The sequence below is a fragment of the Hyperolius riggenbachi genome, chromosome 6 (genome assembly GCF_040937935.1).
Source record: "Hyperolius riggenbachi isolate aHypRig1 chromosome 6, aHypRig1.pri, whole genome shotgun sequence".
Classification (NCBI taxonomy): Eukaryota; Metazoa; Chordata; class Amphibia; order Anura; family Hyperoliidae; genus Hyperolius; species Hyperolius riggenbachi.
In genome coordinates this window covers 351,228,379-351,372,557 of record NC_090651.1, presented here as the reverse complement: position 1 = coordinate 351,372,557, position 144,179 = coordinate 351,228,379, and the positions used below count along the sequence as shown (strand labels likewise).

Here is a 144,179-nt window from a genome sequence, read left to right as displayed (position 1 = left end):
ACCTCTAATACTGTGCATATCCTGGGCAGGTTTGGTGCGCCACATCAATGGTTATGTAGAGTGCTTGTGAGGGCCCAATGTAAAATGTGCACTGGGGCCCATAGCTCCTTAGCTATGCCCAGGGCTAGATTTACCATAAGGCACTGTAGGCATGTGCCTTCAGGCGCCTGGAGAGGGTGAGGTGGCTTACTCCTCTCCCCAAACACCTCCTTTCCTATGCAGAGTCCTGATGAGAGAGAGGTTACTCATCTTGCTCTCAGCATTCCTCTGACGATATCTCCCTTCAGTCAGGGTTCCACTAGATGCCAAATACTTGGGGGCAACACTAGCTACTTAATATTGAGGGTACTTCTGGCTATCTAATACTAAGGGGCACCTGTAGCTACCTATGATGGGTAAGGGAGGAGTGACAGCTGGGACAGCCAGCACACTTGCACTGCGGTTCGGCGGGGGTTTGTAGGTTCATGGAAGGCGGAGTCTAGGGTGCCAGGACACCTGTGCCTATAGGCTCCTGTGAGGTAAATCCAGGCCTGGCTACGCTACTGAGTATAACTTACATACGCCAGCCTCTCCTGTAAAATTCATGTGTCCTTTAATTCAAAATAACGAAGGCAAGTAATTGACCCAAATGATCTCAAAAAAGTCACTCCCAGACCTAAACTTAAAGGAATACTGTAGGGGGTCGGGGGAAAATTAGTTGAACTCACCCGGGCCTTCTAATGGTCCCCGCAGACATCCTGTGCCCGCGCAGCCACTCACCGATGCTCCGTCCCCGCCTTCGGTTCACTTCTGGAATTTCAGACTTTAAAGTCTGAAAACCACTGCGCCTGCGTTGCCGTGTCTTTGGTACCGCTGACGTCACCAGGAGCGCACTGTGCAGGCCCAGTATGGTCTGTGTCTGCGCAGTACACTCCTGGTGACATCAGCGGGAGCCAGGACACGGCAACGCAGGCGCAGTGGTTTTCAGACTTTAAAGTCTGAAATTCCAGAAGTGAACCGGAGGCGGGGCTGGAGCATCGGTGAGTGGCTGCGCGGGCACAGGATGTCTGCGGGGACCATTAGAAGGCCCGGGTGAGTTCAACTAATTTTCCCCCGACCCCCTACAGTATTCCTTTAACACCTGGTAAGAGAGGTATGTTGAGGCTGCAATATTTATTACCTTTTAAGCAATACCAATTGCCTGGCTGGCTGTGCTGCTGATCTTTGGCTGCAGTAATATCTGAATCACACACCTGAAGGAAGCAAGCAGCTAATCCAGTCAGGCTTCAGTCAGAAACCTCTGATCTGCATGGTTGTTCAGGGGCTATGGCTAAAAGTATAAAGCCTGGCACACACATTCAATTTTGATTGGCCAATCACTAGAAATTGATTAAAGGACAACTGCAGTGAGAGGAATAAAGTGGCTGCCATATTTATTTGATTTAAAAAAAAAATACTAGTTGCCTGGCTGTCCTGCTGGTCCTCTGCCTCGAATACATTCAGCCCTAGACCCTGAACAAGCATGCAGCAGATCAGACGTTTCTGACATTCTCTAACAAGATTAGCTGTATGCTTGTTACAGGTGTCATTCAGACACTACTGCAGCCAAATAGATCAGCAGGGCTGCCAGGCAACTGGCATTGTTTAAAAGGAAATAAATATGGCAGCGTCCATATTCTGCTTACTTCATTTGTACTTGAAGATGAAATGGAGCCCTAGGCAGGATAGCACTTTTTGCTGATGGTCACCTGGCTTTTTTTTCTATTAAGATTTGGTGGCGGCTAGCCTCCACCAGGCCCTTAGACTCTCTCCAGGCCCTAGGCATATAACTGCCTTGTGAATGATCCTCCTCTGCCAATCACTGACTGGTCACCTCCATGAAGTATGAGGGTTTTATCTACACAACCTTTTCATAGTATTCGATATCCGTCGACCCTTCAACTACGTGGAGGGGGTAAAATGGGTCAGTGATCAGAGCCAATCATAATAATAATGCAGTGACAGCGATCTGAAGCATACCTCCCCACTTTTTGAGATGTGAAAGAGGGACACTTAAGCCACACCCCTGCCACACCCCTGATCACGCCCCAGCACGCCCCTAGTCACACATACCATAAAGATTTCATAAGAAAATATGTTGTTTTATAATTCAAACCACACTGGTCCTTTCTATCCTGGTTTATTTTCCTTGATAGTAACATTTTACAATTAGAAACATATCAATTTATAGGATGGGAATAATGTTTAGAGTCAATCAAACACATTTTTTAGTAGAGAAATATATATATTTACATAGAAAGAGGGACAAAGTCCTGAAAGAGGGACAAATGAGGGGGAAAGAGGGACAGAGGGGCAGGGCTCCCAGAGAAGGACAGTTGGGAGGTATGATCTAGATTTTGCAACCGGTTGCACTTATTTATAGGTATAGCTATCAGAAAGTGTAACCTAACCATTGACTTTAACCTATCTGTATCAGAAAATGCAACCCAACCAAACCCTATTCTCACACAGAACCCTCCCCTCTTGCTCAACTAATAACCCCCCCTGGAGGGAACAATCCCCCCTCTTGCCCAACTAATAACCCCCCCTGGAGGGAACAATCCCCCCTCTTGCTCAACTAATAACCCCCCCTGGAGGGAACAATCCCCCTTGTAGCTCAATGGGATCTGTGGTTGCAAAAAATTACAGGCGTGTTAACAGAGAGGAGCCACGCCTACACAGTCATACACTGTCCTCTATGGCAAGTTGCAAAATATGATGGGTAGCTAAATTTTTCACTACAGCGGCTGTCTGTGACCACTGACCAGGTCACATATAGGCCATTCATGCCTGTATTCAGCATCAAATGCAGAGCAAATTCACAGTTCCCTCTATTCAGGGGTTTCCTGCTGCAGTGTATGTGTGAGAGGTGAGGAACAGTTCAATCACTGCTAAATGAGTGGAAAAAATATATATATATATATATATATTTTCAATGTGTAGTGGCATTGTTTTCTCCCATCCTGCCACTTCTGCCAGCATCTTTCTAAGGCGTTTGTTCACTGCTCTTTCTATACAGTATAGCAGACCTCCGCTGTGGCAGCGCTGATGAATTCAGGGACATGAGCGTATTATCTATCGTGACAGGAAACTATGAACTGCATCAGCAAGGATCACTTATTATTTAGCATTTATATAGTGCTGATATCTTCTGCAGCGCTTTACAGAGTACATAGTCATGTCACCGATTGTCCTCAGAGGAGCTCACAATCTAATCCCTACCATAATCATAGTCTAATGTCCGACCATAATATTATTATTATTATGTATTTACATATGTATTTATATAGCACTGACATCTTCTGCTGCACTTTACAGAGTGCATAGTCATGTCACCGACTGTCCTCAGAGGTGCTCACAATCTAATCCCTACCATAGCCTAATGTCTTATAATAATATTATTATTATTATTATGTATTTATATAGCAGTAACATATTCTGCAGTACTTTGCAGAGTACATAAGTCATGTCACTGACTGTCCTACCATAGTCATAGTCTAATATCTTACCATATTATTATTATTATTATTATTATTATTATTATTATTATGTAGCATATAGCACTTACATCATGTTCCTTTTATGGATAAACAATTCTTCTCAGTTCAGTAGGGCTGTTTCACATGACCTTTATGCAGTAATCACTTGCTTTAGCTATGTTTCTTCTTCCCGAAATAAACAATAAGTTCTCTAAAAAGCCCGCTACTGACTCCACCCTTGACTCCGCCCCCTGTCCATCCAAAATTTGGGGTGTCCAGATTTTTTTACCATTTTGTCCAGTAAAAATTAGAAATTGGGTTGGCATCCCCGCTTCCACAGCCTGTTCGTCATGCTCCAAACCTGGCCATCTTCCAACGCACTCTTAAAACACACTTTTTCAGACAAGCTTATAACATTTTATAGCCCCCTATTTACTTACTGTTCACAATGTAATCAGAAGCAAAGGCTCACTGCCTCATCTAGCCATCCCCCCGCCCCCACCTAGTGTGTCCCCTGCCCCCACAACCCTTTAGATTGTAAGCTTGTAAGGGCAGGGTCATCCTCCTAATGTTTACTGTTTTTGTTGCAATATTTGTGCTGATTGAGACTCTGCTGTACATTTTTTTGGGTTGTACCTATGTTCCCCTTGTCGTCTTATTGTGCTTTATAAAGCGCTACAAAATATACTGGCGCTGTATAAATAATAATAACACAGCAAGTGAGCACTTCACTCCCTTGGACGAAATGGCTGTTAGGTTGCTCCGCCCCTGGCACGGACTAAGTAGATGCCATCCTTACACACCGCCAATCCACATCTAAGAGATGCAAGTATTATGGAGGCTTGCACCGCACAGCTCCACTCCATGTCAGCATGCTTTGCGATATACCTGAATGTGATCACAGTATATGGAATAGGGTCTTTTGAAGAATCACAAGTAAAGAGGTGTCTTTTTATCCATCTTGTGCCTGCCTTGTCTTTGGTACTTCAGCAAACAGAATGTGCGCTCACTGCTCCAACGTGTGAGACATGGATCCAAAACCAGTTCTCCAGGACGTGCTCACAGCTACAAGGAGATCCAGGCTGGACAGTGAAGCATACATGAACAACATTCGCCAAGTACAGTCCAAATGCAGGTCATTTATTGAAAAGTCCTATGCAATTCCCTGTCATGCATATGCATTAATACTGGATTGGTGTGTGGTGCAGAGATGTGGGTGCTCAGGCACAAAGGATTGGCAGAGTAGACCCGGATGTCTCCCCAGACCCTTCACAGCAGAGTAACGCAGCAGGCAGCATTACTCTCCATCTCCAGCGTCCACTCTCCAAGTCCGGAAACATCTTCTCTTCCAGGCGTCTCCCCCTAGCATCTGAGAATTATAGGATTTCTAGCGTCTGATTCATTCTCAGACACTAGGGGGAGAGGCCTGCAAGAAAAGATGTCTACAGACTCCGGGGACTAAGCGGCCGGAACAGCTGAGTATTGCAGCCTGCTGTACAACTCTGCGGGAAAGGGGGAGGGGAGAACATCCAGGGCACCCCAAAATAGATCAATGGCACATGCTATCACTGGCGTAGTTAAGGAGCTGTGGGCCCCGATGCAAGTTTTACATTGTAGCCCCCCAAGCACTCTATACATAACAGTTGGTACGGCGCACCAAAAGCTGCCAATGGCATTTACAGTGTCCGAGGTTCAAAAAAGGAATGGGGAACAGTTTGCTAATGATTACCACTATAAAAAGTATCTATAGAAGTGATTGTTATGAGCACAGGACCATTAGAAAGCAAACACTGCAGTTGAGGGAGGGCCCCTCCGGCCCAAGGGTCCCGATGCTGTAGCAACCTCTGCACCCCCTATTGCTACGCCCCTGCATGCTATACAGACAGATCTATTGCACTTGCTTGGTGCTTTTAGTAAACTTCCAAGCCTTCTTACCGATTGCGATTTTGCATTGCAGTATTCTGCAATTTTTTGGTAAATACATTTTGTGACTCTCATTTTAGAGAATGAGAATCACAACACAATCACTAGGAAAATGTTACATGCAGCACGTTTGCGATCGTCAAAAATCACAAGCATGCCGTAATCACAGCAGTGTGAGTAATCCCATAGGATAATTCATATAGCAGCACTTTGCTGATCACCTGCAGTCACCAAAGCACAAATCGCAGGCCAAAAGTGCCCGAGGGTGAAGTCAGCCTTCAGATGTTTTGTCTGTCTACAACTACACAACTATACACTTTCAAAATAAAAGTTGGTTGTTGGTTTTAAGACTGAATCTCTTCTATAACACTGGTCAGGGCCGCCATCAGAAATTTTGGGCCCACCCACTGGTTGCTGTGCCCGCCCACTAGCCACCCCACCCCGGTGTCTGTGCATGAAGTGCGCTGCGGCAAAAAATGTGCATGGCTCCGATACTGAAGAAAGCAGTATGCACAGCGTGATGCGGCAAAAAGTGGGCGTGACCATGGCATGTTGTGGGTGGAGCCAAATACTAGCAAAATACAGGTAGTCCCCGGTTAACAAATGAGATAGGGATTTGTAGGTCCGTTCTTATCCTTTATCCATTCTCTTTTGTCCCCCTCTTTTCTTCCTGTGCCTCTTTTGTCCACCTCTGTCTCACCTCAGTTTGTGCCTCTTTTGTGTCCTTCTGTGTGACCTCATGTTCCCATCTCATCTCTTTTCTCCCTGTGCCTCTTTTGTCTGCCTCTGTTCCCCCTGTGCCTCTTTTATCCCCCTGTGTTACCCCAGATGCCCTGGGCCCATCACTGCAGTGTCAGTTGTCCCCCCTGATGGCTGCCCTGACACTGGTACTTCATTCCTCTTTGGGCAAAGACATGTAGGACCACAAGCGTGTCTGCTACTCCTTATTGGTGGGAGCTGCCCTTCCATTTGTTGTTGCTAAATTGTATCTTGTATACATTAAATTACAATCTCAGAATTTAATACAAAAAGACAAGTTACATTTTTTATTTCATTATTTTATTATAACTATGTAAATAGTATAATGCTGTTGCCCAAGTGAGTAGATGGTGGAAGCTGGTATGTGTCCCAAAACAACTCACCAACCCTCACTGGCAAATTATATACGACTTAAAGCGTTCAGCTTCTATCTGGCGGGACTTCTGTGCCTCAGATTTGTGATATCCAGCACAGTTATGGTCTCGCTTGGTTTTTCCTGTGGTAGTTCTGGAATGGGGGCTGCGCCTCTCCGGACTCCACAGCTTTCCAGTTTATGCGGCTGAGGAACGGCTCTTCCCTCAGGTTTTTCACCAGTTCTTTACGGTCTTTCTGTTTTTTGCACAGGAGCTTCTCTAGGAAGTCTTCCAGCGTGAGGTCCATCACCTCTGAGAAATCTGGTAAATCGTTACAAATGGAGCGTCTAACGGCAGATTCTTCATCATAACAATCCTCCATGAATGGGTGTTTGTTGCATGCCATCTCACAAAGCACGACTCCCATAGAGAAGTAATCTATGGTGTGGCCGTAGTCCATCTCTAGGCACACCTCCGGGGCCATATAGTACACGGCCCATTCACGTGATCCTTTAATCGTGTCGTGCTGAAACACATTTTGTGCTGCTAGGCCGAAGTCAGCTATCTTTATATTCCCGACTCCGTCCAGAAGGATGTTATTTGGCTTGATGTCTCGGTGGATTATACCCTTGGAGTGGATGTACTCCAGGCCGATGATCATCTGTGCAGCAAATAGTCTGATGGAAGAGAAATAAAATAATTATTAGCATAACATGTTCAATACACAAATAAAGCAGAAAGATGTATCCATGTGGCTAGGTGCACACATAGCAAAAACGCTAGCGTTGCGCAAACCGCTGCGTCTTATGCACCATGGGCCGCATAAAAAAAATGCATGGGTGTGCGTTTGTACTTTAGCATTTTTAAAATCGCTAGTTTTGTTGGATATTATGCATGAACGCATCAAAAACGCACATAATGAAAGTAAATTGAAACGCAATGTATTAAGTTATGTATGCGTTTTTGATGCTTTTTGTTTTAAAAAAATAAAGATATCTGATGTATTTCCGCTTCCTGTTGTCTTCTTAGTAATTTGCATAAATGGAAATATTAAACAGCATAAAATATGCATACAAATCTCACATGCGTTTTGTACCTGCAAACCGCAAATGCATTAAAACGCACGCAAAACGCTTGAAAAACGCATTTGCGTTAAAAATCGGAAACGCACCGAAAAATGCACACAACTTAAAATGAAAACATGACAAAATGCAGCCTTTTTTAACGTTATGTTGTGTGTGCACCCAGCCTTACTCATTCTAAAAAGATCTAATACAAATTTCAGTGTGTGTAAAATGACTTCTCCACAGTGATGTGATGTAAATAAAGCATTTTACCACAACCTTTTCTAATAAGGGTAATTTACAATATGGAATAGTTGTAACAGGAAGACTAGCAGATAACCCCCCCCCCCCCCCCCCCACACACACACACACACACACACACACACACACACACACACACACACACACACACACACACACACACACACACACACACACACACACACACACACACACACACACACACACACACACACACACACACACACACACACACACACACACACACACACACACACACACACACACACACACACACACACACACACACACACACACACACACACACACACACACACACACACACTAGTATGCAGAGCAGTGCAGGAAGAAATGTATGCTACCTGCTTGCAGCACCATGTTGCTCTGATATCCTCTCCACAGTGGGTGGCCTCTTTGCTGCACACCTCCACATGGCTACTGGCTCCTCTTCCATGTCATGTGACAGGTATGCAGCATAATGCACAGCTGCTGTGAGGAGGGGAGTGGCACAAGAACAGGTAACATACGCTGCTCCCTGCACTGCTCTGCATATTGGGGATGGGGAGGTGGGACCCCATGGGCTACAGGGGCTTTTATTAACTCCCCAGAGGGGCAGTTGTTAGCTTTATAAAATAGCAGAGCAACTTACCTCAGGGTTGTTTGGTCAAAGCGCTCGTCAGCAACTTTTAGCCGTTCCATCAGTTCCAACAGTTCTCCCCCGCTCATGTACTCCATGGCAATGTAGAGGTAATCCTGTAAAAAAATGGCAGAACAGAAGACAGGTTAAGCATATTATACGGCTATTTTCTCTTTCTGAGGGGTTATATCAAAGACAGCACCAGCACATAAAGGAATGGAGCAGAGGTGATTTCCTTACATTTTTTTGAAAAACAGCTTAAAGGGAACCAGAGAGGAATGGAGCCTGGAAAATAGAAACAGCTTTTATACATACCTGGGGCTTCTTCCAGCCCCATAAGCCTGGATCGCTCCCACGCCGCCATCCTCCGCTTCCTGGAACCGCCGGTACCGGGCCCGTCACTTCCTGCGGACGCGGCCAATTGTCCACATCACAGGGGCTCCCTCCATACCCGTAAGCATGAGGCTGCGCAGTAGGCAGCCTCATGCGTACTTGTATAGAGGGAGCTCCGTGTGATGCGGAGAATCGGCCGACTGGCCGACTCGTGGCAATGACGGGACCCGGTGGCTGCGGATCCAGGCAGCAGAGGACGGTGGCGTGGGAGCGATCCATGCGTATGGGGCTGGAGGAAGCCCCAGGTATGTATAAAAGCTGTTTTTTTAACCCTGTCTGGTTCCCTTGAATAGTTGTAATTTTACATTGTGTTCATACAAACATTGAAAACGTTGTCTGTCAGCTAATCTTGATGGAGACTTCTCCCTCTAGTGGTGAGATGCAGCACTGCACCGAATAATATGTCTGAGCAGGTGTCCCATGTGCAATTATTATAACCAAGTCCAGATTTCTGTAAAGCAAATTTATACAAGAAGACGCAAACCATGCGGGATTGTGAGGTGTAAGACCGTAGCCAAAGTCCAAGAAATTTCAAAAGGTCCGCACACTCAGTCAGCTCAAATAAAGCTGTTTATTAACCATCAGGTAACAAATGAACTGACAGGAGGTTTTCGGGGCCACAGCGGGTCCCCTTTATCAAGGCATGTACAGAATAGTAACTGTTTGGTTGCAGTGCTGTACATGCCTTCATAAAGGGGACCTGCTGTGGCCCCGAAACATCACGTTGGTTTATTGAATGGACATTTGGCACCTGATTGGTTTAATGAACAGCTTTGTTTGAGCTGACGGAGTGTGCAGACCTTTTGGAATTTCTCAGATTTCTGTAAAGGCCACAGAGGCCCGGGCCTTGGGTGGCTCCCGCCTGAGGTGGCATGGCTGGACATGGAAGAAAGTTTTCTGCATATTGTAGAGGAGGCTGCAAATAGAATATGAAGGCTGCATGTGGGCAGCAACAAGTGGAAGAGGGAAGATGCCGCCTTAGGTGGCTGTACAAGAAAGAGAAGGGCTGCTGATCATAGAGGGGCTATAAGAAAGCTGGTCTAGTGCTGGAAAAAGTATAAATCTGGACTTGGTTATACCATTGCAGCACCAGGATAAAGGGGTCTCCTACTACACAAGGAGGGCATGTGCAGAGCTGGCACACCTCATGACAGGTATGTAAGTGCCAGCTGGGCATTTATGCTGGATAATCATCTGTTTTACAGAGTGCTGTCTTTATACATTTATCTCTATAAGCTCTTGGGGAATGGAAGGGATGCATGGGTACGGGATCTGGTTAGAGAGCTGATAGTAGAACGGAATAATACTTACCTCTGACTGGAATGTACCAAATAGCTGGGTGATGAAGGGACCCTTCCTAAGGGTCTCCAAGACCTGACATTCCCTGAAGATGAGCTTGGGGTCTTTCTTTTTGACCATTTTTATGGCCAGTTGTTGGTCACTGGCTAGATGGGAAGCAAGGTGAACCTGGAAGAGACAGAGAAGAAAACTTATTGTTCTATAGATAAGATGGACCGTCACAATACAACAATGCTGCAGGCCGGGGGCTGCCTGTCTATATCTAGTTCCACTGAGACCAATAAAGATGACTATCTAAAGCCATATCTGGTCTGACATCCCCTCCCCCTCCCTCCAGGGAAATCTGTCCAATTACTCACCTTGCCAAATGCTCCCTCTCCAAGACGGTGATGGATCTTGAAGCTGTCCACAGTGAGTGGCGTCCTGATGGTCTGGATTCCACTCGGGCCTTGGAAAAGAAAGAGAAATCACATTAATATCATCATCTACTGAGATTTCCTATAAGCCAAAGCGTATACATAATCAAAGCTTATACATGATTGTAAAGGTAGCCCTACACTGGCAGATGTCTCACTGAGATTAATAGGTAGTGAGAGATCTGCTTGTGCTCATCCACATCTTTCCTGCCGGGACCTTCTCACACTTATCTCCACTCCTCTATATGTCAGCCAGCATTCTCCCGCATGTGGCCTCTGTGAAATAGTGATGAACCTTCTACCCTAGAATTTCCCCTAAAGGAGAGGTCATGGAGAAATGTGATGGGCTGGTCATGTGATCACAGTGCATGGGCTGTGTTACCCGGGGATAACTTACCTAGGCCGCCACCTCCATTCTAAAGCTCACCATGCCGCTCTTCATCTTCCGGCACTTCCACCTCCTACACTGGAAGTCCTTCTGTAAAGGAAGTGTCAGAGGATGGAGAGCGACGTGGAGCACATCAGAAGGCAGGTGGCAGGCTAGGTGAGTTAGCCCTTGCTTACACTGCCCCACTCACTCCGGGACAATTATTTTTTTTTGTGTGAAATCAATTGGACCAATCATACTGCCTGATTGGGCCCATCACATTGCACAATTTGACCAGTCACATAGCACAATTAGACCAATCAGATAGGACCAATCAAATAGCAAAATTGGATCAATCAGTTTGGACCAATCAAATTGCATGATTGGGCTAATCAGATTGGACTAATAACATTGCACAATTGTATCAATCAGATTGGACCAGGCACATTGCATTATTGGACCAATCAGATTGGACCAATCACATTACATAATCAGACCAATCAGATAGGACCACTCACTTTGCACAATTGGACCAATCAGAGTGGCGCAATCAAATTCCACAACTGGATATATCAGATTGGACCGATCAAATTGCATGATTGGACCAATTACATTGCATGATTGGGCCAATCAGATTGGACCAATTACATTGCATGATTGGACTAACCACATTGCACAGTGAACCAATTAGCTTTAGGGCTGTACGGTTGGCGGCAATTGGATATATCAGATTGGACCGATCAAATTGCATGATTGGACCAATCAGATTGGACCAATTACATTGCATGATTGGACCAATCAGATTGGACCAATTACATTGCATGATTGGACTAACCACATTGCACAGTGGACCAATTAGCTTTAGGGCTGTACGGTTGGCGGTAGTTTGAAATTCTCCAATTAAAATCTATGAGACAAAGTTGGGTCTTTGGTGGGCTGGCCCAGGGGCATGGAGGGTGGAACCATTAAAAAAAAGTGCAAGTAAACCTAAACCGCTAAAGGCCAAAGATGTGCAAAGTTTCACAACTATCCTCCTAAAACTGTAGGAGAAAAAAAGTGTAGAAAATAGCTATATTTTTACTGGCTGGGTTTTTAGCCCCGCCCACTTTTGGGTATCCCAAATAAATGTCAAAATTTCCGCATCAAAGTCAATGAGGCGAGTGCAAAGCACACACAGACACACAGATGCTGGCTGGAAGTTATTACGAAATGATGAACCCCTTTTTGAAAGATGTGGTTTACAGTGTAGATTTTTATTAGAAAAATATTATTTACAATTATAATACAAATAAATAAATAAAATAATTTGAACAATTAATCAGACCAATTGTAACAAAAAACAAGATCAAAGAAACAAGAAAAAACAATCAATTCTGCATATATATGTGCAAATAAACGCAGGACTTCTATGTCCAAAAACAACAAAATCAAGATAACATTATCATACAATATTAATCTGTTATGAAGACCTGAGCAGAAGAATGCTCAAACATACCACCGATTCAACCAACGAGACATGACTAAACAACACAGACCCAACACCTGAACATATGCAACAAATGACAATAACCAACACCACACAATACCTGACATCACCTAACAGCCTAGAATCATGACTTTGTACATGTAGAACACATTAAAACCACTTCCCTACCACAGGTTATTTCCCCTTAACAACAAGGTTAACCTGTTAGCGGGGGTTAAAGGACAACTGTAGGGATCGGGATATGGAGGCTGCCAAAGTTATTTCCTTTTAACAAATACCAGTTGCCTGGTAGCCCTGCTGGTCTATTTGGCTGCAGTAGTGTCTAAATCGCACACCAGAAGCAAGCATGCATCTAATCTTGTCAGATCTGACAATAATGTCAGAAACAACTGATCTGCTGCATGCTTGTTCATGGTCTATGACTAAAAGTATTAGAGCCGAGGAAGAGGATCAGCAGGATAGCCAGGAAACTGGTATGGCTTAAAAGGAAATAAATATGGCAGCCTCCACATACCTCTCCCTGCAGTTGTCCTTTAACTCACCTAGGCCGCCGCCTCACTCTCGGTGCGCTCCATGCCACTCTTCATCTTCTGACACTTTCATCTTCTAAACTGGAAGTCCTGCTGTACAGGCGGAAGTGTCAGAAGATGGAGAGCGACGCGGAGCGCATCAGAAGTGAGGCGCCGGGCTAGGTGGGTTAGCTGTTGCTTACATCCACACACACTCCGGGACGATTACTTTTTAGTGAAATCGATTGGATTAATCACATTGCACGATTGGACCGATCACATTGCACGATTGGACCAATCACTTTGCACAATCGGACCAATCATATTGCATGATTAAACCAATCAGATAGGACCAATTACATTGGACAATTAAACCAATCAGAGTGGACCAATCAAATTGCAAGTGTCTCAAGGAAATAACACACTATACTGAGCACAGGGCCAGTGCTTCCAGAGGGGAAAACAAGGCAATTTCTCAGGGCCCTAGAGCAGGCTAATGCCCCCCCAGGTCTATCCCCAAGATAATAGTGTCCACTCCCTCAGGGTCCTGTATTGATGGTCGGTGCACTATTAGGACCAGCAGACCTGTCTCCAACAGCTAACTTGTGCACTGGCCCTCGAAGAGGAATACACTAGCAGGAAATACAATGTAGCAGCCCTAATAAGGGCTTAGCTATTCAAGACAATGTGGTGGCAGCAAGAATGTGCACTGAGAGGACACAGAACACAGGCCTACCTAACTCTCTCCCTGTCAGCAACACACTGCCCCTGCTCTCACTAACACTGCAGCCACAGAAAGAGTCTATCAAGGCTGACTTCCTGGCATTTTTATAGGGGATTGTGGTCCAAAAGGGGGTGCAATCTGATTGGCCAGCGCACATGCACGGCACATGGGCAGACGTTAGGAAGAACATGAGGACAGGGAAGGGGGGGGGGGGGTGATCGAGTGTGTGCTGTGCACGGTGTGCGGGCGTGTACGCTCTGACCTGCGGTTGATGCTGCGGCGATGGTGACGAAAAGAGCGGGAGGTGAGGGGGGTTGTGAGGAGTGTAGCGACAGAGGCCTAGTGCCAATTATCGTAACGGGCCCAATGCCTATTAACAGATAATGATGTAATGCTTACCAGCTTCCTCTGCTGTATCAACATAAAGGGAGATATCCGACAACTGATATCCCGGCGCTGGATTCTCAGCTACTTCCTCCACCACATGACCGGAATCACCTGTGAACACATAGATAAAAACAATGATTAGCCTAGAATCATGACTTTATACATGTAGAACACATTAAAACCACTTCCCTACCACAGGTTATTTCCCCTTAACAACAAAGTTTACCTGTTAGCGGGGGTTAAAGGAGAACTGTAGGGAGCGGGATATGGAGGCTGCCAAAGTTATTTCCTTTTAAACAATAGCAGCTGCCTGGTAGCCCTGCTGGTATATTTGGCTGCAGTAGTGTCTAAATCACACACCAGAAGCAAGCATGCAGGTAATCGTGTCAGATCTGACAATAATGTCAGAAACAACTGATCTGCTGCATGCTTGTTCATCGTCTATGGCTAAAAGTATTAGAGGCAGAGGATCAGCAGGATAAGCCAGGAAACTGGTATGGCTTAAAAGGAAATAAATATGGCAGCCTCCACATACCTCTCCATGCAGTTGTCCTTTAACTCACCTAGGCCGCCGCCTCACTCTCGGTGCGCTCCATGCCACTCTTCATCTTCTGACACTTTCATCTAAACTGGAAGTCCTGCTGTACAGGCGGAAGTGTCAGAAGATGGAGAGCGACGCGGAGCGCATCAGAAGTGAGGCGCCGGGCTAGGTGGGTTAGCTGTTGCTTACATCCACACACACTCCGGGACGATTACTTTTTAGTGAAATCGAATAGACTAATTACATTGCACGATTGGACTAATCACATTGCACGATTGGACCAATCACTTTGCACAATCGGACCAATCATATTGCATGATTAAACCAATCAGATAGGACCAATTACATTGGACAATTAAACCAATCAGAGTGGACCAATCAAATTGCAAGTGTCTCAAGGAAATAACACACTATACTGAGCACAGGGCCAGTGCTTCCAGAGGGGAAAACAAGGCAATTTCTCAGGGCCCTAGAGCAGGCTGATGCCCCCCCAGGTCTATCCCCAAGATAATAGTGTCCACTCCCTCAGGGTCCTGTATTGATGCAGTACTTACAGTGAAGCACACTCACCTCTCCAGCCGACACGCCCCCTTCCTATGTTCTGCCGTTTCCATCCCCGAACACTGGCGCCTGCCCTATGTGACCCGCCAGCATGTACATACTCACATAGCATGCTGCCGGGTCAGAGAGAACAGCCTCCAGTGTTAGGGGATGGTGACAGAAGGACACAGGAGAGGTCTGGCTACTGGAAAGGTGAGTGCACTGCTGCCATTCTGCATCAATACAGGGCCCTGGATGACCACTATTAGCTTGGAGGGGATACCTTGGGATGGGGCAATAAGCTGGCTCAGGGCCCTGGGGGACAACACTATCTGGGGTGTGGGGAGCAAAGGGAACAACTATTGCTGCATTGGAAAGTGTAGAAACATTATGTAATGTGCCTTGATAATAGCAATGAGTCAGCACTCATTATTGGTGTTCCTGCTGTACACTCATTGCTATAGATTCCTCAGTATTAACCTACATAGTTGAGATGTGTAATAACCAATAATGATGTAGTACTTACCAGCTTCTTCCTTCTCCTCCACATCCACAAGAGGAGAAGCATCAGACAGCTGATTTCCTGGCGCTGGAGCCCTAGCTACTTCCTCCACCACATGACCAGAAACATCAGCTTCTTTCTGCTCCTCCACATCCACACAAGGTGGAGCATCCGACAACTGGTATCCTGGCGCTGGATCCCCAGCTACTACCTCCACCACATGACCAGAATCACCTGTGAACACAAAGATAAAAAAATGATTAGCCTAGAATCATGACTTTGTACATGCAGCAAAATGCAACCTTTATTATCATCATTATTATTATTTATTGTATTTATAAAGCGCCAACATATTACACAGTGCTGGACAATTTATCTATATCTATATATATCTATATATATATATAAAATCGGATGTGTGTGTATGTATGTCCGATTTGAACAAAACTTGGTATACCGATCCCTTACTACCTGGGATGATAATTTCTGGGGGTCTTGCGTCCCCCCTGCACACCTGGGCGGAGCTATAAACAGCAAATCAGATTTCAACCATTCATGTAAATGGAAGAAATGTACAAGGCTGCTATTCTCACAGAAATCAAGCCAGAATCCCCACACTTAGTCATTTGGTGACCGAGGTTAAAAATTCAGAAAAGGTGGGTGGAGCATAAAAAAGCCAATCACATTTCAGCCATCCATTTTAAATTGGAAAATGTAAACAGCAGCCATTGTTACACTGTTAATCACAGGTTTTTCAAACTTGGTACATTAAGCCAATTAGATTTTCTTGGTGGATAAACTTCTTACTTTCACACATTTTTGATGCAAGGAAAGAAAAGTTCACAGACTTGGTCATTGAGTGACTGTGTGTCAAGGTTACAAAAAGTGGGCGGAGGCAAAACTAATTTCACTGGGAAAATATAAACTGCAACCCTTCTTACACTCTGAATGGCAGAGTTCTTAAACTTTGCACAGTTGGTCACTGGGTGACTGGAATTCATATTCAGGAAAAGGGATGCAGCCTACAACAGCCAATCAAAATTCACCTGTTGATTTTCAACACGAATATTTAAATTGCTGCCTTTCATACACTGTTAATAGCAGATGCCTCAAATCTGGTACAGTCGGTCACTAGGTGACTGGGGTTCAAATTCAGAAAGGGGTGGAGCCACAAACAGCCAACCATATTTATTTAATTTCAATGGGAATATACAAATTGTTGATACCAAGGACCCCAAAGGTCATAAACTTGGTAATTGAGTGACTATAGGTCAAGGTTAGAAAAAGTGGGCGGTGCCAACAACAAAATTTTTGACATTGGAAAATATAAACTGCAACCATTCTTAGGCTCCCTGCACACTGCATGCAATTCCGATTCCAATTTTTAATCGTTTTTTTACATCCAATTCCGATTTTTAATCGTTACTGCATGCTGAGTTTTTTCCTCCCCCTTTTTTTGTTGATTTTATTCAGGGAAAATCGGAATTGCAAATCGGAAATGTAATCAGAATCGGAAAACTGATTTTCAGTGTGCAGGGACCCTTACTCTGTTAATGGCAGGGTTCTCAAACTTGACACAGTTTGCCACTACTATCTATTGATTTTCAAGGGGAATATTTACATTTCTACCATTCTTACACTGTTAATAGCAGAGGCCTCAAATCTGGTACAGTCAGTCACTGGGAGAATGGGGTTTAAATTCTGAAAAGAGGGCGGGCCACAAACAGCCAATCAGATTTGTTTAATTTCAATGGGAAAATGCAACTTATTAATACCAAGGACCCCACAGCTCATAAAATTGGTCATTGAGTGACTGTATGTCAAGGTTAGAAAGAGTGGGCGGAGCAAAAAACAACTAACTTTTTACATGGGAAAATATAAACTGCAGCCATTCTTACACTGTTAATGGCAGGGTTCTCAAACTTGACACAGCTGGTCACTGGGTGACTGGGATTCATATTCAGAAAAGGGGGTGGAGTCTTAATCAGCCAATCAAAGTTCACCTATTGATTTTCAAGAGTAATATTGAAACTGCTGCCATTCTTACACTGTTAATGGCAGAGGCCTCTAACCTGCTACAGTCAAAGGGACTGGGGTTAAGATTCACTGAAGGAACAGAGCCACAAACAGCCAATCAGATTTCTTTGCTGAATAAACTGCTTCCATTCTCACAATTTTGATGCCAGGAACCCGAAAGCTCACAAACTTGGTCATTGAATAACTGTGTGTCAAGATTACAAAAACTGGGTAGAGTCAAAACAGATTTCCCTAGGAAAATGTAAACTGCAGCCCTTCTTCACTGTTAATGGCAGGGTTCTCAAACTTTGTACAGTTGGTTACTTGGTGACTGGGATTAATATTCAGAAATATGGGTGGAGCCTAAAAAAGCCAATGAAAATTCACATGTTGAGGGGAATATTAAAATTGCTGCCATTCTTACACTGTTAATGGCACAAGCCTCAAACCTGGTACAGTTAGCCATTGGGTCACTGGGGTTCATATTCAGAAAAGGGTGCGAAGCCAGAAACAGCCAATCAGATTTGTTTCATTTTACGGGGAAAATACAAATTATTGATGCAAAGGACCTCAAAGATCACAAACTTGGTCATTCAGTGCTTAATCATGCAGAGGTATAGCGTTTTATTGCATTTTTATTGCGTCTTTAATGTGTTTTTTTTTCTAAACCAAGTCTGATGATGTATTTCTGCTTCCTGTTGACTTCCTAGTGATGAGCCAGAGAGGACACCGAAAAGGTGTTTTTATACCGGTCACATTCCCAAAAAATTGCATAAAATGCATATCGAAAACGCAAACAAAACGCAAAAAAATGCACTTGTGACTCATATGTGGGAAACACAAACACAGTAAAACGCAAGCAAAATACAAGTGTGAAACGCATCTGCGAACCGCAAATGCACTCAAAATGCACTTCATTATGACAAAAAATGCAGAAACACATATGCAGCAAAACGCAACCTTTCACGCAACGCCTAGTGCGTTCCCAGCCTGCATCTTCTGACACTTTCGCCTTTACAGCTGTAGTGTGCCCCTGCTAACTCTGGGATGATTTCATTTTTTGTGAAATAGATTGAACCAATCAGATTGGACAAATCACATTGCACAATTGGACCAATCAGACTGGACTAGTCACCTTAATGGTGGCCACTAATGATCCAATCTTTTTTGTCCACTCTTACCAAATCTATGTAGTAGCAGGTAAACTGAGTGTGAATATATTGAATGGATACTTTTACATATAAGTGGTAAGATTGGATGAAAAAGATTGGATCATTCATCGCCACCATTAGATCAATTGGGCAACCTTTTTACGCAATGCTAGCATTTCTTCCTAGTGTGTTCCTACCCAGAGAGCAGCATAATGGGAGGCGGCGGCCTCATCAGAAGGGAGGCGGTAACCTAAGGGATTTAACCCTTGTTTACACTCCATGATAAGGTTCTTTTTGACCTCTACATTGCTTTCAATTCATGGTTCCACATTCCAGGCCAATTTTTTTTTATCTATTTGTTCACATATAACATATACCAAACTCACAGAAATACTTAGGATCTTTTATCTCTTTATAATTATACAAAAATGATCATAGCAGCAGTTGCTTGCGAATTTTCGCCAACATTTTTTCGCATCAAAAAAATAATTTTCGAGAATAGATTTTTCACAAAAATTAGCTTCTATTTTCACGTTTTCCATGAAAACGTGAAAACGATATTCTTACCACGAAAATTTGAAAAATGTATATTTTACCATGAAAAATGCCACAACGCAGCAAAACTATATTTTTACCGCAACAATTTTAACAGTGAAAACCTGAAAAAATCAATACTGATTGGTGAAACAGCACGAAAACCACAAAAAATAACTGAACACTTTGTCAATGGAATTTCACTCGATAATCAAATTATTTTTGCAAATTGTATACGAAGAAAATATTGGCATTTTCGCTCATCACTGCACAGCATCACTGGGGCGGGGGAAGGTGGGATCCCTGGTTGGCCTTCTATAAATTTGGCATCATAAAAGTTTACATTAGATTTTTGATAAGTAGGGACTGGGAAATGAGAATCTGATCACAGCTTATCACTTCTTTGTAAATAGACCCCTAATGTATATAGTCCTTACCTGCAGCAGCAGCAGTAGCTCTAGACCGACGGGCTTTGCAGCAGCAAAGTCTGCCAAAAAAAGCTCTGACACGGCCCACAAATCTGCTAAATCTACAGAGCTTCAGATGATGCTAGCTCCGCATGCTGCTGCTGCCCTGCTGCTGCCCTGCTGGTCTCTGTCTCCTGTAGTGACGGCGTCACTGTAGGAGACAGAGACCAGCAGGGCAGCAGCAGGGCCGGCCTTAGGTTTCACAGCGCCCTGAGCGTAACCAGATTTTGGTGCCCCCCCCCCCCCCCATTCATCCTGCACGCACGCGCGCACAGTTCGAATCCCGGCCAGGGCACTATCTGCAAGGCGTTTGTATGTTCTCCCAGTGTCTATGTGGGTTTCCTCCGGGCACTCCGGTTTCCTCCCACATCCCAAAAACATACAGATACGTTAATTGGCTTCCCCCTAAAAAATTGTCCCTAGACTATGATACATGCTCTACACAATACATACATACACATATGACTATGCTAGGGACTAGATTGTGAGCCCCTCTGAGGGACAGTTAGTGACAAGACAATATATACTCTGTACAGCGCTGTGTAATATGTCGGCGCTATAAATACTTAAATAGTGTATATATAATATATACACTAAGGGGGATCTGCCTAATATATCTATATATATAAAATCGGATGTATGTGTGTGTGTGTGTGTGTGTGTGTGTGTGTGTGTGTGTGTGTGTGTGTGTGTATGTGTGTGTGTGTGTATGTGCCGCGATCACTCGAAAACCCCTTGACCGATTTGAACGAAACTTGGTATACAGGTTCCTTACTACCTGGGATGATAGGTTCTGGGGGTCTCGCGGCCCCCCTGCCCACCTGGGCGGAGCTACAAACAGCAAATCAGATTCCACCCATTCAAGTCAATGGAAAAAATGTAAAAGGCTGCCATTCTCACAGTAATCAAGCCAGAGTCCCCACACTTGGCACAGTTGGTCACTTGGTGACCGAGGTTACAAATCCAGGAAAAGCGGGTGGAGCATAAAACAGCCAATCAAAATTCAGCCATTCCTTTTAAATGGGAAAAAATGCAGCCATTCTTACACTGTTAATCGCAGGGTTCTCAAACTTGCCACACTTCGCCACTGGGTGAATAAGATTAAGATTTTGGAAAGTGGGTGGAGCCTACAACAGCCAATCAAAATTCACCTATTGCGTTTAAAGGGGAATATTTAAACTGCTGCCATTCTTACACTGTTTATGGCAGAGGCTTCAGACTTGCTGCAGTCAGTCATTAGGTGACTGGGGTCCAAATTCACTAAAGGGGCGGGGCCACAAACAGCCAATCAGATTTCTTTGCTGGATAAACTGCTTCCATTCACACAATTTTGATGCCAGGAACCTGAAAGCTCACAAAATTGGTCATTGAGTGACTGTGTGACAAGGTTACACAAAGTGGGTGGAGCCAAAAACACATTTTACTGGGAAAATATAAACTGCAGCCATTCTTACACTGTTAATGGCAGGGTTGTCAAACTTTGCACAGTTGGTCATTGAGTGAATGTGATTAAGATTTTGGGAAGTGGGTAGAGCCTACAACAGCCAATCAAAATTCAACTTTTGATTGTCAAAGGGAATATTTAAACTGCAACCATTCTTATACTGTTAATAGCAGATGCCTCAAACCTGGTACAGCTGGGCACTGGGTGACTGGGGTTCAAATTCAGAAAGGGGCGGAGCCACAAACAGCCAATCAGATATACAAAGTATTGATACCAAGGATCCCAAAGCTGATAAACTTGGTAATTGAGTGACTATATGTCAAGGTTACAAAAAGTGGGCGGTGCCAGAAACTTAATTTTTTACATGGCTGGGTTCCCAAACTTGATACAATTGGCCACTGGGTGCCTGGGATTATTATTCAGAAATGTGGGTGGAGCCTACAACAGCCAATCAAAATTCAGCTATTGATTTTCATGGGGAATATTTACATTGCTACCATTCTTACACTGTTAATGGCAGAGGCCTCAAACCTGATACAGTCAGTAATTGGGTGACTGGGGACCAAATTCACTAAAGGCGGTGGAGCCACAAACAGCCAATCAGATTTGTTAGATTGATTTCAGCCATTCTGTTATTGGCAGGGTTCTCAAACTTGACACAGTTGGCCACTGGGTGACTAGGATTAATATTTAGGAAAGTGGGTGGAGTGTACAGCAGCCAATCAAAATTCATCTTTTGATTTTCAAGGGGAATATTTACATTGCTGCCATTCTTGCACTGTTAATGGCACAGATTATTATACAGAAAAGTGGGTGGAGCCTAAAAAAACCAATCAAAATTCACCTGTTGATTTTCAAAGGGAATATTAAAATTGCTGCCATTCTTGCACTGTTAATGGCACAAGCCTCAAACCTGGTACAGTTGATCATTGGGTCACTGGGGTTCAAATTCAGAAAAGGGGATAGAGGAGGCATGGGCAAACTTGGCCCTCCAGCTGTTGAGGAACTACAAGTCCCACAATGCATTGCAGGAGTCTGACAGCCACAGTCATGACTCATAAAGGCAAATGCATTGTGGGATTTGTAGTTCCTTAACAGCTGGAGGGCCAAGTTTGCCCATGCCTGTGATAGAGCCACAAACAGCCAATCAGATGTTTCATTTCACTGGGAAAATACAAATTATTGATGCCAAGGACCCAAAGCTCACAAACATGGTCATTGAGTGACTGTGTGTCCAGTTTACAAAAAGTGGGCGGAGCCAAAAACAAATTTCAATGGGAAAATGTAAACTGCAGCCCTTCTTCACTGTTAATGGCAGGGATCTCAAACTTTGCCAAGATGGTCACTGGGTGACTGAGATTAATATTCAGGGAAGTGGGTGGAGCCTATAATAGCCAAAATAGCCAAAATAGTCAAAATTCACCTGTTGATTTTCAAAAGGAATATTTAAATTGCTGCCATTTTTACACTGGTATTAGCAGATCAGAGCAGTTTCTAGGCTAAATTTCACCCAGGGCGAGGGTGTAAAAATCGCCCCCCACCCCACCCCCATGGAGCCAGGCATAGGTGCCCGCAGTACAGGTTGAACAGGTTAGCTACGTAGGTGCCTCCAGTATAGGGTAGCCTGCATAGTTGCCCCCAGTGTAGGTTAGATAGGTAGGTGCCTGCTTTATAGGTTATCTACGTTGGTGCCTCCAGTATAGGGTAGCCCGTATAGTTGCCACCAGTGTGGGTTAGATAGGTAGGTGCCCCCAGTATAGTTTAGATAGGTAGGTGCCCGCAGTATAGGTTAGATAGGTAGGTTCCCGCAGTATAGGTTCGATAGGTAGGTTCCCCCAGTATGGGTTAGATCGGTAGGTTCCCCCAGTATAGGTTCAATAGGTAGGTTCCCCCAGTATAGGTTAGATAGGTAGGTCCCCCCAGTATGGGTTAGATAGGTAGGTTCCTGCAGTTTAGGATAGTTAGGTAGGTTCCCGCAGTATAGCTTGGCTAGGTAGGTTCCCGCAGTATAGGTTAGTTAGGTAGGTTCCCGCAGTATAGGTTAGTTAGGTAAGTTCCCGCAGTATAGGATAGTTAGGTAGGTTCCCACAGTATAGCTTGGCTAGGTAGGTTCTCGCAGTATAGGTTAGTTAGGTAGGTTCCCGCAGTATAGGTTAGTTAGGTAGGTTCCCGCAGTATAGGTTAGTTAGGTAGGTTCCCGCAGTATAGGATAGTTAGGTAGGTTCCTACAGTATAGCTTGGCTAGGTAGGTTCCCGCAGTATAGGTTAGTTAGGTAGGTTCCCGCAGTATAGGTTAGTTAGGTAGGTTCCCGCAGTATAGGTTAGTTAGGTAGGTTCCCGCAGTATAGGTTAGTTAGGTAGGTTCCCGTAGTATAGGTTAGTTAGGTAGGTAGGTTCCTGCAGTGTAGGATAAATAGGTAGGTTCCTGCAGTTTAGGTTAGTTAGGTAGGTTCCCACAGTTTAGGTTAGTTGGTATGGGCGGTATGAGTTGGGCGCAGGAGCGGGGGGAGCGAACATAATAGTAATAACTCACCTGCTTCCGCCGAACCCGCGCTGCTTCAATGTCCTTCCTTTCCCGGCATCTATCTCATTAGTCACAGTGCTTCCTGTGATGACATGCGGTATGTCATCACAGGGGGCGCTGTTACCAGGCGACGGACGCCGGGAGAGGAAAGATATTGAAACTGCGGGGAACGGATGAAGAAGGTGAGTTATAACTATTATGTCCGTTCCCCCGCTCCGGCGCCCCCCCTCCTGCCGCACAATAAAGCACCCCGGGCGATTGCACGTATCACACACCCATAGAAACGGGGCTGTAGCAGATGCCTCAAACCTGCTATAGTTGGTCATTGGGTGACTGGGGTTCAAATGTTGGAGAGGAGTGCAGCCACAGACAGCCAATCTGATTTGTTTAATTTCTATGGGAATATACAAATTATTGATGCCAAAGACCCCGAAGTTCACAAACTTGGTCATTGAGTGTTCGTGCATTAGGGTTAGAAAAAGTGGGCGGAGCCAAAACCGGTCAAATACATACACAGGCAGTTCCACGTCATTAGTGGGTGGAGACAAATGCAAATTTCACTGGGAAAATGTAAACTGCAGCCATACTTACACTGTTAATGGTAGGGTTCTCAAACTTTGCACAGTTGGTCACTGGGTGACTGGGTTAAATATTCAGAAAAGTGGGTGGAGCCTACAAAAGTGAATCAAACTTCACCTATTGCTTCTCAAGGGGAATATTTAATTGCTGCCATTCTTGCACTGTTAATGGCACAGGCCTCAAACCTGCTACAGTTGGTCATTGGGTGACTGGGGTTCAAATTCAGAAAAGGGGTGGAGCCACAAACAGCCAATCAGATTTTTTTCATTTCAATGCAAATTATTGTTTCCAAAGACCGCAAAGCTCACAAACTTGGTCATTGAGTAATTGTGTGTTAGGGTTAGAAAAAGTGGGCGGAGCCAACACTAGCCAAATACATACCCGGGCAACGCCGGGCAATCAGCTAGTATACACTAAAGGGGGGATCTGCCTACATATACAAGACTAGTAGCCTATATACACTAAGGGGGGGGGGGGGGGTCTGCCTATTATAGTCAGATCCCCCCCTTAGTGTATATAGGCTACTAGTCTTGTAGGCAAGTCCCCTCCTTTAGTGTATATATATTAGGCAGATCCTTAGTGTGTGTATATATATAATATATACACTAAGGGGGATCTGCCTATATATACACTAAAGGGGGGATCTGCCTACATATACAAGACTAGTAGAGCCTATATACACTAAGGGGATGGATCTGCCTATTATAGGTGTATATAGGCTACTAGTGTAGGCAGATCCCCCCTTTAGTGTGTATGTATATAGGCAGACCCCCACTTAGTGTGTATATATATGACCCCCACTTATTGTGTATATATATGATCAGTATGCAGTATGATCAAAGTAAATTTAACACAACAGACAGCACAAATATATATATATATATATATATATATATATATATATATATATATATATATATATATATATCCTGGGGAGCGGAGCCTTACTTTTACTGGTGTGGGGTCCAGTCAGTTCGGGAGATGGCCAGCCCGGGTTTCGAGGGACAGTCACACCCAGTCACCCACTGTCACACAGCCAGGTCAGGGCAGGGTGGCTGACACTGTGCCACTGGCTGGCACACCGCGCGCTTCCATCCTCCTCCTATCACGGGTCCAGCAGCGCGGGGGGAGACTCTCACTACCTCCAAGAGTTTGCCGCAGTTGTTGCTGGTCTTCGCCCCCATCACCCCCAGCGGCACCAGGGGGCGGAGCCAGAGGGAGACAGTCGGGTGGCACAACCAAGCCGGAGCCCGCAGCCGCAAGTGAGCAAATAAATAAACAATATGCAGCCGGGCGGCATGAGAGCGGAGCGGCGCCCCCCCTGGAAGCCAGCGGCCGGCGCCCTGAGCGATCGCACAGGCCAAAGGCCGGCCCTGGGCAGCAGTGGCATGCGGAGCGGAGCTAGCATCATCTGAAGCTCTGCAGCTATTCTACGCTCGCTGCTGGCTGCACTTATGGAGGAGGGGGGTGTGCGCGGAAGGGGGGCCCCTAGGTGAGGGAGGGGGGGGAGGCTTCCCTCCCCGCCGCTCTGTGCCCAATTTCCCCCCTTCCAAGCTGTGCCCCCCTCCCTCTTAGCTCTGGGGCCCCCAGGAGGCGGGGCAGTCGGGGCCCACCGATGGGACCATCGGTGGTTTGGTGGCTCAGTCCGAGCCTGGCTACTGTTATAAAGGTAAATATGAAACCTTACATGCCGCATGTCAGTGGTGGTGACAATGGCTAATAAGCATAATTACATACCCAGCTTTTCAGTCTGACTGGGTATCATCAGTCCCAAGAGTTTTTTCAGATGGGGCCACTACAGATACCAAACGGAGTGAGTCCTTTTTTGGACTCGGCGCGCTACTGCGACATCAGCACTGTTCTGTGTGCCGGGTTTTTCAAACCCGGCACACAGTAGTCAAATATCAGACCACAGTAGTCAAATATCAGACCAATTTTCCTGCGAGTCATCCAATGTTGTATACATGATACGCTGCATGAAATGCCCCTCAAGAGGAATCTATATAGGAGAAACAGGACAAAAACTGCGCACAAGAATGAACCATCACCGTTTTAAAATCAATGAAGGTAAAATGGACACACCAGTGGGCCAACACTTCTGTGAACCAGGACACAGCATGCAAGATCTCAAAGTACCTATTCTTAAGGGTAACTTCAAAAATGAACAAGCAAGAAAGATTTCTGAGTACAAATTTATGAAAATGTTCAAGACATTAACAGAAGGTTTAAATTGTGGAATGGGATTCATGACTCCTTATGTAACATGATTGACTTGGCTTCACTATCTTCAGAAACCTGCTAGATTTCATGTTTGCTTGCATAGGCTCACTGGCTCCAGCCTGCTGATCACCTGATATCTAACTGCTAAACAGCAACCAACTGTCATCTTCATGTTTGCCATTTCCCTGCATCAGTGTTTTACTACAGCTAACATCTGGAAATACGCCTGAAGACGGGGACTAGATCCCAGAAAGCTTGCATTATTTAACTTTATCAGTTAGCCATTAAAAGGTATTACTTTTACAAGACTTTGTTTTTTTCAACCTTCCTATATAACATAAAATCTGATGGAAAGTGCCCGGAAGGTCCCATCTGCTTCCATCAGGCCCATCTGGTGATGTCATAATAGCAGCCCACGCCCCTCTGGTGATGTCCTAATAGCAGCCCACGCCCCTCTGGTGATGTCATAATAGCAGCCCACGCCCCTCTGGTGATGTCATAATAGCAGCCTGTGCATGTAAGCAGGCGCTGAGCTTCCCTGATATCACCAGAGGTATACAGGCTGCTATTATGACATCACTTTCCTGACATCACAAGAGGGGCCTGGTGGAAGCAGATGGGACCTTCCGGCACTTTCAATACTGGCCACATTCCAAAAAATTGCATAAAATGCATATCAAAACGCAAACAAAATGCACAAAAATGCACTTGTGACTCATATGTGGGAAACACAAATGCAGTAAAACGCAAGCAAAATACAAGTGTGAAACGCATCTGCGAAACGCAAATGAACTCAAAATGCACTTCATTATGACAAAAAATGCAGAAACACATATGTAGCAAAACGCAACCTTTCACGCAACGCCTAGTGCGTTCCCAGCCTGCATCTTCTGACACTTTCGCCTTTACAGCCGTAGTGTGCCCCTGCTAACTCTGGGATGATTTCATTTTTTGTGAAATAGATTGAACCAATCAGATTGGACAAATCACATTGCACAATTGGACCAATCAGACTGGACTAGTCACCTTAATGGTGGCCACTAATGATCCAATCTTTTTTGTCCACTCTTACCAAATCTATGTAGTAGCAGGTAAACTGAGTGTGAATATATTGAATGGATACTTTAGGCACTCCCTTACATTACATATAAGTGGTAAGATTGGATGAAAAAGATTGGATCATTCATCGCCACCATTAGATCAATTGGGCAACCTTTTTACGCAATGCTAGCGTTTCTTCCTAGTGTGTTCCTACCCAGAGAGCAGCATAATGGGAGGCGGCGGCCTCATCAGAAGGGAGGCGGTAACCTAAGTGATTTAACCCTTGTTTACACTCCATGATAAGGTTCTTTTTGACCTCTACATTGCTTTCAATTCATGGTTCCACATTCCAGGCCAATTTTTTTTTATCTATTTGTTCACATATAACATATACCAAACTCACAGAAATACTTAGGATCTTTTATCTCTTTATAATTATACAAAAATGATCATAGCAGCAGTTGCTTGCGAATTTTCGCCAACATTTTTTCGCATCAAAAAAATAATTTTCGAGAATAGATTTTTCACAAAAATTAGCTTCTATTTTCACGTTTTCCATGAAAACGTGAAAACGATATTCTTACCACGAAAATTTGAAAAATGTATATTTTACCATGAAAAATGCAACAACGCAGCAAAACTATATTTTTACCGCAACAATTTTAACAGTGAAAACACGAAAAAATCAATACTGATTGGTGAAACAGCAAGAAAACCACAAAAAATAACTGAACACATTGTCAATGGAATTTTCACTCGATAATCAAATTATTTTTGCAAATTGTATGCAAAGAAAATATTGGCATTTTCGCTCATCACTGCACAGCATCACTGGGGCGGGGGAAGGTGGGATCCCTGGTTGGCCTTCTATAAATTTGGCATCTAAAAAGTTTACATTAGATTTTTGATAAGTAGGGACTGGGAAATGAGAATCTGATCACAGCTTATCACTTTTTTGTAAATAGACCCCTAATGTACATAGTCCTTACCTGCAGCAGTAGCTCTAGACCGACGGGCTTTGCAGCAGCAAAGTCTGCCAAAAAAAGCTCTGACACGGCCCACAAATCTGCTAAATCTGCCTCCCTTCCTAGCTCTTGGCTGGGGGTCAGCAGAGACATCATCAGTGGGCTGGAGCTCTGGTTCGGCATCCTGTCCTTCCACTGGATCCACAGGAAGGGCAGGCTCATCTTGAATGTTAGCAAGATTTGCACTTTCCTCTTCCTGGATCTCCTCCAAAGGTTCAGCTTCCTCAAGGATGGTAGAGAGAGGTTTCAGCTGAACCTTTTCATACCTGGCCCACAGCTGTAGAGCCAAGGGTGTGCGCCTCATTAAGAGGGCCATTGGTACCTGATTGGTGGTAATCTCAAGTACCAGATCCTCCTCCATACTTGGATGAGGGTTGTTCTGAAAAGAACAGTTGGGGTGTGTTCTGAAAAGAACAGTTGGGGTGTGTTCTGAAAAGAACAGTTGGGGGGTTGTGTTGTGAACACTTCACTAGCAAGTAGTAAAGCAAGCTCAAGCAACGCAAGGAAAATCGCCTTCACTGTACAGTGAAAACAAAGCAAGTGACAGCTGGTCTGAGTGACCAGGTATATATACAGCAGGTCAGCATTGTGACATCATCACTCAGCCTTCCTGGGCAGCTTCTGATTGGCCAGCAGCAGTGCCCTGTAAGCATTGTGACATCATCAGCTTCCGGTATGTTCTGGTGGTATCACCTGCTGGCTGTTTTCAGGCTTTCGTATTCTATATAATGATATTAAAGATAAACCAACCCACATAATGTTATTTCTTACAGGAAACCACATTAACAATGAGAACACTGTATTTATTTTTAAATTGATATTGTAAAGATGATTGTTAGTAATAAATACATGTCTGTATTTAGTGACAGCTCTGACTCCATGTAAAATGTGTAATGATTAGAGGTGTAACAGCTGCTGTGTCCTCCCTCAGTGGCACACGGGCGGCAGTTGATGCTGGTGCCACATCTCTAACCGCTCTGAATATTTCACAACTGTAAGAGGGGAGGGGTAACGTAACCTCAGCAGCAGTTGACCTGTGTGTCTCGCCTACTGCAAATACTGCTCAGCCAATGGGAAATGTTCAAAGAAGGATTTAGGGCCCTACTCCACTGTGTGCTGCCATGCGTCTTGCAAGACGAATCCCTCTAGTTGTGCCATGCATGGCTATAGGGAATTTTATGCGGGATGCAGAAAAATGACACATGCCGACCAATTTTTTTCCCTGCATGCAAATCAGACAGCAGCCTATTGATTTCAATAGCCTGCGTTTCCCCATCCTAATTCACATACAGGGAAACACAGTGAATTCAACTAAATAGAAAAAGGCCCAGAGGCCTCGCTCACATTGGGTGCGTTCAGTATTTAAGCGCATGACAAAGAGGCATATATTGTTGCGCGTTTCATAAGGCATTTTTAGTAGGCTGCACTTCTAAGCGGAACCCACGCGTTTTACAGGCACCTAAACACTCTTGAGCGCATTTTTGTTCAGCACGTTTTGCTTATTTGATGTAGCAGTTGTCAATAAAGATTTGTTTTCATTTGAAAATGTTTTTGTTTTTAATCAGGGGTAAAAAAAACGCATCTCCAAAGCGCATTGCTATTCTTGTCTATGGGCAAAAAAAGCACACCCATTCCCAATAACCAAGCGCATAGATGTGAACGTGGTACATTAGAATGAATGGAAAAAGCTTGTCCCTAGCAAAGCACACAGTGCAATGCGCTGGGAAAAGAGTACAGCAACGTCCCTAGTGTGAGCCAGGCCTAAGGCTTGGTGCACCTTATACACATAACAACTGATACACAAACTGTCTAGAAGTAACACAGCCGTGGCAGGTTTTATTTCCCTGTTGCAGCCACTTTCACAGCCTGGTCACTACAGTGAATGATGCTGTGCAGATAATTGACATAAAGCCACACCTGCACGCAAGTTTCACAACCAGAAACTCTAATCTCATGTAGATAGAGCTGTCCCATTGGAATACACTGAAGGACGTTTATTCATGGAGTTTCCACCAGACGAGAAATTGTGTACAAAAACAGACACAAAGAAGAATTATATGCACATAGCTATGAACCCATCTAAATATACAGCATTCTGCTACTTCTCACTACGTCAGCACTATAGGCTATTATAGCATGATAGGTTATTAACAGAATTTTAGGTTAGCTACTGTCAGGGTCAGACTGGGACACCAAGGGCCCACCAAGGAAGTTTCAGCCTGGGGCCCGCCCCCCTCTCCTCCCCCCCCTTCCCATTTTGGGCTCACATACACATGTACTCTAGAAATTTTGCACGACTGTATGGTAGGGAATAGATTTTGAGCAATTCTGAGGATAGTCTCCAATAGGGATATGTCTAAATGCGGCGTGTCACCACGCACTGGAACATCGGCATGGTCATGATGAGTCATGGGCAGACTTAAAAAAAAAATACAAAGCACAAAATAAGTAGCGGTGTTATTCACAGAGATTAGGTCTGACCAGATACATTTTAGATAAAATATTCAAGTAGTTACATGCCTCATGATAGTTCATAAAGTAGTCAAATGGCAGCAAATACCCCCACAAAATGCAAACAGGTTGGCTGCAGATACCCCCACAAAATGCAAACAGGTTGGCTGCAGATACCCCCACAAAATGCAAACAGGTTGGCTGCAGATACCCCCACAAAATGCAAACAGGTTGGCTGCAGATACCCCCACAAAATGCAAACAGGTTGGCTGCAGATACCCCCACAAAATTCAATCAGGTTGGCTGCAGATACCCCCATACAATGCAATTCCGGTTGGTGGCAGATACCCCCACAAAATGCAAGTCCCCCTCAGCTTGGAAGGGGTGTCAGCGGGCACAGATCAGCGGGGAAGCCTCCCCCCTCCCTCACCTAGGGGCCCCCCCTTCCGCGCACCCCCCTCCTCCAGAAGTGCAGCCAGCAGCGAGCGGAGAATAGCTACAGAGCTTCAGATGATGCTAGCTCCGCATGCTGCTGCTGCCCTGCTGGTCTCCGTCTCCTGTAGTGACGGCGTCACTGTAGGAGACAGAGACCAGCAGGGCAGCAGTGGCATGCGGAGCGGAGCTAGCATCATCTGAAGCTCTGCAGCTATTCTCCGCTCGCTGCTGGCTGCACTTCTGGAGGAGGGGGGTGTGCGCGGAAGGGGGGGGGGCCCTAGGTGAGGGAGGGGGGGAGGCTTCCCTCCCTCCCCGCCGCTCTGTGCCCAATTTCCCCCCTTCCAAGCTGTGCCCTCCTCCCTCTTAGCTCTGTGGCCCCCAGGAGGCGGGGCAGTCGGGGCCCACCGATGGGACCATCGGTGGTTTGGTGGCTCAGTCCGAGCCTGGCTACTGTTATAAAGGTAAATATGAAACCTTACATGCCACATGTCAGTGGTGGTGACAATGGCTAATAAGCATAATTACATACCCAGCTTTTCAGTCTGACTGGGTATCATCAGTCCCAAGAGTTTTTTCAGATGGGGCCACTACAGATACCAAACGGAGTGAGTCCTTTTTTGGACTCGGCGCGCTACTGCGACATCAGCACTGTTCTGTGTGCCGGGTTTTTCAAACCCGGCACACAGTAGTCAAATATCAGACCACACAGTAGTCAAATATCAGACCAATTTTCCTGCGAGTCATCCAATGTTGTATACATGATACGCTGCATGAAATGCCCCTCAAGAGGAATCTATATAGGAGAAACAGGACAAAAACTGCGCACAAGAATGAACCATCACCGTTTTAAAATCAATGAAGGAAAATGGACACACCAGTGGGCCAACACTTCTGTGAACCAGGACACAGCATGCAAGATCTCAAAGTACTTATTCTTAAGGGTAACTTCAAAAATGAACAAGCAAGAAAGATTTCTGAGTACAAATTTATGAAACTGTTCAAGACATTAACAGAAGGTTTAAATTGTGGAATGGGATTCATGACTCCTTATGTAACATGATTGACTTGGCTTCACTATCTTCAGAAACCTGCTAGATTTCATGTTTTCTTGCATAAGCTCACTGGCTCCAGCCTGCTGATCACCTGATATCTAACTGCTAAACAGCAACCAACACAACTGTCATCTTCATGTTTGCCATTTCCCTGCATCAGTGTTTTACTACAGCTAACATCTGGAAATATGCCTGAAGACGGGGACTAGATCCCAGAAAGCTTGCATTATTTAACTTTATCAGTTAGCCATTAAAAGGTATTACTTTTACAAGACTTTGTTTTTTTCAACCTTCCCATATAACATAAAATCTGATGGAAAGTGCCGGAAGGTCCCATCTGCTTCCATCAGGCCCCTCTGGTGATGTCATAATAGCAGCCCACGCCCCTCTGGTGATGTCATAATAGCAGCCCACGCCCCTCTGGTGATGTCATAATAGCAGCCCACGCCCCTCTGGTGATGTCATAATAGCAGCCTGTGCATGTAAGCAGGCGCTGAGCTTCCCTGATATCACCAGAGGTATACAGGCTGCTATTATGACATCACTTTCCTGACATCACAAGAGGGGCCTGGTGGAAGCAGATGGGACCTTCCGGCACTTTCCATACTGGCCACATTCCAAAAAATTGCATAAAATGCATATCAAAACGCAAACAAAATGCACAAAAATGCACTTGTGACTCATATGTGGGAAACACAAATGCAGTAAAACGCAAGCAAAATACAAGTGTGAAACGCATCTGCGAAACGCAAATGAACTCAAAATGCACTTCATTATGACAAAAAATGCAGAAACACATATGCAGCAAAACGCAACCTTTCACGCAACGCCTAGTGCGTTCCCAGCCTGCATCTTCTGACACTTTCGCCTTTACAGCCGGAGTTTGCCACTGCTAACTCTGGGGTGATTTCATTTTTTGTGAACTAGATTGAACCAATCAGATTGGACCAATCACGTAGCATGATTAAATCAATCTGATTGAACCAACCATATTGGTCTAAAGGTGCCCATTAACAGAACTTTTTTTCATCAGATGCGATCTTTTAATGCATTTTATGACCACAAGTAATTGGAAGTTAATTATCGATTGTTCAGTAAGTGTTTTTTCTCTCTTCAGATGTGATGATAAAATCCAACTTTCAGATTGATTACATTTTCTTGTCCAATCAACCAAAGAATGGTTTCACATCAATTTTCGCCACACACTGTGCAGTTTTCTGTACATTGTGATCATAAAAAGTGTGTTGAAAAAGTGCATTTGTTGATAAAATAGAGACCTTAAGATTATACTAATCACACTGCATGATTGTGCTAATCGGATTGGACCAATCGGACTGCATGATATGGCCAGTCAGATTGGACCAATCACATTGCAAGGTTAGACTAATCAATTTAAACCAACCACATTGCATGATTGCACCAATCAGATTGAACCAATCAAATTGCACTGTTGGACCAATCAGATTGCACAATTAGTCCAATCAGATTAGGCCAATCACATTGCACAATTGGACCAATCAGACTGGACTAGTCACCCTGATGGTGGCCACTAATGATCCAATCTTTTTTGTCCAATCTTACCAAATTTATGTAGTAGAAGGGTAAACTGAGTGTGAATATATTGAATGGATACATCAGGCAGTCCCTTATATCACATAGAAATGGTCAGATTGGATGAAAAAGATTGGATCATTAGTGGCCACCATTAGACCAATTGGGCAATTTGATTGGTCCAATCTGATTTTGTCCAATTGTGAGCTCAGTCACCCTATGGCTGACTGTGTTGTATGAGGACCCTACCATTAGCAGTCTAACAATGGCTTCAGATTAAAATGTCCTATTTAAAATGAATGGCTAAAATTTGGTAAACTGTTTTAGGCTCCACCCACTTTCCTGAATTTTAACCCCAATGACCGGCCGTGTCAAGTTTGGGGAGTCTGGCTTCAATACTGTGAGAAAGACAGCTTATTTGAAACAAATAGATGTTGCGCTCCTCCACAATCAATTAACTAAAATATCTAAGACTTAATCCTCTACCGGTTCGCATACACAATCAATCGTCACATATATAATCCAGTATAGTGTGTGCGCTCAATACGGTTCCACAAGGTGGTTCCCAGTTAGACAGTTCCAATCCAATCAATGTTGCCAAATAGTGACAGTTCCAATCCACTCTGTAATATGTATCTCCGTTGTGGCTTTGTGAATACCTCAGGGAGACATAAGCAGATAAAGGCCACAATAGTGTAATATGCCTTAATTCAATTGCACCTCCACCTTTATCTCATAGAGATTAATATTAAACACCCAGTAATAGTAATGCCAGCCGCTCACCAGATGGAGATGCTGCCTGGTTACAAACAGCTCACTGCACTTATATCATAATCCACATATCTTCCTCTGCTCCATTTGCCCTCATCAGTTTGTTGGTGGATGTTACCTCAGGAAATAAAACACACAATAATGGTGCAGATCTTCCAATTATTTTTCAGCCTCCACCATGGACACCCCTCAATAGCAGTGTCTTTCCCTTTATAAGTCGCTTCACCACACCGTGAATAGTTCCACTAGTTTGGGCCACCCAGGTGCCAATGCAATTCGCACTCACCAAACTTTCTGGCTGCTCAATTACAAACAGCACTCTCGCATGTGGTTATATCAAATGTCAGTCAACTCCTGAATCCTCTCCCCCGTATGGGCGTCCTCCTTAAAAAGTTTCCGTAGTTTTAAAACAGCATTGTACAATGAATTCCAGCGTCCTGGAAACAATCCTCTCTACCTCCGTGTGCCGTCCCAAGCTCCGCCCAACGCGTTTCGTCACATAGACTCATCAGGGGCTATCCCTGATGAGCCTGCGCAGTACAGCCCGGAGGACGTCCGATGACGTCAGCGCGCCGGCGTGGAAGCACAATGGAGCGCAGAAGAGGCCAGACCTGGCCGCCAGCCTGGCCAGGTCGGGTCGGCCACCGGAGACCACCGGGAGCCTGCGGAGCGGCGCCGAGGGCACCTCCTGCCTGCCACGGGCTGGAGGAAGCCCCAGGTAAGTGGATTCGGATTTTTATTTTTTTCCAACTGTCCCTGAACCTTCCCTTTAATGGCAGTTGCTAAGTCAAACTGCCAAAATAGCGTACAGGTGAGTATGGAGACTGGTTTAGAGTTTTTTTGGTAAAATTAGTCAGCGATTGGCCAATCATAATTAAAAGTGTGTACTGGGCTTTAGTGAATTGAAACCAATGTAGCGGTCAAAAAGAACCTCATCATGGAGTGTAAACAAGGGTTAAATCACTTAGGTTGCCGCCTCTATTCTGATGAGGCCGCCGCCTCCCGTTATGCTTCTCTCTGGGTAGGAACACACTAGGAAGAAACGCTAGCATTGCGTAAAACGCTAGCGTTAACGTGTATAATGTAAGTCAATGGGCCGCATGAAAAACACATTTTTTTGTGTTTTACAATGTGCCTTTTTGAAACGCAGAACTTTCTACATATTTTTCCAAAATGCATCTAAAACACACATAACCTCAATTGTGACGCAGAGGTATAGCGTTTTATTGCATTTTTATTGCCTTTTTAATGTATGTTTTTTTCTAAACCAAGTTTGCTGATGTATTTCTGCTTCCTGTTGACTTCCTAGTGATGAGCCAGAGAGGACATTGAAAAGGTGTTTTTATACTGGCCACATTCCCAAAAAATTGCATAAAATGCTTATCGAAAACGCAAACAAAATGCACAAATATGCACTTGTGACTCATATGTGGGAAACACAAACGCAGTAAAACGCAAGCAAAATACAAGTGTGAAACGCAGCTGAGAACCACAAATGCACTCAAAATGCACTTCATTATGACAAAAAAATGCAGAAAAACACATGCAGCAAAACGCAACCTTTCACGCAACGCCTAGTGCGTGCCCATTAACAGAACCATTTTTTTATCAGATGCAATCTTTTGACGCATTTTTATGACCACAAGTAATCGGAAGTTAATTGTTGATTGTTAAATAAAGGTATTTTCTCTCTTCAGATGCGATCATAAAATCCAACTTTCAGATCGATTACATTTTCTGGTCCAATCAACCAGTTTTCTGTACATTTTGATAATTAAAAGTGTGTTGAAAAAGTGCATCTGTTGAAAAATTGTACCAATAATAGTCAATTGGGCCTAAAGGCTCATACACACATCAGACTATAGTCTTTGGAAAATGAAAGATCACAGACCAATCTTGCCACCCTTCATGTAGTATGAGAGCCATACCTACACGGTCTTTTCTATAAAGCTGAACTCCCCATCACATAGAAATCTTTGCAAGATGCTGCACACAAAGATGCTGTACAGACACAAAAGATCAGTATCTACAAAAGATCTGTTCCTGCCAAAGATCCGTTCCTGCAAATTGCATTCATAGTCTATGAGATCTGCAGATCTTCATACACACCTTCTTTAACTGACATTCATATGCAGATCAGACAATCATCTACAGATCTAAAATCCATCCTGGTGGATCTGATCTGCAGATGAATGTCTGTTAAACAAGGTGTGTATGATGATCTGCAGATATCATAGACTATGAATGCATTTTGCAGGAACGGATCTTTTGCAGGAACAGATCTTTTGCAGATACTGATCTTTTGAATGTCTACAGCATCTTTGTGTGCAGCATCTTGCAAAGATTTCTGTCTGATGGGGAGTTAAGCTCCATAGAATAGACTGTGTAGGTATGGCAATCATACTACATGGAAGGGGGTAAAATTGGTCTGTGATCTTTCATTTTCCAAAGACTATGGTCTGATGTGTGTATGAGCCTTAAGAAATAGCAGGTGCCAATAAGTTTGCACATGTGCAGTAGCACAAAGAAAAAAACTGTGCATGAGCAGCTCTGTGCTACTGTGCAGGCTGTATTTTGCACATGCACAATGCGACCATGCTTGTACACGGATGGGAGCGCGTGAGCAATTTTAAATGTTGAGGATTGTTTAGAGGGTCACAGCGCAGAGCAGAAGGGGTGTAGGGAGACTGGGGTAGCCACTGGACCACCCAGAGGCTTCCTCCTACTGAGGTATTTTTTTAAAGTTACAGGTACCCTTTAAAGGAACCCCAAACAGCGAAAAAAATGCCATACTGAACTTGCCTAGGTCTTCCTCCAGTCCCCCTTAGTCCGAGAGATCGCTTAGAGTCCTCTGGGCTCGCTCCGTTATCCTGCTGAAGGCTCCGTTAGCTGCACGACTTTGCCGGGAGTTGTGCGCAACTGCGTATGCGCGGCCCATCCACACGCCCGTTGCCATGAACATGCTCGGTTCTTGAAAAAATGAACCACACATTTGCAGAACTCTCAGGTCGACTGATGCCCGGATGGGCCGCAGCTAATAGAGCCACCGGAGGGAGAATGGCGGGAGCCCAGAGGGCCCCGAGGGACCTCACAGGCTACAGGGGGCTAGAGAAAGACCCAGGTAAGTTCAATATGGCATTTCTTTGTTGTGTTCAGGTTCCCTTATAGAGAAACCATAACCAAGAATTGAGCTTCATCCCAATCAGTAGCTGATACCCCCTTTCCCATAAGAAATCTATTCCTTTTCACAAACGGATCATTCATCGGGGGGCTCTGTATGGCTGATATTGGCTGATATTGTGGTGAAACCCCTCCCACAGTGTGATGTCAGGGAAATGCATTGTGGGCAAAAAAAAATAGCTGTTTACAGCTGTTTCCAACTGGTAAAAAAAAAAAGCAAGCAGCATCTCCTTCCACTGACATCACCTGCCAGCAGTAAAGATGTCACCATGTGGTAAATGTCAGAATGTAAATCGGGGAGAAGAAAGATTTTACAATGGGCAAACACTGGCTAGATCATTTATACATAATTATTGTAAAAATGAAGCACTTTTTTATTACATTATTTTCACTGGAGTTCCTCTTTAGGGTGTTTCCGAGCTTAGCTCATGTACTCATTATACACATCTTCCTGATGTGTAGTTCACATCTTGCAGGACCAGCAGGAGGAGGAAGGAGCTGACTAGTAACATTTCTGCCTGGAAAGAGCCTTTAATGCACTGGGGAATTTATTTTATGTGAACACATTAATTGTCTGCTTAAATAAAAACCCGGCACACAGAACAGTGCTGATGTCGCAGTAGCGCGCCCCGCCGAGGGACCGCTAATGTGGCCGTGCGCTTGATCGATTTTCTGGCACTCCAATTGACCCTGCCAGTGATCTGTTAACCCTTGTGAGCTCGATCGATAAACTTCCGATCAACTTCACGCAAATTATCAATCAGAAGTGTAATCAGACATGGCATTACATTTTGATTAAGCGAACAGGGAGAGAGGGGCATGGAGACAATGGTCGCAGGGCCGAGCCTGGGCGGGTGCTGCGGGTGCAAGGCACCCAGGCGCCTGCCTCTGAGAGGCGCCGCCCGGCCCCGCTCGCCCGGCCCCGCTCTCCCCCTGTGCCTCTAGCCGCCGCGTCAAACCTCGATCAGGCGGGCGGGCGCTAGGACCTAGCACGCCGCACTTATATGCGGAAGTGACATCACTTCCGCATATAGAGCGGGTGCGTCCGGCGCCCTTTTCCTGGTCGGGTCGCCCGCTGATTGAGGTCTGACTAAGGGCTGCTGAAAGGTGAGGGGGGAGCGGAGGAGGGAGCGGCGGCGGCGGGGTGCGCTCCTGTCACTCACTAGCTATCCTGGGCACAGATACCCCCTGGCTACCTATCCTGGGCGCACATACCCCCTGGCTACCTATCCTGGGCACAGATACCACCTGGCTACCTATCCTGGGCACAGATACCACCTGGCTACCTATCCTGGGCGCACATACCCCCTGGCTACCTATCCTGGGCGCATATACCCCTGGCTACCTATCCTGGGCGCATATACCCCCTGGCTACCTATCCTGGGCGCATATACCCCCTGGCTACCTATCCTGGGCGCACATACCCCCTGGCTACCTATCCTGGGCGCACATACCCCCTGGCTACCTATCGTGGGTGCACATACCCCCTGGCTACCTATCCTGGGCGCACATACCCCCTGGCTACCTATCCTGGGCGCACATACCCCCTGGCTACCTATCCTGGGCGCACATACCCCCTGGCTACCTATCCTGGGCGCACATACCCCCTGGCTACCTATCCTGGGCGCACGTACCCCCTGGCTACCTATCCTGGGCGCACGTACCCCCTGGCTACCTATCCTGGGCGCACGTACCCCCTGGCTACCTATCCTGGGCGCACGTACCCCCTGGCTACCTATCCTGGGCGCACATACCCCCTGGCTACCTATCCTGGGCGCACATACCCCCTGGCTACCTATCCTGGGCGCATATAACGCCTGGCTACCTATCCTGGGCACATATACCCCCTGGCTACCTATCCTGGGGACATATATCCCTGGCTATTTATTCTGGGGACACTGTCTGTTTGTCATTATGTGCATTTGCTGGTGAAAAGCTGTCTTATGTGCATTTGCTGGTGAAAAGCTGTCTTCTTATGTGCATTTGCTGGTGAAAAGCTGTCTTCTTATGTGCATTTGCTGGTGAAAAGCTGTCTTATGTGCATTTGCTGGTGAAAAGCTGTCTTCTTATGTGCATTTGCTGGTGAAAAGCTGTCTTATGTGCATTTGCTGGTGAAAAGCTGTCTTATGTGCATTTGCTGGTGAAAAGCTGTCTTCTTATGTGCATTTGCTGGTGAAAAGCTGTCTTCTTATGTGCATTTGCTGGTGAAAAGCTGTCTTATGTGCTTTTGCTGGTGAAAAGCGGTCTCTTGTTATGTGCATTTGCTGGTGAAAAGCGGTCTCTTGTTATGTGCATTTGCTGGTGAAAAGCGGTCTCTTGTTATGTGCATTTGCTGGTGAAAAGCGGTCTCTTATGTGCATTTACATGGGGAAAAGCTGTCTCTTGTTATGTGCATTTACATGGGGAAAAGCTGTCTCTTATGTGCATTTAGTGGGGAAATTTTGTCAGTAAAAATAATCTTTTGTCAGTAATATTTTAGGTATTTGTCAGTAAAAAAATAACGTGAAAGGTTGGCAACACTGGCAGGCTGCGCGGCGCAACGGGAAAGATACAGGCAGCCCACCTCACGCTTGGGCTTGGCGGGGGGAGGAGCCTACGACAGCGAGAGTAGGGTGGCCGCAGGCAGCCATAAATACGCAGTGTGTGACTGCGTCGCACTCGCAGAGCCTCTCAGCCTGAGTCAGTCCAGAGACTAGCAGACTCGCAGGAAGCCAAAGCCAGCCAGGAGCAAGCCCATGGAAGAGGGGTAGGAATGGGGTATCACATGCATGCGGAAAGAGGTGGAAGGTGTGGGTGTGATTAGGCAGGACACTGGTGTGGTTATGTGGTTGGGCGCGGTAAATTTAACCACTCCCATAGGCGCCAGAGAAAATCTTGCACCCAGGTGCCAGGCACCCCAGGCTCGCCCCTGAATGGTCGCATAGCTTTGTACAGCTTTGAGTGGCGCATTAGCTGTGTTTCCATCAATTCCAAATCCGTTTTCTGCTCAGATATGAGATCAAGTGGTGCAAGGTGCCAAATAGATCACTAATATATGGCTGATTTCTGATCAAGGTGTGGTCAATAATTTTTCAGAGTTCAGACAGTTGACAGCCGAGGGGAAGAAGCTGTTCCTATGCCTAAAAGTCCTGGTGGACATGGAATGGAACGAAACATTCAGCCTGAAGAAAACCGACTAAAGAAGCAAAAGCCTGGGTGTAGGTTTGTGAAGGAAATTCGCTATAGGCTATCAACGGTTTGCCACTTCTGCCCAGTGCCCACCACCAATTGATGTAGATTTTCCGACCTGTTCAATCAATACTTTCGAATGATTTTTGGTCAAAATCTAATCGATTAGACATTTAAAGGAATTGATTTCCATCCGATTTGATCACTGATCGAATCAGCAGGGAAATTGGATGAGTATGGGCACATTTAGACAAGATTTCTGCTGAAGTATCGATAGGTGCCCATACATTACTTGATTTTCTTGTACAAGTGACCATTTGAATCAATCATTTTATAATCAATTCAGTGGAGAATCGATTATGTTCCTTTGTACTCGCTCGATGGAAATTGGACGATATCTGGTCCAATTGACCAATTTATTTGTTTGAGCATGATGGAAAATATCAGTCAATTGCAGGGCTTTGGAGTCGAAGTCCAGGAGTCGGAGTAATTTTTGGTTAGTTGGAGTTGGAGGTTTCATAAACTGAGAAGTCGGAGACTCGGAGTTGGATGATTTTTGTACCCACTCCATAGCCTTGTAAGGGCTGTGGAGGACATTTCTGGCCGAAATTGGTTGCCTGTATCAATGGGTCCTGCTGCAAGATGTAGGGCCGACATGCTCGATTGGGTGCATGGCGGTAACGCCGTATGATATCGGGACGAGGAACACGATGGAACCCCTGGCACTGTCCCGCCTAGTGTAAAATGTACCCCCAGGTGCCCTGTGCTGTATAGTATACTTTAAGAGTCGGGTCGATGTCTAAGCAGGCAACAGATCTCTCCCCAATCAGACAGAGATCTGTCTCCTGGTCAATCTGCCCATACATATTATTGATTCAGCGCAAAGTTTTGCGGTGAGCGTCATACGCTGCACCGGGTGCGATGAAAACGTTGCACTAGGCGAACCCGGGCAACGTAATGCGGGCACCGCGCAGCGCTAACAGCCAGAGGCGTAGCTAGGGTTTTCAGCGCCCGGGGACAAAGACTATTAATGCGCCCCCTAAGGTGAAGGTTCGTGACCAAATGTGGGCGTGGTTATGGGTACTCCACATTTGGTCACGCCCCTTCAAATGTACATGGAGGTTAGCAGGCTCACGCTCACCCACCCTCCCTCAGTATGTACCTTCCAGCATGTTCCAAGACAAATTCAGCAATCATGAGCCCCCCACCCCCATCAAGACAAATTCCGCAATCATGAGCAAACATGAGGCCCCCAACAAGTCAAATTTAGCAATCCTGAGGCCCCCAACAAGACAAATTCAGCAATCATGAGGCCCCTAACAAGACAAATTCAGCGATCTTGAGGCCCCCAACAAATCATGAGGCCCCCAACAAGACAAATTCAGTAACCATGAGGCCCCCAACAAGACAAATTCAGCAGTCATGAGGCACATAAATAGACAGCATTTCCCATAAATAGGCAGAATGTCCCCTTAATATGGTAGACACCTCTCACCTGGCAGCAGTTCCCCAAAATACACTCCATCTGACAGCAATGCTTGCCCAAAAATAGGTAGCCCCAGGTCTATAGGTGTCCCCAGAATAGGTGGCCAGCAGTATAGATGTCCCCAGAACAGGTAGCCAGGGGTAGAGATGTCCACAGAACAGGTAGCCAGGGGTATATGTGCCCAGTATATGTAGGCAGGGGTATGTGTCCCCAGTATATGTAGCCAGAGGTATATGTGCCCAGTATATGTAGCCAGGGGTATAAATGCCCAGTATATGTAGCCAGGGGTATATGTACCCAGTATATGTAGGCAGGGGTATATGTGCCCAGAGTAGGTAGCCAGGGGTATATGTGCCCAGAGTAGGTAGCCAGGGGTATATGTGCCCAGAGTAGGTAGCCAGGGGTATATGCCCAGTATATGTAGGCAGGGGTATATGTGCCCAGAGTAGGTAGCCAGGGGTATATGTGCCCAGAGTAGGTAGCCAGGGGTATATGTGCCCAGAGTAGGTAGCCAGGGGTATATGTGCCCAGAGTAGGTAGCCAGGGGTATATGCCCAGTATATGTAGGCAGGGGTATATGTGCCAAGAGTAGGTAGCCAGGGGTATATGTGCCCAGAGTAGGTAGCCAGGGGTATATGTGCCCAGAGTAGGTAGCCAGGGGTATATGCCCAGTATATGTAGGCAGGAGTATATGTGCCAAGAGTAGGTAGCCAGGGGTATATGTGCCCAGAGTAGGTAGCCAGGGGTATATGTGCCCAGAGTAGGTAGCCAGGGGTATATGTGCCCAGAGTAGGTAGCCAGGGGTATATGCCCAGTATATGTAGGCAGGGGTATATGTGCCCAGAGTAGGTAGCCAGGGGTATATGTGCCCAGAGTAGGTAGCCAGGGGTATATGTGCCCAGAGTAGGTAGCCAGGGGTATATGTGCCCAGAGTAGGTAGCCAGGGGTATATGCCCAGTATATGTAAGCAGGGGTATATGTGCCAAGAGTAGGTAGCCAGGGGTATATGCCCAGTATATGTAGGCAGGGGTATATGTGCCCAGAGTAGGTAGCCAGGGGTATATGCCCAGTATATGTAGGCAGGGGTATATGTGCCCAGAGTAGGTAGCCAGGGGTATATGTGCCCAGAGTAGGTAGCCAGGGGTATATGCCCAGTATATGTAGGCAGGGGTATATGTGCCCAGAGTAGGTAGCCAGGGGTATATGTGCCCAGAGTAGGTAGCCAGGGGTATATGTGCCCAGAGTAGGTAGCCAGGGGTATATGTGCCCAGAGTAGGTAGCCAGGGGTATATGCCCATAGTAGGTAGTCAGGGGTATATGTGCCCAGAGTAGGTAGCCAGGGGTATATGTGCCCAGAGTAGGTAGCCAGGGGTATATGCCCAGTATATGTAGGCAGGGGTATATATGCCCAGAGTAGGTAGCCAGGGGTATATGTGCCCAGAGTAGGTAGCCAGGGGTATATGTGCCCAGAGTAGGTAGCCAGGGGTATATGTGCCCAGAGTAGGTAGCCAGGGGTATATGTGCCCAGAGTAGGTAGCCAGGGGTATATGCCCAGTATATGTAGGCAGGAGTATATGTGCCAAGAGTAGGTAGCCAGGGGTATATGTGCCCAGAGTAGGTAGCCAGGGGTATATGTGCCCAGAGTAGGTAGCCAGGGGTATATGTGCCCAGAGTAGGTAGCCAGGGGTATATGCCCAGTATATGTAGGCAGGGGTATATGTGCCCAGAGTAGGTAGCCAGGGGTATATGTGCCCAGAGTAGGTAGCCAGGGGTATATGCCCAGTATATGTAGGCAGGGGTATATGTGCCCAGAGTAGGTAGCCAGGGGTATATGTGCCCAGAGTAGGTAGCCAGGGGTATATGTGCCCAGAGTAGGTAGCCAGGGGTATATGCCCAGTATATGTAGGCAGGGGTATATATGCCCAGAGTAGGTAGCCAGGGGTATATGTGCCCAGAGTAGGTAGCCAGGGGTATATGTGCCCAGAGTAGGTAGCCAGGGGTATATGCCCAGTATATGTAGGCAGGGGTATATGTGCCCAGAGTAGGTAGCCAGGGGTATATGTGCCCAGAGTAGGTGGCCAGGGATATATGTCCAGTATATGTAGCCAGGGGTATATGTGCCCAGAGTAGGTAGCCAGGTCAGGTGTCCCCCTCCCCAGCAGGAGGGGAGCAGCGCAGAGAAGAGCTGCTCTCCCTTCCTCGCTGTCCCCTCCAATGTCCGGGTGGCTCAGGCTGGCAGCGGCGGGCGGAACTTACCTCCGTCTCGTCGCAGCGCCGGATGGATCTGCCACTACTCTGGTCTGGTCCAGACCAGAGCAGCGGCTGCGCACTCGAACTTCCGGCCGGCGCTGGAGCGAGACGGAGGTGAGTTCCGCCCGCCGCTGCCAGGCCAGCCACCCGGACATTGGAGGGGACAGCGAGGGAGAGAGAGAGCACCTAAGGTGAGGGAAGGAGGGGGGATATGGCCCCCCTTCCCCACCGTCCGCACAGCTCTCCCTCTTCTCTGCGCTGCTCCCCTCCCCTCCGCCGCAAAAAAAAAAAAACACGCAGCTCAGCCAGGCTGAGGGCGCCCTCGGGGACCAGGCGCCCCGGGGCACTTGTCCTACCCCGACCCCCCCTAGCTCCGCGCCTGCTAACAGCGTGCAAAACTTTGTGCGTCCTAAAGGGCTTTAGGCGTGCTAAGTTAGCACCCTTTTGTGAATCAAGCCCATAGTCTGATGTATGGCCAAGTAGCAGAACAGGGAAACAATGTACACGAAGAATGGATCAATAGTCTCCTGATCTACCACTGCTTCAAATCCCCTCCTGCTGTAAACCTCTCATTACTGCCTGGCGCCTGCTATGCCTTGCCTTTCCAGTTACAAGACATTCCTATGCTATAGTATAACAGGGCGCTTTCCTATTGGCTGCCCTGGGGCTAGCACTCCTTCTATGCCCAGCACACAGAGGTTAACCCTGCAGCCCACAGCACTTTAGTGTAAGTGGGTGTGTCCGTCTTGCTAGTGTAGCCACGTCAGCCCTCGGCTGACTGTAATCTAATAAAGTTATGTACACTTTGAAGGAGCTAGTAGTGCTGGGAGTTGTAGTTTGGAGTGGCGTTGATCTGCTGCTGCTGCTGCTGCTGGGCTGATCGCTGGCACGGAGCTGAGTGCAGGAGGTGAGAGATGAGTCGGGCGGGGGGACACTGCAGCGGATCCAGGGCTGGAGGATGTTGCTGATCAGGGAGAGGGATCGCTGGGATCTGTCACTGCTGCTTGTAGGGGGGATTGGGCAGGACAGCAGGCTGCTGCCACTCACACAACTCAGGGAAAGTTATCCGAGTCGCCTCCCCCCACCCCTCTGCTCCCTCCATTCATTCTGCTTCTAGCACAGCTCTGCTGGGGACAGGTAAAGCTATGGGGGAAACTTTCTGCCAACTCCCTACTGTCCCTCCTGATCACACACTTTATTTATGGGTTACCCCCAGCAATGATAATTGCAGCAGAGCTGAAGTCTTGTACAGGGAGCTGCCCAGCATATAGAGCAAAGTCCTAGTTCCATTTTCGCTATAAAGGGGAATTCCAGAAAGAGAACATTGGATTGGGCCTGCCATAGGTATAGCATTTGTCATTTTATAATTGTTAAAAACATTGTGTCTTTTGGAAGTAATCTTAAAGGGAACCTGTAACATAAAAAAGGCATACCAAGATAAAGCAAAGCCGCTGCGACGCCAGTGTTATTTGGTATTTATATAGCGTGGACATATGACACACCGCTGTACAGAGAATATAGTCTTGTCACTGACTGCCCCTCGGAGGAGCTCACAATCTCATCCTTACCATAGTCGTAAGTCTATGGATGCATCATGTAGTGTATGTATCGTAGTCTAGGGACAGTTTTAGGGGGAAGCCAATTAACTTATCTGTATGTTTTTGGGATGTGGGAGGAAACTGGAGTGTCCAGAGGAAACCCACATGGACATGGGGAGAACATACAAACTCTGTGCAGTTAATGCCCTGGCTGGATTTCAAACCATTGTTGCCCAGTGACACAGTGTATGGTTGAGGTGAGCCAGCAAGAAAGTCCACAGGGAAGCCAGTGAGAAAGTCAATAGGGAAATTCTGCTAATGTGATTGGGTGGTCAGCGCCCCCCTCGAACGGCGAAGTTTCTGATAGGTTGTGGTAATAATATACGCCCACACTATTCAGCCAATTAAAATGCTTCAAGTTGTAGACGTTGCTGTGATTAGAGGACTGTTCCTTATGGACTTTCTCCCTGGCTTGCCTCATCCATACTAGCTTTGTCTCTGGACTGTACTGAGGCTACCTGATCCTTCTTGGAGCCCACCACTGCTGTGCAGGAGCCCTCCAATCATATCTGATATGATCTGGTGGTTACGCTGTCCTCTGTGCAAGACTGTGGGCGTAAAGCACCTGCGCATCAAACCAAAGCCACTCGTTCACAAGTATATCCGCGTTCAAACACAGCAGGAGGGTGCAGTCGCGAACTAGAATAGGGTCCTTGTCAGCGGTGGTGGGGTTGAGGAGTGTATGGGACCATCCAGAGGTTTTCCTCTATGTGGGTAATTATGTAACTTTTTGTGGTTTTAAAGTTACATATACGCTCTAAACCAGGGCTGTGGAGTTGAGGAGTCTGAGCCAGAGCAATTTTGGGTACCTGGAGTCGGAGGTTTCATAAACTAAGGAGTCTGAGTTGGATGATGGGATTGTGGCTTTGCTGTTTTTACGTGTACGCAGCGGGAGGTCTGCGCGTGTGCGGGAGGTCTGCGCGTGTGCGGGAGGTCTGCGCGTGTGCGGGAGGTCTGCTCGTGTGCGGGAGGTCTGCTCCTGTGCGGGAGGTCTGCGCGTGTGCGGGAGGTCTGCACGTGTGCGGGAGGTCTGCTGATGTGCGGGAGGTCTGCGCGTGTGCGGGAGGTCTGCGCGTGTGCGGGAGGTCTGCTCGTGTGCGGGAGGTCTGCTGATGTGTGGGAGGTCTGCTCCTGTGCGGAAGGTCTGCGCGTGTGCGGGAGGTCTGCGCGTGTGCGGGAGTTCTGCTCCTGTGCGGGAGGTCTGCGCGTGTGCGGGAGGTCTGCTGATGTGCGGGAGGTCTGCTCCTGTGCGGGAGGTCCGCGCGTGTGCGGGAGGTCTGCTGATGTGCGGGAGGTCTGCTCCTGTGCGGGAGGTCTGCGCGTGTGCGGGAGGTCTGCTGATGTGCGGGAGGTCTGCTCCTGTGCGGGAGGTCTGCGCGTGTGCGGGAGGTCTGCTGATGTGCGGGAGGTCTGCGCGTGTGCGGGAGGTCTGCTCGTGTGCGGGAGGTCTGCTCGTGTGCGGGAGGTCTGCTCGTGTGCGGGAGGTCTGCGCGTGTGTGAGAGGTCTGCGCGTGTGTGAGGTCTGCTCCTGTCCTGTGCGGGAGGTCTGCGCGTGTGCGGGAGGTCTGCTAATGTGCGGGAGGTCTGCGCGTGTGCGGGAGGTCTGCTGATGTGCGGGAGGTCTGCTCCTGTGCGGGAGGTCTGCGCGTGTGCGGTAGGTCTGCTGATGTGCGGGAGGTCTGCTCCTGTGCGGGAGGTCTGCTCCTGTGCGGGAGGTCTGCGCGTGTGTGAGAGGTCTGCTCCTGTGCGGGAGGTCTGCGCGTGTGCGGGAGGTCTGCTGATGTGCGGGAGGTCTGCTTCTGTGCGGGAGGTCTGCGCGTGTGCGGGAGGTCTGCTGATGTGCGGGAGGTCTGCTCCTGTGCGGGAGGTCTGCGCGTGTGCGGGAGGTCTGCGCGTGTGCGGGAGGTCTGCTCGTGTGCGGGAGGTCTGCGCGTGTGCGGGAGGTCTTCTCCTGTGCGGGAGGTCTGCTCCTGTGCGGGAGGTCTGCGCCTGTGCGGGAGGTCTGCTCCTGTGCGGGAGGTCTGCTCCTGTGCGGGAGGTCTGCGGGTGTGCGGGAGGTCTGCGCGTGTGCGGGAGGTCTGCGCATGTGCGGGAGGTCTGCTGATGTGCGGGAACTCTGCGCGTGTGCGGGAGGTCTGCTCCTGTGCGGGAGGTCTGCGCGTGTGCGGGAGGTCTGCGCGTGTGCGGGAGGTCTGCTCGTGTGCGGGAGGTCTGCTGATGTGCGGGAGGTCTGCTCCTGTGCGGGAGGTCTGCGCGTGTGCGGGAGGTCTGCGCGTGTGTGGGAGGTCTGCTCCTGTGCGGGAGGTCTGCGCGTGTGCGGGAGGTCTGCGCGGGTGCGGGAGGTCTGCTCGTGTGCAGGAGGTCTGCTGATGTGCGGGAGGTCTGCTCCTGTGCGGGAGGTCTGCGCGTGTATGGGAGGTCTGCGCGTGTGCGGGAGGTCTGCGCGTGTGCGGGAGGTCTGCTCCTGTGCGGGAGGTCTGCGCGTGTGCGGGAGGTCTGCGCGTGTGCGGGAGGTCTGCTGATGTGCGGGAGCTCTGCGCCTATGCGGGAGCTCTGCGCGTGTGCGGGAGGTCTGCACCTGTGTGGGAGGTCTGCGCGTGTGCGGGAGGTCTGCGCGTGTGCGGGAGGTCTGCTCGTGTGTGAGAGGTCTGCTCCTGTGCGGGAGGTCTGCGCGTGTGCGGGAGGTCTGCTCCTGTGCAGGAGGTCTGCTCCTGTGCGGGAGGTCTGCGCCTGTGCGGGAGGTCTGCTCCTGTGCGGGAGGTCTGCTCCTGTGCGGGAGGTCTGCTCCTGTGCGGGAGGTCTGCGCGTGTGCGGGAGGTCTGCGCGTGTGCGGGAGGTCTGCGCGTGTGCGGGAGGTCTGCTGATGTGCGGGAGCTCTGCGCCTGTGCGGGAGGTCTGCGCGTGTGCGGGAGGTCTGCTCCTGTGCGGGAGGTCTGCACGTGTGCGGGAGGTCTGCGCGTGTGCGGGAGGTCTGCTCGTGTGCGGGAGGTCTGCTCGTGTGCGGGAGGTCTGCTCGTGTGCGGGAGGTCTGCTCCTGTGCGGGAGGTCTGCTCGTGTGCGGGAGGTCTGCTCCTGTGAGGGAGGTCTGCTGATGTGCGGGAGGTCTGCTCCTGTGCGGGAGGTCTGCTCGTGTGCGGGAGGTCTGCGCGTGTGCGGGAGGTCTGCGCGTGTGCGGGAGGTCTGCTGTGCGGGAGGTCTGCGCGTGTGCGGGAGGTCTGCGCGTGTGCGGGAGGTCTGCTGATGTGCGGGAGCTCTGCGCCTGTGCGGGAGCTCTGCGCGTGTGCGGGAGCTCTGCTCCTGTGCGGGTGGTCTGCGCGTGTGCGGGAGGTCTGCGCGTGTGCGGGAGGTCTGCTCGTGTGCGGGAGGTCTGCTGATGTGCGGGAGATCTGCTCCTGTGCGGGAGGTCTGCGCGTGTGCGGGAGGTCTGCTCCTGTGCGGGAGGTTTGCGCGTGTGCGGGAGGTCTGCTCGTGTGCGGGAGGTCTGCTCGTGTGCGGGAGGTCTGCTCCTGTGCGGGAGGTCTGCTCCTGTGCGGGAGGTCTGCGCGTGTGCGGGAGGTCTGCTGATGTGCGGGAGGTCTGCTCCTGTGCGGGAGGTCTGCGCGTGTGCGGGAGGTCTGCTCCTGTGCGGGAGGTCTGCTCCTGTGCGGAAGGTCTGCGCGTGTGCGGGAGGTCTGCTCCTGTGCGGGAGGACTGCGCGTGTGCGGGAGGTCTGCTGATGTGCGGGAGGTCTGCTCCTGTGCGGGAGGTCTGCGCCTGTGCGGGAGGTCTGCTCGTGTGTGGGAGGTCTGCTCCTGTGCGGGAGGTCTGCTCCTGTGCGGGAGGTCTGCTGATGTGCGGGAGGTCTGCTCCTGTGCGGGAGGTCTGCTCCTGGGCAGGAGGTCTGCTCCTGTGCGGGAGGTCTGCTCCTGTGCGGGAGGTCTGCTCCTGTGCGGGAGGTCTGCGCGTGTGCGGGAGGTCTGCGCGTGTGCGGGAGGTCTGCTCGTGTGCGGGAGGTCTGCTCGTGTGCGGGAGGTCTGCTCGTGTGCGGGAGGTCTGCTCGTGTGCGGGAGGTCTGCTCCTGTGTGGGAGGTCTGCGCGTGTGCGAGAGGTCTGCTCGTGTGCGGGAGGTCTGCTGATGTGCGGGAGGTCTGCTCGTGTGCGGGAGGTCTGCGCGTGTGCGGGAGGTCTGCTGTGCGGAAGGTCTGCGCGTGTGCAGGAGGTCTGCGCGTGTGCGGGAGGTCTGCTGATGTGCGGGAGCTCTGCGCCTGTGCGGGAGCTCTGCGCGTGTGCAGGAGGTCTGCTCCTGTGCGGGAGGTCTGCGCGTGTGCGGGAGGTCTGCTCGAGTGCGGGAGGTCTGCTCGAGTGCGGGAGATCTGCTCCTGTGCGGGAGGTCTGCGCCTGTGCGGGAGGTCTGCGCGTGTGCGGGAGGTCTGCGCGTGTGCGGGAGGTCTGCTCGAGTGCGGGAGGTCTGCTGATGTGCGGGAGATCTGCTCCTGTGCGTGAGGTCTGCGCGTGTGCGGGAGGTCTGCGCGTGTGCAGGAGGTTTGCGCGTGTGCGGGAGGTCTGCTCCTGTGCGGGAGGTCTGCGCGTGTGCGGGAGGTCTGCTCGTGTGCGGGAGGTCTGCTCCTGTGCGGGAGGTCTGCGCGTGTGCGGGAGGTCTGCTGATGTGCGGGAGGTCTGCTCCTGTGCGGGAGGTCTGCGCCTGTGCGGGAGGTCTGCGCGTGTGCGGGAGGTCTGCTCCTGTGCGGGAGGTCTGCGCGTTTGCGGGAGGTCTGCTCCTGTGTGGGAGGTCTGCTCCTATGCGGAAGGTCTGCGCATGTGCGGGAGGTCTGCTCCTGTGCGGGAGGTCTGCGCGTGTGCGGGAGGTCTGCGCGTTTGCGGGAGGTCTGCTCCTGTGCGGGAGGTCTGCTCCTGTGCGGAAGGTCTGCGCGTGTGCGGGAGGTCTGCTCCTGTGCGGGAGGTCTGCGCGTGTGCAGGAGGTCTGCTGATGTGCGGGAGGTCTGCTCCTGTGCGGGAGGTCTGCGCGTTTGCGGGAGGTCTGCTCCTGTGCGGGAGGTCTGCTCCTGTGCGGAAGGTCTGCGCGTGTGCGGGAGGTCTGCTCCTGTGCGGGAGGTCTGCGCGTGTGCGGGAGGTCTGCTGATGTGCGGGAGGTCTGCTCCTGTGCGGGAGGTCTGCGCTTTTGCGGGAGGTCTGCTCCTGTGTGGGAGGTCTGCTCCTATGCGGAAGGTCTGCGCATGTGCGGGAAGTCTGCTCCTGTGCGGGAGGTCTGCGCGTGTGCGGGAGGTCTGCGCGTTTGCGGGAGGTCTGCTCCTGTGCGGGAGGTCTGCTCCTGTGCGGAAGGTCTGCGCGTGTGCGGGAGGTCTGCTCCTGTGCGGGAGGTCTGCGCGTGTGCAGGAGGTCTGCTGATGTGCGGGAGGTCTGCTCCTGTGCGGGAGGTCTGCGCGTTTGCGGGAGGTCTGCTCCTGTGCGGGAGGTCTGCTCCTGTGCGGAAGGTCTGCGCGTGTGCGGGAGGTCTGCTCCTGTGCGGGAGGTCTGCGCGTGTGCGGGAGGTCTGCTGATGTGCGGGAGGTCTGCTCCTGTGCGGGAGGTCTGCGCCTGTGCGGGAGGTCTGCGCGTGTGCGGGAGGTCTGCTGATGTGGGGGAGGTCTGCTCCTGTGCGGGAGGTCTGCGCGTGTGCGGGGAGGTCTGCTGATATGCGGGTGGTCTTCCCCTGTGCGGGAGGTCTGCTCGTGTGCGGGAGGTCTGCTCGTGTGCGGGAGGTCTGCGCGTGTGCGGGAGGTCTGCGCGTGTGCGGGAGGTCTGCATGTGTGCGGGAGGTCTGCGCGTGTGCGGGAGGTCTGCTGATGTGCGGGAGGTCTGCTGATGTGCGGGAGGTCTGCGCGTGTGCGGGAGGTCGCTCCTGTGCGGGAGGTCTGCGCGTGTGTGGGAGGTCTGCGCGTGTGCGGGAGGTCTGCTCGTGTGCAGGAGGTCTGCTGATGTGCGGGAGGTCTGCTCCTGTGCGGGAGGTCTGCTCCTGTGCGGGAGGTCTGCTGATGTGCGGGAGGTCTGCTCCTGTGCGGGAGGTCTGCGCTTTTGCGGGAGGTCTGCTCCTGTGTGGGAGGTCTGCTCCTATGCGGAAGGTCTGCGCATGTGCGGGAGGTCTGCTCCTGTGCGGGAGGTCTGCGCGTGTGCGGGAGGTCTGCGCGTTTGCGGGAGGTCTGCTCCTGTGCGGGAGGTCTGCTCCTGTGCGGAAGGTCTGCGCGTGTGCGGGAGGTCTGCTCCTGTGCGGGAGGTCTGCGCGTGTGCAGGAGGTCTGCTGATGTGCGGGAGGTCTGCTCCTGTGCGGGAGGTCTGCGCGTTTGCGGGAGGTCTGCTCCTGTGCGGGAGGTCTGCTCCTGTGCGGAAGGTCTGCGCGTGTGCGGGAGGTCTGCTCCTGTGCGGGAGGTCTGCGCGTGTGCGGGAGGTCTGCTGATGTGCGGGAGGTCTGCTCCTGTGCGGGAGGTCTGCGCCTGTGCGGGAGGTCTGCGCGTGTGCGGGAGGTCTGCTGATGTGGGGGAGGTCTACTCCTGTGCGGGAGGTCTGCGCGTGTGCGGGGAGGTCTGCTGATATGCGGGTGGTCTTCCCCTGTGCGGGAGGTCTGCTCGTGTGCGGGAGGTCTGCTCGTGTGCGGGAGGTCTGCGCGTGTGCGGGAGGTCTGCGCGTGTGCGGGAGGTCTGCATGTGTGCGTGAGGTCTGCGCGTGTGCGGGAGGTCTGCTGATGTGCGGGAGGTCTGCTGATGTGCGGGAGGTCTGCGCGTGTGCGGGAGGTCGCTCCTGTGCGGGAGGTCTGCGCGTGTGTGGGAGGTCTGCGCGTGTGCGGGAGGTCTGCTCGTGTGCAGGAGGTCTGCTGATGTGCGGGAGGTCTGCTCCTGTGCGGGAGGTCTGCTCCTGTGCGGGAGGTGTGCTGATGTGCGGGAGGTCTGCTCCTGTGCGGGAGGTCTGCGCCTGTGCGGGAGGTCTGCTCGAGTGCGGGAGGTCTGCTCGAGTGCGGGAGATCTGCTCCTGTGCGGGAGGTCTGCGCCTGTGCGGGAGGTCTGCGCGTGTGCGGGAGGTCTGCGCGTGTGCGGGAGGTCTGCTCGAGTGCGGGAGGTCTGCTGATGTGCGGGAGATCTGCTCCTGTGCGTGAGGTCTGCGCGTGTGCGGGAGGTCTGCGCGTGTGCAGGAGGTTTGCGCGTGTGCGGGAGGTCTGCTCCTGTGCGGGAGGTCTGCGCGTGTGCGGGAGGTCTGCTCGTGTGCGGGAGGTCTGCTCCTGTGCGGAAGGTCTGCGCGTGTGCGGGAGATCTGCTCCTGTGCGGGAGGTCTGCGCGTGTGCGGGAGGTCTGCTGATGTGCGGGAGGTCTGCTCCTGTGCGGGAGGTCTGCGCCTGTGCGGGAGGTCTGCGCGTGTGCGGGAGGTCTGCTGATGTGCGGGAGGTCTGCTCCTGTGCGGGAGGTCTGCGCGTTTGCGGGAGGTCTGCTCCTGTGTGGGAGGTCTGCTCCTATGCGGAAGGTCTGCGCATGTGCGGGAGGTCTGCTCCTGTGCGGGAGGTCTGCGCGTGTGCGGGAGGTCTGCGCGTTTGCGGGAGGTCTGCTCCTGTGCGGGAGGTCTGCTCCTGTGCGGAAGGTCTGCGCGTGTGCGGGAGGTCTGCTCCTGTGCGGGAGGTCTGCGCGTGTGCAGGAGGTCTGCTGATGTGCGGGAGGTCTGCTCCTGTGCGGGAGGTCTGCGCGTTTGCGGGAGGTCTGCTCCTGTGCGGGAGGTCTGCTCCTGTGCGGAAGGTCTGCGCGTGTGCGGGAGGTCTGCTCCTGTGCGGGAGGTCTGCGCGTGTGCGGGAGGTCTGCTGATGTGCGGGAGGTCTGCTCCTGTGCGGGAGGTCTGCGCCTGTGCGGGAGGTCTGCGCGTGTGCGGGAGGTCTGCTGATGTGGGGGAGGTCTGCTCCTGTGCGGGAGGTCTGCGCGTGTGCGGGGAGGTCTGCTGATATGCGGGAGGTCTTCCCCTGTGCGGGAGGTCTGCTCGTGTGCGGGAGGTCTGCTCGTGTGCGGGAGGTCTGCACGTGTGCGGGAGGTCTGCGCGTGTGCGGGAGGTCTGCATGTGTGCGGGAGGTCTGCGCGTGTGCGGGAGGTCTGCTGATGTGCGGGAGGTCTGCTGATGTGCGGGAGGTCTGCGCGTGTGCGGGAGGTCGCTCCTGTGCGGGAGGTCTGCGCGTGTGTGGGAGGTCTGCGCGTGTGCGGGAGGTCTGCTCGTGTGCAGGAGGTCTGCTGATGTGCGGGAGGTCTGCTCCTGTGCGGGAGGTCTGCTCCTGTGCGGGAGGTGTGCTGATGTGCGGGAGGTCTGCTCCTGTGCGGGAGGTCTGCGCCTGTGCGAGAGGTCTGCGCGTGTGCGGGAGGTCTGCTCGTGTGCGGGAGGTCTGCTCGTGTGCGGGAGGTCTGCTCCTGTGCGGGAGGTCTTCTCCTGTGCGGTTGGTCTGCTCATGTGCGGGAGGTCTGCTCGTGTGCGGGAGGTCTACTGATGTGCGGGAGGTCTTCTCCTGTGCGGGAGGTCTGCTCGTGTGCGGGAGGTCTGCGCGTGTGCGGGAGGTCTGCGCGTGTGCGGGAGGTCTGCGCGTCTGCTCCTGTGCGGGAGGTCTGCGCGTGTGCGGGAGGTCTGCGCGTCTGCTCCTGTGCGGGAGGTCTGCTCCTGTGCGGGAGGTCTGCGCGTGTGCGGGAGGTCTGCTGATGTGCGGGAGGTCTGCTCCTGTGCGGGAGCTCTGCTCCTGTGCGGGAGGTCTGCTCCTGTGCGGGAGGTCTGCTCCTGTGCGGGAGGTCTGCTCCTGGGCAGGAGGTCTGCTCCTGTGCGGGAGGTCTGCTCCTGTGCGGGAGGTCTGCTCCTGTGCGGGAGGTGTGCTGATGTGCGGGAGGTCTGCTCCTGTGCGGGAGGTCTGCGCCTGTGCGGGAGGTCTGCGCATGTGCGGGAGGTCTGCTCGTGTGCGGGAGGTCTGCTCGTGTGCGGGAGGTCTGCTCGTGTGCGGGAGGTCTGCTCCTGTGTGGGAGGTCTGCGCGTGTGCGAGAGGTCTGCTCGTGTGCGGGAGGTCTGCTGATGTGCGGGAGGTCTGCTCCTGTGCGGGAGGTCTGCTCGTGTGCGGGAGGTCTGCGCGTGTGCGGGAGGTCTGCGCGTGTGCGGGAGGTCTGCTGTGCGGGAGGTCTGCTGTGCGGAAGGTCTGCGCGTGTGCGGGAGGTCTGCGCGTGTGCGGGAGGTCTGCTGATGTGCGGGAGCTCTGCGCCTGTGCGGGAGCTCTGCGCGTGTGCAGGAGGTCTGCTCCTGTGCGGGAGGTCTGCGCGTGTGCGGGAGGTCTGCGCGTGTGCGGGAGGTCTGCTCGAGTGCGGGAGGTCTGCTGATGTGCGGGAGATCTGCTCCTGTGCGGGAGGTCTGCGCCTGTGCGGGAGGTCTGCGCGTGTGCGGGAGGTCTGCGCGTGTGCGGGAGGTCTGCTCGAGTGCGGGAGGTCTGCTGATGTGCGGGAGATCTGCTCCTGTGCAGGAGGTCTGCGCGTGTGCGGGAGGTCTGCGCGTGTGCAGGAGGTTTGCGCGTGTGCGGGAGGTCTGCTCCTGTGCGGGAGGTCTGCGCATGTGCGGGAGGTCTGCTCGTGTGCGGGAGGTCTGCTCCTGTGCGGAAGGTCTGCGCGTGTGCGGGAGATCTGCTCCTGTGCGGGAGGTCTGCGCGTGTGCGGGAGGTCTGCTGATGTGCGGGAGGTCTGCTCCTGTGCGGGAGGTCTGCGCCTGTGCGGGAGGTCTGCGCGTGTGCGGGAGGTCTGCTGATGTGCGGGAGGTCTGCTCCTGTGCGGGAGGTCTGCGCGTTTGCGGGAGGTCTGCTCCAGTGTGGGAGGTCTGCTGCTGTGCGGAAGGTCTGCGCATGTGCGGGAGGTCTGCTCGTGTGCGGGAGGTCTGCGCGTGTGCGGGAGGTCTGCGCGTGTGCGGGAGGTCTGCATGTGTGCGGGAGGTCTGCGGGTGTGCGGGAGGTCTGCTGATGTGCGGGAGGTCTGCGCCTGTGCGGGAGGTCTGCGCGTGTGCGGGAGGTCTGCTCCTGTGCGGGAGGTCTGCGCGTGTGTGGGGAGGTCTGCGCGTGTGCGGGAGGTCTGCTCGTGTGCGGGAGGTCTGCTGATGTGCAGGAGGTCTGCTCCTGTGCGGGAGGTCTGCTGATGTGCGGGAGGTCTGCTCCTGTGCGGGAGGTCTGCTCCTGTGCGGGAGGTGTGCTGATGTGCGGGAGGTCTGCTCCTGTGCGGGAGGTCTGCGCCTGTACGGGAGGTCTGCGCGTGTGCGGGAGGTCTGCTCGTGTGCGGGAGGTCTGCTCGTGTGCGGGAGGTCTGCTCCTGTGCGGGAGGTCTTCTCCTGTGCGGTTGGTCTGCTCATGTGCGGGAGGTCTGCGCGTGTGCGGGAGGTCTACTGATGTGCGGGAGGTCTTCTCCCGTGCGGGAGGTCTGCTCGTGTGCGGGAGGTCTGCGCGTGTGCGGGAGGTCTGCGTGTGTGCGGGAGGTCTGCGCGTGTGCGGGAGGTCTGCGCGTCTGCTCCTGTGCGGGAGGTCTGCTCCTGTGCGGGAGGTCTGCTCCTGTGCGGGAGGTCTGCGCGTGTACGGGAGGTCTGCTGATGTGCGGGAGGTCTGCTCCTGTGCGGGAGGTCTGCTCCTGTGCGGGAGGTCTGCTCCTGTGCGGGAGGTCTGCTGATGTGCGGGAGGTCTGCTCCTGTGCGGGAGGTCTGCTCCTGTGCAGGAGGTCTGCTCCTGTGCGGGAGGTCTGCTCCTGTGCGGGAGGTCTGCTCCTGTGCGGGAGGTGTGCTGATGTGCGGGAGGTCTGCTCCTGTGCGGGAGGTCTGCTCCTGTGCGGGAGGTCTGCGCGTGTGCGGGAGGTCTGCTCGTGTGCAGGAGGTCTGCTCGTGTGCGGGAGGTCTGCTCGTGTGCGGGAGGTCTGCTCCTGTGCGGGAGGTCTGCGCGTGTGCGAGAGGTCTGCTCGTGTGCGGGAGGTCTGCTGATGTGCGGGAGGTCTGCTCCTGTGCGGGAGGTCTGCGCGTGTGCGGGAGGTCTGCGCGTGTGCGGGAGGTCTGCTGATGTGCGGGAGGTCTGCGCGTGTGCGGGAGGTCTGCGCGTGTGCGGGAGGTCTGCGCGTGTGCGGGAGGTCTGCACGTGTGCGGGAGGTCTGCTCCTGTGCGGGAGGTCTGCGCGTGTGCGGGAGGTCTGCGCGTGTGCGGGAGGTCTGCTCGTGTGCGGGAGGTCTGCTGATGTGCGGGAGGTCTGCTCCTGTGCGGGAGGTCTGCGCGCGTGCGGGAGGTCTGCTCCTGTGTGGGAGGTCTGCGCGTGTGCGGGAGGTCTGCTCCTGTGCGGGAGGTCTGCTCGTGTGCGGGAGGTCTGCTCGTGTGCGGGAGGTCTGCGTGTGTGCGGGAGGTCTGTGCGTGTGCGGGAGGTCTGCTCCTGTGCGGGAGGTCTGCGCATGTGCGGGAGGTCTGCGCATGTGCGGGAGGTCTGCTGATGTGCGGGAGCTCTGCGCCTATGCGGGAGCTCTGCGCGTGTGCGAGAGGTCTGCTCCTGTGTGGGAGGTCTGCGCCTGTGCGGGAGGTCTGCGCGTGTGCGGGAGGTCTGCTCGTGTGCGGGAGGTCTGCTGATGTGCGGGAGGTCTGCTCCTGTGCGGGAGGTCTGCGCGTGTGCGGGAGGTCTGCGCGTGTGCGGGAGGTCTGCGCGTGTGCAGGAGGTCTGTGCGTGTGCGGGAGGTCTGCTCCTGTGCGGGAGGTCTGCGCATGTGCGGGAGGTCTGCTGATGTGCGGGAGCTCTGCGCCTATGCGGGAGCTCTGCGCGTGTGCGGGAGGTCTGCTCCTGTGTGGGAGGTCTGCGCCTGTGCGGGAGGTCTGCGCGTGTGCGGGAGGTCTGCTCGTGTGCGGGAGGTCTGCTCGTGTGCGGGAGGTCTGCTCGTGTGCGGGAGGTCTGCTCGTTTGTGAGAGGTCTGCTCCTGTGCGGGAGGTCTGCGCGTGTGCGGGAGGTCTGCTCCTGTGCGGGAGGTCTGCTCCTGTGCGGGAGGTCTGCGCCTGTGCGGGAGGTCTGCGCGTGTGCGGAAGGTCTGCTGATGTGCGGGAGCTCTGCGCCTATGCGGGAGCTCTGCGCGTGTGCGGGAGGTCTGCTCCTGTGTGGGAGGTCTGCGCCTGTGCGGGAGGTCTGCGCGTGTGCGGGAGGTCTGCTCGTGTGCGGGAGGTCTGCTCGTGTGCGGGAGGTCTGCTCGTGTGCGGGAGGTCTGCTCGTTTGTGAGAGGTCTGCTCCTGTGCGGGAGGTCTGCGCGTGTGCGGGAGGTCTGCTCCTGTGCGGGAGGTCTGCTCCTGTGCGGGAGGTCTGCGCCTGTGCGGGAGGTCTGCGCGTGTGCGGAAGGTCTGATCCTGTGTGGGAGGTCTGCGCGTGTGCGGGAGGTCTGCTCGTGTGCGGGAGGTCTGCTGATGTGCAGAAGGTCTGCTCCTGTGCGGGAGGTCTGCGCGTGTGCGGGAGGTCTGCGCGTGTGCGGGAGGTCTGCTCCTGTGCGGGAGGTTTGCGCGTGTGCGGGAGGTCTGCGCGTGTGCGGGAGGTCTGCGCGTGTGCGGGAGGTCTGCGCGTGTGCGGGAGGTCTGCTTGTGTGCGGGAGGTCTGCTCCTGTGCGGGAGGTCTGCTGATGTGCGGGAGGTCTGCTCCTGTGCTGGAGGTCTGCTCGTGTGCGGGAGGTCTGCTCGTGTGCGGGAGGTCTGCTCGTCTGCGGGAGGTCTGCGCGTGTGTGGGAGGTCTGCGCATGTGTGGGAGGTCTGCGCGTGTGCGGGAGGTCTGCTCCTGTGCGGGAGGTCTGCGCGTGTGCGGGAGGTCTGCGCGTGTGCGGGAGGTCTGCTCCTGTGCGGGAGGTCTGCGCGTGTGCGGGAGGTCTGCTGATGTGCGGGAGGTCTGCTCCTGTGCGTGAGGTCTGCGCCTGTGCGGGAGGTCTGCGCGTGTTTGCGGAAGGTCTGCTGATGTGCGGGAGGTCTGCGTGCGTGCAAGAGGTCTGCTCGTGTGCGGGAGGTCTGCTCCTGTGCGGGAGGTCTGCTCCTGTGCGGGAGGTGTGCTGATGTGCGGAAGGTCTGCTCCTGTGCGGGAGGTCTGCGCGTGTGCGGGAGGTCTGCTTGTGTGCGGGAGGTCTGCTCGTGTGCGGGAGGTCTGCTCGTGTGCGGGAGGTCTGCTCGTGTGTGAGAGGTCTGCTCCTGTGCGGGAGGTCTGCGCGTGTGCGGGAGGTCTGCTGATGTGCGGGAGGTCTGCTCCTGTGCGGGAGGTCTGCTCCTGTGCGGAAGGTCTGCGCGTGTGTGAGAGGTCTACTCCTGTGCTGGAGGTCTGCGCGTGTGCGGGAGGTCTGCTGATGTGCGGGAGGTCTGCTCCTGTGCGGGAGGTCTGCGCGTGTGCGGGAGGTCTGCTGATGTGCGGGAGGTCTGCTCCTGTGCGGGAGGTCTGCGCGTGTGCGGGAGGTCTGCTCCTGTGCGGGAGGTCTGCGCCTGTGCGGGAGGTCTGCGCGTGTGCGGAAGGTCTGATCCTGTGTGGGAGGTCTGCGCGTGTGCGGGAGGTCTGCTCGTGTGCGGGAGGTCTGCTGATGTGCAGAAGGTCTGCTCCTGTGCGGGAGGTCTGCGCGTGTGCGGGAGGTCTGCGCGTGTGCGGGAGGTCTGCGCGTGTGCGGGTAGTCTGCTCCTGTGCGGGAGGTTTGCGCGTGTGCGGGAGGTCTGCTCGTGTGCGGGAGGTCTGCTGATGTGCGGGAGGTCTGCTCCTGTGCGGGAGGTCTGCGCGTGTGCGGGAGGTCTGCGCGTGTGCGGGAGGTCTGCGCGTGTGCAGGAGGTCTGTGCGTGTGCGGGAGGTCTGCTCCTGTGCGGGAGGTCTGCGCATGTGCGGGAGGTCTGCTGATGTGCGGGAGCTCTGCGCCTATGCGGGAGCTCTGCGCCTGTGCGGGAGGTCTGCGCGTGTGCGGGAGGTCTGCTCGTGTGCGGGAGGTCTGCTCGTGTGCGGGAGGTCTGCTCGTGTGCGGGAGGTCTGCTCGTTTGTGAGAGGTCTGCTCCTGTGCGGGAGGTCTGCGCGTGTGCGGGAGGTCTGCTCCTGTGCGGGAGGTCTGCTCCTGTGCGGGAGGTCTGCGCCTGTGCGGGAGGTCTGCGCGTGTGCGGAAGGTCTGCTGATGTGCGGGAGCTCTGCGCCTATGCGGGAGCTCTGCGCGTGTGCGGGAGGTCTGCTCCTGTGTGGGAGGTCTGCGCCTGTGCGGGAGGTCTGCGCGTGTGCGGGAGATCTGCTCGTGTGCGGGAGGTCTGCTTGTGTGCGGGAGGTCTGCTCGTGTGCGGGAGGTCTGCTCGTTTGTGAGAGGTCTGCTCCTGTGCGGGAGGTCTGCGCGTGTGCGGGAGGTCTGCTCCTGTGCGGGAGGTCTGCTCCTGTGCGGGAGGTCTGCGCCTGTGCGGAAGGTCTGATCCTGTGTGGGAGGTCTGCGCGTGTGCGGGAGGTCTGCTCGTGTGCGGGAGGTCTGCTGATGTGCAGAAGGTCTGCTCCTGTGCGGGAGGTCTGCGCGTGTGCGGGAGGTCTGCGCGTGTGCGGGAGGTCTGCGCGTGTGCGGGTAGTCTGCTCCTGTGCGGGAGGTTTGCGCGTGTGCGGGAGGTCTGCGCGTGTGCGGGAGGTCTGCGCGTGTGCGGGAGGTCTGCTTGTGTGCGGGAGGTCTGCTCCTGTGCGGGAGGTCTGCTGATGTGCGGGAGGTCTGCTCCTGTGCTGGAGGTCTGCTCGTGTGCGGGAGGTCTGCTCGTGTGCGGGAGGTCTGCTCGTCTGCGGGAGGTCTGCGCGTGTGTGGGAGGTCTGCGCATGTGTGGGAGGTCTGCGCGTGTGCAGGAGGTCTGCTCCTGTGCGGGAGGTCTGCGCGTGTGCGGGAGGTCTGCGCGTGTGCGGGAGGTCTGCTCCTGTGCGGGAGGTCTGCGCGTGTGCGGGAGGTCTGCTGATGTGCGGGAGGTCTGCTCCTGTGCGTGAGGTCTGCGCCTGTGCGGGAGGTCTGCGCGTGTTTGCGGAAGGTCTGCTGATGTGCGGGAGGTCTGCGCGCGTGCAAGAGGTCTGCTCGTGTGCGGGAGGTCTGCTCCTGTGCGGGAGGTCTGCTCCTGTGCGGGAGGTGTGCTGATGTGCGGAAGGTCTGCTCCTGTGCGGGAGGTCTGCGCGTGTGCGGGAGGTCTGCTTGTGTGCGGGAGGTCTGCTCGTGTGCGGGAGGTCTGCTCGTGTGCGGGAGGTCTGCTCGTGTGTGAGAGGTCTGCTCCTGTGCGGGAGGTCTGCTGATGTGCGGGAGGTCTGCTCCTGTGCGGGAGGTCTGCTCCTGTGCGGGAGGTCTGCGCGTGTGTGAGAGGTCTACTCCTGTGCTGGAGGTCTGCGCGTGTGCGGGAGGTCTGCTGATGTGCGGGAGGTCTGCTCCTGTGCGGGAGGTCTGCGCGTGTGCGGGAGGTCTGCTGATGTGCGGGAGGTCTGCTCCTGTGCGGGAGGTCTGCGCGTGTGCGGGAGGTCTGCTCCTGTGCGGGAGGTCTGCGCCTGTGCGGGAGGTCTGCGCGTGTGCGGAAGGTCTGATCCTGTGTGGGAGGTCTGCGCGTGTGCGGGAGGTCTGCTCGTGTGCGGGAGGTCTGCTGATGTGCAGAAGGTCTGCTCCTGTGCGGGAGGTCTGCGCGTGTGCGGGAGGTCTGCGCGTGTGCGGGAGGTCTGCGCGTGTGCGGGTAGTCTGCTCCTGTGCGGGAGGTTTGCGCGTGTGCGGGAGGTCTGCGCGTGTGCGGGAGGTCTGCTTGTGTGCGGGAGGTCTGCTCCTGTGCGGGAGGTCTGCTGATGTGCGGGAGGTCTGCTCCTGTGCGGGAGGTCTGCTCGTGTGCGGGAGGTCTGCTCGTGTGCGGGAGGTCTGCTCGTCTGCGGGAGGTCTGCGCGTGTGTGGGAGGTCTGCGCATGTGTGGGAGGTCTGCGCGTGTGCGGGAGGTCTGCTCCTGTGCGGGAGGTCTGCGCGTGTGCGGGAGGTCTGCGCGTGTGCGGGAGGTCTGCTCGTGTGCGGGAGGTCTGCTGATGTGCGGGAGGTCTGCTCCTGTGCGTGAGGTCTGCGCCTGTGCGGGAGGTCTGCGCGTGTTTGCGGAAGGTCTGCTGATGTGCGGGAGGTCTGCGCGCGTGCAAGAGGTCTGCTCGTGTGCGGGAGGTCTGCTCCTGTGCGGGAGGTCTGCTCCTGTGCGGGAGGTGTGCTGATGTGCGGAAGGTCTGCTCCTGTGCGGGAGGTCTGCGCGTGTGCGGGAGGTCTGCTTGTGTGCGGGAGGTCTGCTCGTGTGCGGGAGGTCTGCTCGTGTGCGGGAGGTCTGCTCGTGTGTGAGAGGTCTGCTCCTGTGCGGGAGGTCTGCGCGTGTGCGGGAGGTCTGCTGATGTGCGGGAGGTCTGCTCCTGTGCGGGAGGTCTGCTCCTGTGCGGGAGGTCTGCGCGTGTGTGAGAGGTCTACTCCTGTGCTGGAGGTCTGCGCGTGTGCGGGAGGTCTGCTGATGTGCGGGAGGTCTGCTCCTGTGCGGGAGGTCTGCGCGTGTGCGGGAGGTCTGCTGATGTGCGGGAGGTCTGCTCCTGTGCGGGAGGTCTGCGCGTGTGCGGGAGGTCTGCTCCTGTGCGGGAGGTCTGCTCCTGTGCGGGAGGTCTGTGCGTGTGTGAGAGGTCTGCTCCTGTGCGGGAGGTCTGCGTGTGTTCGGGAGGTCTGCTGATGTGCGGGAGGTCTGCTCCTGTGCGGGAGGTCTGCGCGTGTGCGGGAGGTCTGCTGATGTGCGGGAGCTCTGCGCCTGTGCGGGAGGTCTGCGCGTGTGCGGGAGGTCTGCTCGTGTGCGGGAGGTCTGCTGATGTGCGGGAGGTCTGCTCCTGTGCGGGAGGTCTGCGCGCGTGCGGGAGGTCTGCTCCTGTGCGGGAGGTCTGCTCCTGTGTGGGAGGTCTGCGCGTGTGCGGGAGGTCTGCTCCTGTGCGGGAGGTCTGCGTGTGTGCGGGAGGTCTGCGCGTGTGCGGGAGGTCTGCTCCTGTGCGGGAGGTCTGCGCGTGTGCTGGAGGTCTGCGCGTGTGCGGGAGGTCTGCGCGTGTGCAGGAGGTCTGTGCGTGTGCGGGAGGTCTGCTCCTGTGCGGGAGGTCTGCGCATGTGCGGGAGGTCTGCGCATGTGCGGGAGGTCTGCTCGTGTGCGTGAGGTCTGCTGATGTGCGGGAGGTCTGCTCCTGTGCGGGAGGTCTGCACCTGTGCGGGAGGTCTGCTCCTGTGCGGGAGGCGTGCTGATGTGCGGGAGGTCTGCTCCTGTGCGGGAGGTCTGCGCCTGTGCGGGAGGTCTGCGCGTGTGCGGGAGGTCTGCTCGTGTGCGGGAGGTCTGCGCGTGTGCGGGAGGTCTGCTCGTGTGCGGGAGGTCTGCTCGTGTGCGGGAGGTCTGCTCGTGTGCGGGAGGTCTGCTCGTGTGTGAGAGGTCTGCTCCTGTGCGGGAGGTCTGCGCGTGTGCGGGAGGTCTGCTCCTGTGCGGGAGGTCTGCTCCTGTGCGGGAGGTCTGCGCCTGTGCGGGAGGTCTGCTCCTGTGCGGGAGGTCTGCGCGTGTGCGGGAGGTCTGCTCCTGTGCGGGAGGTCTGCGCGTGTGCGGGAGGTCTGCGCGTGTGCGGGAGGTCTGCTCGTGTGCGGGAGGTCTGCTGATGTGCGGGAGGTCTGCTCCTGTGCGGGAGGTCTGCGCACGTGCGGGAGGTCTGCTCCTGTGCGGGAGGTCTGCTCCTGTGTGGGAGGTCTGCGCGTGTGCGGGAGGTCTGCTCCTGTGCGGGAGGTCTGCGCGTGTGCGGGAGGTCTGCGCGTGTGCGGGAGGTCTGCTCGTGTGCGGGAGGTCTGCTGATGTTCGGGAGGTCTGCTCCTGTGCGGGAGGTCTGCGCGTGTGCTGGAGGTCTGCGCGTGTGCGGGAGGTCTGCGCGTGTGCAGGAGGTCTGTGCGTGTGCGGGAGGTCTGCTCCTGTGCGGGAGGTCTGCGCATGTGCGGGAGGTCTGCGCATGTGCGGGAGGTCTGCTGATGTGCGGGAGCTCTGCGCCTATGCGGGAGCTCTGCGCGTGTGCGGGAGGTCTGCTCCTGTGTGGGAGGTCTGCGCCTGTGCGGGAGGTCTGCGCGTGTGCGGGAGGTCTGCTCGTGTGCGGGAGGTCTGCTGATGTGCGGGAGGTCTGCTCCTGTGCGGGAGGTCTGCGCGTGTGCGGGAGGTCTGCGCGTGTGCGGAAGGTCTGATCCTGTGTGGGAGGTCTGCGCGTGTGCGGGAGGTCTGCTGATGTGCAGAAGGTCTGCTCCTGTGCGGGAGGTCTGCGCGTGTGCGGGAGGTCTGCGCGTGTGCGGGAGGTCTGCGCGTGTGCGGGTAGTCTGCTCCTGTGCGGGAGGTTTGCGCGTGTGCAAGAGGTCTGCTCGTGTGCGGGAGGTCTGCTCCTGTGCGGGAGGTCTGCTCCTGTGCGGGAGGTGTGCTGATGTGCGGAAGGTCTGCTCCTGTGCGGGAGGTCTGCGCGTGTGCGGGAGGTCTGCTTGTGTGCGGGAGGTCTGCTCGTGTGCGGGAGGTCTGCTCGTGTGCGGGAGGTCTGCTCGTGTGTGAGAGGTCTGCTCCTGTGCGGGAGGTCTGCGCGTGTGCGGGAGGTCTGCTGATGTGCGGGAGGTCTGCTCCTGTGCGGGAGGTCTGCTCCTATGCGGGAGGTCTGCGCGTGTGTGAGAGGTCTACTCCTGTGCTGGAGGTCTGCGCGTGTGCGGGAGGTCTGCTGATGTGCGGGAGGTCTGCTCCTGTGCGGGAGGTCTGCGCGTGTGCGGGAGGTCTGCTGATGTGCGGGAGGTCTGCTCCTGTGCGGGAGGTCTGCGCGTGTGTGAAAGGTCTGCTCCTGTGCGGGAGGTCTGCGTGTGTTCGGGAGGTCTGCTGATGTGCGGGAGGTCTGCTCCTGTGCGGGAGGTCTGCGCGTGTGCGGGAGGTCTGCTGATGTGCGGGAGGTCTGCTCCTGTGCGGGAGGTCTGCTCCTGTGCGGGAGGACTGCTGATGTGCGGGAGGTCTGCTCCTGTGCGGGAGGTCTGCTGATGTGCGGGAGGTCTGCTCCTGTGCGGGAGGTCTGCTCCTGTGCGGGAGGTCTGCTCCTGTGCGGGAGGTGTGCTGATATGCGGGAGGTCTGCGCCTGTGCGGGAGGTCTGAGTGTGTGCGGGAGGTCTGCTCGTGTGCGGGAGGTCTGCTCGTGTGCGGGAGGTCTGCTCCTGTGCGGGAGGTCTGCGCGTGTGTGAGAGGTCTGCTCCTGTGCGGGAGGTCTGCTGATGTGCGGGAGTTCTGCTCCTGTGCGGAAGGTCTGCTCCTGTGCGGGAGGTCTGCGCGTGTGTGAGACTTCTGCTCCTGTGCGGGAGGTCTGCGCGTGTGCAGGAGGTCTGCTGATGTGCGGGAGGTCTGCTCCTGTGCGGGGGATCAGCGCGTGTGCGGGAGGTCTGCTGATGTGTGGGAGGTCTGCTCCTGTGCGGGAGGTCTGCTCCTGTGCGGGAGGTCTGCGCGTGTGCGGGAGGTCTGCTTATGTGCGGGAGGTCTGCTCCTGTGCGGGAGGTCTGCTCCTGTGTAGAGTTGGGCCGAACCTCCGATTTTAGGTTCGCGAACCGGGTTCGTGAACTTCCGCGGAAGGTTCGGTTCGCGTTAAAGTTCGCGAACCGCAATAGACTTCAATGGGGATGCGAACTTTGAAAAAAAATAATAATTATGCTGGCCACAAAAGTGATGGAAAAGATGTTTCAAGGGGTCTAACACCTGGAGGGGGGCATGGCGGAGTGGGATACACGCCAAAAGTCCCCGGGAAAAATCTGGATTTGACACAAAGCAGCGTTTTAAGGGCAGAAATCACATTGAATGCTAAATGACAGGCCTAAAGTGCTTTAAAACATCTTGCATGTGTATACATCAATCAGGTAGTGTAATTAAGGTACTGCTTCACACTGACACACCAAACTCACCGTGTAACGCACCGCAAACAGCTGTTTGTGTAGTGACGGCCGTGCTGGACTGGTGCGCACCATGGCGAGAGTGCAGGTTTTGGTGGCTTTACAGCCCATATGGTCGCCGGCCTGGCTGATGTAGCTGAATGACAGAACAGTGACTGTCCAGCTGATCAAATTTGGTCTGACCACAATGAAGCAACGACCTTATTATCTTTTGTGTGCCCCCCGAGACACTCATCTAGGCGCCGGTCATTGCTTCATTGTGATACGCAAGCCCCTTCACCACGGCAAGGTAATGATCACAAAGGGGAATGGGCGCATGTACATGCCTTTTCTTTTGTTGTTGCAGCTGCCCGCAGTGCAGCCAGAAAAATTAGGCAGTCATGTACACGCACCCGAAAAATTATTACAGCGGCCGCTGCTAGCAGCGGCCTAAAAAATTCAGCAATCCGCCTGGAGTCCCGGACCCTGTTGGTGGTGGCGGAGAAGGTAGTGAAGCGGCCTGCAGGCAGACATGCTGTGTGGAGGGACTGGGAGCGACTTAGTCTTCTTGGGGCAGGCCAGGCAGCCAGTCACACGGCGTGCAGGCAGAGATGCTGTGTGTGCGGGGACTGACTTAGTCTTGGGGCGGGCAGCAGCCCTCCGGGATCCATGCCTCATTCATTTTGATAAAGGTGAGGTACTTAACACTTTTGTGACTTAGGCGACTTCTCTTCTCTGTGACAATGCCTCCAGCTGCGCTGAAGGTCCTTTCTGAGAGGACGCTTGCGGCAGGGCAGGAGAGAAGTTGGATGGCAAATTGGGACAGCTCTGGCCACAGGTCAAGCCTGCACACCCAGTAGTTCAAGGGTTCCTCATCGCTGTTCACAGCAGTGTCTACATCCACACTTAAGGCCAGGTAGTCGGCTACCTGCCGGTCGAGGCGTTGGTGGAGGGTGGATCCGGAAGGGCTACGGCGAGGCGTTGGACTAAAGAACGTCCGCATGTCCGACATCACCATGAGATCGCTGGAGCGTCCTGTCTTTGACTGCGTGGACACGGGAGGAGGATTAGTGGCAGTGGTACCTTGCTGGCGTTCTGCTGTCACATCACCCTTAAAGGCATTGTAAAGCATAGTTGACAGCTGGTTCTGCATGTGCTGCATCCTTTCCACCTTCCGGTGAGTTGGTAACAGGTCCGCCACTTTGTGCCTGTACCGAGGGTCTAGTAGTGTGGCCACCCAGTACAGCTCATTCCCCTTGAGGTTTTTTATACGGGGGTCCCTCAACAGGCAGGACAGCATAAAAGACGACATCTGCTCTTCCTCAGTGACGTCACGTAAGTCAACCTCCTCCCCCCAGCCGCGAACAATACCACGGGAAGGTTGAGCAGCACAAGCCCCCTGCGACGCCTGCTGCGGTGGTTCTCCTGCCGCTGTCCCCTCCTCCTCCTCCTCCTCCCCCAAAGAAACACCTTGCTCATCATCCTCTGAGTCTGACTCGTCTTCTGCACACGACCTCTCTTCTTCCTCCTCCTCCCCCCTCTGTGCTGCCGCAGGTGTTGAGGAAACAGCTGGGTCTGATGAAAATTGGTCCCATGCCTGTTCCTGCCGTAACGGTTCCTGGTCACGCTCATTCGCAGCTTCATCCGCCACTCTACGCACAGCATGCTCCAAGAAGTAAGCGTAGGGAATTAAGTCCCTGATGGTGCCCTCACTGCGGCTCACCAGGTTGGTCACCTCCTCAAACGGCCGCATGAGCATGCATGCATTTTCCGTCAGTGTCCAGTTGTCGGGCGAGAACATCCCCATCTTCCCAGACTGTTTCGTTCTACTCCAGTTGTAGAGGTACTGGGTGACGGCTTTCTTCTGTTCTAGCAGGCGGGAGAACATGAGCAGGGTCGAATTCCAGCGAGTGGGGCTATCGCAAATGAGGCGTCTCACCAGCATGTTGTTTTTCCGCTGAATTTCTGCAAATCGTGCCATGGCTGTGTAAGACCACCTCAAATGCCCACAGAACTTCCTGGCCTGCTTCAGGACATCCGCTAAGCCAGGGTACTTTGCCACAAATCTTTGAACAACTAGATTCATGACATGTGCCATGCAGGGTATGTGTGTCAGCTTCCCCATATGCAAAGCGGCAAGCAGATTGCTGCCGTTGTCGCACACCACGTTGCCTATCTCCAGGTGGTGCGGGGTCAGCCACTCATCCACCTGTTTCTTAAGAGCAGCCAGGAGAGCTGCTCCAGTGTGACTCTCCGCTTTGAGACAAGCCATGTCTAAGATGGCGTGACACCGTCGTACCTGGCATGCAGCATAGGCCCTGCGGAGCTGGGGCTGTGTAGCTGGAGAGGAGAACTGCCACTCAGCCAAGGAGGAGGAGGACAGCGAAGAGCATGAAGCAGGAGGAGAGGAGGTGGCAGGAGGCCTGCCTGCAAGCCGTGGAGGTGTCACAATTTGGTCCGCTGCGCCCTGCTTGCCATGGTTCACCACCAGGTTCACCCAATGGGCTGTGTAGGTAATGTAGCGGCCCTGCCCGTGCTTGGCAGACCAGGCATCCGTGGTCAGGTGTACCCTTGACCCAACGCTCTTCGCAAGAGATGACACCACTTGCCTCTCAACTTCACGGTGCAGTTGGGGTATGGCCTTTCTCGAAAAATAAGTGCGGCCTGGCATCTTCCACTGCGGTGTTCCGATGGCCACAAATTTACGGAAGGCCTCAGAGTCCACCAGCCGGTATGGTAACAGCTGGCAAGCTAACAGTTCCGCCACGCCAGCTGTCAGACGCCGGGCAAGGGGGTGACTGGCCAAAAGTGGCTTCTTCCGCTCAAACATTTCCTTCACGGACACCTGACTGTTGCTGTGGGCAGAGGAGCAGGAACCGCTCAAAGGCAGAGGCGGAGTGGAGGAGGGTGCCTGTGAAGGTGCAAGGGAGAAAGCGGCATAAGCAGATGATGCACCTGAAGGAGGAAGAGGAGAAGGAGGGTGACTTTTCTTTTGTGTGCTGCTGCTGCTTTTTCTCAGGTGGCCATCCCATTGCTGTTTGTGCCTTTTCTGCAGGTGCCTTCGTAAGGCACTTGTCCCTACGTGAGTGTTGGCCTTTCCACGGCTCAATTTTTGTTGGCAGAGCGAACAGATGGCTTTGGTCCGATCTGAGGCACACACATAAAAAAATGTCCACACCGCTGAGCCACCCTGGGATGTGGGCACTATGGGGACCTCAGCAGCTGATGCTGAAGGGCAAGTTGGCTGGCTGTACATAGGTGGCGATACATGGTGCCGGACACTGCCACCAGCTGTTTCTGATGAAGAGCTGCCCCAGCTTCTTTCAGCAACTTCTCTCCTCCTACTACTCTCTGACTCCCCCTCTGAACTGTCCCCCTCTTCATCTCCTCTATTGGGAACATACAGAGGATCCCTATCATCGTCATCATCGTAATCATCCTGCCCAGCTTCGCTTGCCTCAGAAAAATCCAAACGTGTAGGTCCTTCATCCTCCTTACACGTTACATCCATAGTGTTGCCGCGTAACGCAGACATATGAGCTGGTGAAAATTCATCTGGCTGTAACAACAAAGGCTGTGCATCAGTGATTTCACCACCACTAAATAATTCTTGCGAAGTGTCAAATGCAGCGGAAGTGGTGCTAGTAGTAGCGCTGGTGGCTGAGCAAGATGAGGTGTTCTGTGTCGCTAAATACTCAACCACGTCCTGACAATCTTGGGACGTGATGGGACGTGCCTTCTTCCGAGCACTGTACTGTGGGCCAGGTACACACGAAATTACATTTACACGACCTCGCACAGACCTGCCGGGTGGCCTTCCTCTGCCTCTGGCACCACCTCTTCCTCTACCTGTTTTGTCCATATCGGGTATGCACGGAGTGGTATATCACACTGCGTGCACTCACGTAGGTAGGTGGGTTCACTTAACTGCACAGGTATGCGCACTGATGCGGTGGGTTCACTGAACAGTACAGGTATACAGTGGCGGGTTCACTGAACAGAACAGGTATACAGTGGCGGGTTCACAAAACAGGTATGCTGTGGCAGGTTCACTGAACACAACAGGTATGCAGTGGCGTGTTCACTAAACAGGTATACAGTGTCGGGTCCACTGAACAGAACAGGTATACAGTGGCGGGTTCACCGGGTTCACAGAACAGGTATACAGTGGCGGGTCCACTGAACAGAACAGGTATACAGTGGCGGGTTCACAGAACAGGTATGCAGTGGCAGGTTCACTGAACACAACAGGTATGCAGTGGCGTGTTCACTAAACAGGTATACAGTGTCGGGTCCACTGAACAGAACAGGTATACAGTGGCGGGTTCACAGAACAGGTATGCAGTGGCAGGTTCATTGAACACAACAGGTATGCAGTGGCAGGTTCACTAAACAGGTATACAGTGGCGGGTCCACTGAACAGAACAGGTATACAGTGGCGGGTTCACAGAACAGGTATGCAGTGGCAGGTTCACTGAACACAACAGGTATGCAGTGGCGTGTTCACTAAACAGGTATACAGTGGCGGGTCCACTGAACAGAACAGGTATACAGTGGCGGGTTCACAGAACAGGTATGCAGTGGCAGGTTCATTGAACACAACAGGTATGCAGTGGCAGGTTCACTAAACAGGTATACAGTGGCGGGTCCACTGAACAGAACAGGTATACAGTGGCGGGTTCACAGAACAGGTATACAGTGGCAGGATCACTGAACAGGTATGCAGTGGCAGGATCACTGAACAGGTATGCAGTGGCGGGTCCACTGAACAGAACAGGTATACAGTGGCGGGTTCACTGAACAGAACAGGTATACAGTGGCGGGTTCACAGAACAGGTATGCAGTGGCAGGTTCACTGAACACAACAGGTATGCAGTGGCAGGTTCACTGAACACAACAGGTATGCAGTGGCGTGTTCACTAAACAGGTATACAGTGGCGGGTCCACTGAACAGAACAGGTATACAGTGGCGGGTTCACAGAACAGGTATACAGTGGCGGGTCCACTGAACAGAACAGGTATACAGTGGCGGGTTCACAGAACAGGTATGCAGTGGCAGGTTCACTGAACACAACAGGTATGCAGTGGCAGGTTCACTAAACAGGTATACAGTGCCGGGTCCACTGAACAGAACAGGTATACAGTGGCGGGTTCACAGAACAGGTATACAGTGGCAGGATCACTGAACAGGTATGCAGTGGCAGGATCACTGAACAGGTATACAGTGGCGGGTCCACTGAACAGAACAGGTATACAGTGGCGGGTTCACAGAACAGGTATGCAGTGGCAGGTTCACTGAACACAACAGGTATGCAGTGGCAGGTTCACTGAACACAACAGGTATGCAGTGGCGTGTTCACTAAACAGGTATACAGTGGCGGGTCCACTGAACAGAACAGGTATACAATGGCAGGTTCACAGAACAGGTATACAGTGGCAGGATCACTGAACAGGTATGCACTGGCAGGATCACTGAACAGGTATGCAGTTGCAGGATCACTGAACAGGTATGCACTGGCAGGATCACTGAACAGGTATGCAGTGGCAGGATCACTGAACAGGTATGCACTGGCAGGATCACTGAACAGGTATGCAGTGGCAGGATCACTGAACAGGTATGCAGTGGCAGGATCACAGTACAGGTATGCAGTGGGCTGAGGGCTCACTGAACAGAACAGGTATGCAGCCAGGAAAAGCTAAGCCTAACTAATCTTTCCCTAGAGACAGACAGCAGCTCGCCCTACTCTCTCTAATGCAGGCACACGAGTGGCCGTAATGGCCGCCGCTGCCTGCCTTATATAAGGGGGGGGGGGGCTCCAGGGGCTAGTGTAGCCTAATTGGCTACACTGGGCCTGCTGACTGTGATGTAGAGGGTCAAAGTTGACCCTCAGGTGCATTATGGGGCGAACCGAACTTCCGCAAAACATTCGCGTGCGGCACCCGCACGCGAACCACGTAAGTTCGCGCGAACCACGTTCGCCGGCGAACCGTTCGGCCCAACTCTACTCCTGTGCGGGAGGTCTGTGCGTGTGTGAGAGGTCTGCTCCTGTGCGGGAGGTCTGCTCCTGTGCGGGAGGTCTGCTGATGTGCGGGAGGTCTGCTCCTGTGCGGGAGGTCTGCGCGTGTGCGGGAGGTCTGCTGATGTGCGGGAGGTCTGCTCCTGTGCGGGAGGTCTGCTCCTGTGCGGGAGGTCTGCTGATGTGCGGGAGGTCTGCTCCTGTGCGGGAGGTCTGCTCCTGTGCGGGAGGTCTGCTCCTGTGCGGGAGGTCTGCTCCTGTGCGGGAGGTCTGCGCCTGTGCGGGAGGTCTGCTCCTGTGCGGGAGGTCTGCTCCTCTGCGGGAGGTCTGCACATGAGCAGTAGACTCTGACTGGCTTCGCCTGAGCCCAGTAATGTAGCTCACCGCGGCTGAACGGGCGGAAGCCCCGGGGAAGTATCACAGCTGGGCTGTCTGTTATCTCTGAGTCTCTTGAAAAGAAATATGGCAGCCTCCATATCACTCTCTCTACAGGTGTCCTTTAAAAGCAGCCACAACCGTGCACGTTATAGTATACTTTATACATTATGGGACCCAGCTGGAAACCTCATAGTGATCAGTTCTCCAGTCACAGCACCCTCTATAGCACAAAGCATTGTGATTGGCTGACTAGTGTGTGCAGGGCCGAGGCTGAGGGAAGAGAGGCTCCAGCCTCAGGGCGCAGTGTAGGAGGGGGTGCACATCTCACTCAGCTATCATTCCCCTATTGTGTTTGAAGCAGAGAGAAATAAGAAAAGGGAATACATGGCAGTGACTGCAAGCCAGATAACTAGAGATTATGGTGTTGGGTTAGTTGGGGGCCCTGGGGCGCCTGTTAGTCTGATAGCAATCAGTGTGTGACGGCTGGGGTGAGAGGGATGGAGGGGCGCATTTTGGTTTCTCAGCCTTGGGTGCTGGAGGACCTTGTCCCGGCTCTGAGTGTGGGCGTAGTTTACTACAGCCTACCTCTTTGAGATGCTGTGGCCAATCACATAAGCGTGAGATTTCTTGCTGGCCTCACTCAAATATATTACTACTGTGATGATATTCACATATATTAAGCCTGGTACACACACCCACACCCGCCACCACCACCTTGCCTCCTCTCACCTTTGGTATGTGTACCACTTTTTTTTTTTTTATATACCATTTGAAGTTTGCACTTATGAATATTTTTGCAACAATAAATTGAGCAACTGCAGCAGTGCCAGCCTTTTCCTTTCTCTACCAGCCTTCACATATATTAACCCTGAAACACACATCCAATTTCGATTGCCCAATCTGTCAATTGAGGTGGCAGATGTCTCTGATCAGGTTTTTTTTGTGAGAACTGAATGTTGAATAGTGTAATTTTATTAAAATTCGAGGTGGTAGGCGTGTAGTAGGAATTGATAAAAATCCGATCAGGTTCTGATCAGACAGTGTCTGCCAGTCACTACAAAGTAAATCTGATGTGTGTGTATAGCTGCCTTCACACATGCCTGCTTCAGGCGTATGATTTAGGCTGGGAGCACACCTGTCAGTGCAGAAAACATAAGTGTCCATTTCCTATAGCCGCAGCGCATCCTACAAGACGCGTGGCGGTACTTCCTGTTGTGCTAGTGCGCAGCCGAATCCCGGAAGCTGTGAACGGCTATGGGATTCGCTGCCACTTGTACGGAAAATGCTGCAACGTCCTCCAAATCACTATGGCAAGCGATTCGGATGGCTCATGCATTATCTCCTATGGAAGGGTTTCACCGCGCGATTTGCCTGCTGGGAAACTGCAAATTTTGCCCGAGTTCCGCATTAGTGAAAACTGGGCCCTAAGTTGTCTGCCATGTGCACCTCTCTCTGTGTTTATCAGGTGTTTGTGTTTTGTTTTTTTAAAATGCCTTTCTATGGCTAAAAGTGTTAGAGGCAGAGGATCAGCACGACAGCCAGGCAATGTGCATTTTTTGAAAGGGAACCTAAACTGAGAAGGATATGGATTTTTTCTTTTAAAATAATACCAGTTGCCGGGCTCTCCTGTTGATCCTGTGTCTTTAATACTTTTAGCCACAGCCCCTGAAAAAGCATGCAGATCAGGTGTTCTGACTGACATTAGACTGGGTTAGCTGCATGCTTGTTTCAGGTGTGTGATTCAGCCAATACTGCCAGGCAACTGGTATTAAATAAGAAACACCGAAACAGCCCAATATAGTGTAGTATGTATTGGAAACCGTGGATAAATGTAAGTGTGAGATGAATATACTCACAAACATGGGTTACCTCTTAGGCAACCACTGTAGATGCAGGTGAGGAGATTAGACCTGTCCTCACTCAGGATTAGGATGTCGCTCTCTGTAGATCAGGAAAGTAGGGGTAGGTCACCCCTCCACCAGGGGTGGACACAGTATTATCGTAAGAGAACAGAGGCGCCAGCACGATAAAAGGTAATACAAATTTTAAAATTTGCTGGGAGGCAGTGGTGGACTTACTGTCTGAATCAAACAAATACATTTATTATTGGTACCCCAAAAGATGCAACGCGTTTCGCAGGCACAGCCTGATTCATCAGGCAATAAGATAGGGGACAAACAGTAGCTCGACAGACAGTATTTTGAGTCTGCCTTCCGGAGGTAAGCCCACCACTGCCTCCCAGCAAATCTTAAAATTGTTATTACCTTTTATCCTGCTGGCGCCTCTGTTCTCTTACGATAAGGCAACTGGTATTGTTTAAAAGGAAACATCCATATCCCTCTCAGTTTAGGTTCCCTTTAAAAAAAGTAAATAAATGACAGTCTTCACCTCTCTCACTTCATAAGGACAACTGCACTGCAAGGGATATGGAGGCTGCCATATTTATTTCCTTTTACATACCAGTTGCCTGGCAACCCTGCTGATCTCTCTGGCGTCAGTAGTGTTCAAATCGCACACCTGAAACAAGCATGCAGCTAATCCAGTCAGACAAGTGAACCCGAGGCAAGGGTGATATGGAGGCTGCCATATTTATTTCCTTTTAAGCAATGCCAGTTGCCGGGCTGCCCTGCTGATCCTCCTAATATGTTTAGCCGTAGCCCCTGAACAAGCATGCAGCAGATGAGTTGTTTCTGACATTATTGTCAGATCTGACGAGATTAGCTGCATGCTTGTTTCTTTCAGGTGTAATTCATCCAGATAGATCAGCAGGGCAGCCAGGGAACTGGTATTGTTTAACAGGAAATAAATATGGCAACCTCCATATCACCCTCCCCTCGGGTCCACCTACAGTCCGAAACATCCGATCTGCTATGGCTAAAAGTATTAGAGGCAGAGGGCCAGCAGGACTGCCAGGCAACTGGCATTGTTTAAAAGGAAATACATATACCAGCCTCCCTATCTCTCTCACTTCAGATTCCTTTTTATAGGAAACAGTTCTGGTGTTTCTGACAATACTGTCAGAATTGACAAGATTAGCTGCATTCTTGTTTCTGGTGTGATTCAGACACTACTGCAGCCAAATAGATTATTGTCAGAATTGACAAGATTAGCTGCATGCTTGTTTCTTTCAGGTGTAATTCAGCCAGATAGATCAGCAGGGCTGCCAGGAAACTGGTATTGTTTAACAGGAAACAAATATGGCAGCCTCCATATCGCCCTCACCTCGGGTTCACCCTAAGCTTCTGTTATGTAAAGCATGTAGCGGTGATATTGGAGTTCCTCACAGCTATATGTACATCAGCAAGGCAGTTTACTGAAAGTGGAAAGTTTGATCCATGAGACAAGACCCTGCGTGTGCCCAGGCGGTGACAGAGACGATCGTCGCGGCGCTGTGATGTGTCGCAAAGTAAACATGTCTGTATGATCCGAGGTTTAGACACAGAACGGGCTCAGAGAAATGAAACCTGCGTTGCGAGGAAGAGTGTGTATTGGCCCTCAGTCTGTCACATTAGCTGGGTACATACGTAAATAATTCTCTTACCGATCTCCACAGCCGGGATCCCCCTGCATCTGCTGCTGCTGGGAATGAGCAAATATGAGTAATACACACGCACACTTTCCATGCCAATAGTGAACTTGATGGGATGCTTCTTATAATAATGCTACCTGTGCCTGATTCATTTGTCTACCGTTCTATTTTTATTTATGTATTTTTTTTAATTTCATTTTTAGATCACACAGGAGATCTCACATGAAGTATGGGTAAGTTGTTACTGTGAGCTCACTTACATGTTTCTCTATCACTGAAAGTCTGACGCTTGTACTGGTGATCTGCTAACTTTCAATGATTTCATTTAGTATTTATATAGCAGTGACATCTTCTGCAGCATTTTACAGAGTACATTGTCATGTCACTGACTGTCCTCAGAGGAGCTCACAGTATAATCCTACCATAGTCCTAGTCTAATGTCCTACCATATTATTATGATGTATTTATATAGCACTGACATCTTCTGCAGCACTTTACAGAGCACATAGTCATGTCACCGACTGTCCTCAGAGGAGCTCACAATCTAATCCTACCATAGTCATAGTCTAATGTCCTACCATATTATTATTATGTATTTACTAGCTGATTGCCCGGCGTTGCCCGTGTATGTATTTGGCTGGTGTTGGCTCCGCCTACTATTTCTAACCCTAACACACAATTACTCACTGACCAAGTTTGTGAGCTTTGCGGTCTTTGGTATCAATAATCTGCATTGAAATGAAACAAATCTGATGGCTGTGTGTGGCTCCACCCCTTTTTCTGAATTTGAACCCCAGTCACCCAATAACCAACTGTACCAGGTTTGAGGCCTGTGCCTCAGTTCAAGAATGGTAGCAATTAAATATTCCCCTTGAAAAGCAACAGGTTAAGTTTGATTCACTTTTGTAGGCTCCACCCACTTTTCTGAATATTAATCACAGTCACCCAGTGACCCACTGTGCAAAGTTTAAAAACCCTGCCATTAACAGAATGGCTGCAGTTTACATTTTCCCAGTGAAAGTTGTAATTGTCTCCACCCACTGATGACCTGGCATTGCCCGGGTATGTATTTGACTGGTGTTGGCTCCGCCCATTTTCTAACCCTAACACACAAACACTCAATGACCAAGTTTGTGAGCTTTGGGGTCCTTGGCATCAATAATTTGTATATTCCCATAGAAATTAAACAAATCAGGCTGTTTGTGGCTCCACCCCTCTCCAGCATTTGAACCCCAGTCACCCAATGACCAACTGTAGCAGGTTTGAGGCATCTGCTATTAACAGTGTAAAAATGGCAGCAATTTAAATAATCCACTTGAAAATCAACAGGTGAATTTTGATTGGCCATTATAGGCTCCACCCACTTCCCCTGAATATTAATCTCAGTCACTCAGTGATCATCTGGGCAAAGATTGGGAACATTGAAATAAACAGTGTAAGAAGGGCTGCAGTTTACACTTTCCCAGTGAAATTTGTTTTTGGCACAGCCCACTTTTTGTAACCTGGACACAAAGTCACTAATCTATGCCCAAGTTTGTGAGTTTTGGGGTCCTTGGCATCAATAATTTGTATTTTCCCATGAAATGAAACAAATCTGATTCACTGTTTGTGGCTCTGTCCCCTTTTCTGAATTTGAACCTCAGTGACCCAATGACCGACTGTACCAGGTTTGAGGCTTGTGCCATTAACAGTTCAAGAATGGCAGCAATTTTAATATTCTCCTTGAAAAGTGACATGTGATTTTTGATTGGCATTTTTAGGCTCCACCCACTTTTCTGAATATTAATCCCAATCACCCAGTAACCAGCTATGCTAAGTTTGAGAACCCTGCCATTAACAGTGAAGAAGGGCTGCAGTATACAATTTCCCAGAAAAATCTGTTTTTAACTCCACCCACTTTTTGTAACCTTGACACACAGTCACTACTCAATGACCAAGTTTGTGAGCTTTTGGGTTCCTGGCATCAAAATTGTGCTAATGGAAGCAGTTTATCCAGCAAAGAAATCTGGCTCTTTTTGGCTCTGCCCCTTTACTGAATTTGAACCCCAAACACTTAACGACCGACTGTAGCAGGTTTGAGGCCTCTGCTATTAACAGTGTGAGAATGGCTGCAATTTCAATATTCCCCTTGAAAATCAATAGGTGAATTTTGATTGGCTCTTGTAGGCGCCACCTACTTTTCCGAATATTAATCCTAGTCACCCAGTGACCAACTGTGTGAAGTTTGAGAACCCTGCCATTAACAGTGTAAGAAAAGCTGCAGTTTACATTTCCCCATGTAAAAAGTTAGTTGTTTTTGGCTCCGCCCACTATTTCTAATCTTGACATACAGTCACTTACTGACCAAGTTTATGAGCTTTGGGGTCTTTGGCATCAATAAGTTGCATTTTACCATTGAAATTAAACAAATCTGATTGGCTGTTTTTCAGAATTTAAACCCCAGTCTCCCAGTGACTGACTGTAGCAGATGTTAGGCCTCTGCCATTAAGAGTGCATGAATGGCAGCAATGTAAATATTCACCTTGAAAATCAAAATGTGAATTTTGATTGCCTGCTGTAGGCTCCACCCACTTTTCTGAATATTAGTCCCAGTCACCCAGAGGCCAACTGTGTCACGTTTGAGAACCCTGCCAATAACAGAATGGCTGAAATAAATCTAACAAATCTGATTGGCTGTTTGTGGCTCCACCCCTTTAGTGAATTTGGACCCCAGTCACCCAATGACTGACTGTATCAAGTTTGAGGCCTCTGCCACTAACAGTGTAAGAATGGTGAATATTCCCCTTGAGGTTAGATTAGGTAGCTGCCACCCAATATAGGTTAGATTAGGTAGGTGCCCCCCAGTATAGGTTAGATTAGGTAGGTGCCCCCCAGGATAGATTAGATAGGTAGGTGCCCCCAGTATAGGTTAGATAGGTAGGTGCCCCCCAGTATAGGTTAGATAGGTAGGTGCCCCCCAGTATAGGTTAGATTAGGTAGGTGCCCCCAGTATAGGTTAGATTAGGTAGGTGCCCCCAGTATAGGTTAGATTAGGTAAGTGCCCCCCAGTATAAGTTAGATTAGGTAGGTGCCCCCCAGTATAGGTTAGATTAGGTAGCTGCCCCCCAGTATAGGTTAGATTAGGTAGCTGCCCCCCAGTATAGGTTAGATTAGGTAGGTGCCCCCCAGTATAGGTTAGATTAGGTAGGTGCCCCCCAGGATAGGTTAGATAGGTAGGTGCCCCCCATGATGGAGGGGGGAGCCGCGGGGAGGGCAGCCCGACCTCTCCCTCCCTCTCCCCGCGCCGCCCTCCATGCGATCCCCCCTCGGACGGAGTGCAGAGTAATGCGCAGGGAAGCGCTATAGAAAACTACTCACCTCGCTGGCTCCAAGCGCTGCTCTCTCGCCGCCAGTCTCATCTCTGCCTACACGTTGATACACACACACGCTGCTACAGGAAGCAGCGTGTGTGTGTATCAGCGTGTAGGCAGAGAGAGGAGACTGGCGGCGAGAGAGCAGCACTTGGAGCCAGCGAGGTGAGTAGTTTTCTATTGCGCTTCCCTGCGCATTACTCTGCACTCCGTCCGAGGGGGGATCGCATGGAGGGTGGCCCGGGGAGAGGGAGGGAGAGGTCAGGCTGCCCTCCCCGCGGCTGCGGCTCCCCCTCCATCACAGCGCCCCCCTCCCAGCAGCGCCCCGGGCGGCGGCACGCCCCGCACGGCCGTAGAAACTGCCATGCAGTGACCAACTGTACCAGGTTTGAGGCATCTGCTTTTAACAGTATAAGAGAATGGTAGCAGATGAAATATTCCCTTTGAAAATCAAAAGGTGAATTTTTATTGGCTGTTGTAGGCTCCACCCACCTTACAAAATCTTAATCTGTCACCCAATGACCAACTGTGCAAAGTTTGAGAACCCTGCCATTAACGGTGTAAGAATGGCTGCAGTTTATATTTTCCCAGTAAAAGTTGTTTTGGCTCCGCCCACTTTTTGTAACCTTGACACACAGTCACTCAATGACCAAGTTTGTGAGCTGTCAGGTTCCTGGCATCAAAAATGTGTGAATGGAAGCAGTTTATTCACCAAGGAAATCTGATTGGCTGTATGTGGCCCCGCCCCTTTAGTGAATTTGGACCCCAGTTACCCAATGACCGACTGTAGCAAGTTTGAAGCCTCTGCCCAGGGGCGTAGCAATAGGGGTTGCAGAGGTAGCGACCGCATCGGGGCCCTTGGGCCAGAGGGGCCCCAAAGGGCCCTCCCTCAACTACAGTATTAGGTCTCTATTGGTCCTGTGCTCATAATAATCACTTCTCTAGATACTTTGAATAGTAGTAATCATTAACAAACTGTTCCCCATCCCCTTCTTGCACCTCTGACACTGTAGTTGTCAATGGCATATTTTGGTGTGCCGTATCAATTGTTAGGTATAGAGTGCTTGGGGGGCCCCATTGTAAAACTTGCATCGGGGCCCACAGCTCCTTAGCTACGCCACTGCCTCTGCCATTAAAAGTGTAAGAATAGCAGCAGTTTAAATATTCCCCTTGAAAATCAACAGGTGAATTTTGATTGGCTGTTGTAGGCTCCACCCATTTTCTTGAATCTTAATCACATTCACCCAGTGACCAACTGTGTCAAGTTTGAGAACTCTGTGATTAACAGTCTAAGAATGGCTGCAGTTTACATTTTCCCATTGAAAATGAACGGCTGAAATTTGATTGGCTGTTTTATGCTCCGCCCACTTTTCCTGGATTTGTAACCTCGGTCCCCAAGTGACCAACTGTGCCAAGTGTGGGGACTCTGGCTTGATTACTGTGAGAATGGCAGCGGTTTACATTTTTTCCATTGACTTGAATGGGTGGAATCTGATTTGCAGTTTGTAGCTCCGCCCAGGTGTGCAGGGGGGCCGCGAGACCCCCAGAACATATCATCCCAGGTAGTAAGGGATCTGTATACCAAGTTTCGTTCAAATCGGTCAAGCCGTTTTCGCGTGATCGCGGCACATACATACACACACACACATACATACATACATCTGATTTTATATATATAGATATAGCACTGACATCTTCTGCAGCACTTTACAGAGTACATAGTCATGTCACTGACTGTCCTCAGAGGAGCTCACAATCTAATCCTACCATAGTCATAGTCTAATGTCCTGCCATATTATTATTATGTATTTATATAGCACTGACATCTTCTGCAGCACTTTACAGAGTATATAGTCATGTCACTGACTGTCCTCAGAGGAGCTCACACTACCCTACCATAGTCATAGTCTAATGTCCTGCCATATTATTATTATTATGTATCTATATAGCACTGACATCTTCTGCAGCACATTACATAGTACACCGTCATGTCACTGACTGTCCTCAGAGGAGCTCACACTCTAATCCTACCATAGTCATAGTCTAATGTCCTATTATATTATTATTATGTATTTACATAGCACTGACCTCTTCTGCAGCACTTTACAGAGTACATAGTCATGTCACTGATTGTCCTTAGAGGAACTCCACCCCCTCCCAATTCATGGAAACTGCCTCTTTTCTGCCTCTCTTTTTTCCCATAGGACTGAACATGCTGCTTTTCGTCTCCTCTATGTAGTACAGAACAAGCTGCCCCTACTCCCCCAACCCCCCCCCCCCCCCCCCTCCTAAAATACTGACTATAAGGCTTACCATTTAAGTGACGCTCACTCTCTGTATGCAGATTTCTTCCAGAGAGCTCCGCCCTTCCTCATCCAGCTGCAGAACATCCTGCGGAAGTACCCGGACGGAGGGCAGATCCTTAAAGTGAGTGACTTTGCTTGGAATTGATGGCATGAAGTTGCTGCCACACTCGCACTCTGTGTACTTTCTATGCATGCCTGTGTTTGTGTATAGGCAAGTCTGGCAGCACAATCTGGGATGTATTTGGGTAGATAGGGGCCCTGGGCAAAACAGACATTGGGCCTCTTACATGTTAGTACTGTATTGATTGTTAAAGGGACTCTGAGCAGACACCAGGAGGATGCATATAAGGATACCCACAGCTACTTGGTAAAGAGGAGACACTCACTAGCCCCTTATCTAAGCTCCCGGGCTGGCCGCTATCAATTACATTTGATCTGTGACTCTGACTTAAAGAGACACTGAAGCGAAAAAGAAATGATGATATTATGATTTGTATGTGTAGTACAGATAAGAAATAAAACATTAAGATCAGATACATCAGTCTAATTGTTTCCAGTACAGGAAGAGGTAAGAAACTTCAGTTGTTATCTCTATGCAAAAAAGCCATTAAGCTCTACGACTTTCAAAGTCGTGGAGAGGGCTGTCTTCTGACTTTTATTATCTCAACTGTTCCTGAACTATTTACTTTTTCTCTGCTAGAGGAGAGGTCATTACTTCACAGACTGCTCTGAAAGACTCATTTTGAATGCTGAGTGTTGTGTAATCTGCACATATTAGAGAATGATGCAATGTTAGAAAAAACACTATATACCTGAAAATAAAAATATGAGAATATTTATTCATAGTACACAACCAATTCACTATATCATATTTTTTTTTTTCACTTCAGTGTCTCTCTAAGGTGGCCGCACACGATACAATAAAATGATCCGATTTTACAGAAATTCAATAAAAATGATTGGCTTTCCCCAAAAAATGAAATCTTTTTTTTTTTTTTTAATTCAAGCAAGAAATTGGATTTCCCGATTTTATTCAATAAAAGTCAGTTGGTAGTGTAACATTTTTCTGATCAGTTTTTATGAACACTGAATTGTGTGTGTGTGTGTGTGTGTGTGGTAGATCTTCGGTGTATTAATATATATACCCAAGCAATTTTCTCAGTTTTCAATTATTTTTTCATAATTGGGGAAAAATGTAATATAGGTGTGTGGTACATTGGTCATATTTTTGAAATTTTACAATCAGTTAGAAAAATTGATTGCAATTCTTGAATTGGAAAGATACCGTACATAACCACTTGAGAACCACAGTGTTAAACCCCCCTAAAGACCAGGCCTTTTTTTGTAAAATAGGGCACTGCAGCTTTAAGGCCAAGCTGCAGGGCCGCACAGCACAGCACACAAGTGATTTCCCCCCCACCCCCCACCCCCACCCCCACTTTTCTGCCCATTAACAGAGCTCTCTGTTGGTGGAGTCTAATTGCACCCCAGGTGTTTGGGTTTTTTTTAAAATATTTTACTTTTTTATTAAAATTGTGTCTTTTTTTTATTATAAGTGCAGTGACCACTCCCTCCCTCCCCCCGCCAGCTTATCACTGTGATCGGCTATCATAGGCTTCATCCTCTGAGCCATTGGAGGGGACAGCCGTGTCACACAGCTGTTCCCAGTAGAGCGCTGCCTTAGATTGCATCTCTGTACCGGTAATTAGACGGCGGCTTCGCCATCTAACAGTCTCCCGAGCGACGCTCAGAGACTGAAGGCGGAGCTCAGCTCCGCCCTCCAAGCAGGAGATGTACGCGCAGGCTGCGTGCGATCTCCTGTAAAACAGAGCCCCAGGACTTTAGGCCGATCGGCGTTAGGCGGTCCTGGGGCTGCCGCCGTGGCCACGCCCATCGGCGTGACGCAGTCGGCTAGTAGTTGAAGAATTGTATGGTATGTGTGGCCACCTCTAAAGTTGCGCTGTGACCCGGAACAGGCTTATGGACTTCCTCCTCGCGTGCACGGCAATATGACGCGTGGTAGAGGGCGGGGAAAGAAGCCAGGAAGCCTGTGCATGCACACAGGGGACCTGCAGGCTTCCTATTCCAGGTCACAATGCGACTTTATGCCCAGAGTCACTGATCCAATGTACTGAGAGGAGGAGCGCTTACTGTAAAGCGGACCTGATGGGGCTCCTCTTTTTCCTCGGCTCAAGCGTGCACCTTAATATAGCGCAGGAGAACGATCAGGTCCGCTCTACTGCGCAATATTAAGGTGCACCACAATATGTGGCTTTAGGCCTGGAACCCACTACAAATCGCAATCGCTAGCATTTTAATGAGCATTTTGTAAGCGATTTCATGATTGTTTTCTGGCGATTTTGGTAGCGATTTTAAAAAGTGTAAGCGTTTTGCCAGCGATTGTGTAGCGATTAGCGGTTTTAATTCTAAATGGTCCTTTCAATTATAATTTTGTTACAGTGTGCAGTAATGTAAAAACGAGAGCAAAATCACTCTGTGCAGGTTTTGACGAGCGATAATGCCAGCGTTTTTATATACTTTACATTGCAGAAACGCTAACGCAAAACGCTAAAAATGCTGCATGTCCTGAGTTTGCGATAAACACAATTTGGCCCATCCATTAACATTAGCTGAGCGTTTAGGGAAATCTCTAGTGTTTTGAAAACATCCCTAAACTCTCAGAAAATCGCTCTGGTGGGTTCCAGCCCTCCCTCTGGTCACGTCAGTATTTCCTGCTCTGCCTTATGACTGGTGCAAATGTATGCGGGTTGGAAGTGATCCATTCCCCAGCTGAATACATTTTCATACAATTTGCATTAACTCAGAATTTTATTATTGCTACATTTATTTTTATTATTGTTGTCGTTTTTTTTTTTCTTATTATTATTCTACAGCAGGCTATTGCAGTATGGTTTCCGGTGTGGAGGTAACTGGCAGCCTCCATGTAAGTCTGTGGCATGCTTATCTATTGCAGTGAATGTCCTGCTTTTGTGACGCTGGAGTAGCTGTCAGGCTCTGTACAGGAGAAGTATTGCCCTGCAGTGATGTGGTGTGCATATGTACAGTGCTAACGGGTATAACCAGTGGCGTAGCAGAGGTTGCAACTACACCAGGGCCCTTGGGCCAGAGGTGCCCCAAGAGGCTCTCCCTCAACCGTAGTATTAGCTCTTTACTGGCCCTGTGCTGGTAATAATCACTTCTATAGATACTTTGAATAGTAGTAATCATTAACACACTGTTCCCCATCCCCTTCTTCAGTGGCGGCTCCAGGAAATTTTTTTAGGGGGTGCTATGCAGGTGCTGGACCAATTTCCGGGGGAGCTGACGACCTGCGGCGCGCGAAGCGCGCCGCGCCAAAAATGGGTGTGGCCACAACCTGCGGCGCGCGAAGCGCGCCGCGGCGAAAAAATGGGCGTGGTCATGACCGGATGAGGGCGGGGCTAACTGTAATTTAAAGTGAACCCAGGGTGAGAGTGATATGGTGGCTGCCATATTTATTTCCTTTTAAACAATACTAGTTGCCTGGCAGCCCTGCTGATCTATTTGGCTGTAGTAGTGAACTGAATTACACCAGAAACAAGCCATGCAGCTAATCTTGTCAGTTCTGACAATATTGTCAGAAACCCCTGACCTGCTGCATGCTTGTTCAGGGTCTATGGTTGAAAGAATAAGAGGCAGAGGACCAGCACGGCAGCCAGGCAACTGGTATTGCTTAAAGGGAGATAAATATGGCAGCCTCAATATTATTCTCACCTCGGGTTCCCTTTAAAAGTGCAACGCAAAGACAGAGGGCCCAAGTTTTGGTGACCCTTTTCCCTGAAAATTCACATAATTGTGCAGGTTTTCTCAAGAAAATACACGTAATGTGAGCAGATTTTAACAAAAAACACGTCCAATGACCCCAATATGCACAATCGTTATCAGATATGGCCCCAATATGCACAATCGTTATCAGATATGGCCCCAATATGCACAATCGTTATCAGATATGGCCCCAATATGCACAATCGTTATCAGATATAGCCCCAATATGCACAATCGGTAGCAGATATGACCCCAATATGCACAATCGTTAGCAGATATGACCCCAATATGCACAATCGTTATCAGATATGGCCCCAATATGCACAATCGTTATCAGATATGGCCCCAATATGCACAATCGGTAGCAGATATGGTCCCAATATGCACAATCGGTAGCAGATATGGTCCCAATATGCACAATCGGTAGCAGATATGGTCCCAATATGCACAATCGGTGGCAGATATGGTCCCAATATGCACAATCGGTGGCAGATATGGTCCCAATATGCACAATCGGTGGCAGATATGGTCCCAATATGCACAATCGGTAGCAGATATGGCCCCAATATGCACAATCGGTAGCAGATATGACCCCAATATGCACAATCGGTAGCAGATATGACCCCAATATGCACAATCGGTAGCAGATATGACCCCAATATGCACAATCGGTAGCAGATATGACCCCAATATGCACAATCGGTAGCAGATATGACCCCAATATGCACAATCGGTAGCAGATATGACCCCAATATGCACAATCGGTAGCAGATATGACCCCAATATGCACAATCGGTAGCAGATATGACCCCAATATGCACAATCGGTAGCAGAAATGACCCCAATATGCACAATCGGTAGCAGAAATGACCCCAATATGCACAATCGGTAGCAGAAATGACCCCAATATGCACAATCGGTAGCAGAAATGACCCCAACATGCACAATCGGTAGCAGATATCGCCCCAATATGCACAATCCGTAGCAGATATGACCCCAATATGCACAATCCGTAGCAGATATGACCCCAATATGCACAATCCGTGGCAGATATGACCCCAATATGCACAATCCGTGGCAGATATGACCCCAATATGCACAATCCGTGGCAGATATGACCCCAATATGCACAATCCGTGGCAGATATGACCCCAATATGCACAATCCGTAGCAGATATGACCCCAATATGCACAATCCGCATCACCTGAAAAAGAAAAGAAAAACCCATTTACTCACCTACAGCCAGAAGACCTTCTTTCCCGACCTCCCGTCCCGAGTCCCGACCTCATTGTGGCGCGCAGCGCCCGCGCGCCCACGATCCTCTTCCTTCCCGACGTCACGACGAGACTTCCTGCCTGCATGCAGAGAGCAGGGCTACGGGAAAATGGCCGCCCGAAGTCTGCAGAACAGGGCTCCGGGCGGCCATCTTACCGTAGCCCTGCCTGCTGCTCCGTGCTGCCGGTGTGTGAACTGACTTGGCGTCTTTTAGACGCCTGAAGTCAGTTCACTCCAGGGGGTGCTTTGGGGGTGCTTGGACAATTCTAGGGGGTGCTCGAGCACCCCCAAGCACCCCCCTGGCGCCGCCACTGCCCTTCTTACACCTCTAATACTGTGCATTTACTGGGCAGGTTTGGTGCGCCACATCAATGGTTATGTAGAGTGCTTGTGAGGGCCCAATGTAAAATGTGCACTGGGGCCCATAGCTCCTTAGCTATGCCCAGGGCTAGATTTACCATAAGGCACTGTAGGCATGTGCCTTCAGGCGCCTGGAGAGGGTGAGGTGGCTTACTCCTCTCCCCAAACACCTCCTTTCCTATGCGGAGTCCTGATGAGAGAGAGGTTACTCATCTTGCTCTCAGCATTCCTCTGACGATATCTCCCTTCAGTCAGGGTTCCACTAGATGCCAAATACTTGGGGGCCACCAGGCCCGGGCCGAGGCATAGGCTGGAGAGGCCTGATGAGAGAGAGGTGTGCATATGCAGAGTCCTGATGAGAGAGAGGTTACTCATCTTGCTCTCAGCATTCCTCTGACGATATCTCCCTTCAGTCAGGGTTCCACTAGATGCCAAATACTTGGGGGCCACCAGGCCCGGGCCGAGGCATAGGCTGGAGAGGCTCCAGCCTCAGGGCGCAGTGTAGGAGGGGCGCAAAATTAATTCAGCTGTCATTCCTAATTGTATATGAAGCAGAAAGAAATAAAAAAAGGGGATACATAGCAGTGACTGCAAGCCAGATAACTAGATATTAAGGTGTTGGGGAGGTTTTGGGCCCGTCGCCCTCTTAGTCTAATAGCAATCCGTGTGTTATGGCTGAGGTGGGAGGGATGGAGGGGCGCACTTTGGTGTCTCAGCCTTGGGTGCTGGAGGACCTTGTCCCTGCTCTGGGGGCAACACTAGCTACTTAATATTGAGGGTACTTCTGGCTATCTAATACTAAGGGGCACCTGTAGCTACCTATGATGGGTAAGGGAGGAGTGACAGCTGGGACAGCCAGCACACTTGCACTGCGGTTCGGCGGGGGTTTGTAGGTTCATGGAAGGCGGAGTCTAGGGTGCCAGGACACCTGTGCCTATAGGCTCCTGTGAGGTAAATCCAGGCCTGGCTACGCTACTGAGTATAACTTACATACGCCAGCCTCTCCTGTAAAATTCATGTGTCCTTTAATTCAAAATAACGAAGGCAAGTAATTGACCCAAATGATCTCAAAAAGGTCACTCCCAGACCTAAACTTAAAGGAATACTGTAGGGGGTCGGGGGAAAATTAGTTGAACTCACCCGGGCCTTCTAATGGTCCCCGCAGACATCCTGTGCCCGCGCAGCCACTCACCGATGCTCCGTCCCCGCCTTCGGTTCACTTCTGGAATTTCAGACTTTAAAGTCTGAAAACCACTGCGCCTGCGTTGCCGTGTCTTTGCTACCGCTGACGTCACCAGGAGCGCACTGTGCAGGCCCAGTATGGTCTGTGCCTGCGCAGTACACTCCTGGTGACATCAGCGGGAGCCAGGACACGGCAACGCAGGCGCAGTGGTTTTCAGACTTTAAAGTCTGAAATTCCAGAAGTGAACCGGAGGCGGGGCTGGAGCATCGGTGAGTGGCTGCGCGGGCACAGGATGTCTGCGGGGACCATTAGAAGGCCCGGGTGAGTACAACTAATTTTCCCCCGACCCCCTACAGTATTCCTTTAACACCTGGTAAGAGAGGTATGTTGAGGCTGCAATATTTATCACCTTTTAAGCAATACCAATTGCCTGGCTGGCTGTGCTGCTGATCTTTGGCTGCAGTAATATCTGAATCACACACCTGAAGGAAGCAAGCAGCTAATCCAGTCAGGCTTCAGTCAGAAACCTCTGATCTGCATGGTTGTTCAGGGGCTATGGCTAAAAGTATAAAGCCTGGCACACACATTCAATTTTGATTGGCCAATCACTAGAAATTGATTAAAGGACAACTGCAGTGAGAGGAATAAAGTGGCTGCCATATTTATTTGATTTAAAAAAAAAAATACTAGTTGCCTGGCTGTCCTGCTGGTCCTCTGCCTCGAATACATTCAGCCCTAGACCCTGAACAAGCATGCAGCAGATCAGACGTTTCTGACATTCTCTAACAAGATTAGCTGTATGCTTGTTACAGGTGTCATTCAGACACTACTGCAGCCAAATAGATCAGCAGGGCTGCCAGGCAACTGGCATTGTTTAAAAGGAAATAAATATGGCAGCGTCCATATTCTGCTTACTTCATTTGTACTTGAAGATGAAATGGAGCCCTAGGCAGGATAGCACTTTTTGCTGATGGTCACCTGGCTTTTTTTTCTATTAAGATTTGGTGGCGGCTAGCCTCCACCAGGCCCTTAGACTCTCTCCAGGCCCTAGGCATATAACTGCCTTGTGAATGATCCTCCTCTGCCAATCACTGACTGGTCACCTCCATGAAGTATGAGGGTTTTATCTACACAAACTTTTCATAGTATTCGATATCCGTCGACCCTTCAACTACGTGGAGGGGGTAAAATGGGTCAGTGATCAGAGCCAATCATAATAATAATGCAGTGACAGCGATCTGAAGCATACCTCCCCACTTTTTGAGATGTGAAAGAGGGACACTTAAGCCACACCCCTGATCACGCCCCAGCACGCCCCTAGTCACGCATACCATAAAGATTTCATAAGAAAATATGTTGTTTTATAATTCAAACCACACTGGTCCTTTCTATCCTGGTTTATTTTCCTTGATAGTAACATTTTACAATTAGAAACATATCAATTTATAGGATGGGAATAATGTTTAGAGTCAATCAAACACATTTTTTAGTAGAGAAATATATATATTTACATAGAAAGAGGGACAAAGTCCTGAAAGAGGGACAAATGAGGGGGAAAGAGGGACAGAGGGGCAGGGCTCCCAGAGAAGGACAGTTGGGAGGTATGATCTAGAGGGTCCGTCCCGCCTTGCCCACCTGGCATCAGGGTGGGGGGGGGGGGCGCCGTTGGACATGTGACATTGTAATTCTGTTAATGTGTGGTGCTGCTCTGACATAGAGCCACATAGGGGGATGCCGTGCCTGTCTAGGTCGGGTAGAAGTGCCTCGAAAGCAAGCACAAACTCTGGATGTGGCCGGTGTTGTGTCTGATTGCGTTGCCTGTTAATTTGCGCTGCCCCGCATGCGCAATAGGAGACTGTGCAGCCACATTTCCTATTTAATTATGCTGCTTGTGGTAAATACTAAATATCTCCGCTTACTTACATCCTACACTGCCCACATTTTCAGGGTAGGGGGAGGGGAGGGGACAGCCATGTCACACAGAACTACCTCTATGCCAAATTGCAGCCTCCGAGCCCCGCTGGTCTCCGAGATGGGTTTCTGTTAATCTATCTCCTGAACCAGTGGAGCTCGGGGGCTGCAATTTAGCATAGAGGTCTTTCAGGAGGTCCCCTCCCTACTTTGAAAATTTGGGGAGTGTAGGATGTCTGGAAGCGGAGATATTTAGTATTTTATCACCTGCAGCAGAATCACTTCACACTGAGCATGCGTGCTACTCAGTGTGGAAGGGAGCTTCTGGGCAGCACAATCAGACATTACACCGGCAGCAATGTGAGTGTCAGAGGGCCCTTTTACACTTCATCAGTTAGGCTCTGTTATAACTGAAAGAAAACTGATTTTCAAAGTAATGCCCATGTTTTCCTATGGCACCTTTCACACTTAAAGAGAAACTCCAATCTAGAATTGAACTTTATCCCAATCAGTAGCTGATACACCCTTTTACATGAGAAATATAATGCTTTTCACAAACAGACCATCAGAGGGCGCTGTATGACTGATTTTGTGCTGAAACCCCTCCCACAAGAAGCTCTGAGTACCGCGGTACTTTTGGCAGTTTGTTACAATGTAACAAGGTTCACAGACAGGAAATAGCTGCTTACAGCTGTCTCTAACAGCCAAAACAGCTAGGAGCAGCTACATAACCTGCCCACAGTAACAATGTCACCATGTCATAAATGTCAGAATGTAAATCAGGGATTTAAAAGATTTTACAATGGGCAAACACTGACTAAATCATTTATACATAATTATGGTAAAAATGAAGCACATTTTTTACTACAATATTTTCACTGGAGTTCCTCTTTAAAGAGAAACTCTGAGGCTACGTTTCCACTGTAGCGTTACATTTTCGCCTGCAAAAAATCGTATAAGATTTTTCTGATTGGTGAAAAATCGCATGTAAATTTGTACGCGTTTTTATGCAAATTTTCGTACGCGAAAATTCACATTAGTTACATATGCATAATCTGCCTAGTAACAGCTTAGTCATGACTGCTGACAACTTCCTGTAACTATGGATCTAATGCGAATTTTCGGGCAAGTAACGTGAAAATTCGCATTGCCTATACAAAGCATTGTACGCGAATCGTACGCGATGTCCGAAAAAATGATACAGGACCTCAGATTTTTTGACGCGTATGAACGCGTACGAAAATTCGCATAGAGTGGAAACAGCTGCATTGACTAACATTAGTTTTAAAATCTATGCAAATTTTCTGAGCAGAAAAACTGACACAAAACGCACAAGTGGAAACCTAGCCTGACCAAGAATTGAACTTTATCCCAATCAGGAGCTGATACCCCCTTTTACATGAGAAATCTATTCTTTTTCACAAACAGACCATCAGGGGGCGCTGTATGGCTGATATTGTTATGAAACCCCTCCCACAAAGAAATTCTGAGTACGTACTCTTGGCAGTTTCCTGTCTGTGAACCCTGTTGCATTGTGGTAAATAGCTGTTTACAGCTTTTTCCAACTGCCAACACAGCAAGCAGCAGCTACATCACCTGCCAGCAGTAAAAATGTCACCATGTGTGAATGTCAGAATATAATTCAGGGATTCAAAATATTTTACAATGGGCAAACACTGACTAAATCATTTATACATAATTATTGTAAAAATGAAGCACTATTTTTATTACATTATTTTCACTGGAGTTCCTCTTTAACACGTTTTAACTGAAATCTTCTCCCCAATGCACTGCTATGGAAAAGACGCATACTAACGTGCACGGACGCGTACCAACTGATTAAAGCAGGAGGATCAGCCATACTATGCCAGGGAAAAAAACACATATATAAGTAGATAAATACTTGAGCTACTTACATAACACAAGTATTATACTGTCCACGTTTTGATTTCAGTGAATGTTATATAGTAAATGATGAGAATTCTGTTCCTGGTGGGGGCCGTGTCTTTTGCCCACAGTTAAGGCTAACTCGTGATGTCATTTCTGCCCTTTACTTTTTTTCTTGTCTCCTCCAATCGCTGAGTCGCCTCAGCCTTGCTTGTAAACACAAGTGAGCAGGGGATCGTGTTTCAGATAAGCAGCTAGCAGGGAAATAAAGGTAAGAGGAGGAATAGATTATAGATAAAAGGAACCCCCAGCATGCAATTCTTTGGCACGACTACTAAAGGGCCAGTGTTCCTTAAGTATGTGATAACTCCAAATAATAACAGCAGAAAAAGTTTTGAATGCAGACTTAGCATCTTTATCACTTAATACGCTCGGACCAGTTGCTGTTGAAATTTGATTTTTATGGTGACGATAACGCTTTAAGTGTAAATGGGCTCTAAAGCAGGCCATACACTGGCTCGATTCCCGGCCGTTTCGACAGCAGATTCGATCCTGGGATCGAATCTGCTGCCAATCGTTCGCGGTAAACGCAGCCGCCGATCCGATTCCCTCCCGGAATCGGATCGGTCCGTCGATCGCGCCGTGCGGGAAATTACCCTCGATCGCCCGCGGGTAAAGTGCGCGTCGCTAGCGGCGGCCGATCCGATCAAGTATACATTACCTGAGGCTGGCTCCCGGGCGTCTTCTCCGTGCTGCACGGCTCTGTTCCGGCTCCATCCATCCCGGCGCTTCCTGTGTCACTGCAGTGACCAGGAAGTTCAAATAGAGGGCGCTCTATTTGAACTTCCTGGTCACGGAGTAACCGTAATGGAGCCGGAACAGAGCCGTGCAATGCGGAGAAGACGCCCGGGAGCCAGCGTCAGGTAATGTATACGGGGGGGGGGGGGGGGGGGACAGGCGGCAGGAGCAGCTCAGCAGATGGTGAATCGGTTTCAGGCTGAAATCGATTCACAATCTGTTTGCAGTAAAGGCAGCCATACGATCCCTCTCTGATCAGATTCGATCAGATAGGGATCTGTCAGCTGGTCGATCTAATGGCACATCGACCAGTGTATGGCCACCAGTGCTGCTCAACAGGATACCGGATATCCGAATAGACTCGGATATCCGACTTTTTTAGGCCTATCCGATCGGATCCGGATTCCGGATAGCTGGTCCAGTATCCGGATAGCTATCTGCGGATAGTTGGCTGGGCTATACGGATATCCGCAGATAGTACGGATATCCGCGGATATCTGGACCAGTGAAACACTGCATGAGGTCCAGACGTCATGGGAGCCAATCAGAGGGCTCCCAGCAGAAGCACCAGAAACCAATCACAGAGGGGAACCCTGGCCAGCCCCACCTGACCTCATTAAGCCAATCAGAGGCCTCCCAGCCTAAACCCTGGCTCCCAATCACAGAAAGGAACACTGGCCAGCCCCCCTGGTATAATAAGGAGGGCTGCCATGATGAGACAGATCGTCCTGGCTTGCTGAATGCTTCCTGAGAGACATGCTCCTGCTCCATTGCTGGTGCCCTACAAAGGGCTGTACATAGTTATAAACCTAAGCTGTTCAGTGATTAACCCCTTCACAATCACTACAGTATAGTTAAATCATTCATTTGCTTCATTGATGTCATAAATGTGACATTAAGAGTGTGTGCTGCAGTGCTGCTGCAGCTGCCTGCTATGTGATTGTGTGTGTGTTGTACACACACCAGGCCAGGTGCTGCCTGCCTGCCACGAGCAAACACGTGCAAAGTGCCACGTGCAAACACATGCACAGTGCAAACACGTGCAAAGTGCAAACACGTGCAAACTGCAAACACGTGCAAACTGCAAAAATGTGCAAACACGTGAAAACACGTGCAAAAATGTGCAAACACGTGCAAACACGTGCAAAGTGCCACTTTGCACATGGCACTTTGAACGTGTTTGCACGTGTTTGCACTTTCCACATTTTTGCACTTTGCACGTGTTTGCACTTTGCACATTTTTGCACGTGTTTGCACGTGTTTGCACATTTTTGCATGTGTTTGCACATTTTTGCATGTGTTTGCGCGTGTTTGCACATTTTTTGCATGTGTTTGCACATTTTTGCATGTGTTTGCGCGTGTTTGCACATTTTTGCATGTTTGCACGTGTTTGCACTTTGCACATTTTTGCATGTGTTTGCACATTTTTGCATGTTTGTGCGTGTTTGCACATTTTTGCATGTGTTTGCACATTTTTGCATGTGTTTGCACATTTTTGCATGTGTTTGCGCGTGTTTGCACATTTTTGCATGTGTTTGCACTTTGCACATTTTTGCATGTGTTTGCACATTTTTGCATGTTTGCGCGTGTTTGCACCTTTTTGCATGTGTTTGCACATTTTTGCATGTGTTTGCGCGTGTTTGCACATTTTTGCATGTGTTTGCACCTTTTTGCATGTGTTTGCACATTTTTGCATGTGTTTGCACATTTTTGCATGTGTTTGCGCGTGTTTGCACATTTTTGCATGTGTTTGCACTTTGCACATTTTTGCATGTGTTTGCACATTTTTGCATGTTTGCGCGTGTTTGCACATTTTTGCATGTGTTTGCACATTTTTGCATGTGTTTGCGCGTGTTTGCACATTTTTGCATGTGTTTGCACATTTTTGCATGTGTTTGCACATTTTTGCATGTGTTTGCGCGTGTTTGCACATTTTTGCATGTGTTTGCACTTTGCACATTTTTGCATGTGTTTGCACATTTTTGCATGTTTGCGCGTGTTTGCACATTTTTGCATGTGTTTGCACATTTTTGCATGTGTTTGCGCGTGTTTGCACATTTTTGCATGTGTTTGCACATTTTTGCATGTGTTTGCACGTGTTTGCACTTTGCACATTTTTGCATGTGTTTGCACATTTTTGCACGTGTTTGCACATTTTTGCATGTGTTTGCGCGTGTTTGCACATTTTTGCATGTGTTTGCACATTTTTGCATGTGTTTGCACGTGTTTGCACTTTGCACATTTTTGCATGTGTTTGCACATTTTTGCACGTGTTTGCACATTTTTGCATGTGTTTGCGCGTGTTTGCACAATTTTGCATGTGTTTGCACGTGTTTGCACTTTGCACATTTTTGCACGTGTTTGCACATGTTGGCACTTGGCACTTTGCACATGGCACTTTGCCCTTGGCACTTGGCCCTTTGCACTTGACACTTGGCCCTTTGAACTTGGCCCTTTGCATTAGGCACTTGGCCCTTTGCACTTGACACTTGGCCCTTTAAACTTGGCACTTTGTATTAGGCACTTGGCCCTTTGCACTTGACACTTGGCCCTTTGAACTTGGCCCTTTGCATTAGGCACTTGGCCCTTTGCACTTGACACTTGGCCCTTTAAACTTGGCACTTTGCATTAGGCACTTGGCCCTTTGCACTTGGCCCTTTGAACTTGGCACTTGGCCCTTTGCACTTGACACTTGGCCCTTTGCACTTGACACTTGGCCCTTTGCACTTGACACTTGGCCCTTAAAACTTGGCACTTTGCATTAGGCACTTGGCCCTTTGCACTTGACACTTGGCCCTTTAAACTTGGCACTTTGCATTAGGCACTTGGCCCTTTGCACTTGACACTTGGCCCTTTGCACTTGGCCCTTTGCACTTGACACTTGGCCCTTTGCACTTGGCCCTTTGCACTTGACACTTGGCCCTTTGAACTTGGCCCTTTGCATTTGGCACTTTGCACTTGGCCCTTTGACAGCCTTTTTTTGTGGGGGGGGGGATTTTAAGTCCCCACATCATCAATTAGTGTTCCCCTTTGAAAAAGAATGATGCTACATGCCTAATTGACCCTTACAAACCTTTTTAAAGCAATTTAAAGGCCACTTCCGGTTTTCAATCCGGATATCCGAATCCGGTCGGATACTGGGGTCGGATATCCGAATCGGATTCGGATAGGAAAATTTTGAATTCGGATATCCGACCCGGATCGGATAGCGGGGTATCCGGATCCGAATCGGATTCGGATTTTGAAAAGGGGTATCCGAGCAGCACTGATGGCCACCTTTAGTCTGACACTTTGATTTGAAAAGGCTGACGCTGTGCTGGTATTTTTCTGGCAACAGTGCCATCTAGTGGCACCCAGTTTTCCTATGTCTGACTATGATTGACATTGGACCTTTGAAGGTAGGGATGACAATGCTTAGGAGAGCTCACGGAGAAGCATGTGATCAGTTTGATACAGCTGATAGAGTTGTAAAGCTCTGATTGGCTGGTCCTGATCTTGCGGTAAACCAGGAAGCCATCACAGCAAATCAGAACCTTACAAATCTATCAGCTGAACAAACTGATCACATGCTTCTCCGTGAGTTTTCCTAACTCCTAAGCATTGTCATCCCTATATGAAGGTAAAGGCCGATGTCGGACTAAAGGTGCTCATATACGATACAAGCAAATAGTTTGATTTTTTTTTTTATCAACTGAAAAACATTTTTTTTTTTTTTTGCTAAAAATCTGATCGATTGTGTTGGAAAAATCAGGCTGATTGTTTTGAAAATGATATGGTGTATGGTAAGTTTGATAAATAATTTAATAGGTCAAAATCTTATAAAAAAATAAAATTAAGAAATTGAATCCTGTATCATCATCTTCAGTCCGACCAAGGATTAGAAAGGTAAAAGGAAAGGAATATGGCGGCCTCCATATCCCAGGCTCTGGCGTCCTTTAACCTTGCAGATGGTGCAGCAGTCAGATTGCCAGAGGTTCTAGAACTGCCCTTACAGGGAGAGCTACAGTACAATCGGTTTGTATCGTCATGCATTGGTTTGTCACATGTGTGGGGCTGCTGCATGTCGTAATATTGTGTAGATGAAATAAACTGATTTTACAGAAGTAAAGATGGCGTTTTCTTCACCGTCCACATTAGGAGCTGATCCAGAACGCAGACGACGCTAAGGCCAGCGAGGTCATTTTCATCTATGATGAGCGAGAGTACGGGAAGGACTCCCTCTACTCCAAGAAACTCCAGGTTGTCCAAGGTAAGAGTCGTGCTCCACAGACGGGTAAAGCTAGGCGCACACAAACCCAATCCTCGTTCAATCGATTTAAAAAATGTCATTGGTAATGAATAGACTGCAGTACTGTATTGTTGTATCTATGGTCCGTTACCTGTATTGTTCTGTCAACCCTGTTATCATTGTCTGTAAGCCTATTTATTGTACAGCGCTGCGTAATATGTATAAATCTAATAAATAATAATAATAATAATACAATGCAATGCAATCAATGTGCAGTAGATTTTGTAGTGGAGGGAGATCCCACAGGAGAAAAGCAAAAAAAAAAAAGACTGATTTTGCATGCTAAAATGTGTACCCAGCCTAATAGATTGGAGTTCAGTAGCCTGGTAAGGGCTTCTTCACATCTAAAATCCAAATCGCTGACGCCATTGATTTTTTTTCTTTCTTTTTTTCAATTTTTTTCGTGCACTTTTGTAAGCGCTTTTGCAAAGCAATTTTTTTTTTTTGCACTTCTGACGTCAGTCAGGAAGTGAACTCTTTCACCCGGAAATAAATAAATAAAATGTACGTGCTGGAAAATCACTATACAAAGCATTTTTTTCAAGCGCTTTGTGATTTCCCTATACCTTCTAGTGAGGCAAATCGCCCCGAAAATGGCCCAGGCATCGCTTTGGTGAGCTGATCAGAATCAAACCACTCAGATGTGAACACTCTCATAGGGAATCATTGGACAAGCGCTTTTAGGGTGATTTTGAAAATCGATGGTGCTTTAAAAAAAAGAAGAGAGAGTACACAGAGCTGGACAGGACTCGCATGAAGACCTGGAAGCAAAGAGAAATGAGGGATGAGTGTTTTTTGCTCAGGCACCTGTCTAGTACTCTGAGCCTCCCTTGAGGAACCTACTATATACAGTATATAGTAACACAGTTTGGTTAAGGGTACTTTCACAGGAGGACGTTGCGTTTTGATGCGACGTTAAAGTCACAACGCAAACTCACAACGCAACGCCCCAAAAAAGTCGCACAGCAACTCTATGCCCCGTTATCGTCGCATACAGTAGGCATACCGGCAATGAAAAGTATGCTTCCAAGTCATTACTGAGCATGTGCAAACAGTCCAACGCAGCTAATAACGCGTATAACACACAGCATGCAGCACTTTCTAATAATGCTACACGTTACACACAAACGCAATGTGTGTACTGCGAATGTCGCGCAGACTTAGTATTGCTGTGCGTTAGACCGTGTTGAAACATTTTTTAAAGTGTGACTCTAGCGTTGCACTGTGAAAGAGGCCTAAAAGAAGACATCCAGCCATCAAGTTCAACCAGAAAGAAAAAAATACAATAAACTGTCCTGAACCAGCACATATCCCAATTGATCTATGGGAAGGCAAAAAAAACTTACAAGGCCTGTACCAATTAGCCTTAAAGAAACTCTGAAGCGAGAATAAAACTCGCTTCAGAGCTTATATTCAGCAGGCGTATATCAAAAAAGGGCGCCTGGAAAAAAGGGCGCGGGGTGTAGCCGAAATTATAAGTTTGAATGCAAAACCGTATTTTCCGTTTAAGAGGTTATAAATATAATTTAATGCTAAATACGTTAAATAAACAGAAATGAAATGGCAAAATACCGTCTATAACAGTAAACGAATTCTGAAATAAAACGTCAAATAGCGTCTATAGCAAAAACGATATTTATACTTGTATTAAGCATAGTACTAGAATGGTAGGTTTTACAGGTATTTTACTACAATTATACCTAAGTTTAGGGTCACAGATATCTCTCCTTATCCCTATCCCTCACACCTAGACCCCCCTTTGTGTAAATATACATAATGTAATAAATTGTATATATTACATATATTGTACTATAACTATACCTAACCTTACTCTCATACAGAGCCCTCCCTATACCTATCCCTAACCCCTAGACCCCCCTGGTGGTGTGTAAACCTAAGACTCCCCTGGTGGTGCCTAAACCTAAGACCCCCCTGTTGGTGCCTAAACCTAAGACTCCCCTGGTGGTGCCTAAACCTAAGACCCCCCTGTTGGTGCCTAAACCTAAGACCCCCCTGTTGGTGCCTAAACCTAAGACTCCCCTGGTGGTGCCTAAACCTAAGACCCCCCTGTTGGTGCCTAAACCTAAGACTCCCCTGGTGTTGCCTAAACCTAAGACCCCCCTGGTGGTGCCTAAACCTAAGACCCCCTGGTAGTGCCTAAACCTAAGACTCTCCTGGTGGTGCCTAAAACTAACCACCCCCCTGGTGGTGTATATTGCACTGTATGTATACCTAACCCTCCCTGTAACTATCCCTAACCCCTAGACCCCCCTGGTGGTGCCTAAACCTAAGACCCCCTGGTGGTGCCTAAACCTAAGACTCCCCTGGTGGTGCCTAAACCTAAGACCCCCCTTCTGGTGCCTAAACCTAAGACCCCCCTGGTGGTGCCTAAAGCTAACCACCACCCTGGTCCTAACCCTCCCTGTACCTATCCCTAACCCCTAGACCCCCTAGTAATGCCTAAACCTAACCATCCCCACTGCACAAAACACGCTAAACACATATAAACAATAATATATTTAATCCTTAAAATACTTCACTCCAAATAACATGAATAAAATAATTTATATATTTGTAATAGAATAACTAGCCTTAAAATCACGTAGAAATCTTAAAATAACAGTAATTTGTAATAGAATAACTAGCCTTAAAATCACGTAGAAATCTTAAAATAACAGTAATATTTAAAGCGATATTTTAGTAACTATAATCAACGCATTAGAAGTGTAAAAACAAAGTTAATACCATAAGCGATGTATTTCTAATACAATCAGCTTTAGAAACGTTATTCAAGCATTATACATATGAAAACGAATTTTAAATGATAAAAGAAGTGTAAACGAAATTTTAGTTGTTATAGTTTTATAAGCGCATTTTTAAAATGAAAAAACTAGTTAAAACCCATATAAGCGAAATTTACAAACGGGAAAATAAGTATAATACAAAGTTTAAACGAACTTGTAAACGATATTTGTTATAAACTTTATCCTGTAAACGAAAACCTTTGTTAACACGATCCCTGTAAACGCTATTTCTCGTGCGCCCTTTTTTCCTGTCGGGCGCCGAATAGCCGATATTTTGCATTGCAGTCTATGGCGGCGCCCTTTTTGTCCACTATCCCTGTGCGCCCTTTTTTACTAGTTCCATTCAGCAGGGGCAAGTGTGCCCCTGCTAAAACGCCGCTATCACGCGGCTAAACGGGGGTCCCTTACCTCCCAAATCCCCTCGTGGTGCCCGGGGATCTCTTCCTGGTGAGGCAGCAGGGCTAATCTCCGCCTCTTCCCCGCCCCTCTCAGTCTTCCTTCACTGAGAGGGGCCGGGCGGGGGAGAGGCGGCGATGCGCCGCTGATAGACACGCTGAGAGGCTGCGACTGTTAGCCCTGCCTCAACAGCAGCAAAATCTACGACCAAGTTGGTCGTGGATTTTGCAGGGGGGAATTTGGGAGGTAAGGGACCCCCGTTCAGCCGTGGGATAGCAGCGTTTTAGCAGGGGCACACATGCCCCTGCTGAATATAAGCTCTTAAGTGAGATTTATTTTCGCTTCAGTGTCTCTTTAAAAGGGAAAAATTCCTTCTTTACTCCAGATGGCAGTCAGATAAGTCCCTGGATCAAATCTTCTGGGATTCACCTATTATAGCCATGGATGCCCTTCAATAGAGTGACCATATTTTTGTGGGTCCAACCTGGGACGTGGGGGGGCGGCGCGCGCGAAAAGTGGGGAGGACTGAGCGCGCAGCGGCGAAGACTGGGGGGGTTGTTGCGCCGCGCCGAAAAAATGGGCGTGGCCATGACATTGTATGGGCGGAGCTAACGTAATGATGTAACAGCGAGGCATAAGAAAGCAGTGTTTACGCCATGATGTGGACAAACGAGACTTTGCATCATGGGTGTGCAGAAACTGTGTGATGCTAATAGTATACCGTAACCACAAAGCAGCAAACATAGCCATCTATGACCAATCAAATAATAAATGTAGTAACAGTTACCCCGGACACCATAAAATAAACGCAATAGGCAACATGTCAGCACAAAATAACCGCAATGCGGGCAACATGTCAGTACAAAATAAACGCAATGCGGGCAACATGTCGGTACAAAATAAACGCAATGCGGGCAAACATTTCACCAGAAAAGAAACGCACTGCGGGCAAACATTTCGCTAGAAAAGAAACGCACTGCGGGCAAACATTTCGCTAGAAAAGAAACAATGCGGGCAAACATTTCACCAGAAAAGAAACGCACTGCGGGCAAACATTTCGCTAGAAAAGAAACAATGCAGGCAAACATTTCCCCAGAAAAGAAACGCAATGCGGGCAAACATTTCGCTAGAAAAGAAACAATGCGGGCAAACATTTCGCTAGAAAAGAAACGTAATGCGGGCAAACATTTCACCTGGAAAAGAAACCTAATGCGGGCAAACATTTCACCTGGAAAAGAAACCTAATGCGGGCAAACATTTCACCTGGAAAAGAAAGCATTTACTCACCTGGCAGAAGTGTCCGGCCTCTGGCGTGCTGCTCCGTCCCGGGACCGTCTTGTTACTCCTGCTCTTCTCTCCCGCGCTGACAGGGCTACGGCAAGATGGCGCCCGAAGCCCTGTACTGTACAAATAGGTCTCCAGTACAGGGCTTCCGCAGCCATCTTGCCGTAGCCCTGCTCGCCTGCCGGTGTCGGAAACAGACACCGGAAGAGGAGGCTGGAGCGGGGCTGCAGGCAATGAACTGGCACAGCGTCTATAGACGCCGCTGCCAGTTCATTGAGGAGAGAGTGGCCAGAGTCCCGAGGCCGGGACGTCCCGCTGCTGAAAGCGGGACGTTTCCCGGGACCTCATTAAGCCTGGGACAGCGGACCCCGAATCCGGGACGCGTCCCGGGCAATCCGGGACGTCTGGTCACTCTACCTTCAATGCAAGGAAAGCATCCAAGCCCTCTTTAAATGCAGATATAGAGTTTGCCATAACTTCTTCCGCTAGTCTGTTGGTACAACTCTAGGAACAAAAAGCTCATCTGCCAAGCGTTTGTATTGCCCTGTGATGTATTTATGCCTGTTAATCAGGTCACTGTTCAGTTGCCTTTTTTCCAAGCTAAATAAGCCCAGTGTGCTTATTGTCGCTGAGTGCTTCCAAAGACTGTCAGCTCCGTACTACTCACGTGCATGCGCTGTAGGAAACCACCTGTTTTTGGAAGCTCAGGAACACGATTGCTTCTGAGGGCTCCTAGCGGCGGCACTGTTGAACAGGGAACAGCACTGGAACAATTCCACCAACAGAGAATAGGGAAGGCTCTGAAGGATCCAGAGCCTTCCCTCTCTGTAGGTAAGTATCTAACTTGTTTTACTTTAATTATACATGTTCACTTGAAGTGTAGGTTATAATCTAAAGAACAGGAGTCCGATCTCTTTTAAGAAGAAAACAAAAACAAAAAACATATATTACTATTCTTTGCTCATGTAGCTTTCTGCTCTTCCAGGTCCAGCTCTTCTGGCCTACAACAATGAGGTGTTCTCTGACCAAGACTGGGACGGGATCCAGAGGCCCGGTAACAGCATCAAGCGCAAAGATCCGGACACGGTGGGAAGATTTGGACTTGGGTTCAACTCCGTGTACCATATTACAGGTCGGTATGAAGTGAGGTTGAGGGTATCAGAGTAAGCACAAGTTGGTACATGTGTGATATGGATCCAGCAGTAGACCAATCCAAAAATCTCAATAAACTAGGGACCGACCGTTCACCCTTGACCACTAATCTGTTCACAACATGCTGTGCTTGTCCTTGCTGTGAACTGTTAAGGAGAACTTGGAACAAAAAAAGTTCCCCTGGGGGGTACTCACCTCGGGAGGGGGAAGCCTCAGGGTCCCAATGAGGCTTCCCACTCCCCTGTAGCTGCAGGCAATCCAGCGCTGGCTCCCCCGAAGTGTCCGGCAATCCTCCCTCGACAAGCCTGATAAGCGCTGATTTATTTACTTTTCCTGGCTCCAGCGGAGGCACTGTTGTAGCTCTCCACACGGAGATAGGCAGAAATAGCTGATCTCCGTCGGGTCCGCTCTACTGCGCAGGAGCAGGAGACTTGCGCCTGCGCAGTAGAGCGGCCCGACAGCGATCGGCTATTTCCACCTATCTCCGAGCGGAGAGCCAATACTGCACCTGCACTTGAGCCGGGAAGGTAAATATTTACATCCCCACTGTTCGGGGAGCTTTATCTCTGCCACCATTTGACCGAGGAGGATGGGGGAAGCCTCAATAAGATCCAGAGGCTTTCCCCACCCCAGGTGAGTACCCCCCAGGGGAGGTTTTTCTCATTACAGGTTTTCTTTAAGGTGGTTACCCGTTTGCAGAGTTGACGTCCTTCTACCAACCATCTTTAGAGGAGAATGAACTTGCTTTCTACAAGTGCTTCCCCCACTATCATCATATTGAGAGGGGTGATCTGGCAGCTTTCCTGCTGTCAGTGTCAGAGTGAGATGTCTAGCACCTTCCCTATTAGCCTCCAATAGTAGACCTTTGTGTATTGCTAATTAGCCTTCAATAGTAGACAATTTGTGTATTGCTATATGCACACGTTAGATTATCCTCTGCCCTGGCTGAGTTTAAAGACCGTCTCAGCCGAGAATCTAGCCCCTCCTTCTTTAGTATAGATGGAGGTGTAGTGCAGCTATAATAACTAAAGGTAGCCATACATCTAGCGACGATGGGCAGATTCAACCAAGAGACCAATCTCTCTCTATTACACACATAGCAGAAGCAGAGCGAAGTGAGAAATGATCACTAGATACTTTGATACTAGATATTTAAAAATAGCAGCTATGCAATAGCAGCTTTAATAGCAAATAAACTATACTTGTAGTTTGGAAACATACGATATTACTTGTGCACAAAAACAAATATATACGATAACTGTATGAGTAATAAAAAGAAGGAAAATGTGTTTGTATTCAATCCAATAGTGATTGGCCAATGACTGATCAATTTTGCCACCACCATGTAGCATAAGGGCCAACCGATTTTGTATAATATGAGGAGATTGTATAGGTACACTTTCAAACTACATGGAAATGGTCAAATGTGGCCAATGATTGGCCAATCAAAATTTGTGTGTCAGGCTTAAAATACTTAAAATATGTTTGGTATTAGAGTACTTGTTTGCCTACTCTTTAGTACTTTTTTAATTGCTAAGTGCTGAGAAGTTACTCTTTAGACAAGGTGAAAACGCATCTCCTGGCAGAAAATGCAGGAAAAAAAGCTTATTGGAGCCGTAGTATCTTTGTACTTGCTTTTAGCAATGGCCCGTGATATGCTATGAATTGTGGCTTTCATGCAAATGATATGTGGCTTGAAATTGGACCAGTCATCAGTATCGGCAGAAAGTGCCTCTGATTGGCCATAACCCACTTTGCATCGAATTTGCATGCTAACAGAAATAATTAGCATCCCACTGACTATATTTACTTTTTTCTGCATATGAACAGTTTATTAACAGCTTCCTGTAGTGAATTAATTTCCTGCAACGCCTTCTCACATTCGTATATGTCCTGTTTCCTACCAGATTACCCAGCCATCTTCAGTGGAAACAATTTTGGCTTTCTGGACCCCCAGGAAGAGATCTTGCACAGAGGAGGTCGTCTGTGGAACATTGAGAAAGATGGCCGTGAGATAGAGGAACTTTCAGATCAATTTCAACCTTTCCAAAAGGCCTTGGAGTCCCTTGACGTGGGCTCCTGGGAGGAAATTCGCCATTCCGGACATTTCAGGGGAACCCTCTTTCGTTTCCCTCTCCGATTAGATCCTTCTGAAATTTCAGAAAACATTTACAGTTCAGAGAGGGTCCAAGAGCTGTTTGAGTCTTTCATAAAAGATGCCAGCATCAGCCTTCTTTTCCTCCGTCACGTGACTAGAGTGTCTCTGAAGAAAATTGACAAGGAAGGAGTGCTAACACCACTCTTAAGCACTGTTGTTTCTATTGAAGAGACCCATGAAAGCACTACAGCTGGGCTGGATGTTAAAACACACCTGAAAGTTACTACACTAACACGTTGTGGAAGTGAAGAGGAAGAAAGTAAGTGGTTGGTGACCTCTTGTGCTGTCCAAGATGACTTATTTCCAGACTTGACAGAGTTGAGCATCAAACTCTGCAACAAACCATCACTTGACCTGGCATACCCCTTATCTGAGACCAATATGGACTTGTATGGAGGTCGGTTAAGTTGCATTTTGCCCCTTCCAGACAAAGTGGAGAATCGGACTGGTCTACCCTTATTAATAAATGGGTGTTTTGATCTTACTGATGACAGGAGAAGCTTGAAGTAGCTTGAAGTAGACCAGCAACATGATGAAGCTGCCAAGTGGAACCATATCCTGGTGGAACAGGTTTTGCCTCTGCTATATACACATGCAGTCCGTAATTAGAGTTGGGCCGAACCTCCGATTTTCGGTTCGCGAACCGGGTTCGCGAACTTTCGCGAAAGGTTCGGTTCGCGTTAAAGTTCGCGAACCGCAATAGACTTCAATGGGGATGCGAACTTTGAAAAAAAAAATTAATTATGCTGGCCACAAAAGTGATGGAAAAGATGTTTCAAGGGGTCTAACACCTGGAGGGGGGGATGGCGGAGTGGGATACATGCCAAAAGTCCCCGGGAAAAATCTGGATTTGACGCAAAGCAGCGTTTTAAGGGCAGAAATCACATTGAATGTTAAATGACAGGCCTAAAGTGCTTTCAAACATCTTGCATGTGTATACATCAATCAGGTAGTGTAATTAAGGTACTGCTTCACACTGACGCACCAAACTCATCGTGTAACGCACCGCAAACAGCTGTTTGTGTAGTGACGGCCGTGCTGGACTGGTGCGCACCATGGCGAGAGTGCAGGTTTTGGTGGCTTTACAGCCCATATGGTCAGTCACCTGGCTGATGTAGCTGAATGACAGAACAGTGACTGTCCAGCTGATCAAATTTGGTCTGACCACAATGAGGCAACGACCTTATTATCGTGGGTGTGCCCCCCGAGACACTCATCTAGGCGCCGGTCATTGCTCCATTGTGATACGCAAGCCCCTTCACCACGGCAAGGTAATGATCACGAAGGGGAATGGGCGCATGTTCATGCCTTTTCTTTTGTTGTTGCAGCTGCCCGCAGTGCAGCCAGAAAAATTAGGCAGTCATGTACACGCACCCGAAAAATTATTACAGCGGCCGCTGCTAGCAGCGGCCTAAAAAATTCAGCAATCCGCCTGGAGTCCCGGACCCTGTTGGTGGTGGCGGAGAAGGTAGTGAAGCGGCCTGCAGGCAGACATGCTGTGTGGAGGGACTGGGAGCGACTTAGTCTTCTTGGGGCAGGCCAGGCAGCCAGTCACACGGCGTGCAGGCAGAGATGCTGTATGTGCGGGGACTGACTTAGTCTTGGGGCGGGCAGCAGCCCTCCGGGATCCATGCCTCATTCATTTTTATAAAGGTGAGGTACTTAACACTTTTGTGACTTAGGCGACTTCTCTTCTCTGTGACAATGCCTCCAGCTGCGCTGAAGGTCCTTTCTGAGAGGACGCTTGCGGCAGGGCAGGAGAGAAGTTGGATGGCAAATTGGGACAGCTCTGGCCACAGGTCAAGCCTGCGCACCCAGTAGTTCAAGGGTTCCTCATCGCTGTTCACAGCAGTGTCTACATCCACACTTAAGGCCAGGTAGTCGGCTACCTGCCGTTCCAGGCGTTGGTGGAGGGTGGATCCGGAAGGGCTACGGCGAGGCGTTGGACTAAAGAACGTCCGCATGTCCGACATCACCATGAGATCGCTGGAGCGTCCTGTCTTTGACTGCGTGGACACGGGAGGAGGATTAGTGGCAGTGGTACCTTGCTGGCGTTGTGCCGTCACATCACCCTTAAAGGCATTGTAAAGCATAGTTGACAGCTGGTTCTGCATGTGCTGCATCCTTTCCACCTTCCGGTGAGTTGGTAACAGGTCCGCCACTTTGTGCCTGTACCGAGGGTCTAGTAGTGTGGCCACCCAGTACAGCTCATTCCCCTTGAGGTTTTTTATACGGGGGTCCCTCAACAGGCAGGACAGCATAAAAGACGACATCTGCACAAAGTCGGATCCAGTACCCTCCATCTCCTCTTGCTCTTCCTCAGTGACGTCAGGTAAGTCAACCTCCTCCCCCCAGCCGCGAACAATACCACGGGAAGGTTGCGCAGCACAAGCCCCCTGCGACGCCTGCTGCGGTTGTTCTCCTGCCGCTGTCCCCTCCTCCTCCTCCTCCTCCCCCAAAGAAACACCTTGCTCATCATCCTCTGAGTCTGACTCATCTTCTGCACATGACCTCTCTTCTTCCTCCTCCTCCCCCCTCTGTGCTGCCGCAGGTGTTGAGGAAACAGCTGGGTCTGATGAAAATTGGTCTCATGCCTGTTCCTGCCGTAACGGTTCCTGGTCACGCTCATTCGCAGCTTCATCCGCCACTCTACGCACAGCACGCTCCAAGAAGTACGCGTAGGGAATTAAGTCGCTGATGGTGCCCTCACTGCGGCTCACCAGGTTGGTCACCTCCTCAAACGGCCGCATGAGCCTGCATGCATTTTTCATCATTGTCCAGTTGTCGGGCCAGAACATCCCCATCTTCCCAGACTGTTTCGTTCTACTCCAGTTGTAGAGGTACTGGGTGACGGCTTTCTTCTGTTCTAGCAGGCGGGAGAACATGAGGAGGGTCGAGTTCCAGCGAGTGGGGCTATCGCAAATGAGGCGTCTCACCGGCATGTTGTTTTTACGCTGAATTTCTGCAAATCGTGCCATGGCTGTGTAAGAGCGCCTCAAATGCCCACAGAACTTCCTGGCCTGCTTCAGGACATCCGCTAAGCCAGGGTACTTTGCCACAAATCTTTGAACCACCAGATTCATGACATGTGCCATGCAGGGTATGTGTGTCAGCTTCCCCATATGCAAAGCGGCAAGCAGATTGCTGCCGTTGTCGCACACCACGTTGCCTATCTCCAGGTGGTGCGGGGTCAGCCACTCATCCACCTGTTTCTTAAGAGCAGCCAGGAGAGCTGCTCCAGTGTGACTCTCCGCTTTGAGACAAGTCATGTCTAAGATGGCGTGACACCGTCGTACCTGGCATGCAGCATAGGCCCTGCGGAGCTGGGGCTGTGTAGCTGGAGAGGAGAACTGCCACTCAGCCAAGGAGGAGGAGGAGGACAGCGAAGAGCATGTAGCAGGAGGAGAGGAGGTGGCAGGAGGCCTGCCTGCAAGCCGTGGAGGTGTCACAATTTGGTCCGCCGCTTTCTGCTTGCCATCGTTCACCACCAGGTTCACCCAATGGGCTGTGTAGGTAATGTAGCGGCCCTGCCCGTGCTTGGCAGACCAGGCATCCGTGGTCAGGTGTACCCTTGACCCAACGCTCTTCGCAAGAGATGACACCACTTGCCTCTCAACTTCACGGTGCAGTTGGGGTATGGCCTTTCTGGAAAAATAAGTGCGGCCTGGCATCTTCCACTGCGGTGTTCCGATGGCCACAAATTTACGGAAGGCCTCAGAGTCCACCAGCCGGTATGGTAACAGCTGGCGAGCTAACAGTTCCGCCACGCCAGCTGTCAGACGCCGGGCAAGGGGGTGACTGGCCAAAAGTGGCTTCTTCCGCTCAAACATTTCCTTCACGGACACCTGACTGCTGCTGTGGGCAGAGGAGCAGGAACCGCTCAAGGGCAGAGGCGGAGTGGAGGAGGGTGCCTGTGAAGGTGCAAGGGAGAGAGCGGCATAAGCAGATGATGCACCTGAAGGAGGAAGAGGAGAAGGAGGGTGACTTTGCTTTTGTGTGCTGCTGCTGCTTTTGCTCAGGTGGCCATCCCATTGCTGTTTGTGCCTTTTCTGCAGGTGCCTTCGTAAGGCACTTGTCCCTACGTGAGTGTTGGCCTTTCCACGGCTCAATTTTTGTTGGCAGAGCGAACAGATGGCTTTGGTCCGATCTGAGGCACACACATTAAAAAATTTCCACACCGCTGAGCCACCCTGGGATGTGGGCACCTCAGCAGCTCATGCTGAAGGGCAAGTTGGCTGGCTGTACATAGGTGGCGAATCTGGCGATACATGGTGCCGGACTCTGCCACCAGCTGTTTCTGACGAAGAGCTGCCCCAGCTTCTTTCAGCAACTTCTATCCTCCTACTACTCTCTGACTCCCCCTCTGAACTGTCCCCCTCTTCATCTCCTCTATTGGGAACATACAGAGGATCCCTATCATCGTCATCATCGTAATCATCCTGCCCAGCTTCGCTTGCCTCAGAAAAATCCAAATGTGTAGGTCCTTCATCCTCCTTACACGTTACATCCATAGTGTTGTCGCGTAACGCAGACATATGAGCTGGTGAAAATTCATCTGGCTGTAACAATGGCTGTGCATCAGTGATTTCACCACCACTAAATAATTCTTGCGAAGTGTCAAATGCAGCGGAAGTGGTGCTAGTAGTAGCGCTGGTGGCTGAGCAAGATGAGGTGTTCTGTGTCGCTAAATACTCAACCACGTCCTGACAATCTTGGGAGGTGATGGGACGTGCCTTCTTCCGAGCACTGTACTGTGGGCCAGGTCCACACGAAATTACATTTACACGACCTCGCGCAGACCTGCCGGGTGGCCTTCCTCTGCCTCTGCCACTACCTCTTCCTCTTCCTCTACCTGTTTTGTCCATATCGGGTATGCACGGAGTGGTATATCACACTGCGTGCACTCACGTAGGTAGGTGGGTTCACTTAACTGCACAGGTATGCGCACTGATGCGGTGGGTTCACTGAACAGTACAGGTATACAGTGGCGGGTTCACTGAACACAACAGGTATGCAGTGGCGTGTTCACTAAACAGGTATACAGTGGCAGGTCCACTGAACAGAACAGGTATACAGTGGCAGGTCCACTGAACAGAACAGGTATACAGTGGCGGGTCCACTGAACAGAACAGGTATACAGTGGCGGGTTCACAGAACAGGTATGCAGTGGCAGGTTCACTGAACACAACAGGTATGCAGTGGCGTGTTCACTAAACAGGTATACAGTGGCAGGTCCACTGAACAGAACAGGTATACAGTGGCGGGTTCACAGAACAGGTATACAGTGGCGGGTCCACTGAACAGAACAGGTATACAGTGGCGGGTTCACAGAACAGGTATGCAGTGGCAGGTTCACTGAACACAACAGGTATGCAGTGGCGTGTTCACTAAACAGGTATACAGTGGCAGGTCCACTGAACAGAACAGGTATACAGTGGCGGGTTCACAGAACAGGTATACAGTGGCGGGTCCACTGAACAGAACAGGTATACAGTGGCGGGTTCACAGAACAGGTATACAGTGGCGGGTCCACTGAACAGAACAGGTATACAGTGGCGGGTTCACAGAACAGGTATACAGTGGCGGGTCCACTGAACAGAACAGGTATACAGTGGCGGGTTCACAGAACAGGTATACAGTGGCAGGATCACTGAACAGGTATGCAGTGGCAGGATCACAGTACAGGTATGCAGTGGGCTGAGGGCTCACTGAACAGAACAGGTATGCTGTGGCAGGATCACTGAACAGCTATGCAGTGGCAGGATCACAGTACAGGTATGCAGTGGGCTGAGGGCTCACTGAACAGAACAGGTATGCTGTGGCAGGATCACTGAACAGGTATGCAGTGGCAGGATCACAGTACAGGTATGCAGTGGGCTGGGGGCTCACTGAACAGAACAGGTATGCTGTGGCAGGATCACTGAACAGGTATGCAGTGGCAGGATCACAGTACAGGTATGCAGTGGGCTGAGGGCTCACTGAACAGAACAGGTATGCTGTGGCAGGATCACTGAACAGGTATGCAGTGGCAGTATCACAGTACAGGTATGCAGTGGGCTGAGGGCTCACTGAACAGAACAGGTATGCTGTGGCAGGATCACTGAACAGGTATGCAGTGGCAGGATCACAGTACAGGTATGCAGTGGGCTGAGGGCTCACTGAACAGAACAGGTATGCTGTGGCAGGATCACTGAACAGCTATGCAGTGGCAGGATCAAAGTACAGGTATGCAGTGGGCTGAGGGCTCACTGAACAGAACAGGTATGCTGTGGCAGGATCACTGAACAGGTATGCAGTGGCAGGATCACAGTACAGGTATGCAGTGGGCTGAGGGCTCACTGAACAGAACAGGTATGCTGTGGCAGGATCACTGAACAGGTATGCAGTGGCAGGATCACAGTACAGGTATGCAGTGGGCTGGGGGCTCACTGAACAGAACAGGTATGCTGTGGCAGGATCACTGAACAGCTATGCAGTGGCAGGATCACAGTACAGGTATGCAGTGGGCTGAGGGCTCACTGAACAGAACAGGTATGCTGTGGCAGGATCACTGAACAGCTATGCAGTGGCAGGATCACAGTACAGGTATGCAGTGGGCTGAGGGCTCACTGAACAGAACAGGTATGCTGTGGCAGGATCACTGAACAGGTATGCAGTGGCAGGATCACAGTACAGGTATGCAGTGGGCTGAGGGCTCACTGAACAGAACAGGTATGCTGTGGCAGGATCACTGAACAGGTATGCAGTGGCAGTATCACAGTACAGGTATGCAGTGGGCTGAGGGCTCACTGAACAGAACAGGTATGCTGTGGCAGGATCACTGAACAGGTATGCAGTGGCAGGATCACAGTACAGGTATGCAGTGGGCTGAGGGCTCACTGAACAGAACAGGTATGCTGTGGCAGGATCACTGAACAGCTATGCAGTGGCAGGATCACAGTACAGGTATGCAGTGGGCTGAGGGCTCACTGAACAGAACAGGTATGCTGTGGCAGGATCACTGAACAGGTATGCAGTGGCAGGATCACAGTACAGGTATGCAGTGGGCTGAGGGCTCACTGAACAGAACAGGTATGCTGTGGCAGGATCACTGAACAGGTATGCAGTGGCAGGATCACAGTACAGGTATGCAGTGGGCTGGGGGCTCACTGAACAGAACAGGTATGCTGTGGCAGGATCACTGAACAGCTATGCAGTGGCAGGATCACAGTACAGGTATGCAGTGGGCTGAGGGCTCACTGAACAGAACAGGTATGCTGTGGCAGGATCACTGAACAGCTATGCAGTGGCAGGATCACAGTACAGGTATGCAGTGGGCTGAGGGCTCACTGAACAGAACAGGTATGCTGTGGCAGGATCACTGAACAGGTATGCAGTGGCAGGATCACAGTACAGGTATGCAGTGGGCTGAGGGCTCACTGAACAGAACAGGTATGCTGTGGCAGGATCACTGAACAGGTATGCAGTGGCAGTATCACAGTACAGGTATGCAGTGGGCTGAGGGCTCACTGAACAGAACAGGTATGCTGTGGCAGGATCACTGAACAGGTATGCAGTGGCAGGATCACAGTACAGGTATGCAGTGGGCTGAGGGCTCACTGAACAGAACAGGTATGCTGTGGCAGGATCACTGAACAGCTATGCAGTGGCAGGATCACAGTACAGGTATGCAGTGGGCTGAGGGCTCACTGAACAGAACAGGTATGCTGTGGCAGGATCACTGAACAGGTATGCAGTGGCAGGATCACAGTACAGGTATGCAGTGGGCTGAGGGCTCACTGAACAGAACAGGTATGCTGTGGCAGGATCACTGAACAGGTATGCAGTGGCAGGATCACAGTACAGGTATGCAGTGGGCTGGGGGCTCACTGAACAGAACAGGTATGCTGTGGCAGGATCACTGAACAGCTATGCAGTGGCAGGATCACAGTACAGGTATGCAGTGGGCTGAGGGCTCACTGAACAGAACAGGTATGCTGTGGCAGGATCACTGAACAGGTATGCAGTGGCAGGATCACAGTACAGGTATGCAGTGGGCTGAGGGCTCACTGAACAGAACAGGTATGCTGTGGCAGGATCACTGAACAGCTATGCAGTGGCAGGATCACAGTACAGGTATGCAGTGGGCTGAGGGCTCACTGAACAGAACAGGTATGCTGTGGCAGGATCACTGAACAGGTATGCAGTGGCAGTATCACAGTACAGGTATGCAGTGGGCTGAGGGCTCACTGAACAGAACAGGTATGCTGTGGCAGGATCACTGAACAGGTATGCAGTGGCAGGATCACAGTACAGGTATGCAGTGGTCTGAGGGCTCACTGAACAGAACAGGTATGCTGTGGCAGGATCACTGAACAGCTATGCAGTGGCAGGATCACAGTACAGGTATGCAGTGGGCTGAGGGCTCACTGAACAGAACAGGTATGCTGTGGCAGGATCACTGAACAGGTATGCAGTGGCAGGATCACAGTACAGGTATGCAGTGGGCTGAGGGCTCACTGAACAGAACAGGTATGCTGTGGCAGGATCACTGAACAGGTATGCAGTGGCAGGATCACAGTACAGGTATGCAGTGGGCTGGGGGCTCACTGAACAGAACAGGTATGCTGTGGCAGGATCACTGAACAGCTATGCAGTGGCAGGATCACAGTACAGGTATGCAGTGGGCTGAGGGCTCACTGAACAGAACAGGTATGCTGTGGCAGGATCACTGAACAGCTATGCAGTGGCAGGATCACAGTACAGGTATGCAGTGGGCTGAGGGCTCACTGAACAGAACAGGTATGCTGTGGCAGGATCACTGAACAGCTATGCAGTGGCAGGATCACAGTACAGGTATGCAGTGGGCTGAGGGCTCACTGAACAGAACAGGTATGCAGCCAGGAAGAAGTTAAGCCTAACTAATCTTTCCCTGAGAGACAGTCTGCAGCAGCTCGCCCTACTCTGACTAATGCAGGCACACGAGTGGCCGTAATGGCCGCCGCTGCCTGCCTTATATAAGGGGGGGTGGGGCTCCAGGGGCTAGTGTAGCCTAATTGGCTACACTGGGCCTGCTGACTGTGATGTAGAGGGTCAAAGTTGACCCTCAGGTGCATTATGGGGCGAACCGAACTTCTTCCGCAAAAGGTTCGCGTGCGGTACCCGCACGCGAACCACCTAAGTTCGCGCGAACCCCGTTCGCCGGCGAACCGTTCGGCCCAACTCTATCCGTAATGTGGTTGCTCTTGTCAAGTTGTCCAAAATTCCAGCAGAAGTGGCACAAAGCATTTGGCCGGACCCAGAAAAGACACAACATAAACACAAATGGCATACTCTTGTAAATAAAATAGCCATGAACTTGGTGAAAGAAAGCGTTTTTCAAACAGCTGACCAGTCTTACTGGATAACTGCAAAAGAGGCGATTTTTCTAGTTTCTGAACATGAAGACCACCATGCTGGTTTAGAGGAGCTTCTTCTGTTACTGAAAGTTCCACTAGTTAAAGTTCCAAGACATGTCTACTCAACCCTCCAGCTAGCCTCAAAACCAAATCCTGTTTCTCCACATTTGGTGAGGCAGAAGTTACGCAACAGCAAGATGTGGCATCCGTTCTCACAAGAAAAAAAGCAATCCATTCTGAAGTATATCATCAGCGATGGACAGTACACCGAGCTGCTGAATCTTCAACTAGTACCCTTAGCAGATGGATCCTTCACAAGTTTCCAAAATGCAGAGGACAGCATGATTTACATAGACAGTGAAGACTTTCCTAGGTAAGCTTCTTCCATCTCTGGTCTTGTAGTCCTAGGGTATTTTGTTGGTGAAAAAGTTGTTTTAATCTGTAGCCATTGAAAGCCTGTCTTCACTGGTGTAACAATAGGGCCTGCTCGGGGCCGTTTTGGGGGGCTGGAGGGGACGCAACATGAGGGGAAAGCCATGCCCATAGTCGGCGAGGAGGGGGGAAGGTCCCCCCCCCCTCCCTCACCTCGGGACTCTCCCCTCTGCGCTCACCTCCAGCTTAAATTACTGTCTGGGCAGCGGCGGGCAGTGTCTGGGCAGCGGCAGCTACATACCTTCTGTGCGCTCCAGCGTGTGTTCCTTTCTCTAGTCTCTGACGCGACTTCCTGTTTATACAGGAAGTCTCGCTGGAGAGCACGGAAGGTATGTAGCTGCCGCTGCCCAGACAGTAAATTAAGCTGGAGGGGAGAGCCCTGAGGTGAGGGGGGAGGGGGGAACGTCCCCCCTCCCCGCCAAGCAAGGCCATGGCTTTCCCCTCATGCTGCGACCCCTCCAGCCCCCCAAAATGGCCCCCGAACGGGACCGGGGGGGGGAGCTCAGAATTTCTGCAGGTGGGCCCGGTGGGGCCTAGTTACACCCCTGCCTGTCTTCATATTTTAGTTTTAGATGGTCTGAAAAAAGATTGCACTCTCGCAAAATGATTTACACTTACCCGTGGCTTCCTCCAGCCCCCTGTAGTCCGTTTGCTCCCTCCGTGTCTGTTCAGTCCCCTCCGTTCTGCTACTGTAAAGTCCGCAATAAAGTTGGGTTACGGCTACTGAGCTAGCATGGTCCCGCCCGTGCACCCGCTAATCACGGTTCCGTAGCCGGGAGCAGTCTTAAAAAAAAAACTGTGCATATGCAGAATGCTCCCGTTAAATGGAGTGCGGTTGGGTGGTGTGAGCAGTAGTTGCCAACTGGCCCAGTTATGGTTTTTACTGGTGCTGACAGCGGCACAATTGAGAGGCCTGGGGGGATGGGGAGGTAGCTGATGGACTACAGGGGACTAGAAGAAACCCCAGCTAAGTAAAAGTGCCTAATTCCTGTTTGTATTAAAGGGGAACTGTAGTGAGAAGTATATGGAGGCTGCCATATTTATTTCCTTTTAAGCAATACCAGTTGCCCGGCTAACCTGCAGATCCTCTGCCTCTAATACTTTCAGCCATAGCCCCTGACCAAGCATGCAGCAGATCAGGTGATTCTGACAATGTCAGATCTGACAAGATTAGCTGCATGCTTTCTTCTGATGTGATTCACACTGCTGGAGGCAAATAGCTTAGCAGGGCTGCCAGGCAACGAGTATTGCTTAAAAGGAAATCAATATCTCTCTCTCTCTATCTATCTATCTATCTATCTATCTATCTATATATATTTTTTTTTCTTTTCTAATTGATGCTTCTTCAGTCCCCATCTGAAGTGAGGGAAAGTATCAATAGGGACAGAAACAGCATGCAAATCCCAAATTGGTTGCAATTCCTTTCCCCACTATCCAAAGCTAAAACCATCCTTCACCTGGAGTTTTAAGCAAACGTAATTAAAAGACAACTGTAACAAGAGGTATATGGAGACTGCCATTTTTATTGCCCTTTAAGCCAGGGCTGTGGAGTCAGTACAAAAATCTTTTGACTCCGACTCCTCAGTTTATGAAACCACGACTCCAACTCCCACTCCGGGTACCCAAAATGGCTCCGACTCCGACTCCTTAGTCTAATACTTAACAGGGCTGTGGATTTTGTACAAAAATCATCTGACTCCTCAGTTTATGATAACCACGACTCCGAGTACCCAAAATGGCTCCTACCTCGACTCCGACTCCTTAGTCTAATACTTAACAGGGATGTGGATTTTGTACAAAAATCATCTGACTCCTCAGTTTATGAAATCAACTACTCCAACTCCGGGTGCCAAAACTTGCCCCGACTCCTTGACTCCGACTCCTTGACATCCGACTCCAACTCCAACTCCGACTCCACAGCCCTGCTTTAAGCAATACCAGTTGCCTGGCTGTCCTGCGGATCCTCTGCCTCTAATACTTTTAACCATAGACCCTGAACAAGCATGCAGCAGATCAGGTGTTTCTGACATTATTGTCAGATGTAGCCACATAGATCAGCAGGGCTGCCAGGCAACTGGCATTGTGTAAAAGGAAATAATATGGCAGCCTCCATACTGTTCTCTCTTCAGTTGTCCTTTAAGGCGATGCTATAGTGGCTTGGCGGCATACTACGTGATCTTGCCACTTCAGCAGTGCAGTCCCATTGAGTCTCCACCCCCTCAGTGGTTGAGACCAGGGCGTGACAGTGGGATGTAAGGAAGTGTGTGGCTTATGCAAAAGGGGTGCATTATGTTTCATAGTCACTAACATTTTGTTTTTCTGTTGTTTTGTTTTTGTACACAGAGTCTTATTACCTGGACTTGCACATAGGTTTATTCCTGAAGATCTGCCTGCTGATCTCCGCCTGTTCTTCACAGATCTTGGAAAAGCCAGTAAGGATATTTGCATTGTTTAAATACAAAACTTAAATGCCTACTTTGGGTTTTGTGTGAATGTAGCAATGTTGTGTGTTGGATTTTAACATTCCTGTCACCCTTGTGGAGAGACCTCCTGACCAAATCCCCTCAAGTGAACCTGGTTTGCTTATTTCCTCCTGGTCTGAAGGCCACTGGAGAAGAGGTGGCTAATGGGATATTAAAGTGGGGGTGTCAAATACAAAGTGGGTCACAAATGAACACTGGGACCAGGTCGGCGGCCAACCTCAATGAACAGCGGCCACGTCCCTCCTTCATAAAGTTCCCTTGTGTATAATGCCCCCCCCCCCCCCATACAGTTCCCTGGTGTTTAGTGGTACTCCCCCCCCCCCCCCCCATACAGTTTCCTGGTGTCTTGTGCTTTCCCCTCCCTCCCCCATATGGCTTCCCAGTTATTTAGGCCTTCACTCTCAACATAGCTTCCCTGGTGGTTTAGAGTGGGCCAAGCTATGCACAGTGGGGAAGCTACTTGTGGGACAAATTTCATGGCTCTGCAGGCCAGATTTGGCCCACGGGCCAGAGTTTGACATGCGTTTGTTAGAGGTATCTGCTTGTATAACGGAAGCATCATTCATGCCTGTGTTACCACCAGCGGCCTGATGCTGCACTATAGAGTCACCTTCAGGGCTGTTGCTGGGTAGAGGCAGTTAATTGGGTGCAAATCATTTCATCCTGCATACAAATTTAACCACTTCCGGTTTCAGAGTTTTTACCCCAGTTTTGGCATTTGTTGTCACAGCAATACCATGTTTAATAACTTGTGCCATCAAAGTTATGTATATTGCTTTTTTCAGGATAATCTAGGCTGTCTTTACGTAATATTTTTTGTTTCTAAGCATTGTTTATATTTAAAGGCATTTTACGCTGGAAAATTAGGCATAAATGCAGAAAATAGGGGGCACAAAGGGGACAGAAGGGGGCACAAAGGGGACAGAAGGGGGCACAAAGGGGGCAGACGGAGGCACAAAGGGTGTACAGAGGGATGCTCAGGGGGGAAAGGCAGTGCAAAGGGACAGAAAGGGACAGGTGCATCACATCCCCCACAATCTCAGATCAAAAGGATGTAATACCTTGGTCACCCCCAGAGTCCACCTCAAAACCTTTGGAGACCGAGCCTTTTGTCATGCTGCCCCTACACTTTGGAACTCCCTGCCACTCCCAATCAGGAGTGGACAGCTCCATCCCTGGAAGCATTTAAGTCTAAACTGAAAACCTACCTCTTCAGTCTGGCATTCATGAACACCTGATTATTTCCTCTATAACACAACCCAGCCTGCAGCACTGTATTAATCTGAGACACAACTATGCACTTTGAGTCCTATGGGAGAAAAGCGCTTTACAAATGTTATTGTATTGTATATTGTACAGAAAGAGGCACAACAGGAGGACAAAAGGAGGCACACTGATGAGAGCAGAGGGAGTCACAAAAGGGAACAGAAGGCATCACAATGGGGGACAGAGGGAAGCGCAGGAGGGCAGAGGTGGCACAGGGAGACAGGAGGCACAAAGGGACAGCAGGGGTAGAGGTGGCACGGGGGAATTCAGGGGCATGGTTTCCCCAGGACAAATAGCACTCATTGCAATGGCCTGGAATGCCTTTGCCTAAGAATGGCCCCTTGGGCCATGGCCCTTAGTAGACACCATGGGAGGGGTTTCAGTCACTATCAGTCACACAACCCTCCTTGATGATCTATTTGAGAAGAGGTGAAGATTTATTGTGGATTAGGGGGTACTGATTGGCATGAAGTTCAATCCTGGGATAAAGTTCCACTTTAACCATTTCAGCCCGTGTGTATTTTGCACCTTATGGACGAGAGGAATTTTCACCTGTCAGCACTTCTCCCATTCATTCCCCAATAACTTTATCACTACTTATCACAACTAAATGATCTATACCTTGTTTGTTCTGCCACCAATTAGGCTTTCTTTGGGTCGTACATTATGCTAATAATTATTTTATTCTAAATGCATTATGATGGGAATAATAAGAAAAAAAATTGAAAAAAATCATTGTTTTTCAGTTTTCAGCCATTATAGTTTTAAAATAATTTATGCTACCATAATTAAACCCCACACATTTTATTTTGCCATTTATCCTGGGTTATTGCAACGTTAAAATTATATCCCTAGTATAATGTATGGTGACAATATTTTATTTGGAAATAAAGGTGCATGTTTTCAGTTTTACATCCATCACTCATTTTTAGTCCATTATTTCATAATTATACGCCCTCTTGTCATAAATATGATTCTTTTTTTCTTCCCTAAAGTCAGTAGGTGTACTTTACTATTTGGCCAAAAGATGTCCCCGCTGAGAAAAAAAAAATCCTATTAGCGTACTTTGTATGCTACATAGGATACAATGTATTGTTACATTGTAACTAGGGGAAGTGACGTAGGCTTCCATCGGAAGCCTCCGATCACGGTGGCGGTGGGGAGATTATGAATGGAAACATTGTTTCCATTCATAAACTTAATGATCGGGCAGCAGAAATCAGCGGTGGGAGATAACGCGGCTGCTCTATGTAAGAATAAACACTGTTTTTGAACAAAAACAGTTTATTCTCGGCGGAGTTGCTCGGATTGGCACAGGGGACTTGGCAGCCAATCCCCCCTGCTAGCAGCAGCAGTGCAATCACGGGCATCTGTCCACACGATCGCCTGCAGACCCCCCAGACTGCAGGGAACGTGACTAGCGCGTCCCTGCAGCTCTAGCACCTGCCGCTGCGGACGTGAAGCTCACGCCGACGCTGCATAAATGGTTAAAGGACAACTGAAGTGAGAAATATATGGAGGCTGCCATTTTTATTTCTTTTTATACAATACCAGTTGCCTGGTTGTCCTGCTGCTCTATTAGGATGCAGTAGTGTCTGAATAATGCCAGAAACAAGCATGCAGCTAATCTTGTCAAAATATGACAATGTCAGAAACACCTGATCTGCTGCATGCTTGTTTAGGGTTTATGGCTAAAAATATTAGAGGCAGAGGATTAGCAGGATAGCCAGGCAACCGGTATTGCTTAAAAGGAAATAAATATGGCAGCCTCCATATCCCTCTTGCTTCAGTTGCCCTTTAAATGGTTTTATGTCAACTTTTTTTTGATGGGATAAAAATGTGCTTGATACATGACAGAAGGTGCAGTTGTTGCCAATCTTATTCTCTTGAGGCCCACTATAGCTTTCTTTGGCAATGCACATGTTAGGAAGATGACATGGCGTTGAGTTCATAGACCTCACTATGGTATGATATGACCCAGATGAGGGCTGTAAACGATTGCCACCATACATCAGTGGGTTTCTACTAAATTGAGGTTGTGCATGTAAAACCCCTAGCAGTAGGTTCTTCATTCCAGGAGAACTACATTGACTGACCCTTTAGGCTACTTACACACCAGGACGTTGCGTTTTAGGGGATGTTATGGTCGCATAACGTGCCCCTAACGCAACGCCTGGTGCTCTTTGATGTGGACGTCAGAGTGAGCCGCGTTGTGCAGCTCACTCTGGCGTCCGTGATGCCGTGATGCGTACTCTTGGACGCATGCGGCATCACGTGGTCCCGCCAGCCAATCGCCGCACAGAGTGGCCGCTCCAGGAAGTAAACACTGCACACGTCACAAAGTGCAGTGAATATTAATTAGCCATGTGCCTGGCCGCTCTCCGCTCCTCCCCAACATTACTGAGCATGTGCAAACAGTCTAACGCGGCTTAGCCGCGTCTAAAGTACTGCATGCAGTACGTTGTCTTGACGTCTTGCGTTACAACGTAACGCAACGTGGGCACTGTGAACAGCCCATTGATTTTTCATTACTGTGAGTTGGGCTGCGTTACAGGCTGCTCTAACGTGCGCCTGTAACGTCCCACTGTGAAAGCAGCCTTAGTCTTTTGTCATGGCCTTGCACGATTAATTACCTGTGAAGATTATTATTATGTATTGGATTTATATAGCGCCAACATATTACGCAGCGCTGTACAATAAATAGGATTACAGACAATAACAGGGGTGACAGCACAATACAGATAATAGACAATAGATACAACAATAGTAACAAGCAATAAGATACACAACACAATGCAGATAGTAATACAATGCCAGATCATACACTGGAGTGGTAGTGGTAAAAATACCATAAGTCCCATAATTCTGGGTAAAGCGCACACCGCCAAAGGCTTACAGTCTAGAGGGAGGGGGTGGTGACACGAAGGGAGGGGGTGCAGCAAGAAGTTCTTGGCAGAGAGGGTTAGGGCAGTGTTGAGTTGATTTAGGCCTCCTTGAAGAAGTGGGTTTTGAGTGCTTTTTTGAAGGTGTTGGGTGCTTGCCAGTGGCGTAGCTATGGAGCTCGGGGCCCCGGTGCGAGTTTTACATTGGGCCCCACCAAGCACTCTATACGTAACAATTGATACGGCGCACCAAAACCTGCCAAGGTCATCTACAGTATTAGAGGTGCAAGAAGGGGATGGGGAACAGTTCGTTAATGATTACTACCATTCAAAGCATCTATAGAAGTGATTACTTCCACCTCAGGACCAATAAACAGCTTATACTTTGGTTTAGTAAGGGCCCCATGGGGCCCCTCTGGCCCAAGGGCCCCGATGCGGTCGCTACCTCTGCAACCCCTATTGCTACGCCCATGGTGCTTGCCCCCACCATGGGAAGATGTTTATTATTTCTGGAGAGTGGACAGCTTGCATATATTAACCTATTATTATGATCATCCAATACCAAAATATACATTCTGAGTAGAATTGGTCCAAAAGGACACCTGACGTGAAAAGGCTGCCATTGTTTATTTCCTTTTAAACTATGCAGATTGCCTGGTTGTCCTACTGATCTCTCTCTCGAATACTTGTAGCCATAGACCTGGGATGTCAAACTCAAATACAAAGTGGGCCGAAACTGAACACTAGGACAAGGTCACAAGGGCCAACCTCAATGTCTAGTGGTTACCTCTATCTCTTAAAACATTCTCTGTTGTCTAATGCTCCCCCCCATACAGTTCCCTGGTGTCTAGTGGCCCCTTCCATCCCACTTTTACATAGTTCTCTGGTGTCTAGTGGCCCCCTCCCCTATACAGTTCCCTGGTGTCTAGTGGTTACCCTCAATAGTTTCCTAGTGTCTAGTGGTCCTCACTCACACCCCTAAACAGTTACCTGGTATCCAGAGACCTACCCCTCCCCCAAAACAGCTCCTTGGCATCTAGTGCTTTCCCCCTCACTCCCCCATATGGTTTCCCTGGTGATCTAAGGCTTTACCCCAATATAGCTTCAATGGTGGGCCAAAGAGTTGGCCAAACATAATGCAAAGTGGGAAAACCACCTGCGGCCAAATGTAATGGCTCTGCAGGACAGATTTGGCCTGCAGGCCAGAGTTTGACATGTATGCCATAGATATGCCAAGCATGCAGGTCAGATGTTTTACTGAAGTGTGGCTGGATTAGCTGCATGCCTTTTTCAGGTGTGTGATTCAGACATTACAGCAGCCAAAGAGATCAGCATGAAGACAGGCAGGTGGTATAATTTTAAAAGAAAATAGATATGGCAGCCTCTATACCCTTCACACTTCAGGTTTCCTTTAATGGAGATGGTCAGTGAAATGCTCATAATTTTGAGATGATTTAACATTTCTATTAATATTGAAGCAAACCTATGACTTTCCAAAAGGGAAAAGTTAAATACTTTTCCTCCTGGATCCTTAAAATGTACCTGAGACAGGCAAAGTAAGAGATTTTATACTTATCCACGGCTTCCTCCAGCCCCATGAGCACTGATGTATCCCTCGCCATCCTACCGAGTGCCTTCGTTCACATGGTAACCTGGCTCAGCTGTGCCAGTCGGCCCCTCTGCGCATGCACAGAAGAGCTGACTGGTGCGGCTGAGACAGATTACCGGGATCAATATCGGGTGAACGGAACCACTGAGGAGGAGGGCGAGGGACGCGTTGGTGCTCGTGGGGCTAGAGGAAGCCCCTGGCAAGTATAAAATCTCTTACTTTGCCTGTCTCAGGTTTACTTTAAGAGGCTTCCAATCAGTGCTGCTCGGATACCCTTTTTCAAAATCCGAATTGATTTCGGATCCGGATACCCAGATATCCGGATCCGAATCCGATATCCGAATCTGAACTTTTTGGTATCCGCGGATATCTAAACACATTATCCGGGATATCCGCACGGATTCAGATATCCGGATAGGAAAACCGGAAGTGGCCTTTACATTGCTTCTAAAAAAATTTTTAGGGTAAATGAGACATGTAGCATCATGTTTGGAAACACTAAACTATTATGTGGGGAGTTAAAATAAAAAAATGGCTGTCAATTAACATCAGGACTAGGTTCCAGTCAGCGGTCGTGCAGCCCACATTGTGTCCAAAGTCTGACCGCACAACTGGGACATGACCGTTTTCAGCCCAGACACCTCCAAAAAATTACGCAGCAATTGTGTTTTGGGTTAAATATAGATGGTATCAGCATCACCAGCTATGGCATTTGGTTTGTTCTATCTCAAGCTGCATGCATTTGCATAAAATTAACATAAGCTTTGCATCTACACAAAATTACATTGTATTAACCATTTTTGCTATTTGTCATTCTGTATGACCATAGAGGAGGTTGGTTGAAGGGATAATACAGATCTAAAGTGTATTTTGAGATGTGAGGGTATAATTCTGTACAAGTGGACGCAGAACTGGTTTGTTATGCAAAATGTCCATTAAATTTGGCTGTATTCCTTTACTAGGCAGTTAATAGTGAAGCCTTAATAAGACCATAATATCCTGATTTTTCTTTTCTTCCCCAGAAACCTTCAAGAACCTGGTATGCTTAAACGAAGATGTAGTATGTAGACGGCTACGTGAAGCTCTTCCAGGAAGTTGGCTTCTTTGTCCTGATAAAGTCACCTGGTATCCACAAAATCGGGACCATCCACCACTACAATGGATTACTGCACTGTGGACCTTCCTCCAACGATATCCTACACTGGACTCCTTTGAACAGCAGCCCATTGTGCCCTTAAATCTGGTGGATGAAAGTTCTTCTGAAATTCAGCTTGCACGGCTAAAAAGAAAGACAACATTACTTCTACAAAACTGCGACCGCCACAGCCTGGCTGACTGCATCTCGGCAATCCTGGAGAAAGCCGGCTGTACTGTCCTACGACGTAAGAACTCTTGGTTGTGGCATAAAAACCTGGACCTGTACCTTCTGGCACCAACCTCAAATAATATCCTGAAAGCCTTCACCCACTTGGATGTAAATCAGATCTCAAAAGTACTCATGGAGGCTACTGATGAATATATAAAGCTGCTTTGTGAAGTGCTTTCTCAAGCCTACTCCTTCACGCCCTCAGAGCTGGATATTCTGCACAAACTACCAATCTTCTGCAGTGCCCCATCTATTGCAGCTACAAACCCCAAACAGGTGGCTGCATGTGGTTTAGATGCCATCCAGAAGGACACTGTCCCAGCTGTCCCTCATGACCTGATTTTGCCGAACATAGTAATAAAATGCAGAGATGAATCCGACCGAAGGATGCTCCAGCAAATGCAAATCAGACTGCTGAATGCGGCAGATGTGGCTTTGATGACCGTGACCGCAATCCAAAATAAAAAATATGCTGCTCTTCCAAACAAAGCCGAAAGTGCCATGTTGTGGATACTGAGAAATGGACAAGTGCTTTTTACTCAGAGTGGCCAGCTGAAGAACCTATGCAGAGATCTGAACTTCATACCTTCCAATGGTCATTTTACCCAACCGTGTGCTCTTTTTTTAACCAAAAATAGACATTCTAAAGGAGCTGCTTGCACTTGAAAAATTCCCACCCTCAGATTATCATGAAGATTCTGTGTTGGCTTCACTGAAGCAGTTGGGGCTAAAGGGCTCCATCGAGGATCTTACACCTGATGAGGTTCTACAAATTGCTGAAACTGTAAGGAAAAATGGATCACATCACTCTGCTGCAAAGGCCAAAGCACTGGTCAAAGTTTGCAATGAAACTAGTGTTTTATCTCGATTTCCTCCTCACAGCTTACAGAAACTCTGCAACCTTCCCTGGGTTCCAGCTAAGAATTACAATTCACAGTTGGTTTTCAGCCAACCAGTAAATGTGAGAACTGTTGTGTATCGTGACATTGTTGGATTTTCAATGGCTTTTACAAGTGACTTCTCAGAAAAGTCAAATGCCACTCTTGGCTTAAGTAAGCAGCCACCTCCTACAAAAGTAAATGAACATCTTAAAGCTCTTTGTAAACAGTACAAAAATGGTGCAAAAGAAAACTCCTTTGAACGGAAGCTGCAGAAGGTATATGATTACATGCAAGATAATCTTTCCCAGTTCCATGATCATCTTCTCTCTGAACTTCTAATATGGAATGGAAATGGCTTTTCGTCCCCACTTGAGATTGTTATGTCCTATCCTGATGGCTTGGATCTCAGCTCCTTTGCCAAAAGTATTCCTTCGAGTTACCTAGCCTACCAGCCTCTCTTCACAAGATGTGGTGTAAAGAAAACCTTGTCAAACCAAGAGGTAGTTGAAGTGCTGTACAAATTAAAAGAGCGCCTACAAGGTGTTTCTTCAGGCCTTGGAACATACAAAGACTTAAAACTTGCAGTTCTGATCTTGGACTGGATGGATTCTGTAGATGGAACAGATGACCTTCCTATACCAGTTCAGTCTCGAAGCCATGGATTTGCATTAGAGCCACTGTCCAAAACTTTGTTTTGTGATATTGATAAACAGAATTTATCAAGTACCTTTGCTAATGACATGGACTGTTCTATTGTACATGAAGAGGTTTCTGTGGCAACGGCAAGATTTTTGAAGGTTCAGCTTCTGAGCACTAAGGTATTAAAGCCAGAGTTTTTTGAGCCATGGGGACCATCTGAACCAGTGACTCTTCGCATTAGAAACATCCTTCGGGAATACAGTGAACTCGCAGAGATTTTTAAAGAACTCATACAAAATTCAGAAGATGCAGATGCAACAGAGTGCAAATTTTTGGTGGATATGAGACAGAACTTGGATAATCGACAAACTCTCATAGATCCGGGCATGGCTAGCTGTCATGGACCTGCACTGTGGTCTTACAACAACAGCACATTCACACAGAAGGACTTTATAAACATTACGCAAATTGGTGCAGCCACTAAAGAAACACAGGCCCACAAAATTGGAAAATTTGGCTTGGGTTTTAACACTGTCTACCATATTACGGATGTGCCTGCAATTCTAAGTAGGTCCACCATACTCGTATTTGATCCCAATGTCAATCACTTACAGAAACACATTCTAAGCAATAACCCAGGAATGAAGTTGGATCTCCAAAAAAATTCTAAACCTCTTCATGCCTTTCCTGACCAATTCCAGCCTTTCCTCGGTGTGTTTGGCTGTGAATTTGAACAACCTTTCTTCTTTGATGGAACTCTTATTCGCTTGCCATTCCGGACTGAAAAAGAAGCTAATGACTCAAAAATCTGTCACTAAGCCTTCAGCGAAGAACAAATCTATACGCTCATGAATGATTTTGAGGCTTTTGCTGACACACTTCTCATTTTCTTAAAACATGTGAGGGAAGTAGAATTAAATGTCCTTTCTGATGGTTGTGACCCTAAAGAGAAGATTATAAAAGTGCACGTTCAAAAAGAAATAGTCCAAACACTGGCTGTGCCCCTGGAGGTGTCCTTGCAAAAAGAACAGATTGAAACATCTAAGAAGCTTGAAACACCGCTACTAATCTTGGACTTTACCACTTCAAATATCATAAAACTGACTGAACAAATTACAGCCATTGAGAGCAAGTATTATCTAACGCAATCCAGTCTTGGTGTCAATGAATCATACCAGATGTTTGTAGAAGATAAAAATATCTTCAGTTTGCCAGTTTACGGAATTGCCCTTCCTCTAAAGAAATGTCCCAATTATGAGAAATGGACCCCCGCTTTGGAAGAATTCCAAGGCATGGTTTTCTGTTACCTTCCCCTGCCTGTGTCCTCTAGCCTTCCCTTTCACATCAATGGGACTTTTGCTGTCATGTCAAATCGCGAAAACCTATGGGATACAACTGTAAAAGGCGACTGGAATAAGAAACTGCTCTGTGATGCGCTCCTGGTTGCAATGATAACAGCACTGACTCAGTTACAGAGCTTGTATCAACAGGGTGACTTGCAGGACTACGACTAGTACACATTTTGGCCAGACACCACAAAAGTCAACACCTTTTACGCAGGAGCAGTTAAAAGATTTTACCATGCTGTTACTTTTGGACTGAGAAACTCACTCCCTGCTCTGTTTAGCAATGGCCAAGAATGGTGCACAGTCAAACATGCCTGCTTTTTAGATCTAGAAGATATCCAAGATGAGATCATACAACATCTTGCCAAAAAGGTATTTTCCTCGCTACTTAAAAAGCCATATATGGCAGTAAGCCTTCCAAAATGGGTGAGAAAAAGTTTCAGCGCAAGTTCTTGCTTCAGTGAACTGGAGAAGAATTTTTACAACTCTGAGAGGTTCTACAAGGAGATAATATTTGAACAGCTGGAGGATATAAGTGTAGAGGACAGAAATAAGTTAGTACTTCATGCCATTGATCTCCAGAATAAATGTCTTGATCAACTACTGATGTCTAAACCTTGTATCCCATCTTCTAATGGCAGAATGCAGTTTATTGGGAAACTTGTGCATCCAAAGGGAAAGGTGTCATTACTGTATGATCCTGAAGAAGGGTGTTTTCCTGGAGAAGTTGAATTTCTGAGACCAGAAAGACTGGTACGTTTACAGACTTTAGGGATGCAGAAGGACAGCCTGCCCATGACTGAGCTCCTGCAGAGAGCCAGCAAAATAAAAGATGTCTGGAGGATTGATAGGGCTAAAGCTTTAAATCGAATTGGCTGCATTTTGGAATTACTTAATGACCTGCTTCAGAAAGGACTTGACACAGTCCATCATGGACTATTCAGAGAGATCCTGTTTCTTCCTGCTATCCCCCCTCAAAGCAAAGATGTCCAGTCAAGAGATGTAACATTAATGAAATCAAATGGGCTTTATTATTACAAACACATAGCTCTTGTCTGCATGGTCGAACATGTGCTCAGCAAAGAACATTTAGGAAAGGTCAAATGGTCTAACGCATTGCTGTCCTTTTTGGGCCTTAATAGTCTTCCTTCATTTGAGACAGTGTTCTCCCAACTGCAAGAAGCTTGCAAAGTTCCCAACCGGTTCAAACCTGAAGATATGCATCAGATAGCAAAACAATGCTACAATTATTTTAATATAGAAATTGAGAAATGCCCAAATCGTTATCTGGAGATAAAGAGGGAAGCTGCCGCTATGAATTTTGTTTATGTGGATGAAGAATTTGTTTCACTTAAGGTAGTCGCCCATCAAATTCCTTTTAATGCGCACCCTTATTTGCACAAACTTCTAAAAGATTACGAACCATTTGATGAACTCTGGGCTTGTATTGGAGTACGGAAAGAATTTTTAGCCCAAGATTACTTTTCTGTTCTCAGCCAGATGGCTAATCAGATTGGAGAACAACAACTTTCGGTTCGAGAATTACAACTTGCCGTTAACTTGATAAATCACAGCTTAGAAAAGTCTGGATTTGCATCATATGAACCATCTGTAGCAAAGCTTATATATATACCTGACAAGCAAGGCATATTGCGTCATGTGAGTGATATCTTTTACTATGACACGCCCTGGATTCCCTATAATGAAGACCAATATTTTTGCCATGATAGAATTCCACGAGAGGTGGTATCAAAATTTGGTGTTACACCAAAAACCCAACATATACTTCAGAATCTAAAAATTTCCAATCTCTCCAACTGGGTTTCACAGTTTGGTGCAAAGGAACAACTTACCACCAGAATCAAGAACATTATAAAAGAGTGCTCTTCAAAAAAAGAAATTTTGAAGGAATTTATTCAGAATGCAGATGATTCTGAGGTGACTGAAATACACTTTGTACTGGACTGCAGAACCCATCCCACTACGAGAACTTTCGGAGAAGAATGGCATCCACTGCAAGGTCCAGCTCTGTGCATTTACAACAATAAGAAGTTTGAGTCAAAAGATATTGATGGAATTCAGCAGCTGGGCATAGGTAGCAAAGAGGACCGTTTAGACAACACTGGAAAGTTTGGACTTGGCTTCAATTCTGTGTACCACATAACTGATTGCCCATCTTTTGTGACTGGTGACACCACCTTGGGCGTCTTTGACCCTAATATTTTGTTTTTGGACATCTCTAACGAAGCCAGTCCAGGTAACCTGTTTACTGTGAACAATGAATTCAAGGACACATTTGAGGATGTGTATAACACCTTTTTACCTTCAAAATTTGATCTGCAAGAAGGCACACTATTCCGACTACCACTAAGGATGGCGAATACTGTCTCAAGGTCAAAAATAAGTAATGAAACTTCTTCAGTACAGGACATCAGAAGCATGTGTGAGGAACTGAGTCAAGAGGCAGAAAACATGATCCTCTTCTTGAATAACATTAGAAGGATTTGTTTTTCTGAAATTAGACCTAATGGTGACTTTATTGAAAACTTTTCAGTTGAATGTAAAATAGATTGTAAGGATGAAGAAATGCTGTCTTCCTTTCAACAAAGACTCCTTGAGTTTTCTAGGAAGAAAGAGCATTTGTTGGAGACCTCATTCTTTCAAGTACCTTACACTGTAGATATTGCACACAGCAAGTCAAGTAAGGGAAGCCACTGGCTTGTACTTAAACAAATGGGTACAGAAGGCAAGAAAAGCTTGGACAATTTGAAGACAATTTCAGGCCGTTTGCATCAAACAGTTGTCCCCCATGGTGCGGTAGCTGCCTGTCTCAGCCATTATATACAAGGAAGAGCTTTCTGCACCTTGCCTCTACCACTTGAAACTGGTCTTCCTGTACATGTCAATGCCAATTTTATTGTGGATTCAGCACGGAGAGGCATCTGCCAAGAGGATGGGAACAGCCCAAAGACTGAGTGGAACACATTTTTGTTTTCAGATGTTTTAGCTCCACTGTACAGCTGTCTTCTCGAATATCTGTGTAAAATATTTACAAAGCAGCAAGGGGAACAACTCAAGTTCCAGAATTTAGACTCCTGCAAGCTTTTTTTGACCACATGTTTACATTTTTTTCCAAAGGTGACAAAGTCTGTGTCTCCTCAGTGGCAAACATTAGTTAGGAAGGTATATTTGACTATATTTGAAAAGAAAATGCAAGTGGTTCCAATGTGCAAGGAACAGGAAATTCAAGGGAAGCTTGTAAAGAAAACATGTATTCATGTTGAGTGGACAAGTGTTGGTAAGACCAACCTCACAGAAGAACCTTTCTTCCTTACTAATGAAGAAAATGAATCTGTTGGATCTGCCTTGCAAAGGATTAACATGCACTTAGCATTTGGAGGGTTCTCCAATTTTCTATGCACGGAATTTAAATCAGCTGGAGTACCTGTTCAGGAACTAAGTCCTCCGTCCTTGTGTGAGTTCATGAGACATGCTCCGCTAGTCCCTCATGGTCAAGAATGTCCTACTTCTGTGTGCAGGACTCTTCTCAGAGATGAGGAAACCTGCAGGGTTCTTGTAGAATACTGCCTGAAAGGAATGTCACCCAAAACCGTAACTGATTTGCAAGGCGTTCCTTTACTAGTTACCGTAGACGGATTGCTCCACATCTTTGACAGAAGTAATCCAAAATTTTCATCAAGATACTATGAGCTTTTCCCTGATCACAGCAGCCAGTTTGCTACATACAACCAGTTCACTCTTTATTGATTCAACTTGGCTTTTTGAAAATTCTAACTATCACAAATTCTGCTGCTTTTGTAAAGAATTACTTGGGTGAATTACATAACATGTCTTCAAGTAAACCTTGCCCTATCCTTACCACTGAGAAGGCCAGGTGGCTGGAAAATTTATGGAAATTCTTTGAAAGTGAGATAAGCAAGAAGAAACAAGATGAAAAGGTTGAACTTTTTGAGTCCATTATCTCTTTGTACTATCACTGGGCAGTTTTACCTGTGTGTTATTATGAAAAAGAACCCAAAATCCTTTCATTTGCTCATATAGAAAATATATTGCTTCCAAGTCAAAGCGATGTTGCTGAATATTTCTTGAAATTGGGATTTGCCATGTTAGAACTGCGTTTATTTCCTGCTAAAATACTTTTTTACTTGCAGCCCTATCTGCTGAACACCGAAGATGTTGAAGTTGTTCTTCAACATCTGAGCTCCAGAAGAGATTATCTTCGTTGGGAGCTGATGGATGATGTCGAGCATGATATGTTTCTAAAATGGATCTTATCAAAGCTTAATAAACAAAGAACGCCAAAATCTATAAACAACCTGCAGTGTTTACCCCTGTTTGAAGCACATGATGGAAAAATACAGAGTTTGAATGAGTATCAGACAAAATATCTGCTTGGCTCAAGGTTGGAGGTGGAAGCTCTGAAACTTTCTGAAATTGATTCGCAAACAATATTCCTTAAAGATACCAGCCTTAAAAGACAAGCTTGTAAATTCTTAAACATTCCACTAATTGGTGACCTTGAACTGCTTACTGAATTCCTCCTCCCAAGAGTACAGTACCTTCGTGAAAACCAGTTGTTGGCGGTTCTACAGATAGTTTTAGATCTGCAAAAGTTTAGAGGGTTTCGGGAGAAAGAGAAGGACATTTTATCCTTTCTCGGACCAGTTAAGCTTATCAAAAGTAAACAAGGACAACTGCAACAAGCCTCATATTTTTATGACGATGCTGTAAATCTGTTCAACACATTAGGACTACAGGACTATTTCATCCCTAGCGATTTTTGGGAAATGTTTAAGTTGCACAAAACACCATTGCGCACTCTACTGCACAAGATGGGCATGAAAAACCAACTTACAGAAGATGATTTTATCGAATTTGCCACTGTGATACAGGAGGATGCAAAAAGTAGATGCTCAACAGAAACTCTGACCGCAAGAGCTGAGGAGTTATTTGATTATTTGCTTTCTATGAATTTGGACAAATTAAGTTCCAGTTTCACAACCAGGGTGGGAAAAATTGCATTTGTCATCCCATCGAAGGTTGAACATTTAGAAGCTTTACATCCTCCATGTACTCAAAACATCATGACAATTCCTCTCCAGGGATCACTGCTAAAATGTAACGGTTATCAGTATGTGGTTTGGACCACTATGCCACTAATAGAAAAAAACATAAGTACTGAAGAACAATAGCTAATTCTACACAACTGTGGAGTCCTTCCAGAACCACCCATTCCTTGAGTAACTGAAAACGTGAGAAACGTTTGTAAAACTCTATGTAACAACAAACAATTAAAAATGATCAGGCAGAAGGTCTTAAAAAAAACTTACAGGTTTCTTCAGAATCACATTGCGGATGTGGATCCCAATTCCCTCAAGAATGTTCCATTTGTTTTAGTAGATGATAATGACCTTGCCATACCCGGACAAATTGTATTTAACCTTCAAAATTCTGATGTTTTTCGACCATATCTTTACAAATTGCCTCCACTGCTGGCATGTTACAGTAATCTGTTTCAAAAAGTAGGAGTTGAGGCAGAGGCCTCTGTGATTCACTTTGCAAACGTTCTTTTATCTATTCATGCGGACACGGAAGACAAAGAGTCTTTGCATCCTAACCTCCAAAAGACTGTCTCTGAAGCTATAGAGCAATTTTTCAGGCTTCTGGAAAGCAAAGTGCCAAAACATAATCTTCAGAATCTCAGACCCCTGTATCTTCCAGCAATTAATGGCAAACTCTATATGTCATCCAGTTTGATCCTAAATGACTGTCGACCTGAGGGGGAAATTAAGGAATGGAATATTGCATCTGAATTATTATTTCTGCACCTTGATTTTGACCTATATAAAACAAAACACCTTCTCCAACTATTACCTGTGGAGATTCGCCCAAAATTGCTTTCTGACATTACAGTTGAGGCTATCCATGATTTTCAAAGGTGTGCGCTTGAAGAGTGCATAGTCAAAAGAACTCTAGAGGAACATCTTCATTCTCCATCTTTTCTTGATGGCCTGGTTTGCCTTCTGCGGAGCCAGAGCAATGGTAAGATTAGCCAGGAGGAAGGAGAACAAAAATGCTCCAATATTTTTTGAAAACTAGAGGTCATATGCTGTTGTAAACTCCTAACGAGTCTTGTGTATAAAGATGAAACAGTGAAGGGATCCATAATGAAGAGACCAGTTTTTGCTCTAAAACAAGGAGACTGCTGTTGTGAGATTTACGTCCAACACACTGATTTAAAAAAGAACAACAAGTTTATTCAGGTACTGAAAACTCTTGTATGCCAAATTAACAACTTAATTGGTAATGTATTAACAGAAAAATCAAGAAATATAGTTGAAGGAATGCTTGCTTGTGATAGTCCTCATGAGATACAGGAAGTACTGAAGGATAATGACGTATGGATTAACGAGGGTGAAAGCAAAATCCCCTGTAAAAAAACCTGGAGAAGTGATTGACAAAGAGTGGTATGACAGCTTGGAAATGAATAATGCCAATACATTTAAAGTAGGGGACTATGTGGGCTACAAGGTTCCTGAAGAAGAAGATGAGGTGTATCTGCATGCTGTAATTAAGGAGGAGCTGGATGCTAAAATATTTGAAGGTTGTGAAGTCCCGATGTATCGCATAGACATTGGTCAAGAAAAATTAATTGATGTTAGTGTATTTGATTTATATCAGTTTAAAAGTTCTGCAAACTTCGATTCAAAAGCTCTTATCCCACATGATAGCATAGGAACGCCACAGCAAAGTTCTGAAAGATGGCACGCAAGTTCTTTGGAAAAAATTAAAGAAGAAATTGACCAGGATCTAATCAGAATACAGCAACTGCCTCAAGCTGAAAGGATAAAAGCCACAAGACGCATCTACTTAACGTACCACCCAGACAGAAACCTAGGTCACAAGGAAATCTCAACAGAGGTTTTCAAATATTCTCAGCAGAAGGTTATAGAAATGGAAGCTGGTGAGGGCATTCAGCTTTGCACAACATCCAGTCGTCATTCCAACAAATCGGGAGGCGTTACTACATTTTGGGTAAAATGGGACCGAGAAGCTTTCCAACACAAACAACACAGACAAAGCTCTTCAAGAAAAGCTGCGCACCGTTATGGTTATTTGGGCTATGGCAGCACAGCTCAACCAAAACCTCAAGAGGCCGAGAGGTGGCTGAGGCAAGCCAAATCCGATTTGGATGCTGCCGAGAATGATATTGACCGACAAACAGAATGGGTATTTTACAAAGTGCACCAAGCTATGAAAAAGGCTCTCATTGCAGCACAGTATATGAAGGGGGAAAATGTCGACAGGAATGAAGGCCTAGCCACCTTAGCTGAAAAGGTATCTTCCTACAGTGAAGGTCTTCAAGGTCTTCTTGATCAGGTATTACAAATCACAAGACATGGTGTAGATGACCAGAAAACCCAATATCCGAGCAGTTTCCCTCCACCCCAAATTCCCAATGGAAGTTTTCCATCAGACAAAATAGCAGAAGTTATTACACTTGCAGACCGCATTTTGCAGAAGATAAAGGATTATGTTTTTTCCTAAAAGATCAAGATATCTTGCCCTAGAGCACTGAAGGGAACACTGGAATGCACTAACTTCATGCTTTGCAAAAAATGCAATTTAAGCATCTAGATCAGGCATGGGCAAACTTGGCCCTCCAGCTGTTACAGAACTACAAGTCCCACAATGCATTGCAGGAGTCTGACAGCCACAGTCATGACTCATAAAGGCAAATGCATTGTGGGACTTGTAGTTCCGGAACAGCTGGAGGGCCAAGTTTGCCCATGCCTGATCTAGATCCTTTAAGACCGCACAGCTAGTTACGAGTTGAAAAAGACAGGAAATGTTTAATGAGAATAAATTGCAAAATGACTGTTAGGCTGTAGACACACTGTTAGCACTTTCTGGGTGCTTTTCTGACCACCAGCTCTTTGAGTGTTTTATTTTTTAAAAAACGCTCCCATTAACTTGCAGTAAAATAGCTGTATAATTGCCACAATCACGATCTTTCTGAAAATCACGATTGCTGATATTTAACCGGGATTTTAATGCAAGTCAACAGGAGCGTTTAAAAAAAATGCTCAGAAAGCGCTGATGGTCAGAAAAGCACTCTGAAACAGTTCATAGTGTATCTACAGCCTTAACTTTGTTTCCCTGAGTTTTTTTCATACCTCATGACCGTTAACCAAAATGACAGCATTTTTACTAAAATTTAAGTAACTACTCTTAAGTACATAAAATAACATTTGAAAACCTTTCCAAGCATTCTCTGTGAGTAAAAAAGTGTATTGTCACTGCAGAGAGCAGTACAGGCTTGCTTATCTCTGGTCATCAGCAAATATAAACAGTACTGCCTGGTGTCTTTACTCTGATTCTCCTCCCCCCCCCCCCCCTTCCTTTCTGCTGAAGTGACTGAGAGCTTCAGCCAGCTATGATTACATTTGCCGATTAGCCAGAGATAATCAAGCCTGTACTTCTCTGGCAGTGAAAGTAAAGCTGGCCATACACTGGCCCGATTTGCCGCCGTCTCGACAGCAGATTCGATCACTGGGATCGAATCTGCTGCCAATCATTCGCGCTAAACGCACCCGCCGATCCGATTTCCTCCCGAAATCGGATCGGTCCGTCGATCGCGCCGTGCGGGAAATTACCATCGATTGCCCGCGGGTAGGGAGCGTGTCGCTAGCGGCGGCCGATCCGATCAGGTATACATTACCTGACGCTGGCTCCCAGGCATCTTCTCCGCGCTGCACCGCTCTGTTCCTGCTTCCATCCCAGCGTACATTAACTTCCTGTGTCACTGCAGTGACCAGAAAGTTCATATAGAGGGCGCTCTATTTGAACTTCCTGGTCACGGAGTGACACAGTGTACGCTGGGATGCGGTGCAGGATGCTGGGATGCGTGCAGCGCTGAGAAGAGGACCCGGAGCCAGCTTCAGGTAATGTATACGGGGGGACGACGACGACAGGCGGCAGGAGCAGCTCAACAGATTGTGATCGGTATCAGGCTGATTCACAATCTGATTCACAATCTGTTTGCAGTAAAGGCAGCCATACGATCCCTCTCTGATCAGATTCGATCAGGGAGGGATGTATCTGTTGGTCGGATCTGATGGCAAATCGACCAGTGTATGGCTACCTTAAAGGTTTTTACACACAGGGAATGCTTTCAAATATTCTTTTATGTACCTAAGAGCAGTTTCTGAAATTTTTAGTTTTCAGAGTATAAACCAACTTTAAGCCCCAAGAGAGCAAGGCAGTACTCAAGATAACTGATATTAACTGTTTTTGTAGTTTCTCGGATGTTAAATGTTAATGAAGAATATGGAGGCTGACATGTTTATGTCATTTTATACTAAGCAGGTTGTCTGGCGTCCTGCTGATCCTCTGTCTCTAGTACTTTAAGCCATAGTCCTTGAACAAGCTTGCAGCAGATCAGGTGATTCTGAGTGGCTTAGCCACATGCTTGTTTCAGGGGTGTGATTCACATAGTACTGCAGCCAAAGAGATCAGCAGGACCACCTGGCAACTGATATTGTTTAAAGCGGATCTGAATTTAGAACTTCATCTTGGCTCTAAAAGGTAAGCAACATCCCCTTAAAGAAAAAAACATTTCTTTGTTACAGCTGATACATATCCTGCAATAAATCTGCAGTGTGTCTACTTCCTGCTGACGCAGCTGAGATCAAATTACACTTGTGATTATTCACATATGAGAGGGAATAAGAAAGGCTAAACTCTGTAAATACATACAGGGTGCATTTCTCTTTGTTTTCCTCCTGTCCAGTGCAAGAGTTCAGGTCCACTTTAACAGGGAATAAATATGGCAGCCACCGTGTGCCTCTCAGGATGTGCTTTGAGGTGTTATTTTGTGAAACTGAATTCCCTGAATGTCTTGTTAAGAATCTGGGTTATCCGGCTGCGTCCGGCGAAACGTGTTGTGTGAATAAATGTACTTGTGCAAAAACATGCTTTGTCATCCTTAGTGTGAGCCCGCTCTCCATTTCTGCGCAGAGCATCTATTAATTGTATTGTTATCCTTCAGCAGCTGTTCCTGCACCGTGACATACAGGTTACTAGCACTCTTGCTTTGCAGCATTAGTGTTCAGTCTGGGCCAGTACACTATCTCCATAGAGCTTGTGTCTCCTCCCCGTATTTGTGTGGGATTCCTCCGGGCACCCAGGTTTACTCCCACATGCCAAGAACATACAGATAGGGTCACCGGACTCGCCAAAAGTGACCTAAAACTACAAAAGGAAAATTAGACAGTGACTGACTACGGTAGGATATTAGATTTTGGCAATGGTAGGATTAGAGTGTGAGCTCCTCTGAGGACAGTCAGTGACATGACTATGTACTCTGTAATGTGCTGCAGAAGATGTCAGTGCTATATAAATACATAATAATAATAATAAGGTAGGACATTAGACTATGCCTATGGTGGGATTAGAGTGTGAGCTCCTCTGAGGACAGTCAGTGACATGACTATGTACTCTGTAATGTGCTGCAGAAGATGTCAGTGCTATATAAATACATAATAATAATATGGTAGGACATTAGACTATGACTATGGTAGGATTAGATTGTGAGCTCCCCTGAGGACAGTCAGTGACATGACTATGTACTCTGTAATGTGCTGCAGGAGATGTCAGTGCTATATAAATACATAATAATAATATGGTAGGACATTAGACTATGCCTATGGTGGGATTAGATTGTAAGCTCCTCTGAGGACAGTCAGTGACATGACTATGTACTCTGTAATGTGCTGCAGAAGATGTCAGTGCTATATAAATACATAATAATAATATGATAGGACATTAGACTATGCCTATGGTAGGATTAGATTGTGATCTCCTCTGAGGACAGTCAGTGACATGACTATGTACTCTGTAATGTGCTGCAGAAGATGTCAGTGCTATATAAATACATAATAATAATATGGTCGGACATTAGACTATGACTATGGTAGGATTAGATTGTGAGCTCCCCTGAGGACAGTCAGTGACATGACTATGTACTCTGTAATGTGCTGCAGGAGATGTCAGTGCTATATAAATACATAATAATAATATGGTAGGACATTAGACTATGCCTATGGTGGGATTAGATTGTGAGCTCCTCTGAGGACAGTCAGTGACATGACTATGTACTCTGTAATGTGCTGCAGGAGATGTCAGTGCTATATAAATACATAATAATAATATGGTCGGACATTAGACTATGACTATGGTAGGATTAGAGTGTGAGCTCCTCTGAGGACAGTCAGTAACATGACTATGTACTCTGTAAAGTGCTGCAGAAGATGTCAGTGCTATATCTATATATATAAAATCGGATGTATGTGTGTGTGTGTGTGTGTGTGTGTGTGTGTGTGTGTGTGTGTGTGTGTATGTGTGTGTGTGTGTATGTGCCGCGATCACTCGAAAACCCCTTGACCGATTTGAACGAAACTTGGTATACAGGTTCCTTACTACCTGGGATGATAGGTTCTGGGGGTCTCGCGGCCCCCCTGCCCACCTGGGCGGAGCTACAAACAGCAAATCAGATTCCACCCATTCAAGTCAATGGAAAAAATGTAAAAGGCTGCCATTCTCACAGTAATCAAGCCAGAGTCCCCACACTTGGCACAGTTGGTCACTTGGTGACCGAGGTTACAAATCCAGGAAAAGCGGGTGGAGCATAAAACAGCCAATCAAAATTCAGCCATTCCTTTTAAATGGGAAAAAATGCAGCCATTCTTACACTGTTAATCGCAGGGTTCTCAAACTTGCCACACTTCGCCACTGGGTGAATAAGATTAAGATTTTGGAAAGTGGGTGGAGCCTACAACAGCCAATCAAAATTCACCTATTGCGTTTAAAGGGGAATATTTAAACTGCTGCCATTCTTACACTGTTTATGGCAGAGGCTTCAGACTTGCTGCAGTCAGTCATTAGGTGACTGGGGTCCAAATTCACTAAAGGGGCGGGGCCACAAACAGCCAATCAGATTTCTTTGCTGGATAAACTGCTTCCATTCACACAATTTTGATGCCAGGAACCTGAAAGCTCACAAAATTGGTCATTGAGTGACTGTGTGACAAGGTTACACAAAGTGGGTGGAGCCAAAAACACATTTTACTGGGAAAATATAAACTGCAGCCATTCTTACACTGTTAATGGCAGGGTTGTCAAACTTTGCACAGTTGGTCATTGAGTGAATGTGATTAAGATTTTGGGAAGTGGGTAGAGCCTACAACAGCCAATCAAAATTCAACTTTTGATTGTCAAAGGGAATATTTAAACTGCAACCATTCTTATACTGTTAATAGCAGATGCCTCAAACCTGGTACAGCTGGGCACTGGGTGACTGGGGTTCAAATTCAGAAAGGGGCGGAGCCACAAACAGCCAATCAGATATACAAAGTATTGATACCAAGGATCCCAAAGCTGATAAACTTGGTAATTGAGTGACTATATGTCAAGGTTACAAAAAGTGGGCGGTGCCAGAAACTTAATTTTTTACATGGCAGGGTTCCCAAACTTGATACAATTGGCCACTGGGTGCCTGGGATTATTATTCAGAAATGTGGGTGGAGCCTACAACAGCCAATCAAAATTCAGCTATTGATTTTCATGGGGAATATTTACATTGCTACCATTCTTACACTGTTAATGGCAGAGGCCTCAAACCTGATACAGTCAGTAATTGGGTGACTGGGGACCAAATTCACTAAAGGCGGTGGAGCCACAAACAGCCAATCAGATTTGTTAGATTGATTTCAGCCATTCTGTTATTGGCAGGGTTCTCAAACTTGACACAGTTGGCCACTGGGTGACTAGGATTAATATTTAGGAAAGTGGGTGGAGTGTACAGCAGCCAATCAAAATTCATCTTTTGATTTTCAAGGGGAATATTTACATTGCTGCCATTCTTGCACTGTTAATGGCACAAATTATTATACAGAAAAGTGGGTGGAGCCTAAAAAAAACAATCAAAATTCACCTGTTGATTTTCAAAGGGAATATTAAAATTGCTGCCATTCTTGCACTGTTAATGGCACAAGCCTCAAACCTGGTACAGTTGATCATTGGGTCACTGGGGTTCAAATTCAGAAAAGGGGATAGAGGAGGCATGGGCAAACTTGGCCCTCCAGCTGTTGAGGAACTACAAGTCCCACAATGCATTGCAGGAGTCTGACAGCCACAGTCATGACTCATAAAGGCAAATGCATTGTGGGATTTGTAGTTCCTTAACAGCTGGAGGGCCAAGTTTGCCCATGCCTGTGATAGAGCCACAAACAGCCAATCAGATGTTTCATTTCACTGGGAAAATACAAATTATTGATGCCAAGGACCCAAAGCTCACAAACATGGTCATTGAGTGACTGTGTGTCCAGTTTACAAAAAGTGGGCGGAGCCAAAAACAAATTTCAATGGGAAAATGTAAACTGCAGCCCTTCTTCACTGTTAATGGCAGGGATCTCAAACTTTGCCAAGATGGTCACTGGGTGACTGAGATTAATATTCAGGGAAGTGGGTGGAGCCTATAATAGCCAAAATAGCCAAAATAGTCAAAATTCACCTGTTGATTTTCAAAAGGAATATTTAAATTGCTGCCATTTTTACACTGGTATTAGCAGATCAGAGCAGTTTCTAGGCTAAATTTCACCCAGGGCGAGGGTGTAAAAATCGCCCCCCACCCCACCCCCATGGAGCCAGGCATAGGTGCCCGCAGTACAGGTTGAACAGGTTAGCTACGTAGGTGCCTCCAGTATAGGGTAGCCTGCATAGTTGCCCCCAGTGTAGGTTAGATAGGTAGGTGCCTGCTTTATAGGTTATCTACGTTGGTGCCTCCAGTATAGGGTAGCCCGTATAGTTGCCACCAGTGTGGGTTAGATAGGTAGGTGCCCCCAGTATAGTTTAGATAGGTAGGTGCCCGCAGTATAGGTTAGATAGGTAGGTTCCCGCAGTATAGGTTCGATAGGTAGGTTCCCCCAGTATGGGTTAGATCGGTAGGTTCCCCCAGTATAGGTTCAATAGGTAGGTTCCCCCAGTATAGGTTAGATAGGTAGGTCCCCCCAGTATGGGTTAGATAGGTAGGTTCCTGCAGTTTAGGATAGTTAGGTAGGTTCCCGCAGTATAGCTTGGCTAGGTAGGTTCCCGCAGTATAGGTTAGTTAGGTAGGTTCCCGCAGTATAGGTTAGTTAGGTAAGTTCCCGCAGTATAGGATAGTTAGGTAGGTTCCCACAGTATAGCTTGGCTAGGTAGGTTCTCGCAGTATAGGTTAGTTAGGTAGGTTCCCGCAGTATAGGTTAGTTAGGTAGGTTCCCGCAGTATAGGTTAGTTAGGTAGGTTCCCGCAGTATAGGATAGTTAGGTAGGTTCCTACAGTATAGCTTGGCTAGGTAGGTTCCCGCAGTATAGGTTAGTTAGGTAGGTTCCCGCAGTATAGGTTAGTTAGGTAGGTTCCCGCAGTATAGGTTAGTTAGGTAGGTTCCCGCAGTATAGGTTAGTTAGGTAGGTTCCCGCAGTATAGGTTAGTTAGGTAGGTAGGTTCCTGCAGTGTAGGATAAATAGGTAGGTTCCTGCAGTTTAGGTTAGTTAGGTAGGTTCCCACAGTTTAGGTTAGTTGGCATGGGCGGTATGAGTTGGGCGCAGGAGCGGGGGGAGCGAACATAATAGTAATAACTCACCTGCTTCCGCCGAACCCGCGCTGCTTCAATGTCCTTCCTTTCCCGGCATCTATCTCATTAGTCACAGTGCTTCCTGTGATGACATGCGGTATGTCATCACAGGGGGCGCTGTTACCAGGCGACGGACGCCGGGAGAGGAAAGATATTGAAACTGCGGGGAACGGATGAAGAAGGTGAGTTATAACTATTATGTCCGTTCCCCCGCTCCGGCGCCCCCCCTCCTGCCGCACAATAAAGCACCCCGGGCGATTGCACGTATCACACAACCATAGAAACGGGGCTGTAGCAGATGCCTCAAACCTGCTATAGTTGGTCATTGGGTGACTGGGGTTCAAATGTTGGAGAGGAGTGCAGCCACAGACAGCCAATCTGATTTGTTTAATTTCTATGGGAATATACAAATTATTGATGCCAAAGACCCCGAAGTTCACAAACTTGGTCATTGAGTGTTCGTGCATTAGGGTTAGAAAAAGTGGGCGGAGCCAAAACCGGTCAAATACATACACAGGCAGTTCCACGTCATTAGTGGGTGGAGACAAATGCAAATTTCACTGGGAAAATGTAAACTGCAGCCATACTTACACTGTTAATGGTAGGGTTCTCAAACTTTGCACAGTTGGTCACTGGGTGACTGGGTTAAATATTCAGAAAAGTGGGTGGAGCCTACAAAAGTGAATCAAACTTCACCTATTGCTTCTCAAGGGGAATATTTAATTGCTGCCATTCTTGCACTGTTAATGGCACAGGCCTCAAACCTGCTACAGTTGGTCATTGGGTGACTGGGGTTCAAATTCAGAAAAGGGGTGGAGCCACAAACAGCCAATCAGATTTTTTTCATTTCAATGCAAATTATTGTTTCCAAAGACCGCAAAGCTCACAAACTTGGTCATTGAGTAATTGTGTGTTAGGGTTAGAAAAAGTGGGCGGAGCCAACACTAGCCAAATACATACCCGGGCAACGCCGGGCAATCAGCTAGTAATAAGATAATTACACACAACCCGGAGGAGTGGATAACCATCTGATCTACTTATACATGAACCTCTTCATAGCTTGGGAAACATATTATTTTGAGAACCATTTACTATTTTTATAAGGAATTCCATTAATATATATACATATAAAAAGTTTTGCAACTTTTGTATTTTTTATATAATATTCATCAGCACACTGCTTAAGTATGAGTGAAGGTTGTGTGAGTGTTGCATAGCGGCATATTTTATTATTGTTGTGGCAAGACATATTCTTTTATGATTGTTGACATAAGTAAAAATAAAAGGGAGAATTTTTCTAATGCAATTTCTGGCGCTCCTCATAATTTTTTATACAATCTAGCAGGGGAGGACTGGGACCTTTTGGCCTGGAGGGAAAACACAAACTAGCGGCCCATTTTCACGGCAGCCCGGGCCCTAAATTACATCACACACGTGCCCCACGTGCTATATGCCAAAAGTCTTATGGGAAATACAGCAAGGACAAATGAGGAACAGCGTGACAGGTAAAGTATAATGCACTGGCAATTGGGGGGACATAAAACATTTTGAGTTACAATGGCCGGGGTTTCCGTCGCGTTCACTGTTCGTGATTATCACACTGGATCAACCTCATCAGCCCGAGATTGCCCAGCCTCTCAGATCGATACTTTCAACCAATTTCCACCCGAAATCAGACAGATATTTTCCCACGGACCTGCAGGAAAGCCTCTGCTCTGCATCATGCTGTTTATATTTACCAACTTGCCCACCCTCTAATTACTCTGTAATTAGGCATTGATTTCCCTCGACCAGCCTAGTGGTTCACATTGCCTTATACAAAAACATGTACCAGG

General features: G+C 49.0%; 1 protein-coding gene and 1 pseudogene across 1 annotated transcript; one reads left to right on the top strand and one right to left on the bottom strand.

Annotated features, from left to right (window-relative positions):
• Nucleotides 1-6,510: 6,510 nt before the first annotated feature.
• On the bottom strand, nt 6,511-8,605 carry LOC137522982 (protein kinase C theta type-like). The gene is made up of 2 exons (XM_068243159.1): nt 8,507-8,605; nt 6,511-7,209 (listed from the first exon to the last, which is right to left on the bottom strand). The coding sequence occupies exons 1-2, from the start codon at nt 8,590-8,592 to the stop codon at nt 6,654-6,656; spliced, it is 642 nt and encodes a 213-aa protein (XP_068099260.1). The 5' UTR covers nt 8,593-8,605; the 3' UTR covers nt 6,511-6,653.
• A 29,293-nt stretch (nt 8,606-37,898) lies between these two features.
• On the top strand, nt 37,899-135,270 carry LOC137522247 (sacsin-like; annotated as a pseudogene).
• Nucleotides 135,271-144,179: the final 8,909 nt, after the last annotated feature.

Coding starts and splice junctions, on each gene's coding strand:
- LOC137522982 (XM_068243159.1), bottom strand. CDS start 8,592: ATGGAGTACATGAGCGGGGGAGAACTGTTGGAACTGATGGAACGGCTA. Junction 7,210..8,506: donor TTTGACCAAACAACCCTGAG/GTAAGTTGCTCT, acceptor CTCTTCCATCAG/ACTATTTGCTGCACAGATGA.